The 144,179-nt window shown below is 41.1% G+C and overlaps 3 protein-coding genes across 9 annotated transcripts; 2 read left to right on the top strand and 1 right to left on the bottom strand.

Annotated features, from left to right (window-relative positions):
- Positions 1-42,268: 42,268 nt before the first annotated feature.
- On the top strand, positions 42,269-58,236 carry LOC143157925 (centrosomal protein of 162 kDa-like). The gene is made up of 8 exons (XM_076333164.1): positions 42,269-42,380; positions 42,886-42,955; positions 43,291-43,467; positions 44,330-44,433; positions 49,300-49,438; positions 57,374-57,526; positions 57,797-57,983; positions 58,135-58,236. Exons 3-8 carry the CDS (start codon positions 43,416-43,418, stop codon positions 58,190-58,192), a joined length of 693 nt encoding a protein of 230 aa, XP_076189279.1. The 5' UTR covers positions 42,269-42,380; positions 42,886-42,955; positions 43,291-43,415; the 3' UTR covers positions 58,193-58,236.
- Positions 58,237-58,268: 32 nt separating this feature from the next.
- On the top strand, positions 58,269-91,287 carry CEP162 (centrosomal protein 162). 2 transcript variants are annotated; one of them, XM_076333163.1, is made up of 23 exons: positions 58,269-59,037; positions 61,717-61,832; positions 62,810-62,840; positions 63,236-63,358; positions 64,054-64,245; positions 64,412-64,493; positions 65,343-65,607; positions 66,791-67,058; positions 68,236-68,378; positions 69,181-69,408; positions 70,088-70,225; positions 71,155-71,267; positions 72,060-72,165; positions 73,755-73,881; positions 74,761-74,924; positions 75,902-76,006; positions 77,099-77,323; positions 78,478-79,145; positions 79,997-80,138; positions 82,038-82,136; positions 85,371-85,505; positions 87,691-87,913; positions 90,994-91,287. In XM_076333163.1, the coding sequence occupies exons 1-22, from the start codon at positions 58,986-58,988 to the stop codon at positions 87,907-87,909; spliced, it is 3,741 nt and encodes a 1,246-aa protein (XP_076189278.1). In that variant the 5' UTR covers positions 58,269-58,985; the 3' UTR covers positions 87,910-87,913; positions 90,994-91,287. The 2 variants fall into 2 exon arrangements, with proteins under 2 accessions (XP_076189278.1, XP_076189277.1); XM_076333162.1 differs by lacking the exon at positions 90,994-91,287 and having other exon boundaries at positions 87,691-90,901.
- A 269-nt stretch (positions 91,288-91,556) lies between these two features.
- On the bottom strand, positions 91,557-121,107 carry MRAP2 (melanocortin 2 receptor accessory protein 2). 6 transcript variants are annotated; one of them, XM_076333166.1, is made up of 7 exons: positions 120,883-120,978; positions 115,077-115,174; positions 114,246-114,403; positions 111,180-111,284; positions 109,796-109,945; positions 100,079-100,178; positions 91,557-94,808 (listed from the first exon to the last, which is right to left on the bottom strand). In XM_076333166.1, the coding sequence occupies exons 5-7, from the start codon at positions 109,920-109,922 to the stop codon at positions 94,415-94,417; spliced, it is 621 nt and encodes a 206-aa protein (XP_076189281.1). In that variant the 5' UTR covers positions 109,923-109,945; positions 111,180-111,284; positions 114,246-114,403; positions 115,077-115,174; positions 120,883-120,978; the 3' UTR covers positions 91,557-94,414. The 6 variants fall into 6 exon arrangements, with proteins under 6 accessions (XP_076189281.1, XP_076189283.1, XP_076189284.1 ...); XM_076333168.1 differs by lacking the exon at positions 120,883-120,978 and adding an exon at positions 121,062-121,107 and having other exon boundaries at positions 114,246-115,174; XM_076333169.1 differs by having other exon boundaries at positions 111,180-111,332; positions 114,246-115,174.
- Positions 121,108-144,179: the final 23,072 nt, after the last annotated feature.

The following is a 144,179-nucleotide window of genomic DNA, read 5'->3' as shown; positions in this document are numbered from 1 at the left end:
TCAGTAAATAATAGTCCATTTCAAAATGAACCATGTGTCAAAGCACTGGCTTTCTAGTTTGTCCTGACAGTGCTTTATTCCTCAGCAATCGGCAGCCTAAATTCCTCAGGAGGGACAGCTTGTTACGCAGCAGGCCCACAGAAAAAGGACCCTATGGGTGACCCTGGCTTGGACATCAAATGTGAGCTACTGGTGCTGCACAGGGAGCTGCAGAGAAGGTGAATGCTGGGGTTATAAACAGGAGCGACATTTGTGGGACATCCTTCGGCTCGCTTGGAGGACTTCTGCTGAAGTTCTGAGTCTGGTCTTGGATGCAGCACTTCAAAATGATGTGAAGGGAGGGACTCAAAAGAAAAACAATGAGAACAAGCAGAGATCAAAGAAACAAGGAGAGAGAAGAAATTTTGTACTGCTTAGCCTAGAAAAAAAGAAAACTGAGATGAGAAATGGTAATAGGCTTTGAATGCTTTGAATGATAGCTGCCAAAGGGGAAAGAACTATTCTCACTCTTTTCACCTCCCTTTCAATGTGACAAGCAGTAACATGCTTAAATTGGAGCAGGGAAGAATGGGGTCAGGCATTAGGAAAACCCTCTAACTATAAGGATCCTTAAGCACTGGAAGGTGCTTCTGAGGGAGGTTGTGCAATTTCTTGTACTGGTGGCCTTTGTAAGAAGAAACACATCTGAGAAATGGTTTTGGCGCAGCAGATCCTGTCGAGTCAAGGAGGTGGGTAATGACCTCCCATGGCTCGTCACACCCTTGTTATCTCTAAGTCTATGCTTGGCCTTTGTCTCTCTTCCTGACTAACTCCATATCGACGTCTATCCCTTCTCCTAAGCCATCCTGCTCAACCCTGCAGCCTCTCCTAAGGCAAAGTTAATCGTCAGCAGGCAGTAGCACTCACTGGAAATAGCTACCTTTATTCCCTCAGCTCCTGCCGGTGTTTCCTGACAGGAGCTTACAACTGCACGGAACAGATGACCAATGGCAGTAGCAGAGAAGCAAAGTCACCCAAGGTCAAGCCACTGGTCAGCAGTTCAGCAGTCATCTTGGGCCTCCTGCGCCCATAGACTTGTGAATCCAGTGGATCACGTTATGTCTGTCAGTCAACTGGCCTTCAGTACCAGGGTTTGGCTATCTCTACAGAAGGAAAAAATATATGGGTATAGTTAACATGTGTAACTCTAATGCATAACACATGTAGCCATGTATGTAGCCAGAAGGTGTTCATTGTGCTTGCTGGAGTGATGATTGCCTCAGCTTGCACCACATTTTTTTGTGCCACTGCTGCATTTCCCTCATCATTGCCTGTTTGGCCACAGAGCATGAGTGCTTTTTTCTTCCCACGTAGTGAAACAACCGGTCTTATGCCAGTATCAAACCCACCGTGGACCTCCCTGTACCACAGGAGACTTCAGGATGTCACGCAGCCAGTCTTACATTCAGAGTTGCTGAGCTCTTGCTGAGCTTTTGCACCATGCACTAAAGTCAGCAAGAACAACAGATGTTCAGCAACTTTGGAAGTCAAGCCAAGAGCCTTTGCTGGGGTTGGTCTGATGGCAGAAGGACCCTATTCTGCATATGTAATATAAAGCCCAAGCTGTAGACTCCCTGCTCCCCAAATGGACATGCTGCGTACAGTGAAATTGCACTCTGAGTCTTCTGACTGCTTCATTTCATAGCAAGGAGCTTCGTATGAAGCCTTCAGAGAAAATATGAAGCCTACATATTGGAAGACTTGAATGAGTGGACATAGACTGCTTAGGCTTGCAGCAGCCAAACTTTTAAGGGAGGTGAGGCAGACTTCATTTTTCTTTCCTAGAGATTATATGTGCCTGTAGAAACACATGAGATGCTGCTCATTAGAGAAGCATGATGCCACTAAGCAGCATCTGTCTCTGGACTCCTCGTGGGCTGAGATTAGTGAAGGCAGGATGCAGGAGCTGGTGCCCCTCACAGACACCCCTTTTATGATACTGTGGTTCCCATCTTCAGGCCTTGCACCAGTCCTGCTGCATGTCAGCCACAATATGCTGGGTGCCAACCTTGGCACTGGGGTAAAGGTTGTTGACCACCTGGTGTAAGCTACCTACAGGATACCACCCAGTTGCTTTAAGGACTTCAGTGGGAGAGCTTTTCAGCTGACCTGAAGTAGCACAAGTATATATGTGTGAAACAGCTACTGCCCTTCTCGTTTTTCCATCGTTGCATAAGGCAATGAACCCCGACGAAAGAGCTGAGCAAGAGCCCATGTTAGCACTTGTGTATTTCAGTCCATAATGGCAAACAGTCCCTTCTCAGCTTTGCACACAGAATGATGCTGAGGGTTGAGGTCTCTGCTGCCCTCACAGCTCACAGAGACCGGGGTCTGCAAGGGCTTGCCTCCAGCAGCTGGGATGCTGGCCACGTCTCTGCAGCCCTGACTCTCAGCTCTCAAAGGCCTTTCATACTGCCTTCTCTTCTCACTAGCAAAGATTTGTCACAACTTTTCAGAGAAAGTATGTGTTTCTTCTTCACTTTCCTTACCTTTTTGTTTATCTAATCAGAACATTTCCTCTTCCCATTTACCAAGATTTTAATTTGTCTAGGATAGAGGCACTTTCTTTTAATCTGTCACTCATTTGTACAGTGGCTGAGACAACATTGCTCTGAACCACTACTATTCTTTAAATAAGAATAATTCTTTAAATAAGAATAGTAGTGGTGATGATAAGAATAACAAATCCATAAGGCTTTATAACTCAGGGAAACATGAATTGGGAGCCACATATCTGCAGGAAATGTTGGGAGAAGGAACCTAGAGGTGACTTGCTTAGTAAATGTATCCATACATTTTCTTCTGCGAGTGTTGCATCACACATTAGGCTTTCTGATTCCTTCATGAATGAAGTGTAGCGTGTATAATATGGAAAGAAGACATTGCACATGAGAAGTTTATGATGATTACAAAGGCAGAAGCCAGGGTGCAGTGTGAGTTTCCTTCAACTAGTCTTCTACCAGACAGTCTAATAGGGAGGAAATACGGGGGTAATAAAGCAAGCAAAAGAGAGGAGTAACTGAATTAGTTGGAGGAATGAAGCAGACTGACATTCAGCTTGCCCAGCTTGTCACTATTAGATGTGCAAGTGATAAAAATAATCAGGCGAACAGAATGGCCTCAGATACTGCAAACTGTTACATAAGTCAACTCTGTGTGTCACATTAATGAATATTTATGCAAATTAATGTGAAACAATGGAAAAGTTCAGTCGTTAAAATATGACCTGCCAACTGCTTCTACCATTGTTTTCACTGCACCCCATGAAACAAAGAACATTTGGAGTCCAGGCCTCTGCTTCATTTTCAGCTTGTCCCAAGCTTGTGATTTGTTGTTGCAATTTTGTCAAGATGTGAGAAAACAGTGGCTGGGTCCACCACCAGCATCTTCCAGAGAGCTCTACAAGGACTTTGCCACACAGCAACTGCCACACTGAAATGAACTATCTCTTCTGAAACCCCGCATTGCGTTCTCTTTTGTGGAGCTAAGGGCATTCTCCTGTCCTTAGTTATGCAGGACAAATCCTGTTTTTTTTCCACTGGGAGCTGGGTTCACAGGGCTGGGGCAGACACCCGTGTTATGAAATGGCAGAGCAGATGCTTGCAAGCCAAAATCAGGGCTCAAGCACTACCTCTTTACTGAAGCCGATCAGACCTAAGGACCTCACTCGGTATCATTGGCATATCATCACGGATCTAGAATTCACACACAAGGATATCTGAGATTAATATGTTTTTTCTTTACACTTTGGCTAGAAGATATCTGTGGTCACAGTGAGGTAATGACTGGCAGACGCTGATTTTCCAGTGACCTGTAAGGATGCTTGCTCTTGATCTCAATTCAGCACTCCTGCTGGTATGTTTTCTTACCCTTTTTTAACTTACAGCCTTGGACTGGCTCCCACACATCCAGGCTTAATTCTCTCAGGCTACATGTAGCAAATGCTGTCCCCTTTCTGCAAGAGCCTTTTTTCTCAATTTCTTTCTAGTCTTCAACATGTTTTACTCCCTTTTTTGTTCACTTCCTTTCTCCCCTCCATAAATTAGCTTTCCCCACTGAACTGACGGGTCTCGACTTTCCATTCAGCCTTCACGTCCACCTTGGGCTTTCCACACTCGTTATGCTCTGCCACCCCTTGTCTTTGGCTGGGGGGCTCCTCTTGCCTTCACTGCGCCCCGTTCAGGGTCATGGGAGGCAATCTCTGAGCAGTGCACACCAGCTCTTCCGCTGTCTCACCTCCCAACCCTCCTCCTTTCCAGAGCAAAGGATGGAAAAACAAAGTAACAAATCATTTTCTTGACCTGGGGGTTTACGCATGGATCCCTCTTTGGTCCTGGCACCTTCCATTCTCCTTTAATCTTATCCATAGCTCCTCCTTATGCCATTTCAGAAATGAAATAAAACATGCAGCATATAATACATCTTTCCCTTGCTTCCTGCTTTCGCCAGCTTCCTTGCTCTCAAAATTTGAAGTGCCAGTGCTCTCTTTTAATGTCTGAATCTCATTTTTCTTGATTCCCCTCTTGGCTTAAAAACTTTTGGGTGTGCTGTCTCCTCTTTGCCTATGTGATGTATCTTACAGACGCTGCTCGACTCTCCAAAGATAAACCGTTAGTACAAATACAGAACAAACAACTGAGATGAATGAATACCTGGGCAACCGTGATCAAGTGAGAAAACTGATCATTTGAGAAAAATAATGCCACACACTTTTAAGAACATTTGGGAAAAAAATATTTTGCTTTTTACATAGCTCTTCCTTCCAAAGACAGCTGCAAAGGACAGCTGCAAAGAGAGTGGGGGGTTTTTTGTTTGTTTCCCTGGCTCAAATGGTAGATTCATGTGGTAACTTGAAAAAAGTTCATCTTGGCTTTAGATACAATCAGTTGTCCCCTACTGTTATATCCAGAGATAAACTCAAACCAGTAACGCAAGCACAGCTCTGAACACAGGTGGAGTCTGAACATAAATCAGACTGTGCCAAGCAGTCCCAACACCAGTTCTCCCCCGTCTCGAGGTCCCATTGGCATCCCCAACACAGGCAACGCATGGGGTTTAAATGAAACCAGGAGGGTTGGAGCCAGCCCTGGATATTTCAAGTACCTGTTCATATTGCCTTGTCCAAGCTCATTGTCCTTCATAATTGCCATCATATGTTACTACGTGCAATGTGACTGAAAGATAGCTTTATATCCGTTCCGCTGTTTGCTTATGCTGCATAACAGTATATACAGCAGGAGTCTCTCACAGCTGTACAAAAGTTGGGACCAAAGTGTCCATAAACAAGCACAATCGGTAGCCTGGACTAATAATTTTCACTAGCAATTATATTTTAGTTGTGTGTTTTGTGATGGAAAGTAGCTAAAATCAACTCTCTACTTCTACTGATATTAAATGCAGATAGTACTTTCCCTGCTGTAATTGTGTCTCTTCCTTTAGTTTGGTTAAAGCAAAAGTAGACTATATCACATTTTAAAATAACATTTCTTTTTTTTTTTCCTCAAATGTATCAATAATATTAACTTAATATGGCAGAAAATATAATACATTATTTAATTCTTAAAAAGTTTATCATGAAATTCAATCTATGTACATAATTTGTCTCAGATTGTTTCACACTTTACTGCCAATACTGCTTTTCTTTTTTTCACGTGTTTGTTCATTTTGTTTTTAACACTCCCTAATCCCAAAATTGCCATGAGGAAAATTTCACAATTCTGTGTACTCAAGGAAATTTGACAATGTTACTTCACCAAAGACATTTATATTTGGAAGCTAAAATGAAACAAATCTAAATGGATGGCAGGAATAAGTTATAAAATGAAAGACAGTGTTGCAAACTTCACAGCACCATTATAAATCAGGATTTTTCAATCTCGAAGTCACATGATCACTATGGTTCCCTATTTCCTCAACAAATTAAGAATATCCATCAAACTACAAATCTTTCCATTGGTAAGGAGGATCGTCTCCAGGCTCAGTAAATACATATCCAGTTACAGAAATGCAGTAATATCAAGAAGAACCTGTGCATAAATAGAGATTAAAAGTATCCTACATTGTTTCATAATTTTACACAGTATCACCCGGATGAAAGAAAATCATTGTCTGAAATCAAAGGACATGAACTTAGACAGCATCACTTGGAGAAGAATAGTTCATTCAGCTGGGGCATTGGGGACTTGGGGTGCCATTGAAACATTCATAATGCCTACAACCACGTGCATGGCTAATTATCACTAGAGCGCTCCATTAGACAGAGATTTTCATGGGTTAAACAATTCTGGGGGACCAGACAAACGTGTCTACCCAGATCTCCATCTGCCTCTCTTGGTCACCACCTTCTAGATTTCAGCAGAACTGTGTTTTCTTTCTGCATCAAACCATCAAAGGAGGCCAAACACAGTCAGGGAATCCATTAGAAACCTCAAACCTTGGTCCAACCTGCTAAATATTTATTGAATTTGGAAAAAATGTGAGACAAATTTAGACTGAACTTGGGCTGATTTATTGTGTTTGGCAAAACATGGTTGTTTCGTATGATTATGACTCAAACCAGACAAAGCTAAGTGGTTTCATTTGAATGAAACTAAAGCTTAAATCAAAGCTGGAGAGACATTACTGGAACAAAAGTTGTTGGGGTTTTTGTCTTTTTTTTTCTTTTTTTTTTACAGGAACAAAAGTTATTTTGGTTTGGTTCTTTTTTCATCTTGAGCCAAACTCCATAAAATATTTTATCTGCACCTTTAGTCCGCCTGCACATACACAAATGGAAAATCACGCTGATTTTCAGTACAGGTTTTTCTCCTGATCATTATTTACCTATCTTCACCAGAACTTAAGAAGTCGTCACAGTTTTCTTGAGGTTGATTTCTTCACAACAAATAGATTCTTCCAGAACAGAGAACTCTTTTTGCCTAAAATATGCAGAGACAACCAAAAAGAGAGAGAGAAACTCTCATGGTTTTATTGGAGAGGTTAAAACAAATTACTATTCCAAATGTTAAATTACAGGGAATAGGCACGTGAAAGCAACAGTAAAATAGCAACAGAAAGATGCAAGAAAGAAGCTAATTTTGCTATTCTGGAATTCCCGTGCATTGCAAAATTTATAGCACTTCCTTATATCATCATCATCATTATTATTTGGAATCATCAAGTGGAGCGTTGTTTTCCAGACAGAAGTTTTAGAGAATGTAAGTTGCAAACAGTTCTCTCATTGTTTCATTGATATTTTTACATAGACTTAATTTTTAGTTAGTGAAAGAATTAATTTGAAAATAAAATATATTCTGACCTTGAAGCTAATGCAGATACATAGCCAGCTCCTCAGAAAAACAGATATTAAACAACAAAATTTAAAGAACTTGGGCAGGTAGCACTACATTTTTTCCTCACATGTTCATACAAAATCATTTCCTTTCAGGTTTGAATTATAAAACTCACCAAAGCAAACACAATTTTTGCTTTGAATTGCAGATGTTTTCCTTGACAGAAGAATGCATTTAATTTAATTTGCAATGCAGTTGATGCTGGAGTAAATATAACAGCAGTTGTACTGCAATTTGTCTTAAGATAGCATTAAAATATATTTAATATTTTCATCAATGGAAGCTAAAGAAGAACATTTTGGTATCACTGTGGCCATGTAAAGCAGAATACGATGTAGTTACGAGCTCATTTACACAGATACTCTGGCAGCTGAAGGTAAAATCAGGGCCTTTTGGGTGTCATTCAAGAAAATCCAAAGACGATGTTTAAACCTGAGGAAAATATAAAAGGAGGGCACAGAGTACTTTAGCACAGGACAAAGAAAAAGGTGAGAAAATAAGGTTTAAAAATAAATAGGGTTTTTATATAGATAATAAGACTATCTAGAAATGCAATGGGTAATGCTTAGGAAAGAGGTGGTGAGAAACATGCACCTTGGAGCTTCATCCTGGGATTGTTTATCCCTCTAGCACCCCGTAACCAGAGCATGCCCTTCGTGGGGTTGGACCCTTGCATACAAGCTGGCTGTGCTACCCAAGCCTTCCTGTGCTCCCCTCCAAGGCGGACGGGGGGCACCAGCAACACACACCGCTGGGGCAGGGGCGATAGCAGCTGCTCAGTACCGACAAATTAAAGACAACGGTATGGAAGTAGGGCCACGCAAAGGCCAACGTAAGGAAAAACCTTGCAAAGTTTCAGTACAGCAGATGCAACAACTGCGTCTGCTCTGCAGGCAGCTGCTGGCTAACACCTAGCCCAGCCGGGGGTCTTCCCCTCGCCTTCCCCATTGCCTCGTGCGATGCCATGCTGCTGAGTCTGAGCAACGTTTCACAGCCTGGCCTTTCGCAGGGTCGCCCCAAATTAAGTGTTTGCAGAATAACACAGCAGAAAGGTAAAGCGAGGCGATTTTATACTCCATCACAAGCACATCTAAAATAATACCCACTCCCACTGTGGCGGGAGAAAAACGCTAGCTGTAATTAAGCTGCCGAAGTATAGCGCTTTCATTCATTAAAAACAATTCTTTGATTTAGCGCACAACACAAAACACCCACAGACCACAGGAAATCTCTGGGCTAATTCTCCTGCCCTTTCACCTCTCACACATTCGAGCTTTCTGCTTTCTTCCTCCTGTCCATCTGCTTTAATCATTAGCAAAAGCCTTGTGCAACAGCTCTAGCAAGTAAAGTCAGCTGTCATCAGAGCATATTTAAACTCTGACTGTTAGTTTCCACTAAATCAGCTCTATGCCCACAGGCCTCATTAAGCACGGAGAAGGGCAGTGGTGCAGGTCCCAAAAAGCTCTAGGGGGAACCAGCCTTTCCCAGATGAAATTGTGGTCCACATGGTCCTAGGACCAGGTTTATCCTTTCCTGAGTTTTCCGACAGCTTTGAAGTGGAAACTGGTTCGGCACAGAAAACAGTCGCTGTGTGACCGGCGCACTGGGGGTAGATCTGAGGATGGTGGGTCTGCATTGTAGGCATTTGAGTGCCAAAATATACTATCGTTAGGAGGGAAAAATAAGTACAGCTCTTGACAGTGGTCTAATATGGTAAGAACAGAGAGGACTGCAGTACAAGACCTGGAGAGGGTTTGATTTTGCTTAGGAAATGAGCTCCCCTTTCATAACATGCTTGCCTTCCCACAGAGCAATGGCTGGAGGAAGAGAATGAAGGCAATGGCAGGGAAAGCTCTTGATGTCCAACCAGGAGAGCTCATGGGCAAAGAGGTTTGGAAAAGTCACAGTGCTTGCCCTTGAAAGCAGTAACAGCAATCATAATAAAGCAAAAGAAATGAAGATGCAGTCCTGTGTTGTGAAAATGTTTAAACACTTGGATTACCCCTGCTGGAGAACAGTGTATGAAATTCAGAGATGCAATTGAAACTCCTGAGTTAGGCCAAAAAACCCAATTGGCAACAGGTAATCAGGCAAGCTGAAGGGATACCGGGGCACTTTAGTTTCCATTGTCTTAGAAGAAGCTTTGGTTTTTTTGGCTGTGCTCCTAAGTGTACATACACTATCTGCTTTGTACGTATACTATCCACTAGAGTGTTAAATCAACCATTAAGTAGAACTAGAGGCCAACACATCAATGGAACAAAGTCAAGCAAAAAATTGAGGCATTGGTTCCACACATTCATTTTAAATGTATGGGTAAGTACACATCTTTGGACCAGATCCTCAACTGGTGTGAATCTGTGTGAAACTAGAATTAGAGAAAATACAAAGACAGACAACCTGGACAATCACGCATAGAATCCTGGAATCATAGGATGGTTTGGGTTGGAAAGGACCTTTAAAGGTCATCTAGTCCAACCCCCCTGCAATGAGCAGGGACATCTTCAACTAGATCAGGTTGCTCAGAGCCCCGTCCAACCTGACCTTGAAGGTTTCCAGGGATGGGGCATCCACCACCTCTCTGGGCAACCTGTGCCAGTGTTTCAACACCCTTAGAGTAAAAAATTTCCTCCTTATATCTAGTCTGAATCTACCCTCTTTTAGTTTAAAACCATTCCCCCTTGTCCTATCGCTACAGGCCCTACTAAAAAGTCTGTCCCCATCCCTCTGATCATTTTCGTGGCCCTCTTCTGGACCCACTCCAACAGATCCGTGTCTTTCTTATGCTGAGGGCTCCAGAGCTGGACACAGTACTCCAGGTGGGGTCTCACCAGAGCGGAGTAGAGGGGCAGAATCACCTCCCTCGACCTGCTGGCAACACTCCTCCTAATGCAGCCCAGGATATGATTGGCTTTCTGGGCTGTGAGCGCAGATTGCCGGCTCACGTCTGGCTTTTCATCCACCAGTACCCCCAAGTCCTTCTCGGCAGGGCTGCTCTCAATCCCTTCATACCCCAGCCTGTATTGATACTGGGGGTTGCCCCGACCCAGGTGCAGGACCCTGCACTTGGCCTTGTTGAACCTCATGAGGTTCACACGGGCCCACTTCTCGAGCTTGTCCAGGTCCCTCTGGATGGCATCCCGTCCCTCTGGTGTGTCCACTGCACCACTCAGCTTACACAGCAGCTGCCATTCAAGAGGAGAATATTTAGGTTAGATGTCCTCAGTTTGGAAAAGTGACAGCAGAAAAGTGACATTACAGAGTGACCAACAGTATTGTAAGTGGCATGGCAAAGACGAATAAGAAATCATTATTTACTGTTTGGAGGTAGACACACTGTCTTTGGACCTACCCTTTGCCCTGTGCAACCTGTGAAATTTTCGGATGCTTAAAATGCCTGTACAGAAGTAGTTTTTAACACTGCATGCAGTTCAGTTATGGAAGCCAAAAAGAATCAGGCAGATTTATGGGAGGTAGGTCTATCTCAGGTTATTAATCATAGTGGATGTCAGTGTAGGACATCACTAAGCCACTGATTTCTAGAGGCTGGGAAGGTGGGTGAAGCTTTACATGCCCTGTGTTAGTATTCTGTCACATGCGTGCTGCCAACCACTGTTAGAAACAAGATACTGGGTTTGAGTGATCTTCAGCTTTTCACAATGACAAGAACATGTTTATGTTCTCCAGAGGGCTTAACAACTCATAGGACATCTTGCCAGGTATTGAATTCAAATATTAAAGTTACAGACTGAAACACTACAAAGCAAACAAATGAATAAGCAGTGAAAACTCATGTTCCCATCGCAGGATTGCCAAATTATCACCTGGTATCTTGAATAGTGTTTTTAATCTCCAGCATACTTTACTTATTAGTTGGTGGAAGGGTGGCAAGTCTACAAAGGAAATTACCCTGAGCTTCAGAAAATAAGGTATGTTCCCCTTAGGGCAGCAACAGATTCAGGTTACCCTTACTGTACACTCTATAAATGGGTATATTTAATGAAATAAGTTTGAATGTTTCAACAAAGCTGAATCACTAGCATTAATATAAGCGTAATTAAAGTTGTATCAGCACCTTTGTTCTGAAATTGTATCTCAGCGGGTCAGTTTCAAAAGTGTATTTTGGACACAAGTTTCATCAAGTGAAAAAAAAACCCTGTGCTGAGGATGGTCCTAGAAAGGCAGCTCCAGAGCGTGCAGCTACACTCAGAACTCCTGACTTCATGCTCCAGGCTCCTGCTCTCCACCTCCCTCCGGAGGAGCCTGGAGCTCTCGGTGGTTAGAGAGCAAGGGAATGCCTTGGACCAGCCTCCCAACTAAGGCACCCTTCCACATGTCTGCTGAAATGAATCTGGCTGTTTTCCGCCTTCTTACACCTCTCTAAATGGCCACATTTTAAAATACACACATACACAGCACACACAAGAACATTTCACATTTGGTTTTTGCAATGTAATGGTTTTGCTTGCTTTGTTATGGTTTCTTGCACCAGATGTAGGAATGCTGAGACATATGGAAAAGAAAATCAGCTACAGCAAGAGCAAGCTACCAGTCGTTGCAGGTTCCTCAGAGATAGGTGAATAAGATTAAAGACAACGTCAACCAACTGCCAGAATGATTTAGAGAACCACTAGCATTTCCTCCTTCCTTCTAAACTCCCTCAGCCCAAAACAGCGTAATGCTGGGCCATGCTTGCTCGGTTCTTCAAAGAAAGCAATTCGAGAAAAAAAATCCTATGATTATAGCCAGTAATTAAAGATCCTGTTGTGAATGTTGCAGGATTATAGTAATTAAAAGACATTTAAGCCTCTTCACAGCCCGGTTTGGGTCTCTTCACCAAGCACTTAGGGAGATTAAACTGACCTCTTACGAGCAGTCCAGCCTTAGAGATGTTACACAGGACAAACATCACAGGACAAAGTTTTGCAATCTCTCCATACTAAGGGAAAACTTGGATGTAGGATGGAAAGGCTAGTGAGGATCTGCTTACTCCTGGTTTACAACCTAGCACAGTGTCCTGCACTCCACCCCAGCCTTACTAAATGTCATCAGTTCCTCACCCCTGTTTTCCTGGGAGCCTCAGCGGAGACAACATGGACTCACTTGAACTAGCTTTAATCTCACCAGCCTGCGGACCTGTGGCTGGTCCACTAGGCACAGTAATGGCTGCAGAGAGCTGCATGGGATGCGGAAAACACTGACAGCTCTGACATCTGCCCTGCTCAGCTGCTGCCATGCCTGAGGTGAAGACATGTGGGGCAATGCCTCCTGCTGAGACAGCTGGCCAGAGCCTTTCTGTAGCACACCCCTGGTCCTCCTCTTCCTCCTCTTCCTCTGCAGCAGCAGCACTGACTCATGCTGCTGAGAAGCTCGGAGGCAGCACCACGTGCGCAAGCGGCCGTGGCAGTGCAGAAAGCAAGGTGGCTGACTGCCCGCAGTCTTAGCCAGCCTCTCAGCTGGGTTTCGCAGCTCCGGCCGCTGGCCTCCTCCCAACACATCAGCCACCTTATTTAAAACTAGCTTAAGTATACTGCACTGCGCTTCCAGCCGCACTCGCCGTCCCAACCACACCACACCACACCACAGGCAATCTTGGCTCTGGAGATAACCCATTGCCTGTGTGGTCATGCACAGAAAACTCTGGTTTTCAAAAGTGTTGACTCAACCCCTGAAGCAGGCATTAGGATCACTTACAGAAGCATATAGAATACTTTGTTTCAGCGCTCAATGGTCTGTTTGTGTGTTTACCAACTGGAGGGGGTTGTAGCATGCAATTTTGCCAAGGCAAAAAGGTGTTCCAAGAAGAGCAGCAGCAGCTGTAAGCGGGCTCTGGGAATTAAATAATGGCATCTTATAAAACTTCACAAATTGAGCCAATAAGTGTGCAATAAGTCAGTTTTGAAATTACTGTCTTATATCAAGTTTCTCTAATAAAAGTCAAATTTGTGCTTAGAAAAGCTTAAAGCCCATATGTAGGAAAACTTTATAACTCTAATGGGAGCCATGATAGAGCAGCATGTTAGTAAATACATGTGTAAGGAGCACAGTACAAAGAGAAAAGTAGCAATATGTTAATTATCTCCCTCCTGTATTATTTTTGGTTGTCACTGTGGATGCAACTGCAGCGAAACACATGCACGTTCCTGACAGCTGCTCTGTTCCACGAGGAATAAAACAGCAGGAAGACTGGCAACGTGAAAGAGAGAAAACAGAGGCTTTTCTTCTATAAAAATTCATTACATGTCCACCCAGAGATAGAAATAACCTTTTTATGTTCTCGGTGACTGATTCAGAGGCAACTTTTTTAAAGGAGATATATGGGTTGGAAAAGAAAGCTGTCTGATGCTGGAGAACTAGTCTATAGGGACAGGCTCCTTATTAACAGCCAGAGGTTCTCACTTAGCTTGGAATTGTTGCAAACGGTGTGCCAGCATTGACAGAGAGGTAGACTCTCGCATCCAGAAGGCCTGCATGGCCTCTGGCAGGCTCATTCAGCGAGCGTGGAGCCAGGCTGGAATCCACTTCTCCACCAATAAGTGAGAAAGGTGAGCAAGGCTGTTGCTGCTTTGCAGGTGTGAGACTTGGACACTGTGCAGAAGACACGTCCCATCGCTGGAGATGTTCCAGCCGTGCCATGCAGAGCACCGCCGAGTAATGGCAACTCAACCAGTAGCTAACTGCATTTGCCAAATGGGCAAACTTTCCATTGCCCTAAATAAAAGTAGGCAAACTCTTTTTTCTTGCATTTTTCCTTAGCCACAGTACAAAACAGCACCACTCTGTCCTGTCCAAACGAGGTAACCACTGCTCTATCGGTTGAGGTATAATAATAAAGGTTCAGCTGAAATAAGCCAGGCACGATCTTCAAGGACAGATATTAGTCCTCTCATTTGAGCTTTTAGAGAAAAAAAGCATCTAACAGAGCACCAAGATAAAGGACACCGTAGGCCTTTTTCCACTGAAAGAGCATACCGTTAAATAGGAAACGTGTAAAGACAAAGGACTGAGCAGCTTGACAAGGTAGTTTCACATGCTGAGTTAATCTAGTAAATTATGGGATAAAAAGAGAACATTACACATGCACTCATCCCTGCATCCTCCAAACCTCACCAGTCTACCACACCACAGAATCACCTTCTTACCTAGAAGACATAATGGGGCAAATAGAAATGTTTCCAAAGTTATCAAAAACTACTTTGGCCAATCCACAAAGGTGTGGATAACTAAACTGGAAATGTTGCATAAAAAGGGTGACAGAGTACCTAAGTCCAAAAGGACATTCAAGGCTACAAGTCTCAATGAGTCCAGAGTTAATAATCTAATTCCCACAGTAGGATGGGTCTTTAAGATATACCTCTCTCTTCACCATTTCTTAGCTTCTGTGACTCCGGTTCAGCCTATTGGATTTTGTGGTTTCCATTCTTAGGCACTTGACCCATGCACTGCACTGCATAAGCACCAATCCGAATATCTTTATTAGATAATGTCTAAAACTTGGGCGTTACAATGCCTACTTCTTTTTATGGAGCTACACTTGGGTTTAATGTAGTAGACCAGGTCACCTGTGGTTTTTTTTTTTTTTTTTTGTCATTTTGAGTTATTAGACAAGGCCACTTCAAAGATTTCCTTTGCCTTTGAGAAAAAAAATGTAGCTTCTATAACCTTTCCTTATCACCAGGTCTCCTTGAGACCTACTGTTCTTCAGATTACTGCATGCTGTGCTTTTAGAAGTAGACAAATTATATCCTCTTCCTGTGATATGGTGACTAAAACTGTATAAACAAGTGTTTCAGATAGCAATGTGTAAACAACGCGCCAGGCCATCCCAGTGTCCAAATATAACAGGAATGCAAAATTTCCTAGGCCACAGTGAGGGTGTGAGCAAAGTAACTCCCCAAATATGTAGGGGCTCTGGACTTGGAGGCCAGAAAGATTGCTTTACCTGTTGTTCTCCACATAACTTTGGTCATCACAAGAGTATGCAAGTATGGAAGCCTCTTTCCTTAGCACGGTATCTGTTATATATGGCTGGTTGTCTGAACAAGAGTCATGTATATGGCAGTGGTTTGTTTTGCTCGGGCTTTTCCTTTTGTGTTTTGCTTTTCAAGTACACAGAGAGGACGGTTGTGTTGGAGAGAACAGGTCATGGATGCACACTCTGCTCATCAGTCAGGTGCGGATGGTCCTCCTTTCTCGTAATAGGCTATTCCATGGACACAGATGGTCCCTGTCACTGCCAGGGCCTTCAAGGTGAAGCCAGGCAGCCATCCATGGTCTTCCCTCCCAGACCTCTTAGCCAGTCCTCTGGAAAACCTTAGAGCAGGTCCTGGCTTGTTTTGCAAACAAGCATCAAGACCTTGAATTTGATTCATAATTCAGGGGAAAAACAGTTTTCCCACACATCCTTAAGAGGGAAGAGCTGCCTAGAACTCCATGGTCCAGATTTTGGGCAGCCTAATTCCCCGTAAATCCCTGTGCTTAGCGTTTCCTGTGGCTGGCTCTAGACCTTCGGGCATCCTATGCAATACAAAACACTAAAAAAGGGGTTTTGGAGGGAAGTGAGGCTGACTGAACCTAGGCCTGTAGGTTTTCACATCTAGAGGTGGGGGTTTTCCCATGTTTTATTCTACAATATGACCATGACAGGCAAGAAGTGTCCTGGTTGAGAGCAAATTACACAACAACCTGCTGCAAATAGCCTGAGCTAAAACACCTGACTTTCAATAGGACTTTCAACTCTAGGACTCTGGATCCAGCTGCTGGTCTTCAATTTTGGCTGCAGCACAGGGGCAGAAAGCTGCAGCCTCTGTTGAGTACAATGAGAGGAGCATCCAGAGATATTTTTGTCAGATGTTGTGAGAAGGACTAAGGTAAACGGAGTCCCAAAATCCAGTATCTGAAACAGCAAGTCTTGCCTGTACCTTCACAGCATTTTATCTCTGGCATTGCAGGTTTTTTACTCATCCTCTTGATCTTTTTATGTGTGTGCATGTATACTACGAAATGGAAGGGTCTGGAGCAAATAGTACAGTTTGGTTTAGTATAATAATCCTGACAAATCCATAAAGTTGTAGTAGAATTTAAGTTGGATTCTGTTAGTACAATAAATACACAATGTTTTCAAAAATATTTGTATTTTTCCACAAAAAGATGACAATCTATCCCTAGCTTTTGAAGCTCTTTTGCCTTTGAGATGATCAGGTTCCACAAATGTGTAACCAAGAGGTTTGGCCATTGTTTTTTTCACAACATGCCTTGCTCCTAAATTGGAAAATATCGCTGTCTCCGTATTTCATGGTATTCTGGGGAATACAAAGTGAGCTCTTTTATGGACTAGGACAGAGGGGCATTGGAACAGCATGTGCAGGAAGTCACAGTGTGACCACTGGGGATATGGTGAGATGCAAAAAACTCACATTTCTACTTACAGTGCTATCTGGGAAGCAATTTCCCAATAATATAAGAAGATATATGGATAGTCTGACCTATTTTTTTGTAGAGACTCACTGCAGCTGAGTATTTCCTGTAGTGACCTGGATCCAATATCATAGAACCTAATAAATCAGTTTATATTTCAGGTAACTAAAATATTAAAAGATGCCTTAAAGATTTAAAATTTTTCCACACATCATACTCCAGCTTAACAAACAAAAGTAATATGAAACATGTAAAAATTCCCCTCCTTTATTAATTTTTCATTCTTTTTTTTTTTTTTACTTGACAGCTATCCAACTAAGCAAGGGGAAGCCATGACCTTAGAAAGCGCTTTTCTCTTTACCAGAGTGTTCAGAGACAATGTCTGTGGCACATTTAAGTGATACATAATCCCCAGTTCTTCCCCTCAGTCTCTAAGGAATAAAGACAGAATCTCTTGTTGTGGTAAGAACTATTCCCCAGAATACAAATTTCATCTATTCGGTGTGTATCTAATGCTGTTCAGTTATTAAACATCCTATTTAGTTCTGATCTGTCCACAAATACAGGATTTTCTTCCGTGATTTGACTCAAAAATACAGATTTTCATTTGTGTCACATAGGCTCCATGGTGATCCCTTACTTCTCCTACGAATGGAGACTCCATATAACCACCCCAGGAATAAACATACCTGGAATAGACCCAACTCCTTTCACTTTGTCGGGCTCTGCTGACCATGATGTAACAGCTGCTTAGCCCAGGAGAATCTTTCCATTAAAAATGAAAAAAAAAAAAATAATGGAAGCCTTCCTATTGTTTTCCTAAAACAAAAGGATCCCAGTTTCATAAAGCCAAGGCTTTTGTATTAATCAGAGAATCTGTTAATCTTTGCCAGCCACTACATTTCTTGCCAGTTCAAGGAGCTGAAACAGTTAATTCAACATGATCTCTTAGAAAGAGCCTAGTAGCAGAAAAGGGTTGGCTGAAGGCATTTTCCTGTACTCAGGCTTTTAGTTAATTTTATACACAACAACTAGGATGACACGCTATTATGGAAAAGGTCATAATTCATTCCAGTCCATTTGCAAGCCAGGAATTCTAGGATTTGTATAAGTCTTTTGTAAAATGGCCAATTTCATGTTGAGCATGCAAACGCTCAGAACTGCAACTGTCAGGAGACAAAATTCACCAACAGCCGAATGGAATTAAACTCAAAAACATGTCAGTAACTGTCTTCTAGACTAGATAAGCATAAAATGAAATTTTACAAAAAATGGCAATGACACCAAAATAATATTTTGCCATTGATCCATAGGTATGAATTCAACCCCAAAATGCATAAAGCTCAAGGCTTTGCATTTTTCATGAACCTCTGATGCAGGCTTCTATGCTTTTCAAGTTACCCTGCCTCTCCCAGCCCTGCAGAGAAACATGCAAACTAAAAGTCCTTGGTGTAGCCATAGCTAACAGCCTAGTTACTGATTTTAGTTGTTTTTTCTATTTGCAAATATTCTATGAACAGGCTGTAATTTGCTTATTTCTTTAATTTCATGTAATTTCATTTTCAGGTTACAGACTGGACTCACGACATTCACTGCAAGTATCAAGCAAAATCCGTCTAAGACTTGAGCTAAGATTTCAGATCATCACTGATAAAGCAGTAGACAAAGACCTACTTTTGTGTTTCCATGCTGAAATTTAACTACATAATGTCATTATGTTTACACATATACCTAATGCTAGAAGTTAAGTAGTTAAGCTTGCAGCTGGATAAGGGACTTGTCACAGGAGGAACATATAAATGCTCTTCAGCATTTTCTTTACTTTAGAATAAAGAATAAAAGGGGGTTTTATTTTTTTTATCTGGTTGATTTTTATTTTTTTTTTTTTTTTTGCATAAATTTTGACCTGACAACATCAGGTTTATGAACACTTCAGGTTTATGAGCCCATAGTTTATGAACACATTTTGCTTATAACAAATTGTTTATAGATTGGGAAATGTTAAAAAAAGGCCCCAAACCCTAACTGTTCACAGTGACATTTTATAAAAAATATTTTTATTTTTCCTAATTAAAACAGGAGATTTCATTCCAAAATATCCTTCCATTTTGTTTTTTAAAAAAAGTTTAAAAAGTCCTCAGACCTATAGGTGTCTCTGATGTTTTAGGATTTTACCTGTGCCCACCAAAAATATCTGAATGTTTTAGGTTTGGGTTAATTTGATTCCCTCCCCCCCTCCCCCCCCGCCCCGAACTGCAAACAAATCAGCCATCCTGGAAGAGCTTAACAGAAAGACAAAGCAGTCACAAGCTTCAGTCTGAAATTAGCCTGAATTTCAGTCCCCCTCAACACCGCAAGCCTAAAGCCGTGGCAGGGTGGGAGCTGCCTGCAGGCTGGTGGTGGTACCTTCCTGCGGGGAGGCAGCCCCCTCGGACAGCCGGAGCGCATGGCCGGGGGCAGAAACCCCTTCAGCCACCCGATATTAATCTGCTGCCCTGTGTGAGTCAGAGCCCAAAGACTCCCCAGGGCAGAATCGCCATTTCATAGCAACCTTTCTCGGTATGCTCTAAATTTGGCCAAGTCAAGCAGCTGCAATCCTACATTAGTCATTTGGCAGGCAGGTTGATCCTGCAATTTGTTGAGCACACGTAGTACTCCTTTAATGTAGTCCATTAAACAAACCTCGATGCATGTGAGCAGTTCTCAAATTCAGTGGGAATACTGCAGCGATCGAGAGATTTTGGTTTCAAGGGCCCCATCCTGGCGAGTACGTGGGGATTTTGCCATTGAATTCCACCAGTGGGGGGGGGAGATACTCCAGGATCAGGTCGACTCTGTAACAACGTGGAGGAAAAAATGCTTTTAGGTGTCATGTGTGGTTATCCCAGCATTGTTGTTCTGCTACAGAAAAGTTTTCTGCACACAAAGTCTGCATTTTCACTTTGTAATGTTACAATTACAGTCTGTGCCAGCGTCTGCTTGGATCCACTATGAAAGTGGGGGTAAAACTGAAATGACTCGAGTTGAAGGTGTTGCATGTTTGCAAAGGCTTAAAATGCCTTTTTCTCCTAACTCCGCACAACACATATCCTCCTGGCTAATCCCATGAATCCAGGGAACAAAAAGCCACTTCACACAGTCTGGCTCATTTGGATAATGAAATATCCAGAGGAATTAGGTCTGGGGAAATGCTCTGATTTGCAGTTGTTTGAAGGCAGGACAAGTTAATAGTGTCACTGGTGCAGATAATCCAAGGAATTTCAGAGATAAACAGGGGCTGAAATGTCCCTGGTTTAACGGATAGCTGATGTTACACCTTGTTATTTTCTTAAAAAAGTCTGCACTTATAAAGACTGTCAACAGCAATGGATATAGCGGACTTGAGCCTCCTCATATCCACCAGACAATCCTGTTCTTACCCAGCTATCACATATTCTTTGACTTGCAGCTACTTTTCCAATATATGCTGCTACATGTCAGTGCTGACCTACCTTAATTTCAGTGCATGTGGCTATTGCTGTTCCCAGAGCACTGATAGCTGGCTAGAGGCTCTACCGTGGAGCAGAAGAAAAGGTCACTACTGAAATAGCTTTCCAACTACAGGCCCTGTCGGCAGGGGCAGATGCATCTTCTCACACACACCCCGCATCCCTCTCAAGTCAGGGGGCTCCAGGAGAGGCAGACAGGTCTACCTGCAGGGAGAAACAGAGAAAAGGCACAGATACACCCCTGGTAGGAGACACGGGTCAAGAGAAGGGGAAATAAAAGTGCCCTGGAATAAGCCTTGCTCATTATGAGGGTCTGCAAGCTGGTTTGGGTAATTTTTTTCCTCTGACCTGTAAATGCCTCTTTGAAAAGAGGAGATACAAGCCATTCAGGAAAAGTGTATTTTACGGAAGTGGTTAAAAGAAAAGAATATGAAGGCAGAGCCAGCCAGCCACTCCAGGCAAAGGAGACCATATTTATCAAAGTTGTTTTAATAGCAGAAAAAAACATAGCTATGTTGGTCAAGTAGTTTCTTCCTGCTGAAGATGGCAAAAATATTAATTGAACAACTTGACCAAAAACTCTGGCTATTATTTAGTTACAGCCTAATTTATGTCTGTTTCCATCCTTGTTATTATGAGAGTATCCCTCAGGAGCTAACAGTGTGAGATAGTACAAAAATGCTTTTATTTTATTTTATTTTATTTTATTTTATTTTATTTTATTTTATTGCCTACACCCAAATGCTTGGTAATTGTACTAGGTTTTCTCAACATGACAAGAAGAGGACATGCTGAGTGAGAATTTTAATAGCAAAAATTATTTAAGAAACAAAAAATCTTGTTTCCCTCAACTCCCAACCTCCTGGACACCAGCAAATAACTAAGTAGAAAAATGTGATCCAGAAAGAAGTATTCATGACGCAGCTGGTGCATTAACTGGCTTTAACAAGATGACAAAGTACCTAGAATCCAGCTGTCTACAGCGAATCTTCCAGGTCATCAAGGTAGGGTTACTTCCAAGTCATCAGACTAGTCTAGTATCCATATGGCAGGCTTGGAGATCCCCATCGCAAAGTGTCCCTACAACCTCCTCTTTGCACATACACACAGGCACACACATAGTTTTTAAAACGCCCGGAAAAGCAATCACAGTATGAAACAAAAAATGTGGCAAAGCCAGCAGGTGTTTGGGGACACTGGCGTATTTCCTCCCTTTATTCTTTTGTTTTTTCCTTCTGCTTTTATCCTCCCTCTCCTCCCGGCGGCAGCCCTTTCTGTGCTCGACCCTTAGCCGTGCTACCCCTCTGCCACAGCCCTCCTCCCGTCCCCCGTACATCCCCAGACATCCTTGGGCGACTGGCAATGCCAGCAAATACTCAGTGCCTGGCTGTGGCCTCCACACCCAAAAGGAGAGGGAGCGATTGAAATATTCCCTCCAGGGTTTCCCTTCAGCATCGCCATCAGGAAACTTGCTGCTCACAAAGGCACTGCTGGCCCCAGGAATCAAACACCAGCCCGAAGAGCAGGGGCTCTCGCTGTAGCCCAAACACAACTTATTGTAATCCCCTGCTGCCTCCTGTGCTTATACAGTACAGACCTTCTTGGGTTACAAGACACTTTGAAGATCTCACCTTCTCCCATTACTTGTCTTTTACATAAAATGTCCACAGATGTGAGTCTGCTAGTGTGTTGGAGGACTGCGGTTAATAATTTATAAACCAATACTTCCTATTGGGCATATTGTTTAACGTAGGGGTGTATGGCAGAGGGAGAGGGCTGCCTTGCTGCAGGAGCACCCTCTGCTGACTCCCTTGTGGGGTGGCAGCCCTGAGGTGGGGTGATGGCCGCTGTGGGGGGCCTGCTGGGGGCCAGCCTGCGGCTGCAGGGATGCTGCGTCTCAGCTTCTCCAGGGTGATGGTGACTGTTAAACCCCTCGCTCTGCAGCAAATAGCAAGGCTTAATGTCCCAGCAAAGGACAAATGAAGGGGACTCTAGTGGAAACACCCTGATGCATAATTCTCGGGAACCCCATGCAACGCACCCCCAACTTGCAAAGTGTCATTTTCAGAAACGCCAGTGTTTTTTCTGTGTGCACGCTCCAACAATCATACTGAAACAACTCCTCATGAGCCAAAGCCACAAGGAAATGTTCTGGAGAGCTACACCTGAAAACAGGTCATTGTGTGTGATGGTGTTTGCCCCGTACTCCTAATTCACCCCAGGTCTGAGAGGAGCACGGCAGAGGATGTGGGCAGATATATTTGCCGTGTCAAAGATAACTCTCTGCAGGTGGGACTGATGTTCTGGACCAGAGGTTGCAGCCTGAGAAGAAGGGTCCTCCCTAGGAGTGTGCACTGGGTGGATCTTCTTCAATTCCCTTCCCATCTGTGACAGCTCTGGAGCTGGAAATGCCAGTAACAATGGTGAGAACAGTCGAACAGCATCTTCCTGCAGGGATGTGTGGACTCGATCATCATAAATAAACAATGTGGCATAGCTAGCAATGGCTGCTCAATAAAGAACCATTGTGTAGCTCAAGAGCGCTGGTGGCAAGTGCTTGTCCTTCCTACTCTTACCACATCTATCTCTATGAACAGTAAGTCTATTTACTATTACACTTTTTTGAAATATTTTTAAATGTTTCTAAACACTTTTTGAGTATTTGCTAAGTGGTGAGCTAATGGTTATTCACATCATCAGGAATCCTTGAGAGATTTTAAAATTACAATTAATTTCAGATTCCCAAAATGCAGTAAGTGGTATAAATGTTACAGAAAAGCTTTCCAGGGCACTATGCAATTTCAGCTTGCTTACATCTTAGGTCATTTTTTTACCGGAAAAGTGATACAAAACGGAAACGTTCATGGCTCTCTAGGCATACCTTTACTGACCTGAGGAAGAGTTTGTCTGCTGAAAGTTTTTCTGCTTTTTCAGACTAGTGTAATAAAAGATATTGCCTCCCCTTACAAACCTTGCCTCGTTGACTGATCAAAATGTTGCAAATGTTATTTCCAGCAGTGCTTTATTATTCAGATTAGAAGGGCAGGTTTAAAACCCTATGGTAGAGGGATGTCCTCATTTAGCCAGAAACCAAACTGACATCCTCCTGCCTGAAACTTTTGGCAGCTTATCTCCAGTCTGTGGCACAGGAGCCCATTTTTACACCAGCGGGAAACACGAACGGCTGTTGGAGGCTCTGCGCTGGACACCCTTCATGGCGGGAGGGAGGTGGCCATCAAGTCCTTCCACCCGCCCCAGCTGAGGCTTCAGTGTCCTCTCACCATGCACCAAAGGTGCCGGCTGGGCTATTCCTCCCTCCGCACTGGTGCTTGTGAGCCCCAGACTGCCCTTTCCCGCTGTCCTCATGCTGGGGTTGCTGCTGGTTCATGCATAGTGGGAAGCGTCACCGGGCAGCCTGGACAAGCAGTGGGACACGTGGAAGCTGCTGTGTTGATACTCACACAGAGGACTGTCATAGACTCCTTCACATGCACAGCATGGGTCCTCACCTCAGCTAAGGGCTACCTGTCTTCACAGGCTGCTGCACCTCCAGGAATGCCTTCAGGGACTGCTGTTACCAAATTTCATTACGCTCTGCTTTCTTGGATTATCACGCGACACAGAATTTGTCTTGCTGATCTGCTGTTAACAGGGCAGGAATACAGGCAGAGGTGATTTTGTGGTAAAAGCTGAATTCTTTCCCATTCACTCACCCAGGGGGAAGCAACACCTTCACAGAGGGCAGACCTGAACCGTTGCAAGGACAGACAGTAAACCAAGACAAACCGCTAATCAGAAATACTGTGCGTGTTATACTGTCGTGGAGAGGCAATTTATTGAGCCCTGTTTCTGTGTATCAAGACATTTTGTACTTTTAAAGGAGGTGATAAAATACAAACAGCCTCCTTCTGCCAAAACGTACATGGTAAGAGGTCTTGGGCTATATTTGATTGGAAAAATGTTCTGATTGAACTGGCCTTTGGATTTTACTTCAAATTCTGTTAGAGTTAGTGCATCAATGTACCATCTCTCTTCCACAACTATGTAAGCATCTCAATTTCCTCTCCGTGACCTCCTTTTATTGCTTCTCCTTTTCATATCTATATGTTTCTCTTCCATTCAATAGGGAGGAGGAGTTTCCTCCAGGTAGTCATTCATGATGTGGACCGAAGCTTGGCTCTGCAAAGTGCCAGCCTTAAGGTGGTGGCTGTAATGTCACAGGGTGGACCATGTTCCTATGAAAAGGCTGAGCCTTTGGGGTTTTCATCAGACTCTCACTTCGATGTGACAACAACAGAGAAAAGATTGTCAGTAGCAATCTTGGGCATCTTGAACGTCACCCAGCTGCAGACATCTGCACACAGCGACTTCCAGCTGTTCTTTTACTTGGCTGCTTTTAACACAGCCTTGGGCCACGGCAATCCTCGAGTAAAATCAGTGGGAGTTCTTTTCACTGGAAACCAGGTGTTTCTTCCTGGGAGATGCCATGTTCTTCCACCACATACAGGGTTCAGTTTTGTCTTCTAGGTGCCTCCTACTTCAGAGGCTCATCCTCTGTATTTTTACCAGGTTTTGGATCAGCAATAGTTTGGTGTTACATGTGAGTTTGATATTCATCCTCATTGTGGACAGTCAGTCATCAGGTATGGGTAAAGGGCAGTTTTAACTACAGGTTGTTTCACTAGTGCTTGTTACAAAGCAGCATCTAACAAACTCCCTTGCTCACTCAGCCCAACATCCACAGAGAATAAGGCACATGCTGTCCGATGGAGCAAGCCCCTTGCAACAGCAGTAAAAGGATTTGTTCTGAAGGTCTTTTATTTAGGAAGAGGAGCAAAATGTTAAGAAGTGCCAAGATTTTTCTTTTGCATATAAATCCCCTCACTTTTTATTTCTGGGGTCATGCACCGCTGAGGTATGTGGTAAGGAAATAGCATCTTGAACTTGCCTTATACTGAAAAATGAAACAGATCTTCAATATTCCATGGAGAAGAGGGTGTGCATCGTTTCTTGAGAATAAGCCCTTTGTGTCTCTATTATTTTTACAATGCACTTTAATGACCTGAAAGCATGTGTGTGCCTTCTTAAATCATCACATACAAAACTACATTTTGACTGTAAAATATATTAAGAATCTTACAGAGGAAGTTATGCCATGTGTGGTTTTTTTCTTCTGTTTTCAAAGATAGGATGAGTTTTGCCCATATTACAAGGACAAGCTCCAAAAATGAAAAAAAAAAGATGGGAAGGGGAAGGTATTTTTTTTTTAAAGAATAAATCCTAGCCCTAGACACCAGTGTTAGAAAAGTCACCCTTACCAGATGGCTAATACAGACAAGGGAAAATAGCCAACTTGATTTCAAATGTGAGAGTGATTTTTAAAATGAATGATAGAAACTACTTCAGATTCATTATTTTAAGCAGGGAAACTCATGTGTTTAGCTTATGGGTCTGGTTTGAATAAAAGTTTGTCTTTCTTGAATAGAAATCATATGTGATTCCAGGCAGTGGCCTGGACCATTTGCTAATACTAATTGTTGCTGGTTGAAAGTAGGGTAGAAGATTGTTAAAGTCTTCCCTGGCAGTAACTTGATCTGTGGAAATGTACTTTACAGGAACTGTGATGAGGTTTACAGCTGGCAGAAGCTTGTGATAGGATGGCCACATGACTTCACATCTCCCTTTTAATAACAGAATAAAAGCTTGCATGGCACAGTTCTGGTAGGTAAAGGATGGCAGGGACTGCATAAGCTGAAACAGGGATATATATTTTTATAAACATTTCACATTTTGAAAGATACTCGATGATGTGGCTATTTTGAAATAATATTATCACAATACGCTGAAGTAAAGCTGGCAAGTTAGAAAACCACCAACTGAGGCCAGATGGGCTGTTGAAGTTCTCACATGAAGCATCAGTGGTGAAAAAAAGAAGTGTCAGATTATAATCATATCAGTCTGCCCTCACCCAGTCTCGATAGAAACCTGGTCAGTTGGTAAATACTTCATTTGCTGATAAGGAAGAACTCTAACCTTAGTTAAATAGATAAAATATCATTATTCTGCATAATTTACATGTTAGCACCGGTACTCTGGTAAATTCCAGAGTGAAACTTTATCTTCTGTTTCTGAAATGCCAGGGTTACACTATTTTCAACCTTCAGCCATAGTGCAGCGCTGGTATTCATATTCACGTCCAAGCTGGCGGCATCTTACTGCTGCATGAAACACCTAGGGCATGATTCAGCTGCACAAAAATAAGTCTTGGTGCCCTTCAAAATGCCCTGATGTGTCTGAGCCATCCCTGAGGGGCTGGCAGATGTGGTGCACAACCCACCACACCCCACGTCCCTGCGTCTCCGTACATCAGCATCCTTCCAGAGTGGCAGCCAACCGCTCCGGGGGGACACCCCGCGGCATCACAAAAAGCGCCAGACACCAAAGGTTGAAGCACCAAATGGAGTCCCCTATGCCTGCGGTATAAACCTGCTGAGCCACCTTGGGATCAAGGCTCTACAGGCACCCGTAACAGGGACGTGGCTGTGGAGCAGAAAAGAGCTGTGGGTTTGATGCCCTCTTCCTCCCAGGAGGGATTCTGTCGCTCCTTCCCCATGGGGAGTGTGCCGGAGCTGTGAGAAAAGCTCGGCCCCGGTCGGAGGGATGAGCGACATTTGGTTGGTGTTCATATCGATGACATGTTGCCTGCAAGCTCCTCCAGAAGAATTTCAGCCTGCAGTTCCAGTCAGAGCATCGCACACTTATTTTCATTGCACATCCAATCAGTATCAATGTGTTTTTTGAAGCTTTGTCATGCTCGGGTAGACAGAAAGTATTCTTTTTACTAATATTTGTATTGTTTCACATCTGGTTCATAATAATTCTCATGCTATTGTCAGTGGAATTGCTCTGCCATTTCCTTTCATGATGTGCTTGATGGCTGCTCTGGAAAACAGTTTATTTACAGGTTCAAGAAGATGCCGTTGGGTGTATTTTCCATTTGGCAAACTACAAAAGTAAAATTTACAATTATAAACACCTGCATAGACTAACATATATGTTGTATAACTTTCTTCACAGAGAGGTATACAGCATAAATAACATGTAAACAGCTTTCCACAAGTCAAAATGAGTGCAGAAAAACCCCGAGACTCTTAGGGAAATAAAAAATAGAGAAACGCAACTTTTTCTACACCTGTTCACTTCCATTCCTTCCCAATCCCAGTCATGGTTACTTCACATTTTCTGCAGTGACTCTCTTTTGGAAGTAGTGAATATTGTGTACTCGTTTTATATTCTATTGAAAAATCCAAAACCGTCACAACCACTGATTCTTTTTATTTGTGATTTTACTTCTCTACCCATTTGCAGAGTAGCAGCTGGCTGTGAAAATGCTCTGTGTTGTGTCCTGTTCTGTGTGGTCCTGTAAGAAGTTTCAATGCGCTCTTCTCTGGGGAAAGCTGAGCTCCTCGGTTCAGTCACGTACACAGCCAAGGCTGGCATTAAGTCCTTTCACCTTTTGCTGGTTCTCACCTGAGCATCCTCTGGCATTGTTAGGCAGCACAATGTCCTTGCCCTAAACACAGCTAATCAGTTTTCAGACCTGTTGCTCAGCTGGAGAGCAGATATATAAATTTTAGGATTAATATTCTTGGCATTAAAATGTGGTCTTCAGTCATGCTCTTGTCTGGGCTAACTCTTGCTTTTCCTTGATGGTTTGTTTGGGGATTTTTGGCAATCTCTTGTGACGATGGCAATAACCTTACAAGTACAGCTCTAAAAGCAGAGTCTTCTAATTTCTTTACAGTTGTCAGGTGGAAATAAAGGTAGTAGGGTGGGATGTACAAGAAACTCAATGTTTCCATTGTTCTGATGTGTTTTGAGCAGTATGTTGCAGCATCAGATATGTCTTTCATGGACAAGCACACAACGCTACCCGTACAAATACTATGTTTGGATATGTAATGGCCACTTGTGCATAAAGATGGCAGCTTCCCTGACTATGCAGTTTCCAGAAGATTGTAACAAACTCACAGCTGCCCATGGCAAAAATACCTGGGAGAAAGTTCAGCTCTTACACTCGTAAACCTGATATTACTGGCTGAAACCTGCCTCTTGCCTGTGTATCTCTCAAGAGCAATGGAGGTGGCTGGGGGACAGACCTTCTCTTCTCGGATTCAAAGACCAATGCAGCATCTCACTTATTTTCCTGGCCCTCACCTTCCTGAGGAAATGCACATTTTTTCTCCCTGCCCCTTTTATGTCCCTCAGTCCTCTTCCAGTGGAGGACACGAGGGAAACAGGCACAAAAGGTGCAACAAAACTGATTTCACTGCCTGTGTGTGGGTGGAGCCTTACCCTGTAGTCCTCTCCTGCCTTTGCTCCTGCACACTTCTAGGAGGTGCAAAGCAGCTCCAGTGGTGTGCAGAAACAGATCAAAGGACCAGCAATTCATAGCTGTTCACTACAGACAAGGCTGCAGCATGGACCCCTGGGCAGGCTCTTGGAAAGGACCGATTTAACTTAACTGGGTCTCCAGAACTGCCAAGATTATGCAGAAGATCACTGAGGCCACTGAAAAAGAAGCCACCTGAGACCCACACTTTCTAAGCCATGCCTCTGAGAGTTTCTGTACGTGTCAACCTTTCACAGGCAGTTTGGTGCAAATGCTGAGCAAATGTTGGCCTTTCCTTGAATATGCTTTAGAGAACAGCGTGGACAAAGGCTAAGAAAAGCGTTCACAAAAAGCACAGAAAACAGGAATTAATGGAATTCCTTCCTCAGCTGTAATTCACCTGTGTTTTAAATACTATTAACACAGACAAAAACAAATTTTCAGATAGTTTCTGCAATAGCAAAAGTGGTTGCTATTATAACAGGTTATGATTCAATGTTTCGTTTTCTTTTATGCATTATAACTTACAACCAGCCATCTTCTAGCTGGCTCTGTCACCAAGTCCTGACTCCCTGTTAAGCCTCAATCTCTGGCACTCATAACTAAAGCAACAAGACCAAGTCCTTAAACTTATCCACTAAATGTGTTGGCTCTGAGAGCTTTTTCCAGAATTATGTCAACCCTCCACTTATCACTTATCCTCCTACCTCCTGCAAGTGCCCCTATTCACAACACTTTGTACGTAGTCTGGGACTTTCAGAGACCATCATGCAACGTATTAAAACCATTCTAATCTGCTGCTTCACACATAACCCCTCAATCACAGCTCGTACTGATTCCAACCATCAGGCTCATAATCTTTGTAGCACATTAGCCAAAAAAAAAAAAAAAATCCATTTTCATTCTATCTTATCCATAACATGTGCAAATATTACCTCATCCATCCTTGAGCTGGCTCCAGAGATTAACCCAAAGCTGACATGATAGATGTCTAATTTAAAAAATAGTCCATTTCCTGGCAGTTGATTTTGTTGTCAGTTTTGTTTTAAACTTCAACTTCGGGTGTGACATTGCTACCAGAATTTCATATTTTTAAATACCATTTCACTTTCAAAGGCTGAAGCCAAGGATGATGTCATGTGTGCTAGTAGCTTAGCGCATATCTGAAGTAGGAGCTTGATGATTAAAAAGGAAGTTTTCCTTGCAAAAACAAGAGCAGGACACATAGGAAAAGGATTTTTGTAGGAAAGCAACGTGACACTATTTAACCTTCTGATTAGGTAAAGCATTACATGAGTCTTTTTAATTGAGGGAACATCACTTAAGCAGTTTACTAAGCAGGAAGTGGCTGCTGATGCCTGTGAAAAGCAGGCTGCATGAGGTTTGAAGCAGCACCCTTTGAAGTGAACGGAAAGAGTTTTACTGAGTTCAACGGAGGTACTCTGCATTGGTACTAATGCAATTCCGAGTACAATTTGACCCATGGGGATGAAGGGCACCAGCTAAATGAAAAAATAGCATGAATCCTTTGTTTATGTTACAGGAAAGCTCATATTGTATGCAATATTACTAAGAAATAAAATATCCTTTGCAGTGAAACAGTTTGTTCTTCTTAATCCGGTATTATTGTTACGCATGTGTTAAATCATAGGATACACATGGTTGTAAAAGCTGATTTATTAACTAACTAAAAATCAGAGGCATCCACCCAAGCGCCACCCAGCATCTGCTGGGACTAATGTCCCTCAAAAACATCCCATATGTCAAAGAAGGGTATAAGCTCAGAAAAACACTAATCCCAGCTGGTCAAAAGGAGCAAAAGAAAAACAGGTTTTGCTTTATAGACTACAGTATTTTGTTTGTTTTCATTAAACACTCTTACTGATTTTAAACATCTGTATTTGTTAACTTGTTTAGTTCTTTCAAACTTAAGAGTACAAACAGTGCCATATGTGCTCACTGCTGGCATTTCTGTTCCCCATGCTAACATTTGCCTCCAGAGCCAGGCTTATCTCTGACAACTCGGTAAACACGGCTCACCATGAAATTTGAACTATGCGAGGTACTTTGCTGCCTAGAGAAGGCAGAAGGGACACGCGGAAACCTCTCTTAAAAACTACGACACCCCCTGTGGCAACGTCGGCTCAGCTGAAGCAAAGCTGATATACGGGGGGACTGCATGTGGCCAGCTCTGCTGTCTCTGGTCGTTAGCTTTCTCATCGCTTGTGTTTGCTGGCTGGAGTTCGTGCAAGCAGGTGGAAGGGTAAACTCCAGTGACTTGCACATCCTGCTGTTATATTATCGTAGAGGCTGGTTTAAAATGAAAGGAGTAGCTTCTTGCAGTTGTATGAAGCAAGTCTAGTTGCCTCAAGTCACAACTGGTCAAGAAGAAGATTAAGAAGTGGTTTGGCTTCAATGTATTAGTACTTTCACAGAGACGAAATAGAGTGCACTCCAGGGCTCTTTAATCTAGCGGAGGGTGGTCTCACAAGTGGAAGGCTCAAGCCAAACACATTTAAGTTATGAATTAGATGGGTTTTTAACAAAAGGAGTAATCATTATTACTGACCGGAACCCGTTACTAGGGGAAGCGATGTCTTTATGGCTGCTTTCCTAGAAGGCAGGTCACGGTCAGACAAGTTACCAGTCCCAGTACCACAATACTTCCGATGGACAGGAGATCAGACTACACAATGTGTAGTCACCTTCACCCTGTATACTCCAGGAACCCACCGAGCTGTCAATACGCCACTTACACTCCCCAAAAGTATAGGGAAATGACAGTCACACTTCTTCCACTGTGGGACTAACTGAGAAAAAAACCCCTTAAATTCTGCTAATTTTTGGCAATTTGAGCAGCCATGCTAAGAAAAAAGCACTCATTTAAGGCATTTCCCATAGAGTGCCCTCATTTTGAATATTCAGGCCACTTTTTGCAACCATTAATCTAATTTCAGGCCGATCCCTTTTTCAGAATATTTTTACTTCAGTTCTTTTTTCTCCTACAATTGACTTGTCATGTCTAATTCCAATTTCTAATATATGCCTCCTTGGTAGGCGTATAATCTTGGAACCTGGCCTGGAATTATCCAACCTAATTTTTGGCACCCAGGTTTTCTGCAGAATAGTTAATACAAATGGGCACCTCTTAAGCAATGATTCTTAGCTTTTTTTTTCTCGGGTAGTTTGCCCCTTCACACAGAGACCATAGATACTGACATTAAACATTTGTCTATATTTAGAATTACAGAAACATGTAACTCTTTTGTCCTCAAAGCCTGTCCCCTTTGCATTCAAGACCTATATTTCATACTCGGTCCTTCTCTAAGGCTTTGCACCCAGCCTCTGCTCCGTGCTATAGAGGTCCAAGTCCGTGCTCACGTCTCCTGGTTCGTTCTCCATGAACCAGGCAACCATTCACTCGAGACAGGGGTGTACCTATACACAAGAGCATGTGTGTGCACGTATGTCTGTTCACACACATGCACTCACTTTTTAAATATGCGCGGCAGCTCTGCCTGCCTCTCTCCAGCAGATGACATGGGAAATACTGATACTATATAAAAGCTGGGGGAGCAGAGGCAGGGAGAGGGGGTGGTAGGTACATGTGTACATACATTTCTTCAAAGGAGAAGAGGAATGGTTAGTGGAATACATATATGTGTTTAAATGGGAAACAAGGGGGGAGAAGCAAAGGAATGGCAGAGCGTATTTGTCAAAGGCTACAGAAGGCAGAGGACATGGACAAATTTGCTTTGTGGATATAGGAGAACTGGGGACAGCTTCTGCTGTTCATGTGCAAGTGTGTATACAAGTTGGGGCGAGGGAGAATCATGGTGTGAATAGAGGAAAACTCCTGATCCTCTCTGGACACGTCCCATATGAGCCTGACAGCAGCTGGATGAGACGACTAACAGAAGATGAGGTCGGGCAGGAGCTATGGTACAGTCTTGGTTCATTGAACACTTCCCGAAGGCAAGAATCCAGTGTTAGAAGAGGTGCATTACAGTCCTTCAGAAGTCTAGTAAACAATCCGTCAGAGCCACTGAATGTCACCACTACTTCTAGAGACCTTCTGAAGCCTCTCTCAACATTTCACTAACAAAAGTGTGTGAAATTGTCTCTTCTACCCTTGTATGCTTCCCTACAGGAGGCACCAGCAAGATGAGCTGCTCAGAGAATGCACAGGTTTCTAAACATGTAGTTGATACCTTTTTCTTGTTCCTCTTTTTCCTGCAACATCCCTTTCACTTCACTTCATTCTTTAATATGTATCTTCTTTGGATTATTAACATTGGCCTCCAGGACAGCTAACTCTTGGTACATCAGTAAGAATGTGTATGTTAATCTGATTAGACTCAGACACCCCTAAAAAGGCAAAAAAGCACCTGAGACTATTATCAAAAGCTTCTAGGCAATGGAATATCTCAAGAAATCTGGCTTTACTCTCCTGGGTGTGGACTATGGCTTGTATACATTTCTGAAATCAGGGGCAGGTGGCTGGGAATGCTACTGCAAAGAAAATACGCAGCAGGGTCTAATTCATATCGCTTCACATCCCCTTCTGAATTTGCACCTCTTTCCATGTCCAACTATTGGTGTTTTTTATTGCTTATTACGTTTTGAACTTGACACTGTGAATAAGCAGCCAGTCATCAATTAACTTTCCAAAGCAAATACTTCAATATTCACAACACATATGCGTTGCAGGCATAAATGTTGAGGGGGGGGGGGAGCGTGTTGGTGTGTGTGTGCACATGTAGAAGGAACCGGAGGAATGGGCTGCTCAGTTAACACACACGTTTCCAAACATGTGGATTATACACCCTTCTTGTACCTCTTTTCCCCACAACATCTCTTTCACTCCAAATACAGGCAGGTACACATACACACACATGCTCACCTTTGATATAAAATTGGGCCTGGCTCTTGCTGTGAATGTAATTTTCTTCTGCTCAGTGCCTCTCTTATGCTCTTCTGTAAGTGGTCTGAGGGGGCCACCAGGTAAGGAGAATTTCGGCCCACCATGTTTTAAACCTCATTACACATTAGGGCCAGAAGCAGCAATAGCTTCTCATTGTAAATTGTGCCTGTTATTGTAATTTATCAGGATCAAACAGTTGCTGGCAGCCCTTTCCATAAGATCCGGTTGCAGTGTCTATATCAGCATCAAGCAAAATCAAACATGGCTTGCGAACAGAGGTTTAGCGATAAATAAATCACTCAGGAAGCTTTAGAGAAACAAGTCTTCACACACACCAATGTTATGGTACTTGTCTTTATTTCTCTTCCAGCTTTCTTTTCTTTTCTTTTTTTAATTTGATTCACAGTGTTCGGATGACATGTGTTTTGCCTTATTCAGCCATTTGGAGTACAGGTGCATGACTGTGTTTTTGATGGAGTGTTGCTATTCTGGAGTGCTCCATCCAAAACACAATCCCACACATGTAATCCAAACTGCCGAAGATGAGTCAACCATCTTCCCGTTGCCATGATAATTAGACTTTTTTTTTCATTCAAAGTTGCATAGTCTTTATTATTAGTTGCAGATGCCATGCTTAAACAGTATTGTTGAATCTTAAAAGGCTTTCGCACCGGGCTATTTTATCCTTCAGAGTGGAGGAAATTAACAAAAAGCCCAAGCTTATCCAAACTTAAATTAAATCAAATCAAATATTATTACACTGCAAGAAAACAATGACACCTAAATACCTTTAGTATACATGTAAAAATTGTAGCTTAATATTCTATTAAGTAAATATAGCAGCTTGCCAGGAAAGGTTTGTCGTAATTAAGGGATTCATGGAACAGCAGCTTCCAGTTTTACTAATCCATGCAGGCCACACATCTAAGTGTCTTTTCTTTGAAAACATTTCAGTTTCTTATCACATTAAGAAAATGACCACTTCCCAGAAGCCTGAAACAACAAAGAACCTCACTAGGTTTTAAATCCTTAAGCTAGGTATTATTTTCCAGACAAATGCTTGCAAAAGGCAGTTTTCACAGGTCTTAATATACACTGTCTGAACCTTGGGGCTGCTGGTGTTTATTTCTGGTATCTTAGGAGCTAATAGGCGATTAGTGGGATAGATATGGAGAGAAAGAGAAGACACGGGAAAGCAGGTGTCATAGTCCTTCGAGGCTAAGCTTTAAGGGCCATTTCAGCCCTTCGACAAGCTGATCTCTTGGTGGCATTTTTGGTACTAGGTGGGTGGCAGACAGACACCAAATGTTCAGCTGCTGGAAATCTCTAAGTAATGACGGGTCATATCCCTACCTAAAGCACTGTTTACGGGAAAAAAAAATCTTCTGCCTGCCCACATTTGAGCGTTTCAGAGTGGTGAGGTTTTCCTTTCCATAGCACCTATCTGGCTGGCTTTTGTTTTCTGTAGAAAACAGAAAATCAGTTTAGATTATCTTTATTTCCAGGTATAAAAAATAAACCAAAAGGGAGCACACATGCTGACTCCAGAAACGTTGCTTCGCCTGGTGGTGAATGAGACCTCTCCGTTGAGCGCCACCAGCACAGGGCAACAAAGGCGGCGTGCTATAAATGTGTTGTAGGCGAGGGATCTGCACCTAGCCGAAATGGTCGCAAGCAGTCTGCAGTCCCAACATGGCAATAGAGGGGGAGACCTCTGATTTCTCTGACTTCCCCATCCCCCGGCTCTGTACTAACAGCATCTGTACAAACAGCATGGGACCGGGGCCTGCGACTCCACCAGCGAGAGGATGACGAGTGAGACAGCTACATTAAATCGACAAACACGTGAACTTGCTTTGCACAGAGAATCATAGAATAGAATCATAGAATAGTTTGGGTTGGAAGGGAGCTCTAAAGGTCATCTAGTCCAACCCCCCTGCTGTGGGCAGGGACATCTTCAACTAGATCGGGTTGCTCAGAACCCCGTCCAACCTGACCTTGAATGTTTCCAGGAATGGGGCATCCACCACCTCTCTGGACAACCTGTGCCAGTGTTTCAACACCCTCAGCGTAAAAAATTTCTTCCTTATATCTAGTCTCAATCTACCCCCCTTTAGTTTAAAGCCATTCCCCCTTGTCCTGTCGCAACAGGCCCTGCTAAAAAGTTTTTTTTTTCTTTTTACCTAAAAAGCTAAAAAGAAGACTTGTAATAGTCACCCTGTCCCCCCATTGATACCGGTTAACACATCCCAGGGTTTTTGTTATTATGTGTGAACCTGAGTTCTGCGGGGTTTATTCCTTCACTGGTCAAAGACAAAAAAGGGCATCCATATGCGCCCATCTACTTTTTTTCTATTCACTGGGAAACAGAAACACGTTCACCTGTGCAGTCCATGGATCAGCTGTGGGAGCAGAACTTGTACAGGCAACGATTCCTAGCAAGGATCTGATTTTGTCCCCTTAGCTTTTAAGACCTGATGCTCAATTCCCTGCGCAGGAATGTTAAGACTGAACCTCACAGCACAGTTTCAAAGAAAATAAAAAAAGTGGAGCAGATTAACTCAGGACAAAATTATAATGAGAAAAAAGCTTGAAGAAAAAGGTAATTGGGATAAATTTCACACTCCAGCCTTCCTGTCCAAATGTACATTGTAACTACCTTTAGCCTGCTGAAAATGGCATAGAAATACCACTAACAAGCCACTTCGTTCACAGGAATACTGTTTATAGCAGACGTGAAGTCAGGAAAACTGTGGAATACATTATCGGTTAAAAAGTTAAATCAAACTCCTGGCAAATAAATTAATGGTCATTCCAAATTTTCTTTCTAAAAATGTAGGCTAGTATACGGCAAAGCAAGCGATCCATTAACAAAGTAATGACCTTTCAAGCCAGAAGACAATCTTGTCCAGTACCTAACTGCTTAATGAAATTATTACCTCAGCAGCATAATTACACAAGCCTTTTGCCAGAAGCCGCAAGGAGTCGAGCAGACCCCGTCCATCAGGCTTGAACTCTGGGGCTTACAGCTCCACCGCTCCATTTCAGTGCAAAGAGCCACGCAAGCGTGCTGAACGCCCTCAGCCCGGCACGGGGGGCTGAACCACTGGAGCAATGCGAACTGGTATCGGATTAGCGTTAGTTATCATCCATGTATGCACCTGCCGCTATGCCCCACGTCTGTCCCAGGGAGGACAGACCTGGAGTTACCAGAGAAATGCCAGCAGTTACACGCAGGTAAAGAACAGGTTGGAGGGACTGTTCTCGTACGCCTCCATACGAGGAACAAGCACCACGTTCCTCAGCTGCAGCCATCACTGGTGTGGGGCAGACTTAGCAACGGGCTTCAAACGGGTAACGCTCCCCGCCTCTAACAGAGACAGATCTCAACATTGTGGATGCATAGCAACTTTGAAAACATTTTGACTGATTTTCCTGAGAAGATGCACAAATCTTTCTTTCTACCTCTTCACTTCAGCAGAGACTCCAACCCGAAATAAGCGTCCTGCACTGAAAGTAGGGAAGTACGATCCTTGGCCAAGTGGGTGTTCCAGGTTCCCACCACTCCAATAACAGATCATTTTTGAATCAACCCCAAAACCCCCTGAAGACCTCCCACTTGCACTAAACACAACAGTTTCATCCTTTTTCGGCCAGTTGTATAGAATGTGATGTTATGACTAGCTGTATTTTAGGGAGAAATCTCCTGTGGCAATCCTAAAGCTACCTTACTTTCAGAGGAAAATGTTGAAAATTGCAAATCCATCACTTAAGATCTTACGCTGTTTCTGTACCGACAAATGTAATTGCACTTGCCACACTGTGCTTTTTTCGGATACTTATCTGCAGAGAAATGATGTTCCCCTAAATCAGCTTTTTAAGATAAACACACATGCATGTGCTGTTTATTGTACTTTAAAAATACAAAAAAAAAAGTTGAGCACAGAGAAAATTCTTCAAACTGCATTTGGAGAGTGACCTAAGATGTGGGAAAGTTGTCTATTGCTTATGTTATTTTTTCACCCACTTTTGAGTGCTTTGAGGCTACATTTCCCCTGAGTTATGACAGATATTGCCACCCACCTTAGTTCTTCCTGCCTCTGCCCTAACAGAACCTCTTTGTTGTTTTATCTAATCAGATTCAGAGGCCCTGCTAGAGTTGGCTCTTTCAGACTGTTCAAAGAGGTTATATTTCTTATTTCCCAGGCTTCAGAAGAACTAAAAATAACCAAGTGAAAATCTGAAATGCAAAGCTAATATTCTTGCCAGTGTTAAGCAGATACGTTGTCAGGATTAACAAGAGATTTTACAGATCTGAAAATTTGAATAAATCAGAACACTTAATTTTTCTTTGCTGAGTTTTCTGAGTTTAATCTTTCCTAAGCCACTAAGAATTTTTTATAAAAATATTTACCTTAATTTTTTCTGAACCAAAGATATGTGGTGTGTCTTCACGCAAAGAGAAAAATTTATTATAAAACTTTCTGTATACAAAAGAGAATATTCATGACAGATGAGGGCTTGCAGTTCAAATGACTTTGGGGTGAAAGCGACCCAAGTTGTTTCTCCAGTCCGCGTGGAGAGCAGGAGTCGTAGGAGTGTCGCCCGATGCCAAGCACTGAGAATTTTTACTGGCAAAGATGGACCTGCAGTAGGCATAGGGCAGGATCGTTAGGCTAGTTCTAATGTGCTACAGTTGGTCACACCAGCCATGTTTGTATCTATCTTTGCACAATAATTTTCCCAGGATTTGTCAAAAGTGAAAGCTCTTAATAGAAAGGATCCTGATCCACTGGCTGGATTATGCCGTAGAGCAATGTTTCCCAACAAGTTTATAGAGAATTGGGAAATGGAAGAAAAAGCAGTGTTAAGTGTTGGCAAATGCACTTCTTTTAAGTTGAGAGAGTGAGAAGCAGCTGTAATTACTGACTGCAAACATCCACTGTCTTGAAGGAACTTTTAACTGCTTACATTTGCTGGCAGTAGCAGTTTTCTCTATGATGGAGAACTCCTGCAGCCAGTAATTACAGCAACTTTGAGCTCCCCCTCTTCCAGAGGAACTGAAAAGTTGGCAGCACAAGCCACAGCATTAAGGCAATTAAACGTTTACACAAATGAGCCAAAGGGAGGACCCATTTTCAAAAAGTCTGACAAATGCTGCATGTCTGCTAACTTCCAGAAACCGGGAAACGGCCAGCAACGTGACACCCCAGCTTCCAAACTTGCAGCTCCATTCAAGGGACGCAAGCTTGAAGCAGAACTAAGATTAGCGACCGGTCTAAGCCTCTGGAACAATTTGAAACGCGACACAGAACTTAGTTCTCAGCTCATGGAGAAACTGCATGATGGAAAAGACCCGGCGGGTGAGATGCTAAGCTGAGTTCAGGCTAGCTACTGTAACGCAGTCGACCATAAATCTGGCCCTCGGGATCTGGGGACTATGGTTAATCAGTGGCGGAACAAAGTAAGACCTGTAGTGAAACAAAAGCGAAAGTATTACAAATGATCCTTTAAACTGAAATTATAGTTAGGTGAACTATTTTATAACTAATCCTAACTTAACAACGCCAGGCTACTGTTTTCTCTCGCACAAAGTACAGCTCCACATAATTTTTCTGTTTTCTGTGCAACTTGTACTTTTATGGAAGGCTTTTTCTTTTTCTGATGCATATACTGGAAAGGATTTTTATTGCATAGTCATGTAAGGAAGTATTATCACAGTGGGCATGCACAGAGAATGCAGTTTTAACTTCTTAATTCACCACTGTTTGTTTGCTTTTCATTCAGTATGAAACTGTTAACCTTTAAAAAAACATAACCAAGAATATGGCTAAATATTTATTATCATAATCTCATCTTTCACATATTTGCAAGTTCAGTACTGAAATACTATCTAATGCAATGCCTCAGCCAAAGTGGATGTGGCAGACGTTTTGTTTCTTTTTTATTTGATGTCTTTTTCCCCATTGACATTTATGGATGATATGAATCTGAAATTAAACGTGCAAAAACAAAAGTATGGATATTTTATCCCTTTTAATTTCACCATTAATTGTTTGAAATTGTTATACTAATACATGAAGCCTTTTATTTTAGGAATCTGAAGAAAAAAAAAAAAAACGCGTTAAGTGTACCCATGCCACACATTTAAATGAGAAGCCAGTGACTACAGCGGCAAAATCTGGTTTCATAGAAGTCAACAAAGGCTTCCCACCCATGTCAGCAGAGCCAGAATGTTACCTTATAATCTGGGGCTCTGTCCAGCAGGATCTATTTCAGAATTTGTGACCACCCTCTTGCTTTATTAGTATCGCCACCCAAATTCCCACGTTCCTGGTTGAAGTTCATGGCTAGCCCCGCTCTCCGTTTTTTGAGCTCCACTGTTAAGAGCTCTTGAGAAAACCACTCCAACTGGTTGGCATTAGAAGAAAATGAGAATCTTTTAAGTGGCTATTGTGCACGTCATTTGAATGCACTGGATGACATTTCAACACCAGGCAATGCCTCCTCTCCACCACAGTCATCAAGAGTGGTTTGGTGTTTTTTTTCTTCCCATATGGGCACTGAGGTTTCCAACAGCATTGATCCCTCTGCACGTTTTTCTATACTTTGTACAAGCCTCTTTCTTTGAACATATTTCTGCAAACAGAAAGTCTTCAATGTGCAACAGTTTTTTAGCAGCTTGCAGGACTGAGCCCTTGATGTGATTATTTGATTATATATGAAGTAACTCTCATGATCAATGAATGATGTCACAGCTATCACTTTGAAGTTAACGGCAAAATTTGCATTGGCTTAAATCTGAGCAGGATCAAGACATGCAGCATCAGACTGACATCCCTTAATTAATTTCCGTATTTCTCTTTAAATGCTCATGCTTCACTCCATGCTTTTTCATGAGATGAGAGAAAAGAGCAAACGCTGGAAACTGATGTTTTCACCAGCAGTAGGCTGTCACGCTTAACAAATTCTTCTAGTATATCAGCTTACGTGGGCACTCTGTCCTCGATCAGCTCCCACGTTTCCCATAGACGGCAGCAGAAGTTGCACACAAAGACGAAATCAATGACCCACACTTCGCAAACGGAAATAAAATACTCCACCTGCAGACAAAGGGCCTGACTGAAAGAAGTGCTGCAGCACCTTTAGCGAAGTAATTCCTACAGACTTGGGTGGAAAATACTGAGCCCGTATTTCTTTGCTTCTTTGAATTTAAACTATGACTTAAACTTGCGTAAAAAAATCTGGGATATATAGAGGCCATATTGGAGGCACGGCCTTTATCTCTCAAGTTAACAGGAAATGAGAGGCAGTAATAGGATTTTAAGTACTTTCTCACTCGCAATGAGCATCCAACACTCGTCGAAGAAAACTTCCTTTCAAAACCCTTTTCATTCCAAGTCTGCTCAACAGAGAATCAAAACGCGCGTGTGTGCACGAACAACGTTCATTTGTATTCTTAAGTGAGCTTGCTTTATTTTGCCATTTACTAAATGCTGGCGTAAAAATTCCTAAAGCAACGTGACTCTCACAACAAACACAACCGACAGACCCTAGCTGGAGAGCACATGCAAGCACAGACTGCAATTGTTCTGCGGTTATTTGAGAGACAGTGGTCAGGGAAACAGGGGTCATTAATTTCTCTGCATATCTTAAACATTTCCAGAGATGTGCTAAAATGTATTAAAAGCACAGCAGCCGACATCTGAGGCTGAAACATCACAAAAGCTTTAGAAGGGGATTTCTGTGTAAGAGTGAGAAGGGATGGTTTGGTTTTGACCTTTGCATTGAGGAAAGCAACACACTTTTTACTCTTTCCACCTTGCTTTTGCAAAAGATCAGCTGAACGACTCCCGAAGAAGCGCGCCCTCCAGAAAGTCGACGAAGACATTTTGGCTGCAGGTGGCAACAGCGTTAGCCCCGCAGGCTTCGTGCATATGAACAAGGGTGGTCCTCCGCACGGGCCTGGCACCACCACCCAACGGGGAAACAAACCCCGTCCGGTTTTAACTCCCCCGCGTTCTCCACAGGCTCCCGCGCAGCTCCCGGAAGGCAGAAAAACGGAACAGCGCGAGCAGCCAGCTCAGGAGAGCCGACAGCGGGCGGGGGGCGGCGGGAGCCAAAGCCGCCTCCCGCAGCCCTGCTCCCGCCGCCCAGCTGCAGCCCCGGCTGCCGGCGGCCCGGGGGTAGATGGCCCCGGGGCCCCGAGCCCGTCCCCGGGGGGGGGAACGGAGCAGCCCCCGGCAGCGGCACCGGCCTCCCCCCGCCAAAGCCCCTCTCGCTCACAGCCCCCGCCCCGCTGGCTCGGCGGGCGGCGGCTGCTGCGTTATCCTGGCGTGACCTCTCATGGTGGAAGCGGTGAGCGGCGGCGGCGGCGCTGCTGCCCGGCCCCTCTCCCCCGCGCCGGTCTCCGCCGGCGCTGCCCGCCCGCCGCCCAGCAGGCGGCGCCGCTGACGCACGCCCGGCGCGCGCCGCCGCCGCCACACGTCACCGCGCGGCGACTTCCGCCTCCAGCCGCGCGGGCCGGGCCGGGCCGAGGCGCGGCGACCTTTGCCACGGTAGTAATGGCCGCGGGAGACCGTCCTCTCCCGTCACGTGTCTTCCACGCGCGTCGGCGGCGGAGGGGCGGGGGGAGAGGCAGGCCGGCGGGTTTGGCGGAATCACGTGACACGGCACTCCGCCGTCCGTTTTGGCGGGCGGTACGGTGGCCGGCAGGGTTTCCTAGGCAACCGCGCCGCGCCGCCAGAGAGGGGGGCGGCCATGGCCGAGAGGGGTCCGACGCGGCCCAGGTACGCTCCCGGCGCCCCGAGGCAGGGCAGCGGGCGGGCCGCCCGCCCTCAGGGCAGCGCTCGGCTCTGAGGCGTTTCCTCCCTCGTCCCCAGCCGCTCTCTGGAGCGTCCCCTCGGGCCGCGGAGCCGAGCCCTGCCCGCCGGCTTGGCGGTGCCTCGTCGGGCCCGCTCTTCTCCCTCCTCGGGCCCGTCTCCGAGCCCCCGCGCTGCCGGGGACCGTCGCACCCTTTCGCCAGCACTCGCTAGGCCCAGGGCGGGAGAGGACGGGGCTGGGGTTGGGAAGAGCACGGCCCGCCGGCCCCAGGGCTGGTGCCCGGCCGCCGCCCTGTGCCAGCTCTGCGTGTGCTGTAGGGGAAGCCGGAGGAGGAGGATCAGGTCGCGGCTGGTCCTAGCCTTGGGATGACTAAAAGATAGCATGAAATGCGTTAGGCTGTGTGAGCTTTCCTTCACCCCTGTGGTTTAGCCATACCTTCCCAAAACTTCTGCTTTCTGCCCTGTGTTATAGCATATATCCCAACAAGTGACTTCTTTGTTTTACAACTGGCAAAGTCATTTGTGAGCCTCCGATTCTAAAGGTATGGCTGTAAAGTATATTTGCCAAGAGTAATGTTTGTCTGTAATCTGTTATGGAAATTGTCTGATGTGTTTGTTGTCCTTTGGAAAAATAAAGTTTTATATTGTTAAGTTTTTATAAAAGCTGTAATCATAAGGTAGACAGAAGTACAGTATAATGTCAGAAGAATCTTTTTCTGGCAAGGCTGCAATTAAGTATTCTCCACTCGCTGAAGCAGTTGGCACAGCTAGTAAACTGTTAAAGCATCTAGTGTTCTTTGATGTAAAGGTATAAAAGGATACTGGATTATGTGTGTCATGAGAGGTAACATTCTTAATCTTCTTACCATGTTTTCAGAGATACCGTCCAAGTGCTTACAGAAGGATATCTTATTCGATTCAAAGTCTGGGCAGGCTGCTAAACTTTTTTTTTTTTTTAACTGCCAAAGCCAAAGTGTCGGGTGGTCTATGGATGAATAAGGAATGAAAGCAGGAAGCAGTTGTCACAACTCGCCTGTCAAAATCAATTTACTAGGTAGGTAACAGTCCTGTGTACTGAGAGGGCTCCATATTGGGAGAAGTTTTATTTAATGGTAAAAGCATTTCTGCAAATGTTTAGCCCTTTTATGTTTACATAGCACTTCTCAGCCTGGAAAATGCTAAGGTAGTTTAATGCTGCTATACATATGCAGTTCTGAAGGTAGCCATATGTGTTGAGCAGTGTGATATACGAAAGCTTTGTTGCGTTTTGAGTGTGGGACATATTTTATACCTGAGAAGTCAACACAGACTTTTGGGAATGGGAGGGGGGCAAGTGCCATTGGCTTTCTGTGTCAGGGCAGATCAAACCAAATATCGTCCTCTAATCTTAAAGGCTTTCATGCATTTGTTGATTACTGAGTCCTAAGCACAGCAGAGACTATGAAACAAAACTTATAATGCCAGATGTCTCCAGTTTTGGAGAAGAAACACAGAAAGGAATTAAAAGCCCTTGAAATGGATGGGAAGTATTACTGCAGTGGATTCTTGTTTGATCATTGTCAAAATGCTTAATTGTGGGTAGCTAAGAGAGCTGTCCTTTGAAGAAAAATGGAAAGATGGTGATTTATTTATCCCTCAAAGTTTAAATGCTGAAACTGTTGCTTTGGAAATGTGTAGTTTTACATTAATTATAATTAATAATTCCTTATAATTAATTATAAGGAATTTGGGTAATCCAGGTATGTTTGCATTGATTGTCTTGTTCAGTAAATAATTTAGATTAGCAGTGGGAGGAATGAAATTTGGCATCTCTCGAGATTTTTTTGCTTATAGCTCTCTATGAAAGCAGCAAATCACTAGGCTACCTCTAATTTCAGAATGCTTTTAATTAACTTTATTTTTATTTTAAATCTTAGTTTTTACACTCAGTTGTTTGGAAGGTAACATCCAGTCACAGATTATGGCTCATCGATTTTCAAAAGAAGAATTAGATGAGCAGTTTGAAGAGTTTCTGAAAGAGGTATGTTTCAGAGCAAAGTCACATCCCTTTTCCCTATTAAAATACAGGGGGGAAATTGAGTATGGAAGAATATGAAATGGAAGATGCAGCTGTGCTTTTATCACATAATTCACGTAGCTGTTTTATGTGTGGGTCTTTGCAAGGTCTTCGCTTCATTGCAAGAGCCCTTTCTTCTTGATTTTTGTTTGTGTGTGTTACTTAGTAGCAGAAGCTTCAAATTGGTATATAATTGAAAATGAGATAAAAAGCTTTTCCTGTATGTAGGCATAAGCTATGTTTTACTGAATTCTATTTAAAAATTCTTGTATTAATCCTAACAAAATGAAGTATGTTGTAGTGATTAGAAAATTTTAGTTTGATTCCTTTTATTCCTCATGGTGCTTGATGATTTTGAGTACAGGCAAAATCATGCAAGTCTGTGGGTTATGACTTAAGCTAACAGTTATTGGACGTGGTCAAAATGCCCTAACTTGGTATGTTTTTTTCCACTACATATAGACCTGTAATTTCAGAATTTGCCCTCTGGTCTATCAGACGCACAGTGTGGTAACCCTAAGATACAAATACTGCATACATAAGGCCTTTACTAGATTCTATTGCTGTTTGTAAGTGTAGCTAATGATGGCAGAGAATATTCTTGGGGTCTCTGTTATATGTAACATACGCTTAAAGATGTAGAGGCTGTGCTACAGTTTAATTACTTGTGAAAAATGTAGGTGCTAGATTCTATAAAAATTGCACTTTGTACTGTGTAGTAAAGATCTGTAGTAACCAGAGGCTTCTTTTTCAAGATTTTAGCTTTCCCAGGTAGGTCTGTAACTCTGCTTTGACCATGCAGCTTGCAAGGTGTTTTTACAGATATAGAATAAATGTAACTTCAGTGAGCATTACTAAATTGAGAGAATAGAAAACCAAAATGCCATCTGAAAATTAAGATTCACAAATAACTTAAAGGTAGCTTTTGGCCTTTAATTTGATGATGTAATTGAGTTAACATCCTTGAATTCACTGAAATTATTAATATTAGTAAAAATAGAAAATTAGGCTCTGCATTTCTGTCAAAAGTTCATTACTTACTATTGTTATGAAGGGAGTTGCTCTGGGGAAGGGAAAGGAGGTTTATTCTTTTATTTATTTTGCGCATCTGACAAAGCTCTGCATATGATTGCTTCTAGTATTTTGTTCCTCATTTGACGTGCTCTTCTTGCTCCTCAGCTATTGCCCACATTGAGAATGCTTGAGTTAGAAACAAAACAAAATAGCTGTTTTGAATTATTCTAAGTGGTATTTGGCATGTTCCAGGAAACGTAACTTTTAACAACTCATGTCTTAATTGTTTTTTATCATTTCAAACTAAAACTATTTGTAAAGCGTTTAAACTTTCTTAAACGCATATACTGCCAATCCAGTCATTAAAAATATGTATTATGTTATGTTTTGCCAGCTAGATACAGACCCAAATAACAATGACATTATCTACTCTCTGTTACTTTATATGCTTGCATCTTCTGTTATGTCCCTCCCTTTGCTTTTGTTTTTCATAAAAAGTGTGCAGCCTTTTAATGTTAGAAAGATGAGAAACTGGTGTGCTCCATTGTTTGAAATCACTGTGTAGGTGATGTTTGTGTTGAGAGTATAACAGTGGAGGTGCGGGAATAGCAAAAACTGTTTCTTAGTAGTTTGAGGAAGACTTAATATTGTTGAAGCAAATCTTTCAGAGAAGAAATGGAGCAGGATGGTTTTTCCCTTTTAAATAACTCATCGTTAGTGCAACTGCCTTTGGGGGGAGGATTGTATGTATGTTTGCGATTAGAACGTACAAAGTTAAAGACTGTAGATACAGTTGGATGATGCAGGTCTAATATGAGGATTGAACTAAAGTCTTTTGGCATATGCACTATTATGTAAAAATAGGCATATGCACTATTATGAAGAGGATTTTCTAGGCTTTTATCATTATACAGAAGGACACACAAATGTCTGCCTGGTCATATTTAATCCCAACCCCTTGCCAGAATGGCCTGTTGTCATCCACAATTCTTCTCTTCCTCCTCCATTGTCTGTGTGCCTGTGATCCTTCCACTTCCCACCACCAGTGTCTTGCTTTAGCGTACTTCCCCTATTGTCACTTTAATTTACGTATCATCTGTCATATTGGTATAGCTCCTGAGTTTTCTGAGTGTTGGCTGTGAAGTTCCTTGGGACATACAATGTGAGGAGCTCTTTCTAATACACAGTACTTCAATTAATTGCTTCCTTTGATGACACTTAAAGCAAAGCAAAGTTAGGAGAAAACAATTGTCTGCTTCTAGTCTTCTAGGTTGACTTTTGTTCTGCTTGATACTCGTGGACAGCTGAGAAGGAAGACTTTCAAAAGGAAAGGCTATACCATCTTTATTAGCAAATCTGTAGAATAGTACCTGGAAGAGTAACACTACACGTTAAACCCTGTTTGAAAAACATTTTTAATTTTTATTAAAAGATCAAATATATTAAAATATTATTTTGTGCTGAAAATATAATTTGGAGTAGACTTGTTTTATTGAAAAAGACTTGTCTCATGAAATAATGAGGACAACTGGTCATGAAAGTCTGAGTGGTTTAGATCCAATCCTGTATTACCTATCTACTTACTTAAGTTCCTTCATGTGTATAGGAGGTGGTAAGCTGATTATGTGCCATGTAGTTGTCCCAGTTCTTAAAACTGACTCTTCTGGCTTTTATTTAAGTTGAGATTAAACAACTGAGTGTGTGTGTGTCTGTGTGTGTCTGTGTTCCTGAAAGGCTGACAGCATGTTTTATAGAGGAGGGGAAGGAAGAAATCAGTGCCACTTACTGGCACTGAAAAGCCATTACTGGTCCAAAAAGTTGATTTCCCCCCTACCCTCCCCGCAAGGAAGAAAAAAAAAATCTGTAAATTTTTCTGCTGAGACAACTGACACGTTGGGAAAAATGCATTAGTATTTTTGTGTCAGCATTTCTTTCCCAGCTGCTGCAACTTTACTGTCTGCGGTTGACAAGATGGCTGGACATAGAAAGTTTCCAGAACTTGAGAACAACCTGTGGGAGTTTCAGTTTCTTTAGTTACAATACTCTAAGGAGTGCAAGCATCACGGAAGTTCTGCTTGCAGAGTAGAGGATACTGTTAGTCACAGAAGAAACAGCAAGCAGTAACAGAGCTTGCATCAAGCACCTGTCAGTACTTCTAGCTAGTAGGCAGCAGTCTGGCCTTTGGGGACAATGGCAGTAGTACTTATGACTAGTGTAAGGAAGTTGTTATTTATGGGACATTTATTAAGAATGTAAAGCTGTTTTGTTCTATGTCACTGAGCCAACTTAAAGAAATTGCAATATATCCTGTTGTCTAGCAGTTTCATAATTTATTAAAATTGTGTTTTATTAAAGTGCAAGGCTCAGAGCACTTAAATTTTCTTTCTGAGACTGTATGACAGGCATTTAGTTTTCTCAAGTGCAACTGTAAGTTCTAAAGTTGTTATTGGTCAGAGATACTCATAAGAATATTATTTTCTTATAATTGTTTTTTTCTTAAATGGTAGTTTTGGATAATTGGCATTTGATTTATGGATGTTCTTGTTAGGCCCATATAAATTGAAGCGTTAGATATATAGTAAAGGTAGGCTTTTATGGTAGTGCTTTTTATGCAATAGGAATCAGGCAGTGGACCACAGACGCTTGCTTTAATGAAACATCCTCTTGTGTTTTACATATTAAGTACCCACAATCCTGTTGCCTCTAGTATTCTGTTTATAATATCACATTTACTTATTTGTGACTATTACAAAAGTGAAGCTTTTGAAATTTTCCCATATGATGCATTTCATATGTGAATTCTTTGTTTCTTACACTTTATGGCTTTTGCTAACTCTCTTCACTGTGTTCTATGAGACACTTTAGGACAATTGATTTCAACAAGTATGGCTAAAAAATTAGATAAAAATAAAAACTATGTACTCCCTTTAACCCCATGTTTACTGAATTTAAGCACAAAGAATACGTAGCACATAAGGTTGCAGTGAACTAGCTTAATTAATATATTTCCATGTTCAATGTCTGAACAGCTAATTGTGGCTCTGAGCCTGCTATAAGCCACAAAGAGCTTTATTAAAGGAAAAGAGCAGAGATTAGTTTTTTTTTAAAAAAGCTGCATCACTTCAAAAAAAGTGCTGTTGTCTTATGAAGTGTCTGTAGGTCTTTTCCTTCCTGTTACCCTTCAGTAACTTAAATTCATAGGATGTTCATACTCATAGACTTTTTTTCTCCATTGATTTAAGCCATCAGTCAAAATCAGCATGGATGACTAACACATATGAAAGCTTAATACACAGAGTTGGGTAGGAATGGCTCTGGCATTTCTATTAATTTCCATGAACACAAAGTATAAAATTAATTTCTGAAATCTGATTTGCTGGGAGCTAGAATGTTGCTTGTGAAGGTTTATTTTTAGAATATTAATAATGTTGTTCATGTACAAAGCAAGGCCAAGGAAAAACTGTTTCTGCTCTACTTCATTATCTTCAGGGATGTAATCAGGATTTTGGTTCTTATATGTTGTAACTAATTGAAAAAGAGCTGATTATGCTGTTCATTTGAACATATACTCTAGTAAGCAGTTAACTTTTAACATATCCAAATTCTGTCAGTGGGGTTATTATGATATGCAGTATTATGCGACATGAATATAGTTATTGTTCTTAATCAACTTTGTTATGCAGACACAAAAAAAGCAGACAGTGGGGAGTAAAGAGAGGCATCTGAACTCAGAAGTCCAGAATTGAGTGGCTGAAAGACGGTTAAAAAATGTGAAAATGTAAAAGCTGTCTTTAATCTTGTATGCAATTGACTCAGTCTCTTTCAGATGATTCACTTGGAAATTCAAAGAAAAAATCCAGCATTCTTGAGACATTGGGACAGCCCAGGAAAAAAGAAACTAAGAAAAAGGATTCAGTGCCATGGTGGATATCTGAGGAAGATTCGGATGATGGTGGTAAATAATGTAGTTTTGCAATTTTTTGGCCACAGGAGGTCAGGCTAGTTCTTTCTTATGCTTCATATAGGCCTCGTTTCAGATTAAGTTGATGCCACTCAAGTGCTTTAGAACATTACAATGCAAGTTTGTAAAGTATAAAACTCAAATGTAATCGTATTTTTTTGAAAGGGATCGTATTCAAGCTGTAAGCAAGCTTTCTGCTGTTTTTTCTGTAGCTTTCAAGTTATTAAAACTTGTAAAGAGTAAATACATTATAAATAGTAAGAAAATCAGAAAAACATAACTTATGAATTCTGCTGAGATATTTGTAGGTGTGTTTTGTAACCAACCTGTTCCTTATACTGACCTTTTATAGATTTCTGTTTTCAAAACTGAGAGTCAAAAAAACAATTTGTATAATCTTATGCTAATTGCAACATTATAATAGGTTGGGGAAGCACATAAAAGCTTTTCAACAGCAGCTGATTCAAAGACGTATGTCTGTCAGTATTCTCAACGTTTCCCTTGCTGAGAACCATGGCTCAAGGGGAAAAGGGCTGTGATGACATGATTGCTAGTTCAGTATTGACTTGGTCATGTAGTTCTGGAAGAAAATATATTATTGTTTGCAAGCTTTCCACCTCTAGTTTTCCATTTCTTCGTTGTTTTCTTACTGGGTAGTAAAGCCTATGAGTAGTTAGTTTCCACAGGGTGTTTGCCTCTTGTTCTTGTAGTAATTGGTGGCTTATTTTCATGATTTGTATAACTTACAACTGGAGCTTAACAGAAAGTTCCAGAAATCAGTTTTTCATATGACAGAGTTAAGATACTGCTGGTAGTCTCAGATTTTAAGCATAGCTCTGTGCTGTCAGTGCTGTCATAGTCAGGAGCCAAATCTTAGTCAGCAGTTGTGCCATTTAGGCATAACCCTAATAGGTGTTGTCTGGACTGCTTATCTGTCTCTGGCCTTTTAAGATGTTGCTGGAAAACTCGGATGGATATGAGAGAGTTCCTATCAGGCAGTGCAACTATATGTCGGGTAGTTATGAGATATTATGATTTCCTTACAGCTTTTCAAAAAAACAGAAAGACAGAGTGTTCTTGCTGGGCAAAGTGTGAAAATTAAGCGGTTAGCATGACCTCATTTTTCGACATACTATCAAAGAAAATTTTCTGGGGACTTTAGAGGTTCGGCATTCTTCCATGTTTTTTCTGAGACACTTGAGGCAACCCAAAAAGCACTTTGATGTTTCTCATGCTACTTCAACCAAAAAACACTGGAATAGGTACTTAAAGGGCAGGGTGATTACAAGTTTTAGAGAACGGTGCTTGTATGGGTTAAGTACAATGCAAAGCAGAATCGGAAGAAATAATGTGTTCATATCAAGTTGTTCCCATCCAAACCAATTCTACCACTTTTATTTTTTAAATTAAGAATCTCTTATCAGCTCTGTAGTTTAAATAGAGGTAAAACTATTAGAACTGAAAAATGCTTGATGTGCAGTTTATTGACGTATAAAATAAAAACAGAGTTCTGATAAACTTTTTAAGGTCTCTTTTAAAAAAAGCTTCTCCTTTAACAGGAAAACATTCAGAAGGTGAGCCTACCCAGTTTTGCCAGTATGGAATCCATTTACTTGCGAAAGAAGCTAGCCTGTTCATATTCATACTCTTCATGATGAGGGGCTGGATTTTTTCACGGAGAGTTGAAAGTAATCTGTGTGTTACGCTTTTTGAATCAAAGGTCCAACATGTCTTGACAGTTGGACATAACAGAATTGAGAGTACAAGAGTAGTATGGTGCTCAGATGTATTAATAATGGATTATTATTAATAATATAAGTTACTGCACGGGATGACTGAGAAGAAGATGATTTAGACTTTTAGCTTTTTGTAAGGTTATTAAATGTGCCCTAAATAGCAAAATAATTGTCCCGCTTAAAAAAATAATAATATTGCTGTGATGATAACAAATATGAAAATAAGCTGAATTTATTTCTCAAAAGGGTAAGGCTGGCATTCTTTGAAATTCTGTGGAGATTCTTGTGTATTCTCCTAGGCTTGAATCTTCACGTTGGTTGCAGATAGGACTCTTATTGACAGGCTGTCAGCTAATAGAATTATTTTTGAAGTGTTTTGTCAACATGAATCAAACTTATGTAAATGTACAAATCTTGCCTCCACCCCCAGTGTGGCACTGCATTACAAATATGTGCTTCATATGTATGAGCTGATGTGTTTGGGTGGCACTGTATAGAAATACTGTTATATTAACAAAGTACAGTCTGGCTAATTAGCTTGAGTAACACACTGAGCTGATAAGTTGTTTCCAATTTCAGGTTTTCATTTTGAGTTACTTCAGTATCTATATCATGCTTTCTTAAAAGGTGCAAGACAGATGGCTGGAAGACAAAATATATGCTATATATTTATTTATTGTCTGGTTGTTTTTTCCATGGCGTCTTATTGCAGAAGTACCAGGAAACAGGTGGAGATTTAAACTAATAGCCTGTTTTCACTTGGTTTTGTAGATTAATGGTAAGCAGCATAGACTATTTCTGTTCATTTGGCTGAGCAGTATAAAGTACGTTTTAAAATAACTCGTTATTCTAGGCACGTTTGAACTCTTTGTTCTTCAGCTTTAAACTGAAATGTGCAAATTATCATTCAAGATAGTCTTCCATATTTGCCAGGTTAAAGACATACCTCTAACTAATGTCCTTTCTACTTGCTTTTGTCGTTTAAGTGATAAAAAGAAATTGGATAATAAGAATTCCTGCCCTGTCTTGCTTGCCTGTCTGTTCTTGCTGTTTGTCTTACTTTTCAAGATTTTCAACCAAGATTTGTTAAACTGAGAAAAGAGAAGAAACTGATGGAAAGCCATGCTGAAATAGTGGAAAATAGTGAACAAAAGAGTCTCCATTCAGATTCCCAGCCTGGTATTTGATTAAATGTGTTTTGTTAAATTTATTCAATATCAGCCTTGTATTACTAGTGCGTTTCATGTAGAAAATCCCTTGCGAATTGTCCATTTGACCATAGAGTTCTCACTGAAAGCAAGCTGCCACTTACTTCATTTGTCATTTCCAGAAGAAACTTAGTAACTATGTGAACTGCTGCTGAATTGTCATTACACCATACATCACTACCTATAGTGATGTAGGAGGACAGACAGTATTGAATGTTAGCCAACGGGGGGGGGTGGGGTGGAGAATACCTTTGCAAATCTAAACAAAGGTCAGCATGTTTAGTAAACAGAAAACCTCTTACACTTCCTGTATTTCATACTCAAGAAATATTAATATTCACTGTTCTACTTGTTTAATTTCAAAGACTCCAGTCAGAGAAGCATTCTATTTATTTTCTATTGATGTGACTCTTTTCCCTCTGCTGACCTGTAGGCTGCTCTGTGAATGCCGTCCCTGGAATGGAAGCAGGACAGTTGGTGTAATAATGGCAAACTAAGTTGTTTAATCTACAAGATTATTTTAGTCAATGTAACTTCAGATTCAGCCTTTTATGTGAAGTCACTTTTTATGCTTTCTGAAGAGAAACTCCAAAGAATAATTGAGTTATAAACGTTGATCCATGGAATAATTTTGTGTAAATGACAATAGCAATTAACTTGTATGTACTAGTTTAAACGTGGCTTTGGTGTTAAATTCAAGCAAATCAATAATATTTTGGAGAGCCATGACAAAGAAATATTTGGCACTTGGTCTTTAGATTGTGTGGGTGATTAGATCGTGATCATCATCTATGTAGCCTATAGAACATTTCCCTGTGTTAGCTTTCTAGAGTGTATGTGCTGTCCTGTTTTCATAAGCCTCATTTGCATAGAATAGCTATAAAGCATCTCGGTCTGGGAGATAAACAGTAAAACTGAATCTATTTCTTGAATTAGGCTTAATATTTGAAATATGAGCAATAGGAGGAGTTTGGCAGTTATTTCAAATTACTGTTTTAAAAGGCATCAGATGTTTGCTTTATTTACAGCAGAAGGCATGCTGTCAACACTTTCAGTTTCCCAGTACATGTGGGAGAATATAAATCTAGAGAAGTCATGTGTCACCAATGGACTCGGACATCAGTTGAGGGAATAAAGGACCCGTGCATTGTATCAGAATGGATTTCATACCGTTCCTCTTTTCGCATTGCACCTGCCGTATGCTCACCAGCTTCCTTTACTCATCTTGGATGTTTCTGAGTTGTGTTAGCTTCTGGTCACATCTCCCCATAGTCCTGTTTCTAGATAGCACAAGTATTTGGCCTGATCCCCTAGACTACTCTTGTTCTCTCTTGTGTCAAGGTAAATTCAAAAAACCTGTAACTAAGAGTTTTCTCTGAATTAGCCAATTCAGAAGCCCCCCTCCACCGTGACAATTTGAACAAGGAAAAGTCTAATATAGTGCATCTGGCTAGTCTAAGGTATATAAACTGTGTAGTGTGGCTATCATCTAAGCGTCATGAGAGAGCACAGTTTTCAGCATAGGTACTGTTATCTAAAACTTAATTCTACTGATGTGAATGGAAGGCGTTTGGTTGTATTTGCTTCAAAGCAAGTCCTCACAATGGTTTGATCAAACAACATGCAGTTCTTGTACCTGACAGTGATAAAGACAGTAGTAATTCACATTTATGTACCTATGTTTTTCTGCTTTTCTTTGAACCGATCTAGATGCTTTCTTTCAAAACTTGTAGTACAAAATTTCTTTTATTGATGAAGTAGTTTTACTAGTTTTCTTTGTTTTCAGGTAATATATTGAGCTCCTAGAACAGTGTATTTGAATGCAAGGTATACATGGAGCAAGAAGGAATTTGTCTTTTTTAAAATACAAAAGAGGAAAAAAAGAGTTTTATTCTCAGAAGTAATAAGTATTAACTTTATTTTTTAGTTATAGCTAAAAAATTGTAGATAATTCAATCTACAAGAAATTGAACTGCATTACTTTTTCAGAAGTGGCAATTTGAATTCTCACATCTTACTTTTCTCTTTATTCCCTGTCCATTATGTATAAAAATTTATAAATATTTGTGTACACTTAAAAGTAGTTCCCCCTAAACCTTCTTCCAGTGCATCTCGCAGCAAGGCTTTGTCTAAATTCAAGATGCTGGAAAAATTTCATAAGGACAAGAAAGATTTGTACTTAAACAAAGAAGAAGGAAGCCTCACTTCTGACAGTCCAGACAATTCTGAGGGTAACAAATTTGTTGTGTTTCATATGATATTAAAAAGCTAAAATGGCTCGATTTCTGACAGTCCTGGTCAGATTAAGGAGAAAAGAAGTTACTTTTTAAATAGATGTTTGTCATTGTCTGTAGGTTTGAATCCTTTGTATTTATGTTTTTAAACTTTTCTCTGCAAGTGTGCTGGTTAGAAATATTTTTCTAAGTGAAACTCAGGTTCTTATTTTAAATAATTTCAAGTGGCAGGACTTTAAAAAAGAACACTGTATATCATTAGCCTTACAAAATATTGCGTGTGAAGATATGGGTAGTGAAATCTTTGGAGTTCAAGAAAACTTCTGCTTCAAGAAGTTTTTATGAAAAAGTAACAAATACCCCCCCAAAAATAAATCACTCTTTCAAGCCCCACAGAAAACAGTAGGACTGTTCAAACAGCCAAAAAACAGAGTGAAAAGAGACTTTGAAATCCATCCAAGTTGATATTTTTTCCAAGTTTGATAAGTTTCTCCGAGTTCAGATTATGTAGGGCTAATAAAAAGACATTTTTGCCTTCATTAGCAACAGTAGTATCTCCTGTAATCTGGGGTATGTGTCTGGGAATTGGGGGTGGCCGAGTTGCAAAACTGAATGGCTGCAAAACAGTGTTTGATTTTCAGATTATTATGGGAGATGCTTTTTTAAAAAAAGCTCTGGTCTGGTTTGAACTAGCAAAATACTTAAAAATATGAGATAGCTTCCATAAATCCCACGAAGCCTTCAAGATCAATGTAAGTCTATTCAGAAAGTTCATTGAGTTTGAGATGATTTAAATAAAACAACTCAGGAAAATGTTTTTCTCTAAAATTTTGTTCTGTTAAACATTCTAATTATCTTTTTACTGAAGTATATTCCCATCTCCTTTCTTGTAAATCTTACATAGGAGGGCAGTGACAGTTTATCTTTCATTCTACTAACATATTGAAAAATAGGGTGTTGGAGGTCTGCTGAGATTGTGGCTAACCTAAAGGTCTGCAAAAAACTTGTGACCCAGCTGCAAACAAACTCCTGTTTGCTGTCTTGATAACTAGAATAGAGCGGCATCTGGGTAAATTACTTTAAATTGCTGCATTTCCCTACGAGAGAAATGGACTATTCATGCTTTTTCACTTCTGTTCAGCACTTTGAGCTTTCATTTTATACTTTTCAATGTTGTAGCAAAATGTATTTATTTAGGCATTAACTTTGTATACATGTGGAGCTTGACCTTTAGTCGAGGTCTCTGACGTTTATTTGTTGCATGCAAGGCAAGTCAGTCAGAGCTCTGTATCGGGGACGGAACTGAAGGTAGATACAGGAATGTGGAAGTCATTGCCAAGATGTAGAATCTTACGCACTTAGCCTCCCAATAAAATGTGCAAGGGGACTTTGTCATTGCAAGTCAAGAAAAAAAACTATTCTACTTCTTAACCAGGAGGCTTTTACAATCAGAATGCACGTGTTAAGGGCTGCCCAGTAGGGAAGGAAAAGATGTTCAGACTCTTACTTTCCCCACCTCGCCTCGCCCTGGGTACATTTTCAGTACTGAATGGAGAGGATTCTCCATTGTCATGATATAAGCAAATAAGGCATTTCTTAAAAGGAACTTGGTTGAACCTGTATAGAGGACAGACTAACAGCCCAGAGCTGAAGCACTTGATCAGCACGTGGAAGACTGGTTTAGTGTTCTTGATCTGAAGGGTTATTGTTGTACGCATCTCTTGCAGTCTCCTGCCAGCAGGAAATGAGCTGTTGTCAGTGCCTTCACCCCTCTGGTATGTTCAGTACAAGGACACAGCTACAGTCTAAACATCATTTGGCCAGACAGAACAAAAAATTCTGAGTTTATTTTACCAACTGGAGATTCATGTTGGCAAAGATGGACATGGTTTCTGTTCCCTTCTGTGAGAACTGTTAAATCATTTCATAGGTCATTGGATAAAATGCATAAGCAGCTTTTCTCCTAGCCCTTCTCCTAAGAGAACCTCTAAAGGATCTAAGTATAAATGCGTGTGTTTTAGGGGCAGGCAGAAGGGACTTGGTACTGCTTTTTAACTAGTAATGTACTGCAGTATTTGGCTTTTAGTTTTCCATTAGGAAGCAGATAAGGCAGCATTCTGTCTGAGAGCAGAATTCACACATAAAGTTGGTAAGGTGATGTTGAACCCTCACAACAATGAAATTACAGTAAGGAGAGCAACTGCATGTTGTAGTTGCATAAACATACAGAATGGAAGAACTGGGTGTGCCTCAGTGACCTTTAAGTAACTTTGGTGACTATTTTTTTCCTTAAAGCATTTAATTTGTAACAAATGAAAAGGAGCTGCTGGGCCAATGGCTACAATTTTCAAAAGTCTGTGGGTAGTAGATCAAACAAAATTAATAGGCTTCTAACAAAGAAATGTTAATGTCTGTACAGGGTTTGTGTGTGTGATTGTCCTCCATAAGGAACGTTACAGTAAGTCAATTTTTACAGTTGTTATATTTGCCCCATGCTGAACTATAGGTTTGGGTGCAAATATGAAGGATGGGAAGAAAATGTATATAATAGACTAATTAATTGTAATTAAACAAGATTTACTTATCTTGTAACAGAAACTGAAGTTAGATGAATGTGATTTGTGAGACTGGGTATCTTTGCAGTTACAACATGAGCTTAAAATTGGTGGTTCTGGAAGATGACTAAAAGACTGAAGTGTCATACAAACAGTTTTTAGATGATAGTGAAGAATATTGCAACTTTTTTCCTAGGAATGTGTGGAGCCAATGGAAGCTTTGTGAAGATACAGAACACTTCACAACCTATGGGGGAAACTGAGGAGAATATGCATGTGGAAAAGGTGCAGCTTCAGAAAAGTAATGGGGTTGCTGTCTCCTTAAGTAGAGACAGCCTGGAGACAAATGGTGAGAACTGAGAGTGCAGCCATTTCATGAAGTTGGCTAGATCTAAATAAACTATTATTACAAACTGTTTCCCTTAATTCATTGCAAGTCAGGATTCTTCACTTCTGTCAGCTGCATCTCGTGAGCTGAAGGCTCCTGGTAGTAGCTTGTGATTATTTGATACTGTTAATATTTTGTGAGTCTGTCTATAATTGTTGTTAACTATTATGACTATTGTATGTGGACATACAGCACAGACACAATTAGTTTATTCTTTGTTTTGAAACTTAGATTCAGTTTTAGCTTCTGGGCCTAATCAAAGTTTCGTGGGAGTTGGATTGGATACCTTGGAAGAACAAGAAGAAAAAGATATCTTCTTTGCCAAACTCGAACAAGAAGCTTCCTCTACTATTGATTATTCAAGATTAAATAAAGAGCTGGATTCCAATGATTCTGTATTACTAGCACCATTTGTACGGTAATTTAGAGGGAAGAAAAGTTGTGGACTGTATTAGTGGGCACATGTGACTTGGGTATCTGAATACCACAGCCGCTCAGATTTTGTGGGACAAGATCCTGTATGATTTCAGTCAGTTTTTCATTTGTTTGTTGTCATTTGTTTGGTTTAGGGTTTGTTGGTTTTTGGGTTTTTTGGAAGACAAGGACACAAGTGAGCTTAATAAATAAAAGAAAGGAATAAGGTGAGAGCATGACTTGGTGATGAGCGGACATAGCTACACAGTCTTGTGCATAACTCAATAGTTACAAGTCGATTTAACATTCTTAACTGTAAGATGTAACTAAATGAAAAGTTAACAACTGATAATAACAAGGAAGTAGATCAGGAAAGATTCTGTGTCCCCTTAGACATGATGTTACAAATGAATCTAAAGGAAAGATACAAAATCTTCATAGATTAGGGCAATCCATATATAATCAGTTACATGAAAATAAGTTCAAACATACGTGAGAGAAATGGATGAAGGGGCAATTCAGGCTGCTGTTGCTAAAAATGCTGAGTGCAAAGGAAGCTTCCAATATGAAAACAGTTGGAGGGTCACAATTCTGGAGAGTTTTAGGTAAGGACAAAACTTTAACTTTACAGGAAAAGGGGAAAGAAAGGAGATATTTTTGTTTGTTTGTTTGTGCAGAATAAGAAGGTCAGAACAGAAAGCAAACCTGATGATAAAAACTTTGAGAAGCTAATGTAGATGTTGGAGGGAATCCAGAAAGGGAGTGATTTTAAAAGTTAGATTGAGAATTTTAACTATGGACAGTTGTAAAAACTTAAATATTTATTTTAATAATTGCTGACATTTATCCACCTTTCTTACCTATGATTTGATATGATGGACAAATTCAGGTTTTTAATTTTATTGCTAATTGTAAGAGGTATTAAAGTTTGGAATTAGAGAAAAAAACCCCATATATTTACTTGCTGTCCAAGAAGAGAGTAAAATTTTCATTTTGTTTCTCAGAAATGAAAAAAACTGAAAAAGGAGAAGAGGAATCCATGCATGAAGAGAAATCTGGTAATACAATCTTTCTAAATCATTAATTTGATGATTTTTTTTTTTTTCCCCCCTGTGTATACACTAATTGTGAGAACAACAGAAATGAAAGCTGTGGATTAGGGCTCCAGTTCAAATGCAAAGTCTTCAGAAAACATCACAGCAGGGTGTCAGAGGATAGCGTAGGATCTTCATGTTTGTAGTGGGATGTAATTTAAAGATCTGGAAAGAGGAAATTGTACTACAGTCTCATAGCTTGTTCTATACTCGGTGTTGCCTTTGGAGCTAGTCAGAAAACTTGACTCTTTCTAGGTTTCAGATTTACAAGACAGTCCAGCATCCTCACTGAACTTTTTTGTTCTGAGTGGTATGTAAACCAGTTGACTTCTGTTCCCATATCACCCTGACCATTGTGGGTAAAGCTTTTATTTATTTGAAAGCTAATGTAATTTTCATATTAATGATTTGCATTTACCTGTAGTTCTCGCATCGGCCTTTTAGTCTGCCTTTGCATTATGACTATACAGCTGGTGTTCAGACAAGGGGTTTCAGGCATTTGCTTTTGGTTTGTGCTTTTTTGTTTTGAAGTGGATTTTTAATCTATTGTGACCGATGTCTAAAAGAAAAACAGCAAAAAAACCCCAAGCAACTGTCGATCAAAAACTGAAGAAAAAATGACCCTGATGTTGAAATACATCTTAATGTTTGAGTTAGTCCAGTGTCTTCACTGTCATCTGTATTTTTGTACTGTCTTTTCATACCTGAGTTTAATCTCTGTAATCTGCAGTATTACTCTTACCTGATCTTTTTCCCAAATTTCCATGCTACACTCCTTCCATCTTGCTTATTTGTCTTTCACTTGTCATCTCTCTTTGTTTCAGTCTTCGTTGCTAACATATGATAAGAGTGTATTCCTGTAATTTAATCAACAGATTGCATTTTCAAATTCATATACTTAGCTGAACTGTTGAGAGGTCCTGTTGTCAGGCTTGAATTTCCCAAACATAAAGAGGCTGTATTTTGTAAACTTTAATCACAGGAAATCTTTTCTCCTTGCAAGTTTGATTACTCTGTAAATTGCAAGAGATCATGATAGTTGTAGCAGAAATGCTACAACAATTTGGTAGCCTTTTTCTGAACAAAAGAGTTGAAATTACTTGATTGTTACAGTTAGTTTTATGAAATTGATGCTTATGATTTTTAGGAAAGCAGTTTCTATGGAATACCTGGAATGACCAATCTGTGTGTTATGCGTGGTTTGGTTTAGTCTTTGTCAAAGTTCTATTTCATGAAATAGCAAACAAAATAGTGGATAATACGTGTGCAGGAATAGTATAAGGCACTGTGTATGTCTTAAGTCAGTATGAGAAAGCTATTTTCAGCTGATCAGACTTCTCAGGGTCCAAAACCAAAGAGAATGCTGAAATAGCGACTTTTCATTGAATAGTTTTTGCATATGAGTTAGACTGTGTGTCAGTTGTATTGGTGACAAAACACAGAAAGAACACATTATAAACCAGCGTTTTGCAATGCTTCTAGATTTAAGCGTGACAGATAATGCAGAAACTGAAGCCTGTAACCACAGGAGCTGAGTGGGGGAGATACGGCAACAGGGAAACAGAGCTTGTGGAAGGATCTAGGTAACTGAAGAAAAATCATTTGGCTTGTGTTGTGGTTTAACCCGGCAGGCAGCTAAACACCACAAAGCCGTCTGCTCACTCCCCCACCCCCAGTGGGATGGGGGAGAGAATTGGGGGGAAAAAAAAAGTAAAATTTGCAGGTTGAGATAAAGACAGTTTAATAAGAAAGAAAAGGAAAGGAAAATAATAATAATGATAAAAGAATATACAAAACAAGTGATGCACAATGCAATTCCTCACCACCCGCCGACCGATGCCCAGCCAGTTCCTGAGCAGCGGTCACCCCTCCCCTGGCCAACTCCCCCCAGTTTATGTACTGAGCATGATGTCACATGGTATGGAATGTCCCTTTGGCCAGTTTGGGTCAGCTGTCCTGGCTGTGCCCCCTCCCAGCTTCTCGCTGGCAGGGCATGAGAAGCTGAAAAGTCCTTGACTAGTGTAAGCACCACTTAGCCACAACTAAAACATTGGTGTGTTATCAACATTGTTCTCACCCTAAATCCAAACCTCAGCACTGTACCAGCTACTAGGAAGAAAATTAACTCTATCCCTGCCGAAACCAGGACAGATTACTTGTAAAATTCATTCTCTGACACACTTTGTGTTTTTAAATAATGCTTACTCTTGAGAGTGGCTATTGGGCTACCAAAGCAGGTCAGAGGAAGCAGAATTACAGATTCTGAGCCTAAAAACTACTGGAGTTGCCAAGGTGGATGTACAGAGTACTTTGTCTACTAGGGGGGGAATTGCATCATTTCACCCCTAAGTGAGAGAAAGTGATGGAATAAAAGGGGTCAACTCAAGTACACCTTGAGGAGACAGAGGTAAAGTATATCTGATCATAACACAAACTTCATTTGAATTTAGAGATATTATGTGTGACCTTTACTGTAGTTTTAGTACAACACCCAGTCTCGAAACCTTTCTGTTGCCTTTGTGAAAGGAGTAATAGTGGCAGTAGCTGTTCTTAGACGAGAGATTGGGGAAGAGGAAATAGCTTTCCCTTACTGCTTTATCTTCTTGAATATTAATTCTGTTTGATGTTTGTTTTAATTTTCAGGCAGCTACAGTGAAGATTTTGAAGAAGAAACAGATGCTAATCCTGCCTTTAAAACTGAGGGAAGTCAGGTGAATCAAAACATCATGTCAGGAGTTGATTTCAGTCCTCAAGAACAGGTATAACTTACCAAATGTTTATATTGCTTGCATGAATTGTAAAAGCTCTGCAATGTATAACTGTAAATATAGTAAACCTTTATATAATATGTACTATCTGAAATAAAAGAGTATAGTGGTCCTGGGACTATATTGTTCTATTAAGGATATACACTTTCCTGTGATAAATTGCTGAAAGGATTAAGTCCTTCACAGGGTTTCCTGCTTACTCCTCCTTTGAATTAAGAACTGTGGACGGGAGTGCACAAATGATGAGTTCAGGTTGGAGCCTCAGCCTCAGAATGGGTAGTGATTAATCTCTCTCTTGGAGCCATTAAGGTGATGTCTACACCAGCAACTGACACAGACTGAGGGACGTAGTTCTGTACAGAGAAGCAGTTTGGACAGAGGACCCAAAATCTATACTGTATGACCCTTGGGGGTATTACTGTCGACGAGCTTAGTCAGGTCCTTTGATGTAGAGCACATGTGGCTGGAGCACATCAGGTGCATTCCTGGAGCACACGTTCTGATTTGGTTTTTTTACGAAAGGAGTCTATAGAGCACCCACATGTTCATCTATAATAGATAAATGGGGGGGTTTTAATTCTTTTTAAGTTTATTAAAGTAGCATTTCTAATAAATGTTTGAAAAGAACAAATAGAATGGAAGTGTAATGTACTTAACTGCTACATTATTTTCTTTTCTCAAATTACAATATAAGAGAACCAGGAAGGTGCAAAAATATTATTCCATTTATGCGGAGTAGCATTTAGTTCCCGGTCACTTGTGAGAGGGTTTATAGAGTACAGGATGTTGAGGACCTTTTGGCATCCTAAGGAGAGTTTTAGAGAAGTGCATATTCTTGGAGCACCAAGAACTGCTTAGTTCTAAGTACTGTTCTTAGGTTTTGGACCAACTTTTAAAGTTAGTCTAGATTTTTTTTTTTCTCCCTGAAATTCAAAAAGTAATATTTTTTTTTTCTTTATTTTTGTTAGGAAGAAGCAAACACTGGCATGCTAGCTAAAGGTAAAATATAAACTTTGATCAGTAGGAGAATACTAAATGTAACTTTTTGAAACTTTCTTACCTGATTTTTACTATTTTGATATTTTTCACCTGATTTTATTGTGTTCTGCTGAAAGTCTGTTGGACTGAAATGGTTAAAATTTCATCTATGTGTTAGCACTTCAAAGTGATCATCAATGTAATTTTTTATTTTATTACATCTAGTCAGTACTCAGATTTTGATGCTTGCAATCAGAGTAAATCAGTTCACCATTAATGGCATTAGAATAATCTATATAGCATTTGTTGCATGTTTAGTACATCAAGGTAAACCTTGGTATACTTCTAATTCCAGTGTAGACAGAGTATAAATAAGAAAGTTGTGTTTTCTTTAACATTTATCTTACTGGTTTTAGTTGTATTGCTTGATTCACAAGATTCAACTACAGAACTTCAAAAGGCCGTTGAAACATCAGATGTAGCTCTAGGCGAACATTATCTGCCTGAAGAAGTCAGTGGAATTGAAATGAATGAAGCAGGTAAGGGTTGCTTTTAAAAAGAAAAAAAAAAACACACAACAAAACCCAAACCCCAAAATCTTACTTTAGTAGAATGGGTGGCTCTGATGTCTTCATTTGTTCTTAGGTTATCAGTGAACATGAAGCCCTCGACTTTTAGTAACAAATCTTGAAAGGAGGAGGAAATATTTCAGGAAAAAGTCATGTTTCTGCTAAGACGACACCTTTTTACACTTGGTTATTGTAAAGTTGCTTTTGACATTGCAGTTTGATTTTTAAATACCATCATCTTTGGTTGTTCATCATAGCTAAAATTCTTCTTTGACAGTATTGAACACAATTATAAAATACGTTCTCTTATCAAACTTTGTAAACAGTGTATGCCACTTATATCCAGAGTATGGCTCTGATGGCATCTGTTAAAATAGTTACATCACGTACGCTGTTAGTTTTAGTACTGATAAAATATTGAGGCGGGGGAGGGGGGCGGAGAGGCATGCAAACTGTAGATTGAGACTAATTAGTATGTACTAATTAACTTGACAACTGTTTATTTTTATAGTAAAAATGGGGGGTTTAAATATTTTTTCCATAACTGAAATCACTGTTCTCACCACATAATAGACCAAGCTAGTAACTGAAATACAGGCTCCAGTGGGATGTTTCCCAAAACAGAAAATCCTGTAGTGTCTCTTATGAGCCTGCATTTTTCACAGGCAGTTCCTATGGACAAACCACCAGTGACATGGAAGCGTTACACCAAGCATACCATCATATTGATCAGTCTTTGGGAGACACTGATCAGCAAAAACTGCACGATTCTGCAACGGGAGTCTCAGAATACTTAGTGCAAGGTGTTTCACAAAATAATGACATCTATTCAAAAAACATGTCAACTATTGAATCAGGTAAATACCTCAAAGGAAGGCATGTATTGTACAAGCATGTAAAATGAGTGAACTACTATCATCTTTAATACTCCATTTATGAAACATTTTTAAATGTTGTAGTTTTTACAAATATTTTTTCTAAGGTTTTGTTTTGGTTTTTTTAATTTTATTTTGCACTAATTAGATTTACCTACTGTGGAAGAATTGATGAAACCAATTAAAGGACATTCATGTAATATCAGAAGTTTTGATGTGGAGCCTGAAAGGTATTTATTTCAGAATATTAAGAATTGTAATAACTGAAGTCCATTAACTATTTGTGAAAAACAGCTTACTAAATAACTCATCTGTCTTTTTTCCTTATTAAATACTGAAATTTCATTATGTCTTGCACTGGCATTATGGCATTTGCAGTGAATTATAAAATGAATATACAGGGTTAATTGGTTTAGACCAGGGGTTCCCAAACTTTGTTTGAGTGATAAGCAGCAATGTTTGCCAAATCATTTGGAGGAGTGTTCCTCACTCTCACAGCTACCACAGCTAGCATCTCTGCTTTCCCAGTCTTCTGCTCTTTCCCCTCCCCCATACATGGATTTCAGGCCACATCCTATCCTAGCTCTCCAGCCTCTATAATCTAAGATCAAATCCTGCTTACTCTCGTGGTTCTTACTAACTTGTGCTCCATACCTCCTTCTGGTTTGCTCCAACTGTTGTGTCTAGAGCAGAAAGCACAGGCCCTGGAACTGTCAGAAATAGGTTATGCTTAGCAAATGAGTTTTGGGAGCTTATCGCGTAGCTGCACTCAGCAGAAATTACCATTCGTTGTTCTATTAGTATTAATTGCATGCTTGCAGGTGTTCATCTTGTAGCCGAGTTTGGCACCTCCACAAAAACAGCCACTGCTGGGAAATGGCTCTTGTCCCACAGTGTGGGAGTTAATCTGTATAACTAAACCTGCAAGGTGGTTCTTAAAAGAAGCCTACTGGGTCTTTCAAATTCAACCAGTCTTTACAGCTGATACCTAAAGGAAAAATGGCCCACTTTTTCCAGAATGATAGAAGAGCAAAGGGCAAAAGTCTTATTATATATGACTTTATTCCTTTCTCTTGCAGTCCTGTGAAACTGGTAGGCAGCACAGCAAATGACCTCGTCAGCCACTCACCCTTTAAAGAGCACCAGAATAATACGGTTTGGGAGACAAACTTACTTGAAAAATTTAATAGAGAAGAGAGCATCTTTCTGCAGGCAGCTGTGAATGACGATAACTTTCAGAGGGTGACTGAGAAAGAAATTCGGACCAGTGAAGTACAGCTTGATGTACCGAGAGAAAAAATAGTACAAGACTCTCTGCTTTCACAAGGCAGCAAAACTAAACAAGTAAGTAATATCAACCAGATTTTTATTATATGAAAATACATTTAAAATGTATATATTTTTAGACTGCCTGTTATTTGATTATGCTCTGATGTTTAGAAATTGAGAGACTGTTGCTGTTTTTCTTGAAACTCTCCTGTTACCATTGCTATTGTTAGAGGTAGCCAAATCCAGTGGCCTTTGGGACCAGCGGGGTTCTTCCCGTCCCAGCCCAATATGTGCAAGGCTGCTGCGGTTCCATGTCCCCAGCTCAAGCTAGTAGCGAGTCTGAGCACGTGTTCTCATTCGGGGGACATGTATAAACACACACAAGCTTAGAATAGAGAGCATACCTACAGAGAGGACATTTAGAAATACAGTTCAATAAGAATATAGGAGAGACTGTAATGATCAATGTAGAGCTTAGACAAGTGTACTGACCAGCAATCTGGTCATGTCACTAGCTTCTTTAATCTTATTTTCCCTCTATTTCCCACACTTGTTCCTACTTGATCCACCTTAATCTCTCCCTTCACCTAGTTTTTGTCCTTTACCCTAAACATCTTGTAAGTTTTGCACATTCTCACAATCCTTTCAAACATTTCATAACAAGATTTATACAATCCCGAATCTTCTCCCTGCATCCCCAAATTCTCTTCTCCTTGCATCCCCTGAATTAGCCCCACACTCCTTTAGGCAATCACCTCTTCTGTCTGCAAGGCGTTGCAGGGAGAGAGGTTGTTTGGCTGATTTTCCCTGGTGGGTTTCCCACCAGGGCCAACAGGCTAAGCTTTCTCATTTGCTGGTCTTAGGAGTTGTGTGCTCTGTTTTTGATGATCAAGTTTAGTAGGGTTCCTCTGCCTGCCACTGTTCCTCTCTTCATCGCTGGGTTTCTGTGTTCACTGTGATTAGACTTTAGTCACAAGCTACCTGCTTTGGTAAGCTAAAGGCCCTGTAATGTAATGCAACTTCCCAGAACAATTAAACAGAGCCAGGACAAAATACTTGCACTACGTATACTTCTGTAGTAGTAAAATTCTGCAAAATTACATACTATTAATTTGGATAAAAATAATGCTTCCCACCGCCCCGAGTCTTACAGCTGTGTAATTCTGGCAACTGGTTCTATGTTCTTGTAGTAGTGAAAGCTACCTTCAGATTACACTAGAGCCTAAAACTTGTTTTAAACAAATGTGCTCTATCACAGGCTCTTCGGTCTTGTTCCTTGAAGAATGAAAGATCTGAATCAATGACAACTAAACCAATGTTATACAAGAATATCAGAAGTCCAGCACCTTTACATAAAAAGAAATCTTCATATGGTCCTCATGGGGTGGTTAGAAGTTCTTGGTATGGGAAACCCACTTCACTCTCAAAACAGTCTTTTCCAGTTAATGAAAAGAAAACACCAAAAGAAACTTTCAAAAAGACCAGTGTGAAAGCCAAAAGTCCTGCAGATAGAGCAAGATCTAAAGGTAACTCTGTCATAAGAAGTCTGAGTTTTAAGAGCCAGAGAGCTTTGCTGTTCATGCTTCACATTTAAAAAAAACAAAACCAAAAACATTTCAAAATGCTGTAGAAGAAATCTAAACCCAAACACAATTAAGTACTGATTTTTTTCTGTATCAGCATGAAGTTGCTGGAAGAAAGACTTTTAAATAAAACTTTGCACTGTAGTCTTGTTTCATTTCGACTCACATACACCACCACTATGTTTGAGACTTACCTATTGTTCACCAGTAGGACCAAAACAATAGAAAAAGCTGGTGTTCACAAATAAGTATCTACAAGTTACATTTTTCATTATAGTAAATGCAAAGATTTGCTGACACATTAACTTCTGTGTGTAATGCCGAATTTCTATTCTCAGCTGCTTCTTTTTATCTTTGCTTTCCTAGAGTACAAAGAGAGCAGTAAAAAGAAAGTCCTATTTTCTGTTCATGTCTCTTATAACACTAAGGAATGGAGAATACCAATGTAGTCCCGTGAAAGCTGAGTTGCAAGTAAAGGACTGAACTTTTTTATTTTTGGGTGAAGCCTGAAGAGTTTAATGAGATAATTCAGCTTAGTGTCTTTGCAGACGATGTTTGCTGTCTCTGAGGCATGGGAAAATAACTCTACAGATGCCCAGGTTTTAGCACACTTCTAGCATGTAATGCCTTTAAAAACCCTGCAAGTAGTGTGGGGAAAAGCAGTTTAGGATTATGTTGCCCATCTTAGGGAGATGCTTCAGTGGCAGCTGTCAAACTAAGGGACCTTAGTTCCTCAGTGCATTGCTGTGGTACTCCCTGGAGAAGAGGAGGGTGTACAGCCAGATGGAGGTAGTGAAGTGAATGACGAGTCCCAAGAAAATGAGGCCACTAACCTCAGAGAACTGAGGTTAACCTTGTTTCACGAAGGATTCATTATCCAGCTACTTGTTTCAGTTGTTCCCTTGGGTTTTGTTTTATCTTGTCATCAGTTCCTTACTTAAAAAACCTACATTTTCCATGATGTCTCATTGCTCTCAAGTTTCTATATTTAATTCAAAATTCAGGTTGTAGAATGCTTAATTTATATGCCTAAGGGGTGGATCACATGAATAGATGTTTTTGAAAGGACATTAAGTTTCGATTTTAATTTTGTTCTATTTTACTTTCTGCCTAAATGAAGAAGCCTTATTTGCTACTAGGATAATAAAATCTGCAACAAATGAACCAACTTCGAAGGGAAGTATTAACAGAGTTATGTCTGGCCAATCAGTTGTTAACAATCTTGGACACCAGGCTGTGGATTATTGCAGGCAGTATCAGCATGTAAGTAATAATCAGTGATGCTCCTAATTATAGTATGTACAACTTGGTTTGCAAGCCTATTTTGTCAAGACTTTCAATAATTATCACAAGATTGGCAAATGCTGAAATATTGAATACTTTCCTTTAGTCAAATACTAGTGTTTGCTTTTAAAATATGCAAGTATAATCATACTGCTTTTCAGTTGCTTGGATAATTCTGCTGCTTGGATGGTTCTATACACTTAAAGTTAGAATGCTAATTTCTAAAAATTACTATTTTGTGGTAGAAAAGGGGAAAATTTTAAATAAAACTTTTACTTAAAAGTATTCTGTTATGAATGTTAAATAGTACTACCGTTTGGGGTTTTTTCTATTTGCATTGCATTGAATATTTAATAGTATCTTCTGACTTCTCCAAGATGACTGAATTTGCAGCACCATGATGGATTTTCCTTCTTCCTTATAAACTGTATAAAAAAAATTATTTACTAAATACCTAAATCATCACTGCTTTTCAAAAAGTAAGATGCATAATAGAATAATTCTGGTAGCCATGTAGTGGCTCTCATGAGAGGTGTTTGTTTCTTGTTGGCTTTTTTTTGGCTTGTTTTCCTCATACATACTTCAGAAATGAGAAAGTAACTCATTACAGTAAATGCAGGATGTTTTACTATTAGAATGTTGTGGGGTTTTCTTTTTCTTTTCAAGTGCCTTATGTGGTTGCTGAGAGCCAGACAAGCCAGTTAAATAAAATTGATGAGCGGAATTTTTTCATAAACAATCAGCTCAGTGTAATGTTTCCCTGAATTTTTCTCTTCACTAGGATTTATCATTTTCTCCTGTCAAAAGTTGTGATAGAGAACTATATTTGCTAAAACGAGTACAAGTTGCAGAGGAGGACCTGAACGCAGCTCGTGATTTGATTCAACAGCTAACCAGCACAGTTTCACAAAAAGAGAAAGAAATAGAGACAAAGATAGTAGAATTGAAAACACAGCATGACAAAGAGCTTTCTCGGTTGGGTCAGGAAAACTATGTTCTTCAGAGTAAGGTACTTTATCATCTTGTATCCCATTACTATAGAACAGGAGAAACATTGCTTCTGAAAATTAAATTAATGTTATTTTAGATGAGTTGTTAACGAGCAGAAAATCCAGATTTACACACACACTGCTAGTTTGTAAATGCATACTTGCTGTTACATTTATTGCCCATAAGACGTGATCTTTTTTTTTTTTCTACAGAGCTAAACTATGTTATCCCGAGTTCCTTTAGTTTGCTATTTTGAGAGTTCTGCTGCAGGTTTTTTGCAAAGATTTAACTCACTTTTATGTAAAAAAAATAAATGAATAAGAGATTAACAGATACCACTTGTTATAGATAAGTACTATATGTTGAGATATTGGGGGGGGGTGATGCATTTTTCAATGATGTGTTTTGTCTATATGGCATATTCCCAGGGTTATTCCACTATACCCTCCTGTCTAGATACATAAGAACAGAAGAGGGAGGGTAAAACTTTGTTAACTTTTCCCAAACCTTTTATACTTTGTTCCTGTTTTGTAATGCTTCTGTAAAACTCCAATAATAATAAGATTGGCTCATTGGTCTGCTTTCATATCTTTATGAAAAGATTGGCCTATTTATATTATAAAAGTGTAGTCTTGTAGAGAATTCCGTATTGCTAACAAAACTTTCTTATTAATTGCATGTCTTTTTCTTTCTGAAAGTTAAGAAGTATGGAAGAGCTGACTCAAGAAAAGAGATGGACCCATCATACAGCAACGATTCCTGTCACTGAAGAAAAACTGGCACAAATACAAAAAGAAATTGAAGATCAAGAGGTCATTATTCAAGGTTATCAACAGGTATACCACACAGCATATTGAGCCAGTTACAGAAACAAAATTGTTTGATGGTTACTACTTTTCTGTAGAAAACAGTTACCTTGCTATCTAAAAAGTGGGTGAAATTTAGGTGTGAAGGGCAAACATGTATTGCACGTTTAAAAAGTATTTCACACATGCCTAGTTCGGGCTAAGCTTTTCCACGATTCCATGTAACTGTTTTAAATTGTAAAAATATGCTGACTTGTCAGTTGAGAACTGGGAAAATACTTTATGGCCAATAAAGAACCACAGACTTTTTGCCCAAAATGTGGTAGAAAACTAGTATTTTTAAGCAATATGAGAAATCTGGAGGGTTCTGTTTTTAAGATGTTTTTCACAGGATCTGAGCAGCTGATTTCAAGGAAACCTTATTAGTGTGCCTGATTTTTATTACTTAGTCAAGTGTAGAAATAGATAATGCAAGCTTAATAATCCTTTTGAATACTTGCAGCTGTAAAATCAAATAGGTTAGTTTAACCAGCTTCCAGCTGGTGCTCAGCAGCATTTCTTGGTATGGGCACGATGTCTTGCCAGTATGGCTGCGAGCATCCTGAATCAGTGATGGTTTGTGTCCACAGGATTGGAGCATGGGCAGGCTGAGCTCTGATCTGTCAGCACGCATCCACGTATGTGCTTTTAGAATATAGTTGGGATAGCTTTGCAGAGGAACTGGCCTAGGTTCTCCAGAGTGAACAGACACTTGGACAAGATTGTAGAGGTCGCTGTATACTACTTTAGCATAAAGACAATGAAAGTAGATATCCATTGTAGAAACTTAGTAATAAAACATTTAGTGTTTGCTTCCACTGTTTCAATAGGCAAACTACGCAAGTCATAGACAATTGTTTTTTGAACTGGATAAAACAGTAATTTATGAATATTCTTTAACTTTGTCTGTCTCATCTTAGGAAAATGAGAGGTTATACAAACAAATGAAAGAGCTACAAACTGAAAACAAAAAAAATGAGGAACAAATGTTTAAGGAGAATCAGTGTTTAATGTCTGAATTAATAGCCCTAAGGTAGGCTCATTTAAACATCTGACCTAAAATCTCTGGAGTTTTCAGCTGTGTTTATTATTTTATTTATGAAGAATAACTGCAGAGTCTGTCAGGTGCATGTTTTCCAGTGTTTCTTGGGTTTGTGGTTTTGTTTTTTCTTTTGAGAATTGATTTATGTTGATTATGGGCACTTAATTCTTCTTGCTGATGTTGCAGACCTATGGGAAGACTAGAGTCTTCCATTTGGGGACTATTTCAATGCTAAAATTCAAATACTCTTACTCATATCAGAATGTGTAATATGTGTACTACACTTGTTCTGGTATTACGGCTCTGCTCATGTGTCAAAATGTTTTGATACTGTTGTAAGATACACAGTAGATCAGGGGCCACAAGAGATCCTGGTAGTGGAGGAACCATTAGATTCACTGCACTGTAGGTCCTGAAAGATTTGCATCCTGTGCTAGTAATGAGGGAAAAACCTAGCAATTGCATGTACTCCTAATTTACAAATCTTTGCTTGGGAGAGGCCCGTAGATGAGTTCCACTGATGCAGAGTAAGTTTTGTTTCCCTCCCTTGTGTAGTCCCAACAAACAAGTTTGTGTGAAGTGAGAAGATTTCACCTTACAGGTGAAATTTTTTGGTATAAAGATGTACTGCATAGTTGCTTCTTTCTTTGTTTTGAGCCTGCACGGATTGACTCTGTGGTGCCATTTGGAGGGGGGGAGGCAGTTTGTGTTTGTTTTTTAGTGTGCCACTGTTAGTATGCCAAGTCACCACATTGCATAACTGTTCTTGCTGCTGCCGTTTAGAGAAAAGATAGAGATGACTAATATCCAGTCACGAATCATGCAGGATTCTGAACCAGCCAGAAATCAGAGTTTCACAGAATTGATTTCAGAGCTTCGAGCAGCACAGGTGGGTATATACCAAGCCTGTTTTTCACGTGTTCTTACAAAAAGTGCATAACCATCCATATTGTAGACTAATGAAGTAAAATAAGAAGTGGAGCATGCTACTTTTCTACAGCGTTAATTATTTGCCGAACTTGCATATCACAAATGCCTCATCAAACAAACTTTCAGAAGTAATCCCCTAAGACATAGATTCACTGGAAGAAGTACAGTGTTGCCATGTTTACTGGCAATTCTGAAATATCTTGTGAGAGCTTGCAGAAAGTAGTGATACCTCTATACCTTTCCCGCATAAGACAAATCCAGAAGAGTGTTTGTCCCTACTCTGTCCCGAGTAAGTTCTAGAAAAGAACATCAGAGTGAAAAGAATCATTTATTATTCACTCTTGTAACTTTTTTTGTAGTCCTATAGATGCCTGTGTTTTTGAGGGAGGATGTTTAGTAAGTTTCATGTTAAAATTAAAGGTTTTCAGGAAATTCTGTTTTTCTGCTTACTGCAAGTGAGGACTGTTCTGGTACAGTTAGACCAGAAATTAAAAGCTGCTTCTTCCATTTTTGTTTTTGTTTTTTTTTTTAAAAAAAAAAACCAAAAAAACCCAAAACAAAACAAAACAAACTGGTTAGGTAGGCGATAAGAGGATCTGGATCCAGTGAGCTTCAGGACCAGCGGAGGCGTTCCTGGTCTGATAGAGCTGACTTTGAGCTCTTAAAACTCCAGGGGCTCCCCCAGTTCCAGCCTCATAGGTGCTGCAGCTACACTTCCCTGTCCTTAGGTCCAGCCTGTAATGAGACTGAACACAAGATCCAAAGATGGAGAGAGACACACAGACAACACTACCACGGTCAGGTACACAGATAATACAGAGAGCAGTGCCTTTGCTCACACCACAGAAATACAAAGAGTACTCTTGGAAACAGAAGGAGCACATACGGACTGATCCTGTTCAGCAGATCAGGATAGGAGTTCACTAGCAGTAACACACATACATGCACATGCTGGCCATTGCTGGCCCTGGACACTTGGTCTATTTACTGGCTGGTCCCAAAATCTCAGCCCCCCCCTCCCCCCCCCCATCCCCAGCTGCTGCTCCCTGTACCTATGGATCCCTAGGACCAAGGGCCTCCATCTCCAGAGGCTGGCAGTGAGATCTTTCATCCTACTTAGTCTTGAAGTTTGCTAGTGATCACACATAAACAAACAGAACAGAGTGCATGCAGAAAATGGTGAGAAATAGAATGTAGTAAGATGAACTGTTGGACAATACATCTGTCCATTTAAGCTACACTCTTAAGTCTTGGAAATAAGTAAAGCCATTTTCTTTACTGACCATCTCAAAAGGCAGATGTTTTCTAAGACAGTTATGTAAGACTTATTAAAAAAAATATACGGGGTTTTTTATGTTTAGCTTGTTTTCACATGCTCTGCTACAGCAAGGCCTGAGAATAATACCAAAACTAGAAAACCTCATTGCTGCTGTCGTCTGATGCAACTGTTGTGATTTAATAAATTTATGGTGAAAAAGCATGTTCAGGTTTTTTGTATGACAATGTGTGTTTAGTTTTTCTTGTCTTACTGTTTTCTCTAAAACTCAGAAGGAAGAAACTAAATTACAAGAAGAGATAAGACGTCTCAAACAAGATAAGCAAGCTCTTGAGGTAGACTTGGGACAAGCAAAGAAGGAGAGAGATTTAGCAAAAGTCCAGATTGCATCCACATCAAGTAAAGCACCTTCATTTTGTTGAATAATTTTGCCTAGTCTGTGCTTCACTAAATAAATATGTAATTAAAACTTGTTTCTTATTAAAATATTACTTAGTCAAATGCATCTAGACCATTTCCAAATATTTTCTAAGCTTCTAATAAAAGTGAAGGACATGCTACAGTACCTTTGGCACTCTATTAGAAAGCCTTTTCTTGTATCCAGCCAGACTCTTTGTTGTTGCCTATTAAGTTTGATTTCTTGCCCATCTTCCACTGGGCATGGAAAACAGACAATTCCATGTATATGACAACTCTGTTCATAAGAAAAGATTTACTATGTTGCATCTTAGTCTCCTATTTAGATCTTGCCCGTTTTTTACCAATAACTTACGCCTTGTGACTTTTTTAATTACGTTCTTATCAGAACTCTTTCCAGTTTGACTTTAGCTTTCTTAATGAGAGGGCCAGAAACTGGACTCTCTCAGTTCCAATATCAGGCACCACAAGTGCTAAGAGCTGTAATATTTACCTCCATGTCTCCTCAAAATGCTTGATACACATCTAAGCATATATTCTAAATTGTCATCCATGTTGTTACTGAATATTTGTTTACTAGAACGTGATCAAGAATAGATCCCCCTGGGATTCTGTTTTAAATACTTTCCATGGTAAACTGTGAACTATTAAGTACTACTATTTATGAGAGAAAAAAGGTTTTTTTCAAATACTGTTGCATTTAAAATCCTAATTAGGGTCTGGTTTTAAAACTTTACTGCAATAACAGGATTGTCAAAAGAGTAAATGTATGAAATGTGCTGAGAAGGATAGTGTTGACTAATTAATTCTTCAATACATAATTACTAATAAAACAATACTAAGGATGTTTTATTCCTGTAGGTGAGAAGTCTTATGAATTTAAAGTTATGGAAGAATCATACAAACAGGAAATTACTCATTTAAAAAGACGACTTCAGTGGTATGCAGAAAATCAAGATCTTCTGGATAAAGATGCAGCCCGCCTTAAAGATGCAAGAGAAGAAATTGAGAAACTAAAACTAGAGGTGATAATATCTAGCTTTATCTAAGAAGTTGGAACTTAAAACTATTTCTTTTCTAGTGAAGAGTATGATGTAATCCTGTCCTTCATAATAATCCAATTTTTTCCAAGAAAAAACATGTAAACCCTTTATAACCTTTAAATCAAATGTGAAGTCTTTATATGCAAAATTGATATTACTGCATAAGCAGTGAGAGTTGCAAGTGCAGAGTGCTTAAAACATGGTTTTGCTTCTATTAGACACCTTGATGATGCTTCTGGTTGCTGTAGTAGGGAGGAAAAAGCCGAAACACTTGAAATATAAAGCAAGCGAAACTAATGCATGAATCTTGAATAGTTCTGAGATTTGCATTGCCTGCTTGTCAGTAGATTTGACTTAAGATTCACAGAAATAAAGAATTTTACCAGTGATAAAATATATTTGATCTGGAATTTTTTCATGGTGTTTTATTAGAGAGAACACAGATGAAAGGAGGTGCTTCTGAAGGAGCAGTCAGGGAAGGAGATCCCTTAAACACCACCATATCAAGCTTTGATCAAGATATCATTGCTGTGAAAGAAAATATTTCTATTTGCATTTTCTCCAGGATGGACTGGTGTTTAAAAACAATGAAGAGCTTTTACATGAATTCATGTAATGCACTGTAGTACTTTATATTATAGCGTATTAACCAAGCCTGCATACTGGAAGTATGGGAGAAAGAAGCAGATTTACTGATCTGAAGACAAGAATGTCCCAGAGCTGAAGTTCTCTTCTAGATTTCCGTAGCTAGTTGCAGCTCCTTTGATCTTAAGTGGCTTGAAGAAGCCGTAACTTAGTTTAAGAACATGAAGAATCAGTTAGTACAGAAATTACTCTTACCAGTTTTTAAGTTGCAGAATACTTCCATTATATTGTGTGTGTTTGAAATGCTTACTTTTGTACCACAGGACAATGTCTCTGAATATATATTTCGATTTATTTTCTCATAAATTGGACAGGTTGAGAAGCTCAGAGCTGAAGCTGGAGATCAGTGTGTGCAACAGAAGAAGCGTTTGCGAGACAGAGCAGCAGATGCTAAAAGAATTCAGGATCTTGAGCGACAAGTATGCAATAATAAAACTGTGTTTCGTTTAACCTTTATTTCAGATAAGGTCTCTTACAAACACTTATCAGCCCTTTCATAAGGATAAAGCATTGAATGAAGCCCTGTGATAAAGTAACTTGTGCTATGGAACTCTCTTAACACAAAAAGCTGCAATTATTTACTTACAAAGGGCTCTTCTGCTACTGTGTTCTAATAAGCTATTTACTGGTATCCCTTTTAAAATCCTTTAACATTAAAATACTGTTTAGAGTTTCTTAGAAAAGGGCAAGAGGGCAAAAGCACAGACAAGCTTGCTGTTTATCTTCTAAGACTGCTTCTGTCTATGTTCAGTAGTCCCTTAGCATTATGACCAATTTCAACCAAGTTGATTCAAGAGTAGGGGTTTAAATTTTATTGGATTCCTACAAGATTCATGAAAACTGGGGGAGTAGAGACCTTAAAATCCATATTTCTACTGAGGAAAAGTCAGGTGGAAGTTGGCCTTTCTCAATTTTAGGAGATGGAAGCTGCATTTGGTAGGAGTGTGGGACAAATGGGAAAGAGCCTCTGCAGTATTCTAATGCGAAGAATATCTCACCCATAGATAAAAGAGGGACTTGTTATTAGTCTTGCATGCAAGGCGTTAGTTTTATTGTATTGCAGTCTCCAAAATAAAAGGCATATAATCTGTTATTGGGAGAATAATTTCAATGCTGTTATGGAATATCTCTGTAACAGTTGGAAAAGAAGAACGTGAATGTAAGTCCAGAAAAAAAGCAAATACTTTAACAGCATTAAGAGCCATATACAGCTTAAGTGCTAAGAAAGTAAATAAAAGGTCCATTTGACATAAGATAATCTGAAGACCAGAGCAATATTTTGTTTAAGATGATGTATAAGTCAATCAGTAAGAGGTGATGAGTCTTGCTTTTCTGTAAACAGTAACATAAATGTAAACAATGTAAAAAAAATTCTCAACATGTGCATCTCTAGTTTTCATTCTTCACCCAGCTTAAGTGGATGACATTTGTTAACATTGTCACTTATTTCAGTTCACTTTTCATTAGAACTTTATTCTTTTTGACTTCTGACTTAATTTTCTTTTTGATAGATCAGAGAAATGGAAGGAATTCTAAAAAGAAGGTATCCAAATTCTTTGCCTGCTTTGATTTATGCTGCTGCTGCTGCTGAGAAAACTGATGATCTTTCAGCTAAAACAAACACAGTTGATTTTTTGGAGAGAAGAATAAAAAAGTTAGAAACAGAACTTGAAGGTAAAGATGATGAAGCTAAAAAAAGTCTCCGTGCCATGGAACAACAATTTCAAAAAATAAAGGTAAAAGTTGGAGGCTTGTTGAGTAGTCTATTCCGCAAGTAACAATCACAAAGTTACTGGGGTCCAACACAGAGCAGTGGTGAAAACTGAAGGCAAAGACCACATTCAAGGGAAAAAAATATTCAAAGAATTTATAACCTGAATTGCAGTAGCTTCAGCACCTAAGATAAAAAGAGCATTGAAATTGTTAGAGTACTACTGAAACTGAGAGGACAAGTTCTTGAGGCCTAATAATTTAATTCTTACAATTAAGATAAGTGAGTTTCATCCTGTGGGTCAGAGTAGCTGCTTACCTAATTCCTTGCTGCACCAAAGGCTGCGGTTTCAAAGGTCTGCTGACTGAGCATTTCTGCAGGGCACATTTGGGAACACTAAACGTTTTATCCAAAAATTACATGATAGCGGGTCTTAAGACTTGTGTTAGGAAGCGTGGAAGTCTGGCATTTTACTTCAAGGAAAAGGTGAACTGCACAGGTGCTTAACAAGCGGGAAAGAAAGCATTGGCCAGTTGTTCCTCCTTTTCTCCATGTGAATAACTCATCATGCTTTCCTCAGAGGCTATCCAGGCTATTAAGGGTTAGGTTTTCCTCAGCTCATTAAGAAGAAAGCTTCTGTGTCTCTCTGAATTCATACTTATAAATAAATAAAAATAAGAATCTGTCCTGTTAAAATTTAAGATGTTTTTAAAAATGGGAAGTACAATTTTGAGGCATGTGACAGTAATGTTTGCAAACTGACACATGGCAAATACATAATGACAGATTGTAAAAAAATTGAAGACTTCTTGCTATATTAAAATAAGATGTTACTTTGCCTGTCTGAGTTGGTAACATCTGAAGAGAACTCAAATTATATAAAAATTCTTGTCAGTTTAATTTTTTTTCCCATAGTTACTGCATTCATTGTGAATAGAGGATTACTTTGTAGTAAATGTTTTGTGTAATTCCGTTTTACAGCAGTCTTAAGTTTGCTTCATGTAATTTTTTTCACTCACTAATTTCTGAACTGATTGAGTAGTGTGGTTAGTAATACTGATGAGTATCCTGTCTTGTAAAATCTTGCTTCAGATGTGCAGTAACTTCAAAGAATTACAGGAAGAGCTAATATTAAATGTACACTTGAGGAACCTGCTTTTTCTTCCCTTCCTCCCTTAGATACAGTATGAGCAAAGACTTGTAGAGCTTGAGCAACTACTTGCCTACAAATTTATGAGTGAATCACCAAAACTGAATGGTGATAAAGCCAGTTCTACAGAACTTGAACAGGAGCTTCAGAATCTAAAAAAGACCCATCAGATCACCGTTAAAAACCTCCAGACAGAAATTGAAAACCTTAAAAGTCAAAATTCCCAGTTAAAACTCAGAAGTAAAAAGGATAATAAAGACTTAGAGTCCACAGACTCTCAGCTGAGACAAGGTAACACAAAAGACAGACTGTTAAAACTAAACGAAGAACTGGTCACCAAAAATAGAGAAATACAAGACCTTACAAAAACTGTAGAGAAACTTCAAAAAGAAAGGGTGGTGATGTTGTCTGATAATAATTTGAGAACTAAAACCACTAAGGAAAACACTACAGAGATCTTGAAAAAGAATACCTCAGCAACAGATAAAAGGAATTCCAGCAACAGTAAAACCTTTTTAAGCATTTTCAACGATGACAAAATATACCAACCACATACCTTTTCTGATTCTAATCTCTCGGAAGTTCTGCAAGAAAATGCACAGCTGAAAGAGGAGCTAGAAAGATTGTCTCTAGAAATGAACCAGCAGAGGGTGAAGTCTCAAGCAACACTGGCTTATTCTGAAAATAACATACGAAGGTAAATGCTCAATGTGTTCCTTCAAAAACCTTGTTGAAAGTGTTGGCTGACACAGGATTGAAGTGACGCATTAACATATCAGCCATGTGTGAAGCTAGCTTATACTTGGCCAATGTTCTCTGTAAATTTCATTTTTACTGTTTGTTTTTGTTTTTGGGGGGGTTTTTGACTTTTTTTTGTTTTTTTTTGTTTTTTTTAGAGCAGTGCACTGTCATGATTCTTTCTACAGGCAAACGTGTATTAATCCTTCTTATTAATGCTACAATTCGTCATGGTTTTGAGCAAAAAGATCTCACTATAAATCATTGCGGTTTAGATGCTTTGTATTTGTGTTGTATAGCATTAAAATTTGGTACACATACTTTTCTTCAAACTGGGGTATGCTTTCAGTGGGATTTACTTGACCAACTGTAGAAACTTTACACTTCACCTAGTTTTCCTTAGATCCCTTCATAGTCAAAGTAGAGGAAATTGGCATATTTAGATTGCAACACATTCTGTTCTAAAATAGATACCTGAAATAGGACAGCTGAAATATGATTTTAAAAGCACCTATTTTCTCTCCTATTTTTTTATAAGAGGAGCCAAAAAAGGTGATTGGCTGAGTTTTCTGTATTCTGGCTGCCTCTAGGCACATATCCAACATTGTAGGCTTCCCACCCTGTCATCCCTCCAGAGCAGCAGAAGTAACGGTGGTGCTATCTTGCGAGGTTTTGTTATGAAATTTCAAAGACATGCCGCCTTTAATGTTTTTGATATTTTATATGCTCAGGTGAGAAACTTTGCTGCAATTTTTGAAGAACTGTCTGTAGCTGCTTTACTACATCTTATTTTCCTCTCACTCTGTTCAGGATACAGGAAGACACAGCAGAATACGTTGCATCTCTGAAAGCTTCCCATCAGAGGGAAGTGGAGAAGATTCTTTGCCAGCACGCAAGGGAGCATTCTACTTCTAAAGTAGCTGAACTAAGCAGCAGAATTTCAACACAAGAGGTAAGGTACAGTAGATATATTCATTACACATAGATATCTGTTGAAGTTATTTGTTTCTAGATTACTATAAACTTTATCTTTCTTTGAAGTAGGATCTGTTGTTTCAAAAATGGGCTGTGCCACTGTATTCACAGAATCACAGAATGGCTGAGGTTAGAAGGGACCTCTGGAGGCCACCTTGTCCAACCCCCCTTCTCAAGCAGGGTCACTTAGAGCCAGTTGCTCAGGACCGTGTCGAGATGGCTTTTGAATATCTCCAAGGAGGGAGATTCCACAGCCTCTCTGGGCAAACCCAAACAAGTGCTCGGTCACCCTCACAGTAAAGAAGTTTTCCTTATGTTCAGACAGAATCTTCCATATTTCAGTTTGTGCTCATTGCTGCTTCTCCTGTCACTGGATACCACTGGAAAAAGCCTGGCTCTGTTGTCTTTGCACCCTCTCTTCAGATATTTGTACACGTTGATGAGATCCCCCTGAGCCTTCTCTTCTCCGGGCTAAACAGTCCCAGCTCTCTCAGCCTTTCCTCATATGAGAGATGCTCCAGTCCCTTTCATCATCCTCGTGGCCCTTTGCAGACTCTCTCCAGCAGCTCCATGTCTCTTGCATTGGGGAACCCAGAACTGGACACAGTATTCCAGGTGTGGCTTCACCAGAGCTGAGTAAAGGGGAAGGACCACCTTTCTCGACCAGCTGGCAATATTCATACCAGTGCAGCCCAGGATACTGTTAGCCTTTTGTTCAACTTGGTGTCAACCAGGACACCCAGGTCCTTTTCTGCAAAGCCACTTTCCAGCTGAGTGGCCCCCAGCAAGTACTGGTGCATGGGGTTGTTCCTCCCCAGCAGCAGGACTTTTTACTTCCCTGTGTTGAAGTTCATGAGGTCCCTGTCAGCCCATTTCTCCAGCCTGTTGAGGACCCTCTGGATGGCAGCACGACCCCTCTGGTGTATCAGCCACTCCTCCCAGTTTTATATAATCAGCAAACTTGCTGAGGGTATGCTCCACCCCATCATCCAGATCATTAATGAAGATGTTGAACAGGATTGGACCCAGAACTGACAATCCTACGCCCACCCCCGAGTTACTGGTCTCCAACTAGATGTCGTTACACTCTTTGCCACCCTCTGGCTCAGCCATTTAAGTCAGTTTGCAGTCCACCTCACTGTCTGCTTATCCAACCCACGCTTCTTCAGCTTCTCTGTGAGGATCTTAAAGGAGACAGTGTTGTAAGCCTTATTACTGAAGTCCAGGTAAGCAGGGTTGTGATCATACTTTATGGCCTGCTCCCTCCTCTCAGGATCCTGAACCCCACCATCTCATGGTCACTGCAGCCATGGTTGCCTTTGATGTTCACATCCCTTAACAAGCCCTTCCTTGTTTGTGAGTTTAAGGCCCAGCAGAGTGTCTCTCTTCACTGGCTCCTCTATCACTTGGGTCAGGAAGTTGTCACCAACGCCCTCCGGGAACCTCCTGGGTTGCTTATGCCATGCTGTGTTGTTCCTCCAGCAGGTATCAGGGTGGTTGAAGTCCCCCATGAGGACCTGGGCCTGTGCTTATATTTGTGCATTAAACTTTTGGGAGAAGTTTTACACACGGTATGAAAGTAGAAAGAGCTATTTCATTCAGATTTTTCAGAATTTTTTGTTTAACTGAGGAAAGTGAATTGAAGATTGAGACTTGTTTTCATATACTGTGTATCTACGTGTGTGTTATTTAACAATCCAGGTAGAGGATTGTTAAATAGCACACATGTTGGAGGTAGTATTGTTAATATATGCATCACTTATACCTGCAGTACTACAATACTGCTTATATTTTTGGTGTATTTTTCCTGTCTAGGTTTTCACATGTTGTCATGGGTATTTACGTTAATGACAGACTGTTTTTAATTTTTTTGTAGATATTAATAAAACATCTCCAAGAACAAATTGGTGAACAACAGAGACATCAGGAAGCCCTTTTAGTTTCACAGATGCGAGAGGAACTCCTACAAAAAGAGGTATATTTAAATTTGGACTGGGGGTACCTTATTCTAATAAAAGAGTTTTCACTTTCATCCTTGTAAAGCCTCAAATAACATATAGTAAAGTCTTAGAAACAGTATCTTTGTCAGTTGCTTCTACAACAATTATACCTGAGAATGCACTATATTTTTCTAATGTGAAATAGGGAACACCACAGCACAGAAGGTGGAACTTCGACCTCTTTTGATTATTTTTTTATTAGTAGTATTATTATTAATTAGTTAGAAATGTCTGACATCTGTGTGAAAATTGATCGGCGGGTTAATCCAAGCATTCATAGGCTCTTCTTTGAGAGTTGTGATGGGTAGTAAATAGACCACAGGACTTTTTCTTTATTAAGAGGATATTTTATTATTGTTTTCGAATTCTTTGTTCAGATAAAGCCTTCCTTTTTTCATCCTTCATTGCCATAAAACTGACTTAAGCAATTATATTCTTGGTTTTCTCCTTTGGTATCTATGAAACTTGAGGTCTCTTAAGAAGATAAGGTTAGTTGTAATAGTTCTGAAATTCACTGGTTTTTGAGAGAGGTATTCTAGGTTTTTCCTAATCTACTTCTATTAATAGCATATAATCTAAAAATTGCACTTAGTCATGTTTTCATTTTGGGGTTAATATTGTGTAAAACTGCTGTCTGTCTTTTAGCTCCAGCTTTTTGAACTATTGGCTATGCTTTTGTCATTCTTGAAGTGCTGCCAATCTTTTTTCTTTCTTTTTTTTTTTTTTTTTAATCACCTCCTGTTCAGGAGGAGGATATAGCCTGTCTTAGCATTGTGCCTATGTTTAATTCACCATCTCCTTGATGTGTGAACATTGCTAATTTTAACTTCATTTTGATAATACAGTAATTAACCTGCAGGAGTTATTAAAAAGAATTCTCCTCTTCTGTAAGGGACTGAGAACTCCAGACATTTAATCTTGTTTGCTGCCCTTATTTGGAAGAAATGAGAGAAGTATCAGTATGTGTTTAGTACATACTTAATATAATTAATCTTAATCTCACTAAACTCATTCATTATTGATCTTATCCATGCAAAATTCCACCTCTGTTGTGACGTATTTATAGAAAAGCGAGGGTTTCTAGGGAGAGGGAAAAAAGATCTATTAAAGAAGCTCTGTATTTGCAGAATAAAGGCCGAGACTTTGGGTTCATATTATGAATCTAACGATAGATGTCACCTTTCCATACAAAGCTTGTTTCACTCCAATGGTCTCGGTATACGCAATACTTCCTCCTGGGAAAACAGGGCGAGAGTACAATGAGACAAATGTTAGTCAACATATTTGTTTCTTCTATGACTGACTGCTTTACAGATTATTAATGACAGTTAAAAGAATGATCATCCTATCTGACCGACATGTTACAGGCTGAGTTCAAGGTGCTGGCATTTAAGAAAATTTAACGGAGCGCCTTTGTTACAAAAATCATTGCAAGACTATACAGAGAGAAATGTCAAAGTAAAGCCTTGCTTTTGCCCTCTAGCATGATTGCTGTGCTGCTTATAAAATACATTCTAAGCATTAAACGGTTAAATAAGTTGAGCTGAAAAATGAAGGCAACCAAACCTGCGAACGTAATTAGTCATGCTAGGGAAAACCACTACCATTTGTAATAGGATTGAGAGTCCTCTGTCTAAAATGGTGGTACCTCAAAAAAGGCAAACTTTTTTTCTGAGGCGCACTGGAAGATTGTTATTTGAATACTAATCTCAGAAATGCTGTTCATGGATGTTTTTCATGAACTATATACTTCTCTTGTGTAACAGCTTGCACGTAGGACAGCTTTGTATTTCACATAGTTCTGCTGCTGGCAAAATACATGGAGCCCATTTTCTCCTAGGGCTTTTTTCCCCTCATAACATCATTCCTGCATGAATTTTTCTTGTATTTAATTACGTACTTGAGATCACGCATCAGCCCTTCCCTTCAGTGGGGCAACTTAGCAGACAAGCAGCAGACGCTCGTTTTCACAGACCTTAGGAAACCGAGACTTCTCTTCTGACAAATGTTGCTGAAATTGGTCCACAGGTTCAAAGCTGCTGGAGTAACGGACAGGCAAAAATGTAGTAACATAGGCCTTGTTATTTTAGAAAACCACGTTATAAAATGGAAATAATAGTAAGCCATCTTGGAGTCACTTCTTGGTAAGAGTGACAACATCTTATGAAGTACACAGCTACCCAAATTCAGCAGCAGAGAGCCAAGGATGGCCGAGTGCTTGAAGAGGGTTAGCAGTTCACAGATATATTGGGTAAGGGGAGCTAAGGGTTGTAATGAAGGATAAGGACTTCAGAGCTTTTACTTTAGTTTACTTACACACATTAAGAAAGTGACCAAAAAAGACTTGGGATGTTAAATGAAGAAATATCTATTTACTTAAAATAGGTGAAAAATGAGAATAAACCAGTAGAGCTTTATAAGAAAACTTACCTGAATTTCTGGAGGATTAGGAAATTGGTTGTAAGTCATTGGTAGAGTTGATTTGACCTGGTAATTATTAGACCAAAGGGGGTTTGTAATCATGTTTGTTAGCAGCGTGTCTTTTCTTAATTTATGCCTTGGAAATACACTGGTACATTTTATATGTGATCTTTATCCAGCGTGTGGGAAGGGATTGTGTAAGAACATCTAATCATAATAGTCTCTATTAATTTTTTAGTATGCTTAGAAGTATAACAATTGACTGTGAATAATCGCTTCATAACATATTATGAACAGGATTGGATTTATCAAAAAAGACTAGATTTTCATATCCTCAGGCCACTTCTTACAAATTAAAGATCCTAATCTAGGTCCCTGCACCCCTGTTTAAGCTTGGAATAAAGGAGTTTTCTCTTTTATGTGATGGAGCCCTGCTTTCCTGGAGATGGCTGAACACCTGCCTGCCCATGGGAAGGAGTGAATGAATTCCGTTTTGCTTTGCTTGTGTGTGCGGCTTTTGCTTTACCTATTAAACTGTCTTTATCTCAACCCAGGAGTTTTCTCACTTGTACCCTTCCCATTCTCTCCCCCATCTCACCGGGGGGGGGGGGGGAGTGAGCGAGCGGCTGGGTGGTGCTTAGCTGCCGGCTGAGGTTAAACCACGACACTTCCTTTCTGCAGCTTTTGAATGGAATGATTAAACAATGCAAATACACTTTGAAAGGAATCTGTTTTACACGCTACTTAACACAATGATAACAATTTTCATCAATTCTCTCAAACTGTAGGTGACAAAATTGTTGGAAGAACTGAGAGAGGCTAAGGAGAGCCAGAGTCCTGAAATGAAGCATTTCTTGTGCCTGGAAAAGAAAATCAAGCATATAGAGACCAGACATGCAGAAAGAGAGCAAGAAATTCAAAAGGTACACCAGAGTATATCTGCATTTACTTCTCAAGAGCAATTTATAGGTTTAACTGTAATTCCATGGTATTTGCACAGGCTTCTTTAGCTCACACTGCAGGGGCAAGTACAGCCACGGTTTTGTTTTCGGTGCCTGCTGATGCAAGTGAATGTAGATGCAGTGCTAGTCAGCACTTCCTTGCTGTGGTAATTAAGACTACTGCTGCATGACTCGCCTATCAGGTGCGTAACTTCCTCACAACCTGATCTACGGAGGCCTTGCTTTTGCAGAGGGTTGGACCGCATGGCCTCTGGAAGTCCCTGGTATCATTCGGTTAGTTCATATTTCAGTTACACAGTGAAAGCTAGCTACTGAAAAAGTGACGACAGTTTGTAATGCAGAATTTGTTAAGCTACGATACAGTCCTCAACAGAACTGTAATTTTATTTTCTAGTCCTAGAAGTCCCATTCAGAAAAGCTGCATTAAGAGTATAGAAACATCTTGTAGCAGTCTACCACATACTGTTTTTAATATGCGAAACAACAACAAAAAAGCCTTTATCCTCTACAAAGTAAAAATTTTGGATTTTGGCAGTTGGATCTTTGTGATAGTTTCTTGTATCTAACATTTGTATCCCTTGAATGGGTAAAACAGTTTTGCACTGATTCTTTCATCTTATTTTCTCTCATGGTCTCCATCCTGATTTTTCATCTAGCTGGGGAGCTTCTATCATCTGGAAACAGTTTTCTAGTTAATATAGATTTTTTTTTTTCCTCAACACTTTCATCACTTAACTATATGACTGTCTTTCGTTAGTGTTTTAACTTAGGTTTTACTTAAATACATGAAGTCAAGGAAGGGCAGTTGCACTGGAAGATCATCAAACCTGTAGCAGTTCTTAGTTTGTGGAGTTTGTTCTACAGTTTTGAAACCAGATCTCAAGGAATACACTTCTATGTACAGAATTGTTCGTGGTAGAAGGTTTTATTCTCATACATTTCTACATCAGATATTTAATTGTCTTCCCAAAAAGAGCTGTGCCTAAAACAAGTCACTGGTTTAAGAACAAACCCTGCCGCCACTGATGATTTTACTATTTTTGTTCGCATTCTGTCCTGCTAAAGGCAACTGTAATAGTTACTGGTTTATGCTATTCATTTGCTTTTGTATAATGTGAGAACTTCTTTACCACTTCTGTGAAGAGTCTGCTGCTGCCTAGTCTGTGATCTATCTCCACTGAAATCATTACCTAACCCATAGTATTTACTAAGATGTTTTGTAATGTATTTTTAAAAAATAGAAATAATAGCATACGCAACAGTTACCACTAAGTAATTTCATCTTTCCTGGTGCTACTAGCCTTGTTACGTATTAAGCGTTGGGTTTTGTTTGTCCTGGTTTCGCACCTTTAATCATCTGCAGTGGGGCACCGAACAGTCCCCCAAATGAATGATAACGAACTGAACAATGTAGAAAAACTAATTGCTGAACAAGGAAATAACAGGTTATCCTTAGTATCAAACTACAAATACAACAGTTATGGCCTTTAAGTGATAGAGCTTTCCTTAAACGATCTGTTACAATTAATAGTGGTGTGGAGATTTCGATATCTTCTGACACTTTTTATTTTGGTAATTTAATAGGATTACGCCACAGATTCATGTCAAAATTAATTCAAACTTTTATCTGCAGCAGCTTCAGACCTTTGTGACTAAAGGGTATTTTCTGATAATTCATAGAACTTGTGGTTTTTAAAAGTACAGTAGTAGCCCAGAACATGTCATTCGGATTTGGTTTGTTTCTCTTGCAGAGTGTTCTTTTAATTAACGCATTTAAATGGCAATTCAAAAGGTTCATTTTGATTACAGAGGGTTTTATGTTATATGCTCAGCTTCATCTTAGATACTCAAACTTTTAATTGCTGCTTTGGAGAAGATAAGTTAAATTCTCCTGAGGCTTATTAGTCAGTGATAGATTCTACCCTTTGGTCATTAATGCAAATATTTAAAGGCATTTATTGCTATCAATCAGAATGATTTTTTTTTTTTTTTTTTATATTCAGAACAAATTGTTTCTATTTAACGTGAGCATTGGGCTTTGACACTGAGCATCAAATATAATGAATTGGCATATTTTTGCAAAGGGGCAGCGTTGGCTGAGTATTTGACTAGGAAGTCCCAACGCTGACCTGCTTCTAATTTGCAGGCAACCCAACTAACACAACAGATTACTGAAGCAAGGCAAACCCATGAGGCTGAGAGGTGGCGAAGACTGGCACAACGGAAGAATCAAGAACTGGAGAAATTTCGGGTGGAATTGGATTCAATATTAGATGTTTTACGTGAACTGCAGAAACAAGGGGTTGTTATTCCTGCACCTAATTCCAGTGGATTCAGCATGACGGACAGCTGTTGGAAGACATGATTAGGTAGGAGTTGATTAGAGAAGCAGGATTTTAATATTCAAAGTTCCGTGTAGAAAGTAATATTGAAAATCATTAATGTAACACTCATAAATTGAATTACATTCTGATCTTACCCGGAATCTTGCTTGTCCAAAGGTAGATTTGCACTGAGCAGCACCCCGGTCATATTGTATGTCTTCGATTTTGTTAGGAATAAAGTTACATGCAATTTTTTAAAAGTATTAGGAATACTGAGGTTATTCCAGAAACTCAATTACCATTGAGAAATTCCATTTGATGCTTTTTCGGATACTGTAGAACATGCCTGAATATTTTTAACTTTTCTTTATAACTTGTTTTACAGTGATTCCTTTGTGAACAAGTTGAGTAATATGCTGTTTGGCTTGTACTTTTAGTGTATAGAGTTGTTATTTTTCATTCAGTAGGGCATGAAAATCCTCTTTTTTCCAACATTTTGCTTCTCTCCCTCCAATTCATAAAACGTTCCTTCCCTTGTCTTTAAGACCCCTTTCAACTTTGTGAATGATTGGCGGGCTGGAGCAGAGCAGGCATTCTCTGGTGATGCTCAAATTCAAACTATTCCCTGTTTACTTTGCAGAGCTTTCCGACTGTGCTGGTAAGAATGATGGCAGAGTGGTCTAGCTGAATTCTTATGGGGCAGATATGAAAAAAGCCTGTAAAATACAGCGTGAGAGTAGTTCTTGGTATCCCTTTTGAAAGGGAAGGCTGTATTGACTAAGATTTGTACAAGGGGCTGTTCTGGATCTGAGAGTACCATCTTCATAGATGATCTTGACAGAGTAAAGAGGCCAATCAAATGTCAAGACGATGACCTAAAGCTCAACTGCAGGGATTTGTTGGTGGGCAAATTTAGAGTTCAAATACTGAGCAAACCGGAAAAGGGGCCAGGGAAAAAAAAAAAGCTATACTCTTCAGGAGTGACAAAGGAGACTGGTATGCTTAACAGGAATAATCTACCACCCGAACGCAGAATGTGGATATAACTTTCCACTGAACTGACAGGCATCATAGCAGGTAACAAGCTGAATGTTAGAGAGGCCATTGCCTTCTCCCTCTCCTCTTATGCCCGGCTGGAGTTACACACCTAAGCGTAGAGCCTGTAAGATACTAGATAGCGTAGGAGCAATTCCTGCTGCTGCATCACTGACGTGTAACTAACTTAGTGTGCTAAGCTTTGGGTCCCTTGTTTCGAAAGAGATGGACCAACTGGAGGGGAAAGAACAATCAGCAGTCTAGGAGATGTAGCCTTAGGAACCACTGAACCCACAGGGGCTGCCCTGCTCCAGAGGGGAGACTGGGGAGGGAAGATGAGGATGGCTATTATACTTGTTGTGTATGAAAAACCTGCTGCTAAAAGGATAGAAAAAGGAGAAGCAGTAAGTCAAATTAAAGAAAATTCTAGATGATAGCTATTTGGTGGCTGGAAGGACAGGTTTTCAAACAAATCAGTAAATTACTAGTTTGAAGTCTCAGCACTGCAAATCCTTTAGAATTCCATAGCGCACATATTGAGGTTGTAGCTCAATCAGCTATACTTATTTAGCGCAAAGAGAAGATAAAAGCTAGAATGTACTCGTCACGTCCCCTCTTGTTGTAATTTTGTACAATCATCTACACTGTATTTTGTAGTATTGGTTGAAGCTAGCATTTAAGTCAAATGTGAAATGGTTCCAGTCTGTGTATATGTATTTATGTATCATGCTTCTTCAGGGACCAGCAGGAAACGGGCATTTGGGCTTATACAAGCATGTGACCGAGCATGCATAAAGAACAAAATAGTGTAACAAATTATACCGTATAGGTATAGGCAGTAATCAACAGTGCAAGGAGTATTTTTTTTTTGAGCATACACAAACACAAAGTGAGAGTCTATACATATATATAGACATTAAAAAAAAAAAGGTTAGTTGGCAGTTAATACAGTAAGCTTAGTTGTTTCATATTCAGCTATTTTCTGTATTTTTAGTATGGCTGTTTTGTCCCCCAATAATGAAGTATTAGTCTGTATTAATAAAATGTATAAATACTACAATGCTCTGTATATAAAATATCAGCTATGTGTAAATATGCTGTATTTTCTTGATTCGGGACTGTTTTGCAAATGAGAAGGATAAAAAAATTGAATAATTTCACCTTACCCTTTATTTCCTGTACAATTTGCTATATGCGTAACACCGCATTAAAATGTGTGAGCTGAAACGAGATTTTTGGGTTATAGCAACCCTTGTGTTCCCAGCGAGGCCGGGTCCTGGATGTAGGTATGCTGGGGCACTGCCTAGGACAGGAAGGCCTGGGGGAAGTATTTCTGGTTGCTGGAAACTCTCTCGCCCAAACGTATACTCCTTAGGCCATCAAGAGGGCGTTGCCTTAGTGTTCATGCAGTTCATTCAAACACCTTTTAAAATTCTTATATTCAGTTCTCAGCAAATGCTGGTATCTTACATAGTTTGAATTAAATTTCAAATTAAATTCTCTCTCTGAGTCTATTTTACTGAGCAGGGACAGTATTATTTACCATTACTGTAAGCTATAACATGGTTTATACTGTGTTCTCACATGTATTTATGTAGTTGTACGTTCACTAAGGCACGGTCTTTAGCTTTTAGGCATTTACCATGAAGTGGGCACTCTACACGGTAACAGACTATCATCTCTGGTCTGCAGTGGCTGTAGTAATGGTGTTCTTTTTGGAGAACTAAGGTTCAAGTTTTAACTTCTCTGCTAAAGTTATTAGTTCTTGACTCTCCAGCCGTCTTAACAGTCCAGAAAGGGGAAAATACCCTGGAACAGAGCAAAGGCTGACAAAACAGTCATTAGCTTTTACTGTATTTCACTGAGGATTGCAGTGGGATCTTTCAGAGAGTAACAGAATTATATACTGTATGTTTTTCTTCTTCTTACGCCATACTATTTCATCATGCGTTTCCAGGAGGCATTATAACGGATGGATTAAAAGAATCTTAAACGTCATTTCTTTGAATCGTTGCCTTCTGTTTAGCTAGAACTCATTTGTTTACAGCAAAGCAGCTGGAGTATAAGAATTTGAACTGTCATGTTTGAAGCTTTTAGGAAATCAAGTGAGCAGCTGGCCGGGTGACTCGGTGACCTAGATTACAGAGAAGACATTTGCTTCAAGAGAAGAAACGGTGTGCAGAAGAATATCAGATCTCATCACGGCACTGATGGCAGAGACATAAGCAGTGTGTTCTGTTTCAAGTTCTCTGAAATACATGTCAAAATTGCTCATGTAACAAATTAAATAGGTTATCACGGATGAAGACTTTATTTGATAGCACATAATACATGTTGAAGTCTGCCACTATATCCAGTATTTAACCTATTCTGGAAAAAAGAAGGAAAACAGATCTGTATACTAGCACTAGCTGTGCAAATCCAGTTCTGCAGGGAAGGGGGGCCATGGCACTTTAGAACAGAAAGTCCTCTGATAACTGTGTATCATAATGTTTAGCCTTTCATACAGCTAATTACATACACCTCATGTCCAAAACTAAGAGAGCACAGGCCTCCAACTCTTGCTCTTGTTGGAGAACATGTGGTTCTCTGGTCTGTGCTGTCCTTGCTACCTGTCAGTACCTGAGGCTACTAAGTGAGTTGAGTCCAGCTCTGCAGTATCTCCAGTTGATTTATTTAGCTTTGTCATCTTTTCACTGCCAGGAGGATAGGACAGAGTGGAAGGCGAAACGCCCACTTCAATCCCTCCTTTGCCAGTGGCTTGTGAAGGGTTTTATGGGGTTCTTTTAGTCAGAGTGGCAAAAAATGTCAGTATTAAAGTCTTAAAGATCTACAGCTCAGGTGCATAAATACTAAATTGCATGACAAATACACATCATTTACTTCACCTTTTAGCCTCAGAGACTGTATATCACTGGATTTTAGTAGAGAAGTTCATGGGTTTACCGTTCACTTTCTTTTCTCTATGAGCAGGCATTTTATGATTTTACACTGTAAGTTTGTTTGGTTTTTTTTTTTAAAGGTACACAACTAAAACTTGTTTACACAGAAGAACATTTCACAAATATTCACCTTTCAAAGCTGGAATACATAACTTAACCTAGTAAGTTCATACAGAATACAATACATGTTTATGCAAACAAACATACATAATTATCCTAGGGGAACTCCCCATGAAGTTAAATCTACCACAGGCGATGCATTTATAGTGAGTTTTGAGATGAGGCTCTGAAACAGACAGCCCAAGCAGTAAGAAAACTTGCAGTAATTCCATTTTCAAACACCATTAAATTCCAGGTGCTCCTCTTGAAGGATTACCCTGGTCAAAACACTTTCTATTCACTTCATAGTGAACCAACTCAGGTGGGTTTTCTGGGAAAAGACAAATTTTTTAAACATATTATACAAAGTTGGTTATTACACCTTTCCCCTGAGGCAAAACATCATGTCTATTAGTTCTTAAAAAAGGAAAAAGAACAGCTTTTGAAGACTGCAGAAAGTTTCTGCGTTTGCCTTTGCTCTAATGCAGAGCAAAAAAATCTGGATCAGACTGTGTTGCTGCCACAGTGCTTCTGAAGTCATGTGGGAGCTGTGCAGTGGGGACTGCCAGGTTATTTTTCTGTAAAAAGCAGCAAGGGACTTTAAAGATAGAAGGGAGGTAGATGGAAAAAGTAGAACAACCTTCAGGGAAGAACAGAAGCAGGAACCAAACACTTAAATTCCTTTACAGGATTAATACATGCTTCAGAAGGACATTAAGAATACAATTAAAATGTGTTGTAAGTTAAGTTGGTATTATCCCTTGATCATTTTTATTAAATACCTTTCATCTAGGCGTTAAGTGTCACCAGCATCCGTACACACGAGTACTTCTCCTTTCTCCCCAAAGTAGCAGTTATGCACCCAAACAAAAGCCACAAAGATGTAAGGTAGCAGAAGAAAAGCCCACTGGGAATAGCAAGCTTTTCTTTCTCTAAAACCAGACCTGCATTATTTTGAAACCTAGTTTTAAATGCTTTAAAAAATAAGCTTCATTTCTCAATTGCAGAGGAGGTGGATTCTACACAGGTTTTCCTCTCATTTAAGCAGCATTTCTGTTTTCAAGCATGGCAAAGGAAAAAAAATAAAAAAAGAATAGATCAAACATCACTGAAGGCAGCTCACTCATCATCATTAGAAATAGGCTATAAAAGCCACAGCTAGTAGAAGTCCCAGAGCTTGTTAGCAAGAACAATATTTAGCTTCAGTTCAAACAAAGCTTAACCATCAGATAGCTAACATTCTTTAAATGCACAACATAAATTAAACGTAAAACATAATGTAAATTAGAGTACTGAAACGTAATTTAAGTACTGGCTAAGGTTCAGAACCTTATTCTTTCTCTAAAAAATAAAGGTTGAAATTACACCTATTCGATTCCTTAACAAACCTTTCCCTGGGAAAACAGCTGTGGTTGCAACACCATCCCAATTGAGTACAAAAAGAAGATGGAGCAAGTGCAGCTCAGCTATGCTTTTGGAGCTGATCCTCTCAACAACTCAAAGCCTGCTAGCCCTTCACTGGCCCACCGGTCAAAAAAAGGGCCATTTATAGAGCCAAAAAGCATGGGAAGGTTCAGCCTATAAGCAAAGCATAACACCAGCTTAACATACCACCACCATTTGCATATAGTAATTCTATTGGCAAAAGAAGAATAGTTTTTATCTGATTTCCTGTGATTTAGCTACTGAATCTTGCACTTACCAAACTGGAAGTTTGCATCAGCAATAAAAAACCAAAACAAGTTACTGTTTGTGTGTAGAATACTGATTCCAGGTCATCACTGGGCAGCTGTCAGAATGTCACTCTGAAGTACTATGATTACAGGCACCAATTTGCTTTTACTCAGCAGCAGGTGGTGGTAGCATTTTGTAAACACTGTAACCGAACAATTTAATATGCAAGGTATTCCCTCTGGAAGCTTTCTAAGTTGGGTTAAGCCTGCACCGAAAAGCAGTTAGGAATCAGAAACTGAAGTTAATGCCAAGCAGATATCCATTCGGCTGCTCAGCTTCAGGTGTCCTTTTTGGGAGCGGCAGAAGCGGCAGAACCTCCCCAGGGACTGCCTGTTTATTCCTTGCTTCAGTCTTAACTTGAGGTTTACACTTTTCTTGACCAAGGAGTTTTCATACACCTCCCAATGCTAGGCTCCAGCCTTCACAGTCCCCGCAAATTATTATGGTATCCTTCAGAAGCTGGACATAAGCAGTCATTTAAAAACAAAGAACAAAAACAAAACCAAAAAAATCAGGAAGCAAAAGTGATGCTGAGCAAAAGGTTTAGAACACAGAAGGCATCAGAATAAAGCATTCAGTGTTTTACTTCTTGTCTGAACTGAGTTCTGTCAGCACAGCCAGTCTTACACACAATAAAAAGCACAGGTCTGAAATACCTTCTATCAAAATACCAGAAGGCCAAGAAAGCTTCAAACTAGACAACAACGGGAATGTTTACCTTAAAGTAAAAGACTTTTCAGTCAAGGATACGATGGGAAGATTGCATGACCGATTTGCTTTCTAAAATGATTGGTGGCTCTGAGATGAGGAGATCATCCTCACCTAGTGAAGAGTTCTGCTCAGTGTTCACGAAGTTAGGAATGTTAAATTTTGTGAGACAATTTAGGTCCTCCTCAAACATTCCACTGCTCCTGGGAACTTCCTGGAAGTGGATATTACTCTCCAGACCTGGACCTTTCTGACTTTGTTTTGCTTTGTCCAAATGTTCCACTTCATTAATACAGAAATGGAAAAGTGACCGGGATTCTTCAGCTATCTGACGAGAAAAGACCCTGTCCGACTCTAGAGGTCTTCCAAAATCTGCCACAAAGCTATTCATGTGAAATCTTTTTTCAGAAGGTTCTGCATTGCTAAGGAGGAAAAAGAAAAATACAGTAAAGCATGAAAGTAGGACTATTCGAGGTCTTAACACCAAATTTGCTTTCAGGAACCATTATGATCAGGAGGAAAGGAAACCCTACAGTTTATCAACAACAGACCTTAAAAGCCAGCACTTTGCTGAAGCTATTTTAAGTCTTGATTTGTTGTGATAATTTTCCATGGGAATAAGTTATCAATGCCAGCACTCTTAAGCGGCACTTCTAGTAATCAATATACTTTAATAATCAGCTCACTGAATGAGCTCAGAAATACTCATCAGTATTTCCTCTTGACATCAAACAGTATCAAGTAGTAACAAGTTTTTTTAAAATGGCTTATAGAACACTTTGAGAAAAATCTTTGATAAAGAAAATCTTTCCGAGACATAGGCAGCGCTGCTGTCACTAAAGGCATAATTTGAGCGGTTGGTTGTCCGGACATCAAACCATCTTTTCCATTGACTTCAGTCAATGACATTTGGATGTCCAAATCGGGAGAGCTGGAACTAAAGATTGCTATAAAGACTGACAGTCCCAACAATTCAGACACATAGCCCAGGAAGGACATCTTGACATCTTTCTTGGAGTTTTCTAGAAGTGTTAGCTCAAACCAACTCCAATCTGCATGGACTTGTGCAGGAGCCATGAACAGCTGGGGGTGAGAAAAGCTCAAGCTAGATGGAAGTTCTGCAGATAATAATACATTCTTTGTCAGGCTGAATTTATATGCTATCATCACAAAATGCAAGCTATTTGCATCTGAAAGGCAGCAGAGGCATTCAGAGGAGGAGTAGTGAAAAATCTAAACATATTCTCAGAATATAAGTTTTGTTAATTAAGAATTAATAAATCATACTGTTTACACGTGAACATGTAGCAAATGACACTGGAGCCAGATAGTTGGACTCCTAAGGGTGCACACAGCACTTAGAGAGATTTTCAGAGAAACATAATAATTTAATCCCCTTGAGCCCCCGGTAGGAGGTAAGCGCCTGCATGCTTCTGAAAGCCCCAGATGGCACCTTCAGAAATCTACCCCTAAACCCTTGAAGTTCAGAGGATACCTACCATTAATCTTTCAGTGATAAAGATCCCTGCTTCTCAAACGCTAATTTACTTCCATTACATGATACGAGAATTCTGTCCTAACAAAATCAGTTACGCTAGCCTTCAAATCAAAGCAGTCCTCTAGTTTATCAAAACTATATGGGCTCATTCTGCATTTCGAAGTGAAGCGTAACGTTTAAATTGATGCAAGACAGACCAGTAACAATCTACTGCATACACACCAAGAGGCAAACAGACTGGAATAATACTGTGGTAGCCTTCAGAACTGACGACTGACATTTATGTATTTATAATGCAACAGAAATCACCACTCTGAATTTAAGCTGTGCATATAGTTTTGCAAATCTGTCACCAAGAGTTTCTATGTAGTATTGTGGCACAGACAGTGGAGGTGGCAAACAAGCACGGAAAGAAGGACAAGCATTATAAGCCTAGGAAGAAATGACTTCAGAAGAAAGTTTAAAATGCATCCATTAGAGAAGTAAATTAGTTTGTAGGTGTAGAAAGTGCTTTATAATCCAGTGAGCTATGAAGGAGCAAAGGCCAACTGTACAGAGGAGCACACAAGACTGGCAATGGCAGCCTAATCTAAATGGAAGAATAGAAGATGCAAAGAAACTTTATAATGACCAAGGATGTTGAGGAGATACAACAGAGAACAATCCTGTGCTAATGAGTAGGGAACACATGATCTAATACACAGCTGTATTTTCAGATTCTGAAATTCACAAACACCATCCTGTATTTTGGGGAGGAATTTTGTTATTTTTTTTTTTAAACAAGACTAGAAACTTGCATAGTCTTGCTCATTACAGTATGCAAGTATACCTCAGTGTGTATCTTTTCAGAACACTCAAAATAAGAAATCCCAGTTTTACTGTGGAAGGGAGCACAGCCACCGGGACAATCAAATCCCTCTTGCAATATTTGGGCCAACAGGACTCTCAGAGTCCCTGAAGCTGCCAACAAGAGAGCAGGAAGGTGAACACCAGACACCTTGAGCATCACACATACTGAAAACCACTCAAAACAAGCAGTTGCCAATGAACTAACCCAAGCTCCCTTTTCTGGGAATCTTCCAGCCTACGATGCTGGGTTCTGGTCTGCTGGATTCAGTATTAAGCTCTGGACTCTGCCCACTGGACTTGGGTGCACTGTCAGGGTACAGACCATTTTGCCCAGAATACCCTTCTAACAGAGGCATACTGGTTTGGGACTGACACTTGACATTCCGCTCTAGCTTAAACACCCCTTCTCTCAACACTCCCTGAAGTGACCTGGGGTTCTTGGCAAACCATGGAAAGGAGTAAGTAGCCAATCCTCCAAAATAGCAGGGTTTGGCATCCCAAAGGGAACTTGAGGGATCTAAACAGATCCTTAGTACCAATCCAGAAGTGCTACCATGAACCTGCGAAACCTTCCTGAATAAGTTTTCAGCAAACACGTACATATATCTGTACAAGTTTTTGTTTCAGTGAATCTGCATTTCTCTGAGCAGATTTCACCCCAGAATCCTTAACCGAATCCAACTGATTTCTTAAGGAAAAAAAAAAAATTACCAGTCATTTCACCTTTACTGCAACTAGTTGTACGATCTGCCTCAATAGCTGCATAAAGCTTTGATTTTGTACAGATAGGTTACATGAACACATTTGTTGCACAAATGCATTTAAGGACATTTTTAAATGCAGAAACGAACATAGCGTACTATCTTCTCCTGAGTGATGAACGAGAGTACTTTTCAGGCAGAAATTCAGAAAGATTGTCAACACAATTTTTTGTCGCACAAGCTAATGTTCTACACATACTAATATGCAAACAAAAGAAAAGTGCAACAGGCATCATTCCCATAACTAATTAAATTTCTACCTCTCCTCATCCATATCCTGACCCTTTTCTTCTGGTCTGAAAATGTACCCAATTCTGAACATCTTGTACAATTTTGAAAAGTACATGCTATCATACCCCTTTATATTGAGCCACGAAAAGCGTACTACTAGAAAAATCAGCGTATTCTACTTTGGAGCCATCCATCTGAACCCAGTTACACTTATCTTTCACATTAATGGTACTTTAAAGCACAGCCAAATTGACTTACTGAAGTCAGAGGCACGTCCATCAATCAGGCTGGCTTTCTCCCAAGACCTAGGAACCCCATTAACATCTATTTCCAAAGGAGGGCTGCAAGACAGGCCACTAATGAAAACGATGAGTCATGAAGAATCCAGTCAGGTATAAAGACAGAAGATGCAGGCAAACTAAAACCACAGTCTGCACTGGTTTTACAGGTAGGTATTTATGTTCTCCATAAATATGTTTTTATATATGTGTATCAAAAATAAGAGGAAACAACAGTATTCACTACCCTTAGCATATTCCTGGATGTTCTATTTCCAGTACTGCACAGAGGGGGTTACCCAATCTCAAAAAAAACAGCGCTCAAATTTGTTAAAGGTGCCAACTCAGCACACATAGTAAGTGGCAAGCATTCAAGCACACAGCTCCCAAAGCTGCAAGGAAGTTTAAAACAAATACAGAAAGGAAATGACTGGGCCCTCTTCAGCAACTGAAGAGAAATCATATTAAGATTTAAGATGAGAAGGGACCTCTGGAGGTCTCTAGCCTAATGCCCTGATGAAGGCAAGGCCAACTCTGAATTCAGATCAGGTAATCTGGATGTAGAAGTTGACCAAAGATGGTTTCCACAAACTCTCTAGGCAACCTGTTCCAAGAAAATTGATGAAGCAAGCAGAAACACAGTAGGAGATATCAAGCAGTCCTCTGCTACTTGAAAGTACATTTTTTACAAGTGTACAAACTTTTGACAAATATCATATTAAATTCTTTGTTGCATATTTGACTTCATCACTTCTTCCCCTCTCATATTATTCACGTGGGATACAGACTCAGATGCTCAGCTAAGAAACAAGATCTCCAGAGAAAAGCAGCAGCACACCAACACTTAGAAGGACTTTAAATGTATTTAGGAGCAGGATCTAGCTACTTTATGACAATCTGTAAGGGAGGCAAAAATACTAGCCATGAAATTCAGCAAGTCAGTTCTGGGAAGCTGAATTCTTCTGCCTCTATTTCCTTCTCACAAAAGCAAAAATTCAGGAGCACAGAAGAGGCTCCACAATACATGTATGTCCTCCCTAATATGGCTCTGCCTCTAGAGATGTGCTATTACATGAAGTTTCAGAACCAGTCTACATATGACTAAATAGGAAAGGGCCTTCAGTAGGCAGAGATAGGCAGGCTGCTTTAGGAAGCGATAAGCACTAACAATTGCCTTTCACAATCAGCTTCTCATCATTGCTACCTGCCCGCAAGCAATCTCACTCTCCAGAGAAGTTTTTTATTTCTACTTTATGGTACGCAAGCCTGAGAGGAGATATGGGTTCAAACTTTCTCAGAGGAAGGGACACTGACAGCTTGTGTGCTGTGCAAATGCAGATAAATGGTTGAGGCAAGGCATGGTCTGCACATACTTATCAGCTGGAAAGAACAAGGAAAGAAAAAAAAAAGATTAGTTTTTGACTTTCAGGGGACCCTGGTGTTAAACATGTGGGCTGATCTGTACTTCAGCAACTACTGGAATTTCTCAGCAGAAACTAAGACACTCTGACACTAGCAGAGCTACAGGGTTAAGGGAAGATTTTGTAAATACTACCAATATCTACCTTTTGGACTTGAACACATGAACATGTGGAAACCCTCCAGACTCCAACTTCCTTAGTTTAACATCTGCACTGCATTTTACTTGTATATACTCTGTCAATATTCACATTTCTCTGTTCCACTCCATTGTAATGTGAGCCTACCTACAATGACCCCATTTATTTGCAGAACAGTAATCTAAAGCCACCTGTTTGGCAGCCTACCCACCAACTTCATTTTAGCATGAAAATGCATACATGCACCTATTGCCTTCTTACTGCGTGCCTACTGATTATTTGCTAAATAGGGAACACTAATAACAATTCTACAGAACTGGTGTCCTGGAAGTGCTTGGAGTGCTTGCTGTAATTATTTGAAACAATTATAGATGACACCCTTTCATAAGAACGGAGTAGAACAAGATGGTGCTGAGCCAGTGCAATGCCAGCACTGTCACTGCTTGTTTGGGTGCTGCAAAAGAACAGACACACCACTTAACAGGCTGCATTTGTTATTCCAGTTTTCAGACTCACTCTTGATGTGGTGCTCCTGTCTTCGTCAGCAAGGTCAGGACAAAAAACATGAAGATGACAAAAACTGCAAGACCAACCCAAAATCCAATCACAATGGAATCTGGTGAAAAAGAGAAAACAGATCAGTATTTCACCTGCATTTGCAGAAAGTTCCCTTCCACATGAAGCCTGACTGCAAAACCCAAAAGACTTTGCATCTTATTCCTGGATGGCAAAGAGGAAGGACAATCAGATTTACCTTTATCTATTTTTAAACAGAAAACTGCCACTGAAGCTGTCATTTCTAGCCTGAATTTTACTGATGTTTGGAAAAACCAAAAAACAAGCTGAAATGGGGAAGACACTGAATTCTCTTGGTTAGTAAAATAGGAGCAGCTCTCTTTGTGATGTCTGGCCCATGTGCAAGTATTGCTGAAACAACTTCAGTGCTAGAACTCAGAAGAGAGGATTTTCAGCAAAAACCTCTATCCCTGTAGAACTGAGCTCCTGCTATTTTAAATTATTTCTGCCTGAGACCATTAGGTTTCTGGGTTTTGATGGATTTCTTTGACACAACAGATTTAGGAAGATCTAGCTTTCTTTCAGAGGTAGGATAGAGAGTTCTGAAATAAATGGAACCACAGATAAAACTATTTGCTACCTAAACAGATCACAATAACCAACATATACAAGACTTTTTTGAGTAATTTTTAATTTGGGCTTCCAACTTGCATGCAGAAAACTGTAATACAATGTCAGAGGAGCCAAATGGATTTGGACAAAAAAGTCAAACTACCAGTTAATTACAAGGAAAACACCAATGCAATAGCCAAATATAGAAGCAATTGGGAAGAGCGTGGCTTTTTGCCTGTGTGCATAAAATGTACCTACTGTTCTCACTTAGAGCAAATGGACCCATAGATAAATCATCAGTCCTACTTAAAACAAATCTATGCCCACTTATGACTTCAAAATTGATCCACAATTGCTGCTGAAGGAATCAAATTCCTGGAAGCTTTGAGCTTGAGAGGTACAAGTGGGACAAACATATTTCCAGAAAGCAATCAATTGATAAGCATGGCCCAAAGCTACAGAGCACCAACCCAAAATATGACCTGGTCCAGGACCCACAGTATACAGGGTGCTTTTTCACCTGTCATTTCAGTAAGTTATTTTTTGTTTATGCAAATATTCAAAACTTCCACTGTAAGAGTTCAAAAAAATTAACATATAAACATGCAAGAGGGAAGTCTTGGTCAGGACAGGTATCCGATCTACCCTCAACCTCTCGTTACACAGCTACTACTGAACCTCAAAGATCCTTGCTGGCTGTAAAGCTACGTGATGGTCTGTCTGACCTGATGCAGCAGGCACAGCATGTTGAATCTCCTACAGGACTAACTAAAGACACCAGAAAACATGGAATCAGCTATCCTGCCTGGTGCTTGACCACAACTGTTAATCACACTACCACTGTGAAATATCTTCCATGTTAAAAGGCAGATCTGGAAACTGGAAATCAATTCAAACCATTTGCTCTTTCTCTGCAAAGTCAAAGTGCCTGCTGCAACTTGAGATTTTCTCCCTGTGAAAATACTTTATCACAATCAAGTCACTCCTTAATCCCTTTTTCTGGTAAGCTAAGGAGGTTAAGCTGCAAGTCTCTCACTGCAAGGTTTATTCCATCTCTCCTCTGCCACATCTCCCCCTCTCAACACCCTTTGTAAAATAACTAGAGGGTGGTTCAAGTACAAGTTTCACGATGGGGGGGGGGAGTTTGTAGCACTCCTTTTTGCTTAAAGCACCCTGGTATGAGTTTATTTCTGTAATTCCATGCATTATGAGCCCTAAATTATTTAGAGCATCATTCTGTAAGTATAGACTGTATTCAGTGGTTCAAGATCCATCCTGTGTTTGGCCTTACTAACACAGAATAGCTCATGATTATCTACCATCCTACCGGACTTTGTAGACCTGAAAGTTTTATCTAAAAAGAAATACTCCCATTAAAAGATTCACCACTTCACCATTTACAGCTACTACTACCTACCAATTAGTCAGACATGCTTCAATGATATGCAACTGCATTGATAACCAGAATGTCAAGTCTGATCAAGTAAGATGTTTTAAAAATATGCACATAGATTATATTGATCAAACTGCAAAACTTAACTCATCAACTAAGAAAAAAAACTAAAGAAAAAAATAAATCAAGATTCTGATAAACTACTACTCCCCACAAAAATCACACCTGCCAGCATTGTGTGCTCTTGTAATTCATGAATAACAAGCCTGTCTTGTGGTTTGGTGTTCCCCTCCCAAACAGAATTCCTAAGTTTACTAAGCCTAAAGCTACATCTTCCTTGCTTTATTGTGGCTCCTGACATACTTCCAACCCACTGCTGTATCAATGACATTCTTTGTATTTGTTTAAAAATTAAAGCAGGTGGCCTGAGTTCTCTTCAGTATTTAATTTAGGTCTCACTCATTTAAGTGCAAATTATGCAAACGTACTAACTTCTAAACATTTACTCAAAATAAACAGAACATAACACAACATTTATTCAAAAAATATGGTATGTAAGACTACATCTGTAATACTGTCCCAAGTTACAAATAGATTGGGAAAGTATCCCATGGCTTTCCCAAGTTACAGTATCAGCCTTCCTTTCCTTCCTAACACAGACTCATAACATCCTGGCAAGAGTTCTGACCCCCTGATCATTCCTACCTATTTTACCTCTCTCTACTGTTACTGAGGTTTCTTCTGATCCAAAGGCACAAAAAAGGATTTTGTTCGCATCTCTGCCAGTCACAGATATCTTCTGGCTATCTTTGTCTATTTACTTTCTAAATTTTAATTTACAAAGCATCTGGTGCCTACTTTTCTGGATTTTCTGATTTCTGGTTCCTGTCTTCACTTCTCCTCAGGCAGAACATACTTTTTGCTTGTACAACAGCTTTTTTCTTTTTTTTGTAGTCATGTATTTGAAAAGTCACTGTGGCATTTGAACACCTCATCTTCTCCCCAACTCCACTTTTTCTTTTTTTTAAAGTGTATTTTTGTGTATTAGATTGTTTTGTGAATATTTTTTCTTCACAGGTCACTTTGCATAAGTTTTTCTCTGCTTTCAGAAAACAGGCTTCTGAATTCCTTTCTATATGCATTAAATTATTAGGAAGCTCCACTTGCCTACAATTAATTAAATCAACATTAATCCGAAAGTGGCCTCCAACTTTCTCTTGTGGAATTCATCTTACTTATGGTTCAAAACAGTGCCCTCTCATGTTGGGTGAAATACCTTGTGTATCAGAAATAAATAGGGGGGAAAAAAAAAAAAAATCACACCCCCCTAATTTTAAGAAGGGCCAGTGATGTTTTACAGCTGGCCAACTGTCACTGCCAGCCTGCATCACCAAAACCAGAGTCCACCCCCCTTTAAGTTCTGCAACGTAAGTTACAGGCATTCATTAACTTCCCTTCTCCAGTTTTGCTGTTTTATTTTCTTTTAGACTCTTTTCTGGACTTTGGTAGACTCTTTTCTGGACTTTGGTAGACACTCACATTCATATATCCAACAGCATTCAAAGACTGTACCACCATAAAGGTGCTTCCTGCTCTCAGAGCAGCGCAGTAAGAAGTGCCCTACTCAGCCACTTCTGATGTTCAGTAGTCAGACTGGGTGAGCTGCTGTTTTCTAAATGGAGTGGTACCACTGACATTTTCTCCCTGCACTACACACCTCCCCCACCAACTGGTCAGGCCATTTATCCCCTTGGCTCCATTACTGCTCATAGTACAACTGTACAATATACATATGAGCCAACAGCACCATTTTAACTTCACATTGTAAGCCAGATCACTGAAGCAGCCTCTCTCCTTAATATAAACTGAGGTGAAAGCACTGATCTGAATTCCACCATTACTACAAAAGTTACAGTGGCACACCTGAAGGAGACAGAGTATTTCCAAGTGGTAATATGTCTACAAAGCCCCAACCTCACCATTTGTGACGCCTGCCTCTACAAAATTTATCTTTGTTAGCAGAGGCTAAAACTAAGCCTACTTGCAGCTGTGCCAAAGGCTATGAGAGTTACGATTTCTTACATGGTCCAAAAAAAGGCAATAAAATAAAAAAAATGAGGATTTGTCAATATTCAAATTCTCCCTCTTAATACAACCCCAGTGTAATCTCTCCTCCTTCCTCCTCAGGTTAGGATTTCAGTGAAGTTAAATGTCTGACCAGATTGCCTCCACACTCCTCGACAGTCTCAACACAGCTGGAAATAGCTAGAAAAAGAAACCTACTAAAAACATACCATGTCAAGAAATATCATGCCTTACACAACACAGACATAGACTGTTCCTTTACTAGGTTAAAGTCAGCCCTCTGAGAATGCACACTGTAACACCAGAGTAAACAGAACCAACTCCAATCTATCAGTTAAAAAAAAAACAAACACCAACCCAGAAGAAACTTCCTAGGTCACTGATTCAATACTGCTATGAATCTCTCCCTTTCGTAAGTACATCAAGCTCCACCTGAAAAACGGCTGTTCCTTCTGTCCCATTCTTAAGAGTTGTCCAGCACCTTCCTGCTCTACAAAAAGTACAGCCAGACAGTGAAGCGGAATTGCCACGTTTAGTATGGCAATCACTTCAATGGCAATCCAAGATGCATTCTGCCGCTGTACCTTCCGCAATCCAGAGGCAACTATCATTTATATTTTTTTTCTCCTGTCACACCAAGCTAAAAAGAAGGCATGTACATAACACTGCACCTAATCTTCATAATCAGTAATCTTTGTAATCAGGTTTGGCCTCTGAGTAAGTGGAATAATGGAATATAAATTAGAAACATGATAAAAGCTAACCTACATTTTTCAAGTACCTAACATTTGTGAAAATACAGACCGTAATCAGCAGACTTTGAGGAGAAAAAAGGTAAAGTACAATTCAGGCTAAAAAGCAACTTCTAGTTCTAGTCTAGTTCTTTTAAAAATTAAGAACTTCAACAAGTTTCTTCTCACCCTTACAGAGTCTTCCCAAAACCTCCTGACTGTGTAAAGCCAAGGGAGATCAGCCTTCCTGGGCTACTGATTGCCACTGCAAGCACTCCTCTTTCCCAGTCTGAATCTTCATCATGATGAATGAGGCAGAAAGTACGTATCCCACCCTGGACCAGTGCTCCAGCACTGGATGGAGACCCTTCCCCAAGACTTTGAAGACTGGTGCTCAAACCCTTTCACAGTATATCCAGCTCAGAAACAAAATTATTTGCTTCTCTTTGCCAAAGTGCTTGCAAAACACATCCAGTAATTCTTAGTCTCTGTTACTTGGGTGTTGTTTGGTTTTTTTGTTACCCACACCCATCTCCTCCCCCCTTCCTCCAAAAAAAGAAATTTCTTAAAAGTCAAAGCCATTGCCTAGACTTTAGATAAATGTTGGTCCAGCTGTACTAGCTTGTGCTAGCTAAATTTCCTCTCAGTTCCTACCCATAGTTTTCATCTCTCTGGTCCCTGTCCTTGACTTGTTACTTCTACTGTAAAACAGCTCCAGTATTAGCAGAATGCTGAATTTAGCGCACTCCTCCCTCATTTACTTTATCAGAGTCATAGAATCACAGAATCATTAAGGTTGGAAAAGACTTCTAAGATCATCGAGTCCAACCATCAACCCAACACCACCATGCCCACTAAACCATGTCCCTAAGTGCCGCATCTACACATCTTTTAAATACTTCCAGGGATGGTGACTCAACCACTTCCCTGGGCAGCCTCTTCCAATGTTTCACCACTCTTTCAGTAAAGACATTTTTCCTCACGTCCAATCTAAACCTCCCCTGGCACAACTTGAGGCCATTTCCTCTCGTCCTGTCACTAGTTACTTGGGAGAAGAGACCAACACCCACCTCGCTACAACCTCCTTTCAGGTAGTTGTAGAGAGCGATGAGGTCTCCCCTCAGCCTCCTTTTCTCCAGGCTAAACAGTCCCAGTTCCCTCAGCCGCTCCTCATAAGACTTGTTCTCCAGACCCCTCACCAGCTTCGTTGCCCTTCTCTGGACACGCTCCAGCACCTCAACGTCCTTCTTGTAGTGAGGGGCCCAAAACTGAACACAGTATTTGAAGTGCGGCCTCACCAGTGCCAAGTACAGGGGCACAATCACCTCCCTACTCCTGCTGGCCACACTATTTCTGATACAGGCCAGGATGCCATTGGCCTTCTTGGCCACCTGGGCACACTGCCGGCTCATGTTCAGCTGGCTGTCAACCAACACCCCCAGGTCCTTTTCCGCCAGGCAGCTTTTCAGCCACTCTTCCCCAAGCCTGTAGCGCTGCATGGGGTTGTTGTGGCCAAAGTGCAGGACCCGGCACTTGGTCTTGTTGAACCTTATACAGTTGGCTTCGGCCCATCGATCCAGCCTGTCCAGGTCCCTCTGCAGAGCCTTCCTACTCTCGAGCAGATCAACACTCCCGCCCAACTTGGTGTTGTCTGCAAACTTACTGAGGGTGCACTCGATCCCATCATCCAGATCATCGATAAAGATATTAAACAAGACTGGCCCCAGTACTGAGTCCTGGGGAACACCGCTCGTGACCGGCCGCCAACTGGATTTAACTCCATTCACCACAACTCTCTGGGCCCGGCCATCCAGCCAGTTTTTGACCCAGCGCAGAGTACACCTGTCTAAGCCGTGAGCTGCCATCTTCTCTAGGAGAATGCTGTGGGAGACAGTGTCAAAGGCCTTACTGAAGTCCAGGTAGACCACATCCACAGCCTTTCCCTCATCCACTAGGCGGGTCACCTGGTCATAGAAGGAGATCAGGTTGGTCAAGCAGGACCTGCCTCTCATGAACCCATGCTGGCTGGGCCTGATCCCCTGGTTGTCCCGCTCATGTCTTGTGAGCGCCCTCAAGATGAACCGCTCCATAATCTTCCCCGGCACCAAGGTCAGGCTGACAGGCCTGTAGTTCCCCGGATCCTCCTTCCGGCCCTTCTTGTAGATGGGCGTCACATTGGCAAGCCTCCAGTCGTCCGGGACCTCCCCCATTAACCAGGACTGCTGATAAATGATGGAGAGTGGCTTGGCGAGCTCCTCCGCCAGCTCTCTCAGCACCCTCGGGTGGATCCCATCTGGCCCCATAGACTTGTGAGCATCCAGGTGGCGTAGCAGGTCGTTGACTGCTTCCTCTTAGATTATGGGGGGTTCATCCTGCTCGCCGTCCCTGTCTTCCAGCTCAGGGGGCCGAGTACCCTGAGGATAACTGGTCTGCCTGTTAAACACTGAGGCAAAGAAGGCATTAAGTACCTCAGCCTTTTCCTCATCCTCGGTGACAATGTTCCCCACCGCATCCAATAAAGGATGGAGATTTTCCTTGGCTCTCTTCTTGTCATTAATATAGTTGTAAAAACTTTTTTTGTTGTCTTTAACGACAGCAGCCAGATTGCGTTCTAGCTGGGCTTTTGCCTTTCTCATTTCCTCTCTGCACAACCTAACGAGATCCTTGTACTCTTCTTGAGTCGCCTGCCCCTTCTTCCACAAGCGGTAAACTCTCCTTTTTTCCCTGAGTCACAGCAAAAGCTCCCCGTTCAGCCAGGCCGGTCATCTTCCCCGCCCATTCTTCTTACGGCATATGGGGACAGCCTGCTCCTGCGCCTTTAAGACTTCCTTCTTGAAGATCGTCCAGCCTTCCTGGACCCCTCTGCCCTTCAGGACTGTCTCCCAAGGGACTCTCTCAACCAGTGTCCTGAACAGGCCAAAGTCCGCCCTCCAGAAGTCCGTGGTTGCGGTTTTGCTGGCCCTCCTCCTTACTTCACCAAGAATCGAGAATTCTACCATTTCATGGTCACTAAGCCCAAGACGGCCTCCGACCACCACATCTCCCACCAGTCCTTCTCTGTTTGTAAACAGCAGGTTGAGCAAGGCACCTCCCCTGGTAGGCTCACTTACCAGCTGTATCAGGAAGTTGTCTTCCACACTCTCCAGGAACCTCCTAGACTGCTTCCTCTCTGCCGTGTTGTATTTCCAGCAGATGTCCAGGAAGTTGAAGTCCCCCACAAGAGACTTCTGCCAGCCGCTTGTAGAACACTTCATCTGCCTCTTCATCCTGGTTGGGTGGTCTATAACAGACTTCCAGCACGATATCTGCCTCGTTGGCCTTCCCCCTCATCCTTACCCATAAACACTCAACCATATCATCATCACAATTGTTGAGCTCTATACAATCGAAACACTCCCTAACATACAGAGCCACCCCACTGCCTCTCCTTCCTCGCCTGTCCCTTCTGAAGAGTTTATAGCCATCCATTGCAGCACTCCAATCATGAGAGTCACCCCACCATGTTTCTGTGATGGCGACTAAGTCATATCTATCCTGCTGCACAATGGCTTCCAGCTCCTCCTGTTTGCCGCCCATGCTGCGTGCATTGGTGTAGATGCACTTGAGCTGGGCTATCAATTTCGCCCCCAGCATTGGCATGCCACCCCTAGGCTCATCTCTAGTGAGCCTGGTTTTATCCCCTTCCCCCTTTGAACCTAGTTTAAAGCCCTCTCAATGAGCCCCGCCAATTCATGAGCGATGATCCTTTCCCCCTGTGAGACAGCTGAACTCCGTCTGTCGCCAGCAGGCCCGGTGCTGTGTAAACCTCCCCATGATCAAAAAAGCCAAAATTCCACCGACAGCACCAGCCCCTGAGCCACGTGTTGATCAGGTGTGTTTTCCTGTTCCTTTCAGTATTCTTCCCCGCCACTGTAGGGATTGAGGAAAATACTACCTGTGCTCCTGATCCTTCAACCAGTCGCCCCAGCACCCTGAAGTCCCTTTCGATCGCTTCAGGACTTCTCTCTGCAACCTTATCACTGCCAGCCTGTATAACCAACAGTGGGTAGTAGTCGGAAGGCCGTACCAGACCAGAGAGTTTCCTAGTAATGTCTCTGACCCAGGCCTCAGGGAGGCAGCAGACTTCCCTGTGGGACGGGTCCGGTCGGCATATTGGGCCCTCTGTTCCCCTCAGAAGGGAATCGCCTATGACAATTACCCTCCTTTTTGTCTTAGCAGAGGCAGTCATAATGCGTGGGGCTGACTGCCTCAGCCTAGGCAACCTCCTGGATGGACCTTCGTCTACATCCTCATTTGCCTGGCCCTCAAGTTCCAGGGCCCTGTATCTGTTCTATAAGGGCAACCGGGAAGGTGAGGGAGGCGGGGCGGGCGTTCGCCTGGCACGAAGACTGGCACTGGGACTCCCATGAAGTCCCAATGATAAAAGTTTCTTCAAAAAAAGAAATTTCTTCTTTTATTTTAAATATTTTATAGCCTTAAATTTATTTTCTATGAAGAAAAACAAAAGCAGTAAGGCTGCCCACCACTGCCCTTTTAGCATTAATGGGAACAAGAACAGAGCAAAACAGATCATACCAAGTAGTCACCAGAAGCAGCAGTGGCTGTATTTGCTGTTATAAACTGTTCCTGATCTTCTGATACTCCTCAGTATTGACAAATTTCTACCACAGCCAAGAAATCCATGGTTCTCTCATGCACAAGAAAAGCCGTCAATAAAAAGACATAGAATCACAAATAATTATAATAATCCAATAAACAGAGTAATAACTCTAATTGCTGAGAATCCAAAAAACTTGGAGAGAGGTATTTTTGTACAATAATCAGTTACAAATGAAGAGTAGGAACATTAAGATGGTCAAGCTCGGCTGCAATAAAGCGTATCTCTACTGAACTTACATTTATGAGCCTTCAGGCCTTCAAACGACACTGGTCCATACTCATAATACTCGTACTCCCAGGTGTAATCAGAGTTAGACAAGGCCTGCTGGGAGGTTCTGTTAGAAATCAGCCTCAGGGCAGACATCTTGCACCTCAATACATATATACCTGTGGATACAAAATGTGTTAGTAGAGACTACATACTTCTAGTGCATCTTCTGATTTTATATAGAATCCTTTATTTATGGGATCTCTTCCTTGCCACTATTCCCAAGAAGAGCCACTCACACTTACAAAGGCTCTCTCTCACCTGTTCCTTTACAATCCAGTATCACTGCCCCAACAGACAAGGCCATCACATTCCCTCCCATTTCTTCCCCAGTCTTTGCTGGCCAACCACTGGTCAACACAGAGCTTCTCTTCAATGGAAGGAAGAGAATCTATGTTCACTTCCACACAGTAAGTGTACAAAGGTATCAAACCCAGGCTCCTCAGATTGAATATAGCTTTTATAGCTCAAAAATAGTAAATACCAAAGACCACCAGCCTCAGCAGCTTAGGGTGAATGCTGCCATGAAAATCTGGATGGAGAAATGTCCAGACCACCAGGCTCAAAGGGTTATATCATCCATAAAGTCCAGCTGGCAGCTGGTTACCAGCAGTACCCCTCAGACTGATACTGGGCTAATAGCGTTTAACATCTTCCTTAAAGAGCTGGACAATGAAATGGAGTGCACCTCTAGCAAGTTCACGGATTATATGGGGACAGTCAAGAGGCTGGAGGACAGACTGCTACTCAGAGGGACCTGGACAAGCTGAAGAAAGGGACTGACAGGAACCTCATAAGGATCACCAATGCAAATGCAAAGTCCTGCATCTGGGAGGGAATAAGGCTGGGGGTTGACAGCTGGGGAGCAACTCTGCAGAGAAGGACCCGCAATGGACAACAAGCTGAACGAGTCAGCAATATGCCTTGTGGCAAAGAAGGCCAAGCGTGTACTGGGCTGAATTAACAAGAGTGTAGCCAGCAGGTCAAGGGAAGTGTTTATTCTTCTCTACTCACCACTGGTAAGACTGTGTCTGGGGTACTGTATCTGGTTTTGGTATCCCCAAGAACAGAAAGACACAGACATGCCGGAGCAAGTCCAGTGGAAGGCCACCAAGATGGTCAGGGAGCTGAAGCACAGGATGCACGAGAGCCTAAGGGAACTAGGTTGGTTCAGCCTGGAGATGAGAAGGCTCCCGGGAGACCTTAGTGCTGTCTACAGTTACAATTACAGTCAGAGGGTGCAGAGATGATGGAGCCAGACTCTTCTCAGAGGTGCAGAGTAAAAGGACAAGAAGCAATGGACACAAATTGGGAAATGGAAAATTTAAATTAGATACAAGGAAAAAAATTTACCTGATCTAGTTGAACATGCTTTGAGCAGGAGTTTGGATGAGATGACCACCAGAGGTCCCTTCCAACCTAAATTTCTCTGTGTTAATAAACAGCTTCAATATGCCACTACAGAAGGAAAATAAAGGAGTGATTTTCCCCACAGATTAACAAAACCTGCAATGCAACATTAAGCATCATTAAATTATCTTGATAGATATTTCTGTCATTACCACAACACTGCACTAGGGATTTGTGTTTTGCAGAGTAATTTTTTCAGAATATCAAGACAGTTCTATGCATACCAAAAGAGAGCACATCTCTGTGCAAAACATCTGCTGCAGCAGCTGGAGTCAGGACATCCAACTTGAAACATATTACAAAATACTTTTTGTAAAAGCAAATTGAGCTTTGGGTAATTTTGCATTCAGTTAAAACCCAGCAGGGTGAAGACTTCATGCAGTTCATAAAACTATTGCAATTAGTTGTTCTGTGGACAATGAAACTTCAAGAAATTTTATCTGGATTTGACTTTATGCTCTGAGAAAAGAAGGGCCCTAAATAGCCACGCCACTCAAAATAACTGAACCTTCAGTCTTTCCTAAGGATAATTAGATTGCTGTGCAAGTAAAGCACATCGTTCAAGTGCTAGGAGGGCCATACATAAAGAACAGGAATCGGGCACAAAATGAGGAACTCAAATTCACCCAGGGAATATGAACAGCTTTTAAAATTTGTAAAAAACTTCTTTCTGCAACTATTTTACTGTAAGTAAGTGCTGGCAGGAATGTCTCAAAACAATTTTAAATAAACAGCGAAGTATGCCTGAAAAAGTAAACTTCATACCCAGTTACAATGTTCAGAACCTTAAACACATACCAAAAACTTGACTAGCAAGTGATAAATCCTTTAAAACAAGAAATGGATCTATTTCTCAACTCAAATCAACTTAATGTTCACAATGAGGAATTTGCCAACAGGAAGGGGGCGGGGCGGAGCGGGAGAGAAGTGACCAACCCCATTTGCTTGGGTCAGGATAAGGAGCTTCACATTACCCTCACTCTCCTTTAGCCATTCAGAAAGCTCCCAGCAAGAATAAATAGCCTGAAGCATAGAAGAGGAAGAAAAAAAGAGATGGCTGTAAAGGACAATGCAGTTCATGGCTAAGGATGTTTCCTATCCTCTACTTCCAACCCTTAAAGAATATGACAGAAAGAGGTAAGTGTAACTTTAAGTGACTGTGTTAACAGTAAAGTTCCTCCTTTGCTTTCCCAGTGACTAGAAAACCTTCTTATTTCCTGGAATCAAAAAAAAAGAATGCCTAATTAAGCTTTAGGCAGAGTTTTTCTTGTTTTTAATCAACTAAGGAAACTGCTGCCTTCTGGGAGAAGCAAACAGCACAGAGAATAACTTAAGATTCTTGTCCTAGTTTGCTCCCATCTCAGCTCTGTCAGTTGTCTCTTACAAGACTTTGTGTTTCATTTTGTGACTGAGCCCTAAGACTATATGGTGCTGCACAGGGTTCCCACCATCTTTTTCCCCTTCTCCTCAATGTTTTGTTGATGGTGTCTCTTGCCAAATGTTATTAGCACATTCCTGTTTAAGGACTGCTTTTCTCTTTTATAGCCTTCTAGAGAAGTCTTTCATTTAAATATTTCTCATATGGCATCACTAATGTTCATTGTCACCTCCTTGCTTTTAGTATTATAAGAAGAGCTGAACAGTAATCCGCAGGAAGAAAACTTCAGAATAGGGTATATGAACAGTCTGAAAAATGTTTTTTCTTCCACCTCAAGTGCAGGCAGATTGGATTAATTGGGCCACATGCAGATCTCTCTCCCAATCTAGTCACTAGTGTCCATTTATGATTTATGGGGAGAATAGCCACTTCTAGGACACAAAGAATCTGTCCTGTGTTAGTCCTAGGTTAGGACTAGAAGCTCCAGTGTTTCACCACTGACTACAAGCGTTTCTAGACTTACTTCCATTGTAGACAAGCCACTATCAGAGGGAGAGGTGCTAACTGAAACCTGGGTTACCAGCTCCCAGGCTAAACCTTTGCCTTAGGATTTGTGGGAAATATAAAATACGCCTCTAAATGAGCCAGTACAGCTAAGCATAAATACTGTCCCAAACTAGCTCGTAGCTCACTTGTAAGCTTTATCTATCCAAATGCTTCCAAAACCTCAGCCTGAAACATGTTAAAGCAAACCTTTTCTACTTAAAAAGCCAGCCTAGTATGGTGGAACAAGGACCAGCACAGCAAAAGTAGTGAACATTAAGACCTTGCAACTCCCGAAGAAGAGCAAAGCAGGGTGAGCCAGCACGCTAGCAGCCTGTCACATGCATCTACCAGGCTGCAGCAGGTCATGGAAGGACTGCAGGTGCCAGATAAGGGCTTCTGGGAAGCAATTCCCCCAGGAGATGCACTCAAGCGCTCCTTCTGCCAGGAGTGGACAGCAGTGATTCATCCCACAGCTCTGAGGCATGACAGGGAGCTCCTCTAATTGACCTTGCTGAGGGTTTTTTTTGGGGGCATAGGAGTTGTTTAAGGCAAACATGAAAGCCCCTCTGTTGACTTTGACGGGTAATGGATGCAGACAGCCTTTCCTCACCCTGGCTCATTTCTTTCAGGAGCAAGTAAGTAAGCAACAAAAAGCTTCACTTTGATCACTCAAGAAACCCCAAAGCAGGGCTGTGTTCAGTGCTGCCAGCCAGGAGATTCAGGCAGGTCAGTCTCCTGGAAGTGCTCATGGCCGCCTTCTGGAGCATTGGGTTGGTCTCTGCAGATAAAGGATGTCAACAGGTACCCAGACACTTCCCATGGAGACATGACTGCAACTCCTGGAGTTGAATTATACCTTCATGAGAACTCGTTTGTAACCTGTATGAAAGTTTGTATGAAAGTTTGTAAGGTCACAGCTTGCCTGCCAGTGGTACCTGCGCAAGCCAGTTTGACCATTAGGCTCTCTTTGCACAAAATCCACATCTTTGAACTGCAGCAGTGGGGCATCAAACACTGCTGCAGTTAGACTATTTGCTTCAATCTGGACATCATCGGCAAATTGCACAAAGCTTACAGCCACTTACCTTTCAAACTGAGTCACTGTAAAGGCAAAACTGGACACACACTGTATCTGAAGCACAACTTCATGGCTTATACCACCACTGGGGCCACAAAGGCAAATCTGGTTTTGTATACATCTGGAATGGGCCTTGTATGTAACCAGCATCAACCACCTCCGAACCTGACGTGCATGCACAAGAATAAATCCACATGGACTGGTCAATGTACTGTTCATTTCTGGAGCAAGAGAAACTACCAATATGGTAGACACAAGCAACTTGGTAAATTTACAATCAAAAACTACATTTGTTTTCCACGCACTTCCATTCTGCTTACTGCCATAGAGTCTAAGCACTTTACAGTCTTCATAGAATAAATTAACAAACTGTTGGCCCCGGCAAACTGTGAAGATCCCAAAAGCCAGGTAGGAAAAAAAAAAGTAGCAACATTTCAAACTGTGAGAAGTCCTAGCCTGAGAAAGCTTTGCGCTACACCCTGATGCATCAGCTAGGCAGTACAATTAACCCAGAAGTTGTTAGCTATGAGAAGTTAACAACTCAGGCTGTTCCCATACCCCATAAGTCCCCATATCAGCAACAATATTCTGCATGGGGGAAGAAGGGAATCACCCACCAGCACCACATTCCTTTTTACTCCATTACAAGGACTAAGAGGTGAGGTCAGAGGGAAAGAAGTCAACAAGGAAAGCAAGCACAAACTTTACTCTGCACTGCATGAGCTGAAAGGTAATACAGACCCCATCTTTCTACAACCCTACTACATGGCTACTGCTTCGAACAAGCTGTGCCACTCCTAACCACTGATGAGAAAGGAGTCTGCAGGAAATACTTAACCAAATGGTCCTTGCTTCTCGATAATTCTCAAGATTGTAGATGTGCAGGATTTGAGATCAAACTTGTGGTCTTTTCAGGGGAATACCCAATCTTCCTGCCTGCAATAGAAGAGGGGAAAGCAAGCTATACTAAACAAGCGAAATTTAGCAAGAAAAATAGAAAGATAACTGAAAACTGATTGTACAATCAAAAAAAAAAAACCCCACCAATCATACATCCTAACTGTGACTGCATAACACCTGGGACTTTTCTTGGAGAGAAAAGAAAGGACCACTGTTAACACTGGTTATGTTTGTGATTGATGCTCACCGAACAGCATCATATGCATGAGCTATTGCACTAAAATAGCAAGAATTATGTTGGATTCATCGCAAAAGGACTTTATAACAATGGTAAGAAAAAATGCTGGTTTAGTCACTGCTTATCCTGGGAACTAAGGATGAGAAATGACAAAGTTACAGACATCTGTGCCTCATACCACTCTATTACACATCATAAAACATGTGTTTTATTATCCTTATAACTGTGCAATGTAAACTAGACTCCACCAATAAACTGCTTATACACCATGCATATAAATTCTCATGAAAATTTCTTGTTTTCCATGTACTAATGCTTAAAGTCTTGCACTGTGTGCTGCAGTGTAAAAGGAAGTCTCCACATTGTTTTATACAATTTGCATGCTAATTGTATAGCTACTGTTTGTACTTAATTTAAAAGCGATGACTTTATGACTTTAAAGTAAAATTTAACAAATAAAAGACCAAAACAGTTTGCCAAGTATTTTCCTAAGAGATAATAATGATACGTGATAGCAAGCACTAATGCCTGCTTAGTAGTTCAACTCAGTAGGGGCCACCTGGAAGTTAAGCAGAAACTAATATGAAATCATACTGCATGAGTTCACAGACAACTATACGGATTTGAAAATAGATAGAGCAAACATTATATAAGCTCACTCATAAGCCTCGTCTGAGAAGATAGCTGAATTATACCTAACGCAGCATCACAGAAGCTATGTATTCCTTCTGCATTTAAAAAGTTTCAGTCCTGCACTGACAGTAAAGGGACGTGGAACAGTTAATACAGAGCTATTGGGACTTGCTCCCAAAACACACTGAAGCAAATAGCTTAGCTTAACTCCAGTACCAAAAGCCTTAAAAATTACAGCCAGAATATACAGTCTTAAGAGACAGCATTACCTACAAGTAATAAAGAGAAGTTAGCCATAATTCCATTTATTTCCTGCAGCTAGGGCAGAATCACACAATCAATCCATCATCCAGCTTCAATGTATGAAGTTGAGCTTCAGCTGAGCTCAGAAAACATTTCATTTTGACATTCAAGATGGCAAAAACTGATATATTACAAGAATTCACCCTTCCACCCAAACAATACATCTCTACACAAAAAAACCCAAAACAACTTGACAGTTATTGTAGTCACAGTAGAAAACAAGACTAAACCTTCCTTTTAAGCAAAGTCTATTTTTCTAAAGAGAAAACAAATAGATAAAACTGCATCTGAATAACAGGTTTAAATTTCTGAGCATGTTTTAAAGTGGGAAGATTATCCTTTCAACAGTCTTTTCCCAGACATGCCCCCACTGAACCTCCTTCTGGAGGGCAGCAGGCTCACGGACGTGGCTGCAGACACAGCAAGGCTGCGGTCAGAAGAGAGCTCCAGGTATTGCTGAGCCCATCTTCCTCTCCCCACTAAAAGCTGACCTCCTCTCAGATGTGCACATATAGCAGCTTCAAAACACAAGTTCCCTCAAGACCAACCAAACTAGAAGAAACCCTGTCAGTAAGCACTAAGGTACTGAGACCTTTCAGTCCTATAACATTACAAATGCTGACATCAATGGTACATGTAAATATTCAACACTTTCCAAAAGAAAGGCTATCTTTCCCTCAGCAGTTTATAATACCGCCAATTTTAAACTTTTCACACTACAAATTTTTTAAAATTCAACCTTTCAGGGGTCCCAGGCTGATTTGTTATAGAAAACCCTCAAGTGAAAGAGGTCTGGCATATCCACTAATGACATGAGTAAACCGTAGAGCAAGTTTGCAACTGGCCTGCCCTGAATCCCTCTGCTTTTGGACTGCACCATCTTTCTGAATTTTCCTGGCTTAGCAAAGTAGTCTTTTTTTTTAATATTTTATTAAATGTCTCTTTTTATTAGCTTTATTACCACAGTAAGCTCAGCACTGAGATGGCAATGTTTTGGTTTCCTTGCTAACCCTGAAGTCTGTCAACCCAATGCCTTATTCTGAGTAGAGAGAAAGGAAAGCTTCCCCTCCTCCACATTCTTACTGATCAGCCCACTGCAGGCCAACTGGAATGGCTCCATCAGAAGATGAGTTAGCTATAAGAGTTGCTTTTAAAATACCTTCTATTTGTGTTATCACTTAAGAACCTATTAAAAAAAAAAAAAAGCAGCCTCAGTAGTAGGGACAGAACAAACACTATAATTTTTTGGTAACTAAAAGATGATACTAAATTTGAAAGAAAAAAAAAAATCCCACTGTGAATTTATGTCAATGCATGTAGCCCGATGCATAGGGTTACTAGACTAGATTTACTCAAATCAGCTAGTCTGCAAATCATGAACAAACACTGGAAGCATAGTGCTCAGCATAGCCAAAAGAACAACTGAATCCAAGAAAAGAGGCACCCGGGAGTATTTCAAATAACCACACCTAAACTAACCATTTTTAACAGGGGCGAGGCTGAAAGAAGGAACTACTCTTGCATGACTGCTTCTGGGAAACTCAGCACTGATTAACAGCTGAAATTACCTGGGCTCCCTTTGTGTCAGCTACTTGGGCCTGAAGACGCCCTGTGCCACGCAGCAGAAGTGCTGCTGCTGTAGAGAGCATCCTTACCAAACCTGCAGGGCGCCCCATCACAATGTGCCAGCCCCTGGGTTTAAATGCAGAGCAGATATCCATAGGGTTGCACAGCCAAGAAAACGGATGAGTGAGTTCAGGCCTCATTTCATAGCTCTGGTTTGGCTTTGCATCAGTGATAGAACCACCAAAGCGCTGAGGCTGACAAGCCGAGTGGAAGCTGAGTACATTTCCCCTCTCCCATTACAAAATAATGACTCTAATCTTCACATAATGTCCATCTGGTCTGAAGTACAGGCCACAGCACACCTCTCATAGCACCTCTTCACTGCTCAGTGGTTCTCCCCACAGAAATAGTTTTGTTCCCAGTCTATGCTGAAGCCAGTGGAAGGTAAACTGGCAGAGATGAAAAAAATCCAGGTACGATAGACCATCTGTTCAGAGCTACTCCACACTTAGGTGTCTCACAGCCATGGTTTGACTGTGCTATGGTGGAAAATTCTTTGCTTTATGCTCTCACCCTCACAGGGTCTGTAAAGCCATAATCTCTCAGACATGAAGTAACACCTGAGCTTTTCAATTTGAAAAGTCAGTTATGTATTACATTTCCTCAAGAACTAACAAAATAAAATAAAAAAAATACAGCTTTTCTTGAAACTTCCACACTTGAATGACAAACATTTTCTGAACTTTTGTAGTTAGCCTACAATACAATGCAGAAATTTTGCCTTAATCGGTTCAGTGAGAATTTCAAACAGTCACTGAAATGGAGCTGTTTATTAAAAGTCAAACTGGTTTGCGATTTTTCCAAACCAGAACTGTTTTTTTTCCTGTCTTTAGATCTAATTCTTCCCTCCAGTGCTGCTGAAGAAGTAAACAATTTATTGTAGTGCCTCAAATACAAATTTCTTTTCAGGTAAATCAGACAGCAGTACACAACTCACAAGCACACATCTGAATTCTCCCATTCTTAATCCCTGCCACATCTCTGTGCTACACCAGGCTATAAACAAGTAACTAGAGACCAAGGAAACATCATTGAAACAGTACAACCAAGGTCCATTGCAGTGAGTATGCAGAATAAAGTTTTCATTTATTTGCACTAAAATTTGTACTAAAATTTTGCCAGTAATAGCTCGTATTATTGGTTCAAAGACCGGAAATTTGATTCAAACTGTTGAACAAGCTGCAAGAGGATCATCTGTGCTTCACCGTAAACCCTCTTCCACCACAAAGTGTACGCGGACGACCAGCAAAAGAATAGGCAGCGAACGACTTTGTCCAGCTCTTAATATTCTGGATTATTTTTTTTCCTTAAAAAAAAAAGTATTCTCTTGCAATAGCTTGATTTATCTTATACATGTTTGCTTGCGATTGATACACCCAGAATGTCTCATTATTTTCGGCAAGAACGGAGCCAGACTGTCCTCAGTCAATGGAGAGTTGTCGTTCCCCTGGCATCTTTCCAGGTAGTTACTTCTGTGGTAAAAAATTATCTTGAGTCTCTGATTAGGAACCTGAATAGGAAACCACAAATGGACAAGAAAAAACAAGCAATATTTGAGACTATTACCTGATTATCTCCAAGCAGAAACCAAAACATGTATTTATTTCCACAGCGGTTACGTAAATCTGTATCCCTGTGTATACAGCCCCTGGGGAGCTCAAATGAGAGTAACAGACAGGAGCAGAGGGAGTGGCTCCAAAACAGAGCAGTAGGCTTGGAAACACACCTGGAAATAGAATTACCTCGATGTTCTCGCAAACAAATCCCGACCAGTCTTGCCAAGGCAGTTTAAGACAGCATTGCCACTGCTGTCCCATCCCTTTACCAGCTAAGCCTGTCACAGGGGAAATGGCAAACTAATGGTGTGCCTACGCTTTCAGTCACTGTCCAGCATTAAGCACTGGACAAGGTTAATACACCAGGACGAGCAAGGCAAATGTCAGGGAACAGAGACTGTTCAGAGGGAAGTTTTGCCGGCTTGTCATTGAGGTGATCATCTTGAGCAAAAAGAAGGGCAGACAGCTCAGGAGAGGGACCTGAACTGCCTACCATACTAGTCACTGTCAACAGAGGCTGCTCAACAGAGGAGGAGATTGCTAAGAAGATGACTGTTAAGAAAGAGACTATTAAGAGAAAAGGAAGGGAGGCGGAAAAAAAAAAAAGAGCATGAGAATCAGTGGAGGACTAGGGAAGAGCACATGGGGGAAAGGGAAGAGGGCAATCCTGAGAATAGGAGAAGTAATCTAAGGCTGCATGGAGGACAGACGTTCATCCCTTCAGTCTGAAAGCACAAAGGGAGATGTCATCTGGAAAAAAAAAAAAACACAACAAACACACCACAAACTTATGTTACCTTTTTTTTTTTTTGCAAACATTTTAGGTTAAATTGTTAAGTTCATTCAAATGCTCAGCAGTCAGAGCAGAACACAACATACAATTTGGGGGGGACTGAAAATAATTTCCATGTATTCCAAGCAAGCAATGTGCTTTCTAGCTGTTTTGAATACATCGACTTCATAACATCAGAAGGAATCACTCCATTACAAATTCAGAAACGTGACATAAGCTTTCTGCAGGTAGCATTTTCCACATCACCCAAACGAACAGTGCCACCTCAAGCTTTTTTTATTATTTTAAATAAAATAAAAATGAGAGGAGTACTTCAGACCTTAAGGCTTGCGAAAGTCGGCAGGTTCTCGGTTTCGAAAGCACGCAGCCGCCTGTTAATGCAGGCTGGTCTACAGCCACTCGGGGCAGCGGCACCCCACGCCACACTCGGGGCTTTCCACGCCGCCCAGCCGGGATCACCCACCCACCCGCGTACCGCCAGCCGCGGCGGCGGGCCCTACCGCGGAGCGCGCGGGGCAGGGCAGGGCAGGGCAGGGCAGGGCCGCCCTCCACTCGCTCATCCCCCGCCGCAGCGTCGTCCCCTCACCGCGCTTACCCGCACCGGGCACGTCCGGGCGCGGTGCAACCCTCGAAGCGCCGCTCCGTCCCAGGCGAAAGCGCAGCCCCCCAGAAACGCCCTCGCCCCGCCGCCCCGGGACGAGGCAGCGCTGAGGGGGAGCCAGGCGGGATGAAGCCGGCGGGGGGTGGCGCCCGCCCCGGCCCCCGCCCTCCTACCTGACTGGGCGGTGGCAACGGTGGCAACGGCCGCGCCGCCCGACGCCGCGCGCGAGCCGAGCCGAGCCGAGCCGAGCCGAGCCGAGCCGAGCCGAGCCGGACCGCGCCCCGCCACAGCCAATGAATCAGCAGCAACCGCGGCGCCCCAGCCCGCCCGGGCGGCATGGCACGGCCACGTGACGCGCCCGGGCCAATGGGCAGCGCAGGCGGGAGCGGCCCCGCGGGCGGTCGCAGGTGCGGGCAGTGGAGCGGGAGGCGCTCGTCGGCGTGAGGCGGCCCGGCCGGCGGGGACAGGCTCCGCGTCCCGCCCCGGGCCAGCGTGCGCGTCCGCGGGCGTCGAGGGGAGAGGAGGAGAGGAGAGGAGAGGAGAGGAGAGGAGAGGAGAGGAGAGGAGAGGAGAGGAGAGGAGAGGAGAGGAGAGGAGAGGAGAGGAGAGGAGAGGAGAGGAGGGGAGCGGGGAGCGGGGAGCTGCACGGCTTCTGACAAGGGAGTTGGCAGTAACCCTCACGTGTCGCTTGCCTTGCAGCAGCACACACACCTCAAGGAGGAACGTTAATTTTGAAGGGTGAGGAGAGCCGAGGAGGATGGCCTGCCCTGGCTGGAAGGGGAGGGACCAGTGCATTTGCACGTAGGTAGGCCCAAGGTCCCCCATGGGGAGCCATGGCGAGTGGGGCCCTTGGCCCTGGGCAGCCAGGCCTGCTGGCACCAGGCCTGCTCCCAGTGGCGGGGAGTGAGGGTCGTGAGAGGTGCTGTCTCAGCTGCCAGGAGGTGAAGGGCAGTGCCTTAAAACTTATGGGGATTGTATGGTCTCTCGCACCATTTCCATCCCTATGAACTGCAGCTTCTTAAAATGAAGAGACCTTTAAGAGTACATGAAATCAGTAGCTCACTCTGCTGCTTGTAATTATCAAAGCATAGGAAATGACAGAATCATTGGGGGTTGGTAGGATATCTGGAGATCGTCTAGGCCTGCTGGAGCAGGGTCAGCTAGAGCATGTTGCTCAGGACATGATTTGGGTCTTCGGTATCTCCAAGGATGGAGGCTCCACAACCTCTGTGGGCAACCCGTCCTGGTGTTTGATCACCCTCACTGCAAAAAAAAAAATTTCTCATGTTTAATGGAAGTTCCTGTTATTTCAATTTGTGCCCATTGCCTCTTGTCCTGTCACTGAACACCACTAAGAAGAATCTCATTCCACCTTCTCCACCTTCTTTACTGCCACCATTAGTTATTTATACACATTGGTAAAAGCACCCTGAGCCTTCTCTAGGCTAAGCAATCACAGCTTCCTTAGTCTCTTCTCATACGTCACATGCTCCAGTCCCTTTACCATCTTCATGGCTTTTAATCATCTTCGTGGCAATTGAGTGCTGTAATGAATGACATGACTTAATTTTTCAGTCCAGTGCTAGGAAACAAGTCTCTCAAACCTATCCAATGAAGCCACTGGCCTGCTGCGATACCCACCCTCAAATGTTACAGTGGATCCTTGTTAGTGCTCTGGCACTCACTCTTTAGCATTGGCCTCTCTATGTGGTTCATATCCATTTGTCTTCTTGCACTTGAATGCAGGTCGTGTGCAAGTAAGGGCGTCTGTGAAACCACTGGTTTTGTTCATTTCTTTCCAGGCAGGACTGTGATCTTGGACAGTGCTGTCTCTCCAGCAACGGTCATAAAAGCTATCAATACTGTCACCTTCATCTCAAAAATACAGAACTGACGCTTATGCATGATCACAAAAGTGAATAAGCACAATGGGAAGTCGGGAACCTCCCATCTCCTGCTAATTCCACTGCTGTTGAAAAGGCAGAATGACTCAGGCTTTTGTTCATTTTTCTTAGCCTTAAAAAAAAAAATTAGCATTCAAATTCCCTCTAAAAGAAAGAAGCCTAAAGTAGCCAATACCCCACTTCCACCACATCTCCTGTGCTTTTGATTTTAGAGCTTTTATACCAAATGCAGAAGAGGCCAAACAAAAACAAACCACAGCTAGACTAATGAAACAGAATTGTAGCATTTTCTCAAGATTCTTAATTTTGTTTCTAACACTTATTATTGGTTAAAATGCAGAATTAATGACTGTTCAGTAATAGCGACATGGCTGAGATTGCAGCAGAAGAAATGTAGTATTCTTTCCTGATGAGATGTGGAACTGCAGGTGCACAAACTCCAAGTGTAGATAAGGGTGCTGCACAATCTTTTTTCCATTCCTCCTGTCATTTCATTTTCTGTCTCTTCATGCACATCATTACTGTCTTTTCCTCCTAATAGAGCCAGCGGTGGGAATTTTTAAAAGGCAAAGGAATTCAGCTGAGGGAAGAGGAGAGGCAGCGCAGGCATTTGCGTTGTGGCTGACCAGAATGAGGATGGAGCTTCATCTGCAGCAGCTGCCCTCTTACGGCTCAGCAGCTGCGGCATCAGCCCAGGGTTTAGTGACACACAGCTAGAGACCGCATTTACAATTAAAGCACAAATTCTGCAGAAATTCATTCTACCAGTCCTTGTCACTTGCCAAATCTTTAGATTCATGTATAGTTAGTAGCTGCCTGGGGTTTAGCAGCCATCTAGAAAGCAATAACAAAGAAAAAAAAAGCCTTTTCACTGTAGCTTCTTAGAATTGACACAGGAAAAAAGCAGTCTTGAAAAGGAACATTATTACAGAGTTAAGAGCTTTGCAGTTCTTCCAAATCTGTGGTGGTTTAAATGGAAGGCAACAGAGGGACTTCCCTGCACCACTTATGACAGGTAGGACTATGTTACAAGAATAAAGTTGTCTGGTTGCATTTGTATGTTAATAAAAATGGTATAAAGAAACAAACTTCAGCATATTTACCATTTTTCTGTACTACACTCTCAAAAAAACTTCTCAAGGTTGCAGATCTACAAAGAGGCTGCCCTAGTCAGCTTCCCAGTGCTGTTTATAGACGAATGTACTTACAAATTCAGGGTTCAAAGTTGCCAAAAATTGATTTTGATTTTCTCTCAAACTCTGTTGAGTTCCTCTGTTTGTCATGTTTTGAAAGAAAGAATATTACAGGGGAAAGCATATTTTATGTACCTTACAACATGAAACTAAATTAAAAGCTAAAACTAAAACATCCATGAATGGAGAGTGAAGTTTTAACAGAAGCCACCCGTGCAGGTTTTAATTCAGGCACATTAGTAGAAATTAGATGCAAATCTATAAATATATGTAACACTAATAAAAAATGGGGGAGTAATGAACTATGTTCATATCTTGTAGCCGTATCACTTTCACAAGTGATAATTTTTAAGATAGATGTTGCAGAAAAACTATGGGGAAACTCTATTCTGTACAAGGGGAACAGCTTCTGAGAGACCCTCTTTGCCTGCAGTACTGGTAGGAGAATCTGCCTTCCTCTGTTGGAGCATCTTTCGGTGCTCTTACGCTCAACTACTGAAAACGCTGTCTCGTTTCCAGTTGGAGTTTGAAGCTCTTAGTACCATTTCTGTTAAAAAGCAAGTTGTTTCCCGGTATATTCTTATGGTAATTGTGTAAACACTGATAGCTGTTTAAAACCTGAACCAGCTCTGACCCCATCTGATATGTGCTTACTAGCATTTTAATGCGATTAATTTTCTTATCTGAACACAGTGCAGATATTATATGTAACTTGCAGTTATTTTTATGAGCCAAACTTGTAATCTAATTTAAAAACTGATTTATAATTGTTAGATAGACCCTAATAATAAATAAAATTCCCTTAAAAATACTAAGTGATACTTAGGTTTGGAATAAACCCATGCCTCTTTTTACTGTCAGTGGTTAAAACAAACAGCTCGCTCTGACAGCCAGCAAGTATCAGTAATCAGATTCTTGGATAATTGTCCCACCCCCCAACACTTGCAGTTACCTCTCAGTCAATTTTAACTTCTGAAAAGAAAGAATAAATTGCCCACAATATTTGTAGTCCATGCTTTAATTTATTAGATTAATCCTGTGCCAGTCTTTATGCTCTTTTGCCCACCTGCGGCAAGCTATCTAGGCTGTGCCTATACAGACCCTCTCGTCTAGTCCTTTTGTTAATGTGTTAGCACAGCATCCCTTTTTCTTGGTATTTTGATCATAGAGTAAAATCTTTTCAGCTATCATGTTTCACCCCAATTTATGGAGCATCGTTTCTTGTTCCTGGAACGGCTCCTGTTTCTGGGAGTAGTAGAGGGGGAAAAAATCCCTCAAAGGTTTTCAGTTCATTCTTGTATGCAAAGCAAGGAGAGAGGGACAGGCAGACTTCATTCCAATAAATTCCAGGTATTGTTTTCTAAATATTATGCTGGATATGAAGCAGCTTTATTCCAACAAAACTACTCATGAGTCACCGGCATTACATCCTAGTTTATTTTACAGATTACAATTCTGTCGTACTTTAGCAAAATAATCTGCAGCGCCTGCCAAGCCCAGCATTAGTAAGTAACAACACAGAAATGTGCTCCATGTCACTGAAATTTTATAAGCTACAGCACGTAGTTCAAAGCCTTATCAGAAAGCTGTGTTCACCCTCTGTATTTGATGAGCCACGGCAACTGGTGGAAATCACGAGTATGCCTAACTGCCCTATGCATTAGCTCTTCCAGGTTACATATACTTTATTTTACAGACTGCGAAACAGGTAAACCTAATTTGCTTTTACTGTACGGATTCTGCTGTGCTGCGCAGAGGAGCAGTCCTGCAGTGGAAGCCAAGGCAGTTGTGTCTTTCCAGGAACTCTGTACTGAAAGGGAAGGAGGGACCCTAAGTTCAGTTCCGCCTTCAGACATCAGGCTCACAAGTGCTCACAGACCCTTGCTCTGAAATTCAAGCGTCCCTGAAGCTGTCTGTAAGGAACTGGCTGCTCTGAGGTTGGAGGAAAGGAAATCTTTCCACTGGAAGTATCCCCAGACTTCCTAGCAAGGACAGCTCTCCTGCAGCTCTTCTGTTCTCTTTTCACAGATTCATGTTCTTCCCTAGGCAGGGTTGACCTGCCTAGCATATTAATATTGGCATGCCTTGCAGGTATTGACACAGAAGTTTAGACTGTCATAGGCTTTACTTCACCCACTGCCCTGCTCAGTCCATGTTCTCCCTGTTGTAGCTCAAGTCATCGCTCAGGTGGGCCTGAGAGTGGTGCATTCTCTCCCGTGGGGGATAAATGGGCATATGCTCAGACAGATGGAGACCACAAAGGCAGGACATGAAAATAATTCCTCATTCCCTTAGACATGAGAGAGATGACGTTCAGATATTCATTCTCTGGTCCTATACAAAGGCTGTCATCTTGTGCTCAACCCTTAGAGCAGGTTGTGAAGCTTCAGTTTAGCCTAGAATTTGTAGTATTTTCCTTCCTGCTTGGCTCCTCCTTAGTAGAGGAGAGCATGTAACCTACAGCGGATATCACACTGTGCCAGAAATGTGTTTGCTCTTAGAAGATTCACAATCGCTTGTTCACTGCTGTAGAGAGGATCTTGATCAACCAGGGCTGCACCTCTTGAGAAATAGCATCATTGAACCACCACACAACTCACCATAAAAAATTATTACAAGACTTTCTGTGAGGCATTGTTTGCTGTGAGAGACAATTTCTTTTGTTAGATAAACAAATATAATCAGACAGGCAAACTGACATGTACGCAGCCCTTCTTCTGGTATGAAGGAGAAGCTGCATCCTCAAAGCTAAGTACAATTTGAATGAGATTTTAACTTGATTTATGTTAATCTATTGAATGATTTGAAAGAAAAGGTGGCTGATACCTGTAAAGCAGAGATGGATACTAGAAAGACATTAGACTGTAAGGTTGGTAGCTCCAAGAAAAGAGAAGTAGTTTACTCCTTACAGAGTAGAACTGTAAGGGGTAAACCAAGGGTGGGAAGTAGGCAGGAACAGTATATACCACAAAACCAGCTTTCTTTTCAGTGTGGTTTTCAGTGTGCAGTACGGTTATGAACTATACTTGCCAGACTCTTTTGGTTAAGGTAAATACCTTGAGGGTCATGGGGGAGGTGAAAGGAGCACTTCTCTGAAAACGTTCACAGTATGACGGTAAGGAGGTGTTTGTTCTGTGCCGATTGCACAGAGGCAATTTGATTTCTTCAAAATTCATAGACCAACACACCCACTTCTACAAAAACAGCAACCGTCCAACATAACTAGTACAGATACTGAACAGTCACTGTAATGACAATATTCATTTAAGAAGGATGTTCCTCTAGGGTAACACATCACATTTTTGGGGAGCCCCTTAAATAGAGCTCACTATATTACAAAACTAAACCCTGTTTATGATACATGCACAGTTGTCACATAGCACCAGTACTGGTGGGTGTATGGAAGAAATATGCAATCAAGAGTGAATCATCATCTATAGTGAAAGAAAAGATCCTTGGTGGGAAGGAATTGCCTCCTTCCCTCAAGGTGATTGACAGAGACTGCTAAAATTTTAACAGTTTCAATTTCTGTTAGGCACTTAAGATACCAAACATAACTTTAGAACTCATCTCTCATTTAACTTCCAGTGAAAATTTTGCTCTTTAACAGGTTTGCTGTTTTAAAAAATTCATTTTCAATCCTCAGTTGGTATAAAACCACAGCTCACTGAAGTTTGCATGTAACATACTGGCTTTTAGCCAGATTCAGCTTTGAAAAGTTTGCTTTGATAAAACAATATACTTCCACTATGATCATTTTTTTTAGCCTCTAATCTTTGTGAGTCATGTTTCTTCAAAGAAATAATCTTTCTGCTTGGACTAGGATAGAGCTCAGAAATAGCTATTAATATTTAAGTAAGTGCTATGTGAATAGTGAAGTACCTTTCATCTGGAGGCCTCAGACTCTTGGCCAGCTTCAAATCTGACTCGAGTTCAACAGAGTACGTTTAAGCTGCCTACTGTGTCAGAGAGAAGACCACACACTTTTATCTTCTGCATGATGAGAACTGAAGTGCTCCAGAGGCCAAACAATCTCAGCAGATGGAGAGCATGGAGAACAAGGGTGATCGATACAGGAATCCTGCTGGCCAGCACAAGGACAGGAGGTCAGAACTTTTTACCAGCAACTAAGCGAGGAGTATTCATTCCCACTCTTTAAATAAAGCTGCCCCCATCATAGAGGGCTTGCTCGTAAATCAAAACAGCTGAACTTGCTAACCTGCAGGCCTTTCTTCACTGAGGGTCTGGCACTTGGATCATCCAAGAGTTCAAAGGTTATTTCACAGTATGGAAAAGTTTTGCTCCACAGCGTTGAAAACCTCAATAGGTAGCATGCAGCCTTACTTCAGTGAAAGTCTCTTGTGTCAGAGGCTATACAAGTGTGGAATTTATAAGTCTGTGCTCAACAAGATTTTGTATCCATTCAAGGTCTTTCTTTGGTAGGGAAAAACCACCTCTCTTCAGCTCACTTAGGTCAAAAACCCAGTCCACTGACTCTGCCAGACCTAATACAAGCAACACTGTGTTTCCAAGTCAGCACTGTTCCCGAGATCCTCATCGGCAACTTGTTCTCAAATGGAACTTAATGGGACAGCAGAGCGAGGGACAGAGGTGGGTGCCACCAGGTTCGAGCACCATTCAGCCCTCTGTCTACTCCAGACAAACACAGGCATGACCGTTCCCAAGAAAGAGTAAAACAAAAACCACTGCACAAGAACATACTATAGTCAAGCATATGGTTTAGAAAGCTAAGCTAAAAGTTGAATACCAGGTACATTTAAACTCAAATATGAAAAGGCCCTCCAGTGACAATAGGCCTGATAAACTAGTTCTCGTGCTAGGCTGGTCTTTAAGAAGAGAGTGAAGTTCAAACAGCTCAATAATATAAATAATAGGCAGCTTTATGGAATCATACTATACACCTCATAACAAAACTAACAGACTTTATCTGTATTCATCAAAAGAAAATAAGATTTTAGTATTTAAAAGAACATAACAGTCATAAATTGGCATCAGCTTGACAGGGATATAACAGTGAAACAATTCACAGTACTGGTTTTATGATTAGTGTGGGTGGAAGGTGTACGCCTGAAGTCTTCTCGTGAGAGACATAATTAATGCTGAAGTGCTTCTCTCCAACGAGAGCTGATTATTAACTTGTTGCCGCTTTTACATATCTTCAAGAAGAGTAGTTTTTGGATTACATGGGAGGGAATGAAAACAAAACTGATAATATCCCTACATCTTTCTTATAATTCAAGTTTCTGGTAAGCAACTTATCATCTTTTAATAAGTTCATTATGATAATGAAAAGTGACCGATATCCTCTGAGCTTGTAAAGTGCAACATCCAGAACAAAAGCTTGACATACAAGAAAAGAGAGCTAAGGAACTCCAAATGAAGTTGAAGAACTTCAGTTCTTCATTTCCTTTTTTTTTAATGTAGGCCTTGGCAGTAGCTCCAGATATTGAAGTTTCATTGTAGGAAGCATACTACAAGTCCATATAATGGGGCAGGCCCTGTCCTGAAGCATGTAGAGGTTAAATGGGAGAGGGGGATATTATAGCGAGGTTGCCAAAGAGAGAATTGAGAAGCCCAAAGTAGAAAAATACAGTCACACTTTGTGTCCAGGGAAAGACACCCCAGATATCCATCCCAAGGGGGAAGTATAAAAATGCACTAGAAAGTCTGTTCCCAGATCTTACCTTGTGAGTATCATTAAATCCTCCATCATTACCAGTGAGAAAGTAAACTCTGGTGAATTGCTGATGGATGTATCCCGTCACTGTGCTACGCTGATTGGTTTCAGCTGGTATCAAATATTTCTGTGACTTTCCAGGAGAAAAGTCAAATACAGGAATACAATATATTTAAACTTCATTTTCTTACCGTCTTTACAGAAGCAACAATGGCACAAAAGCAAGATATGTTGGGAGAACATAAGGCTGGAGATATCATCACAACCCCATGGTTAAGAACACCTCTCTGGGATTTTTGGGGCAGACAGGCCATCCTTTCTTTCTCTTGTCTAAATAACGACACACAAAGGTGCCTTTGCTGCAAGCAAAGCCTGATGTTTCAGGAAGCCTGACTACCTCAAACCTGAGATCACCGACCTTTACACTCCAAGTCTGAAGCGTAGCCTCAGCCACTTTAGAGCCTCTTTGGAATATGAAAACTTTGGCTAGCCTGTCAAATGCTCGCTTGAAATTCACTGCCCAACCAACATGTTGTGGGTTAGCCTTGGCAGACAGCTAAGCACCACCCAGCTGCTCGCTCACTTCCCGCCAGTGGGATGGGGGAGAGAATTGGAAGGGTAAATTTGAGAAAACTTATGGGCTGAGATAAAGAGAGTTTCATAGGTAAACCAAAAGCTGCATGTGCAAGTGAGGCAAGATAAGGAATTCATTCACTACTTCCCATCAGCAGGCAGATGTTTAGCCATTTCCAGGAAAGTGGGGCTCCATCACATACAACAGCTACTTGGGAAGACAGACACCATAACTCCGAACGTTTCCCCCTTCCTCCTTCTTCCCCCAGCTTTTTGTTGCTGAGCATGACGTCATATGGTATGGAATATCCCTTTGGTCAGTTGGGGTCAGCTGTCCCAGCCGTGTCCCCTCCCAACTTCTTGTGCACCCCCAGCCTACTCGCTGGTGGGGTGGTGTGAGAAGCAGAAAAGGCCTTGACTCTGTGCAAGCACTGCTCAGCAGTAATGAAAACATCGGTGTGTTATCAACACTGTTTTGATCACAAATCCAAAACATAGAATCATACGAGTTGCTATGAAGAAAATTAACTCTATCCTAGCCAAAACCAGTACACGTGGGGAGAAGATTAGGCCAGCTAAACGCATGTCCCCATGGCTTTTGCATGCAAAATATTCTGCCTGCTCACTAAGTCAACCAGAAATTATTTGGCCATGATAGTATATCAATGAACATGAGCTAGTATCTCTTAGGAACTATGTAGATATAGCTGAAGTGAGTAGTTCACATGCAGTCTGCAGGATAACATATCTATCAGTAAGAAGATATAGATGAAGCTCCATGTGTTGGTTTGCCAGAGAAGAGACTTTTCACAGTTCTCAAGACGTCTCCAGACATCGTCTGTATTCGGCAAGGGTTCAGCCAGTTACAGAATCCACAGAAATGCTCTTGCACTGAGACCTGATTTGAACTTATTCTTATTTTCCTTACTTATATCTTTTGAGATAAATATATATCTTTGGGAACAGTCTTTTCAAACCTTGCATTTGGTATTGGAAAAGAAACAAATGTGGTGGCTGACCTAGCCACGACAGTATTAGCTAGTACTGAAAATTAGGAGAGTGATGGCACAAAGTCTGTTTCTTGGCTGAGAAGCTGACTTGAAGGTTCCAACACTGATGGATGACACCAGGAAGAATTTATGTCATGAAAACTATTCATAAGCAAAATACTGGACAACAGCCAAGAAAGATGGAGAAAAGATTGCTAAAGCTGGGAAGTAAAATGTGTACTAAGTATTAAATAGGAGAGTGAAGGGAGCAAGTGAGTCAGACAATAAACAAGTGATAGGTGGAGCCCTAAATAAATTTTATCAGACAGTAAAAATCATGACAAATTTTGAAGAAGAAAAGAGTGAAAGGAAAATGCCAAGAGGCTGGAAATTAAATAGAGGTGCAGAGAAGGAAAAATGGATTAAAATTGCCTTAATTTAAAAATGAAACCATAGGGGGGAAATTTATCATTGGACGGAGGAAAAGAGATAAAGAGCTCTCTATCCTCCTTCATTCAGCATGCAATTTGGGCAAGTCAGCTTCAAAGCACAGGAGAAAATTATTTCTAGCCACAATGTGCATGGTTATCTGAGCCTGATAACTAAGCTTTTCCATGGCACCCTCCCACTGCCACACCACTGGAGCAGATGGTGTGGAGCTGAGGCGCAGATTTGAAGGGTCTTGCCCAAGCAGTCCGTGGCTAAACCAGGAGCCGAAACCAGCTGGTACTCGAGACCATTCTTTCTCACTCCTGCATGACTCTGGCCTACATATTGGCATGACTAGACTGGTAATCCCAAAGCAGCTAGCACTAGAAGAGGACCTGGGCTTTGCAAGTCAACATTTACAGCTGTGGATAGGACCCAGACCCATGCATATGTGCCTAGATGCTCATGCCTGTTTATTTTCAGAAGCTCTATAACTTTCACCGAAGACAGCTGCTTAGTGTTTGCACTGGTAGGATCCATCGTATAAGAATTGATTGGCTTCAATGGCTTCAAAGATCTGCTATATACATGCTAAGGATTACTATACCATCCGATGCTGTGGAGAACATATACTGTTAGGCGTGGAATGAGTTACCTCTGGGACATGGAAACATTGCAGCCATGATGGTGTGGCTCTGTGTTAGGGATAATGAGCCTTAGTAAGAGACATGGCTAAGGAGTCAGCTTCAGTGCCATGCAGACACAGCTTTGGGGATATAAACTAGTGCTCTGCGTACTTACCAGCTTAGCTGGTGCTAGCTGAAATATGCTTAGTATGGGCAGCAGAGACATAGTGATGGAGGGCTTGTAACTTGGGATCAACATTGATAGGTTCTTTTTTCTTTCTACTTGTTTCAATTCTTGTATAGGCATGTACAACCAGGGCTTCAGAAACTCACACAGCTTGATTTGAAGTGGAAGCTGTCTTTTCAATGCAGTAATGTTGTGTTCTGGGTTAACCCTGGTAGGCAGCTAAGCACCTCACAACCACTCACTCGCTTCCCCCTCCACCCCCAGTGGGGCAGGGGAAGAGGAAAGGAAGCATAAAACCAAGAAAACTTGTGGATTGAGATAAAAATTGTTTAATAAGCAAAGCAGAAGTGGAAGAAGAGAGAAAGAAAACAAAACAAAACAAGTGATGCAAAGGCAATCCTGTCCGTTTTGTTGCTGAGCATGACATTATATGGTATGGAATATCTCTTCGGTTAGTTTGGGTCATCTGCCTGGTTGTGTCCCCTTCCAACCTCTTGCACACCCCCAATCTATACACTGGCAGGGTGGGATACGCAGAGCGAGAAACAGAAAAGGCCTTGATGCTGTGCATACACTGTTCAGCAATAGCTAAAACATTAGCATGTTATCAACACTGTTGTGGTCACAAATCCAAAACAAAGCACTATATGAGCGGCTATGAAGAAAATTAAGTCCATTCCAGCCAGACCCAGTACACCATGCGAGATGAATGTTACTTTAAGGGGTGTATGTTGGAAAGATGCTGTTTAACATTAGTTTCCCAGAAGAGCTCCCATGCTAGGTCTGTTTAGCTCACCATGCTCCGTACTGGGTACCTCTGACCTCTGCTTCCCCATCGTGTCCTAACAAGAACAGAAGAAGACAACAAAATTCTGAAGTAAATGTAAAACTTATTTTTTGAAGCATAGAGTTATCTAAGTTACTAAAACACTAATATGATCTCAGCAAGCACTAATACTTCGGTATTCTAGAAGGGGTTAATCTAAATCCTACATTTAGGCAACTAGTTGCACAGTTGATCTAGGTTTGCCTTACAGGGAAAGGGGAAGGAAAGATGGGACTTACTGCCTAGTAGAAATGTGTCTGTCTGCAATTAGGTGAAACATGCTCTGTAGGCACCCTTTCCCATCCTTCTCCCCTTGACTGTAAGCAGCAGTGAGATGAACACCCTAGACTTGGCTTCTGGATAGTTAAGGAAGATGAATCATGCCTCTCACCTTTCTGTCACCCCCAGCTCCATATAAAGATAGAATACCTTTCCGTTCGTTGATGCTTTTCCTTGAAGGCAGAGCAACAATGGCAATTATTGAAAAAAACAGATGCGTGGGGCAGGAGAAATTGCATTTCCTACAACATGCCTAACGATGAGGATTGTCACAGTTTTGGGGCACTCGTAATCAGAAGCTGAATGAAAACCTCAGGCTCACACACCGTATGATAGCAAGCAGATTACATTGCTATGCAACTGATGAAGAAATGTTTAATTTCAAATCTTACCCTCCCAGATGGGGAAAGTAATACTAGATTTACTTCTGGATGAGCCCTTTTTTTTTTTCCCCTGCTGTTAGGGATGTTGTAACGCTTAAAAAGGAGCAGGGTATGTTGTACAGCTTACAATTTTCCCATCCCAAAGGGAGGGAAAATTTTTCTTAAGTTGTAATGTAAAGAATAAAAAGCTGCAGTTCTGTTAAATCTTTGCTTTATTACAGCAAAAACATCTTTTTTGCCTATCCATCAATGCCAAGTTTAACTCACAGATGTTTAAATCTTACAGTTTGGGCTTTTCAGCTAGCAGATTTATACACGAAGATTTTCTATCCAATTTAACAACAAACAGCAGTTGTCCACTCATCTGCTTGCTGAATATGATCATTTATCAACCAAGTTAATGAACAGTGTCTGGGTACTGCCTAACTTATAGCAATGCCAGATTTACAAGTGTTAGCTGTTAGAAATAACTACAGGATACAACTGACAGTAAATAAGAAAAGTCTTGAAGATGTCAAAACCAGCTGATGAAAAAAGCTTCTGTGTGTCTTGGTACTCAGCACTTTTTCACTACTTCAGCCTTTTCTTGCCCGCATCCAGACTGCTCTGTTCTGTACTTACCTTTTCACTCTGGAGAAGGTTGTTAAAATTACAGCTGGGAAGAGAACATGGAAATCAGAAGGGATAGCAGTAAGCTCCAGGAAAACCCTGATGGTTGAAGATCTACCCCAAACTAAGGTTCACCTTGTCACTGAAGGCTCACTGGGAACAGACTTCCAGAACAGTTAGCTCCAGGTCGGCAAGGATCAATAAAGACATTTTCAATAGTCCACGCTACAAGGCAATGATCACTTGGGAAAAAATATCTTGTCTTGAAAGAGGACAGAAAAAATCAGCTAAAAGGAAACTTCTTGCAGATGTCACTCTTCAGCAGCAAGCTACCAGAGTCTGGTTTACAAGAGTATCATGCTGCATAGCAGATAAAATAACAATTTAAATATAAATGTCAAGCTGGTGTTTCTTGAACAGAACTTATGGCAATACCAGCCAAGTAATTTTATTTATCAGATGTTTCAGAAAGTGACTTGCACAGACAGTGAGGATAGGTACATAGTGTCAGTGATAACTCTTCAATGGTATGTTGTAGAAGCAAAGAGCAGTGTAAACAGTCTTGACACATTTGCTCTGTTATGTTAAGTCCCTTACTGAGAGTGAGGAGTGTAAGAGAGACACATAGAGTAATTAGAATAAATATAAGACAGCTTTCCAGGAGGTGTAGTCACAAGGCAGAATAAAGACGTTTTGGATCTCGCCCCTTGCAGAGACACAGAGGCCATCAACCAACGGTAGGCAGGTGGGACATGCAAGATGCTCACCTCAGACTCCCAGGCCCTTTCAACAGATCAGAGTTTCTTGACAGCAGCAATAAAATAAAATATCCAAGAACAGATTTGAAGGGAAGATGGAACATATTACAGAAACAAACCCTCCATCTCTCAGCCCAAACACGCCTTATCAGCGGCTATGGCCCTAGACTGCCTACTGCCACTGCTTCAGGAGAACATGGTTTACTATGCTTTCAGAGCACTAGCAGAGACTGCTTTAGAAGATGATGTACACAGAGCCTGTTTTCTGCAAATACCGTATATACATTCAGATCCCTGCACTTACCTGCAATAAAAGCTGAAACGAAGGCCCCGCACCCACGTCTCCCAGGGGTTCAGACAAACAAGTATATGTACACTTTGCAGTGCTCCTTGGGATGACAGAAGTCACTCACCATCAAAGAACTGAATTTGTTTTAAGAAGTCAGCACTTCCTAAATAATGGGAATGCTTGTAATCGTTAGTTCCTGTTCTTCCATGAGATAAAGGACTTAAATTATGCCATTTTGACAGTGTCTGCGGTAATTATACCTCTGCAATACAGAACAATATTTTCACAGACAAGATAGTTTTTATTAAAAACCAGTTTCAAGGTTTGTTTTCAACAGCAACCTAGACTTGAAAAAACCCACCATTCTTACAAAAGAAGCAGGGGAGATCTGAAACCAATTAGCAATTTGATTAAATTCTGTCATGCCAAATATATTTTTGCCCAATGGGAAGAGGGGAGGGAGAAGACATACATTCACTGCTTATGTTCATCAAAAGAGTCCCCTACAGGCCCAGACGACAACGGGAGACTATGCATTCAGGGCCTGACCTCAGGCTCATTGAAACCGAAGGAAAAAAGAAGGTAACGTTTTGCACCTTGGCATCACCCCTGGATTTCTGCAGGCACATTACAGATTTTCATGCCCCTTTCATTTTCTTTTTCAAACACTTCTTAGAGCATCACATTCCCATCTCTAAAAACCCTTGTGAACACGTCAGCAAAATAACACTTGCCAGTCGAAACATTTACATTTAGCTCAGCTCTTTTCTCTGGTTATTTAGCTTGGCATTTTTTCAAGCAATGCTCTGAGGCACTCTGAAGTTGGGGGTTGTGTCAAGTTCATGTTTTCCTCAACACCTGTATTTCTCTATTATGCTGCCATTCCTTCTCTTCAGTGAAGGTTGAGGCAGGGGAGGAAGAGAGAAGAAATAAAGTGTTTGCTGCCCTTCACCTCCACCAACACATGAAATCATACCAAGCTAGTAACAAGACAGTGGGCACTGTTTTCAAGTCCACGTTTTCATAAGTGACAGATACTGAAGAGCCCAAGTCAACTTCAGATAAGTGCACTGCAGCTCTCATCTTTGTTTCATTCTCATTTTAACTATCAGCCAGGCTGAGTAGTACACTCAGTCCCAGCACAGACATCTATACAGTCAATTGTGTTTCTCCAAAAAGGATTCACCAAAATTGGTGTGCTCAGCAGGAAACGAGCTAGCTGATGATCCCATAGATGCACATGAAGCCAGCCCCTCTCGAAAAGGCACTAAATGAAGGAACACCACATCCCCTAAGGAGTCACAGCCATGGTGCCTCTCCTGAACGTAGCTCTCCATGTCTAAGCCAGCACAGTCCCAGGACAGAAGCCACACTTGGACTGTTTTAAGGTCACGGGTTAGTCACTGCTGGCCTACAGCTCAGTGGTCATGACTGCTGTGAGAAGCAGGACATGCCAATGCTGTTCCTCCACAGGCAGAAGGGACTGAAAGTCTCCCGCATTTAGGGATGCTGCCCTACTCACTAGTGGCTAACAGGTTTCTTACCCCAAAGAAGTAGTGTTTTCAAATTAAGCAGTTTCACAAGTACTAGGACAGACACTACCACAACTTCAGCCAGAAGTAGTTTTTTCCAGTGCCTAGGGGTTCGCATTCTAGTTGCTGGTGCCACCATTGCTAAAACTATTTTCACCACCTTGCAACACACAAACCTGGGTTGGAAAGAATAGTTCACTCACTACACCTTACAATCAGGAGCATCTTTTAGTTCCAAAGGGATGGATGACTAGTGGACATAGAAGTAGGCTAAGCCAATTGTACCTCAGTTTGCTTTTCCAAGAGTCTGAAGCCAAAGCATCTGCTGAGGTACACAACACATAGGCTGCATCCGTATTTGGTCAGGACCATCCCTTTCCGAAAACAGTGCCAAAGAAGAAGTGTGGGCCAGCCTTATCTTCCATCATATAGAGAAATGAGTACAACAGCTGCTCTACAAAAGCCTTGACTAACATTTATTTCCAACACAAACAGGACAGGCAGCTTTGCTGAGCAGCAGCATTAATGATCTTCTTTGGGCTAACGGGAGCAATCTTTAACAAGCCTAGGGGAAAGGCCTTGTCTACAACAGAGCTGTCTTTGAGGACCCTCTTCCCAAGAGACTACCTGCCTTCTTTCTACTAAAATCTTTGCCTGGGGCCTGGTTCCCAAGATGTTTTTGTAAGGTCACTGACAGGACAGCAGGTCCCACCCTGCATGCTGTCAGAGGGCTCTTACTTTCTTGGCATCCTGGAAGAGCTCCCCAGTACCTGCTGGCAAGGGACGGCCAGCAATTTTTCATTTTGTGAGGAACAAGTAGTCCATTTGATGAGGCAAGTATGAGAAGACTGAAGCATCTTTGTTAAACGAAGTTCTCAACCTAGCTTTAAATCTGAGATACGAGCAGAAGGTCAGGACTGGGGATGAAAGAGGAATGTCCTGCTGATGTTGCCGTTTGTGGCCTCACAAAAGACCGGCAAGGTCAGAAAACCCCATCAGAGTGGGGATAACCCTTGCTTCCTAGACTCAATGTGCATTGAGCTGAGTGTGCATAGAGCCCCAGCCTAACAACGAGAGGACTTTCTGCAGTTGCAGGATCAGTCACCTCCAATGTATAACAGGAAAGGAGAAACCCCTGTGCCTGAGTGATGGATTTATCATGCACGAGGTGTATGCTCACCTGTCAAGCAGCATGCATTAAGAGATACTCCCAGATAACCCCACTTCCCTGGGTCTTGGTCTGTCAGCTCCTTTTTCTAGTGTTCGGGTTGTGTGAGCATGCCAATACACAATTCACAAGCATTGCTGCCGTGCTTAGAATTAGATTGACTCTTAATAGCTTTACCAAGAGGAGATTCCACTGCATTAAAAAATGTACATAAAATCATTATTTATTGAGTAAAAATTCACTGTCTTTGGGTTTCACTGTACACAGCTTAAAAGGATATAAATTCTGAACTTGCCTCACACTCTTACTCTCTTGAGTACATAACATTTATTTGCAGACACTGCCACAATACCAGTTTATTTGAAAGAGCAAATAAAAGTAAACACGCTTTCACTTAGGAAGCCAGCTGGACTGCATACCATTAGCAATACAACTGTGCGTGGAATACAGACAAAAATTGTATTCTGTGCCTCTTTCTGTAGGATTTTGCCTACCTGACCTGACACTGGTCTTGTCAGTGTCCTGTTTTATTAAACACGACATTCTTCTGTTGGCTTTATTCCTAGTGAGGGGAATCTGAACTAAGTGTTGTTCTAAACAACCCATGGCATGTTCCAGCTGTTTTGGCTCTTATGCTGAACACCACTTTCATTACTGCGGTAACTATCCAGTTGTTACAGGATTAGGGTAGCAAATCACTTTCGGTAATTATTTCTTCATTTCCTCAAATCCAAGGGAACCCTTGCTTATAGTGCTGTATCTACATATGTTCTGGGGAGAACAGATATTCACTAATTACCCAACCTCTATATAGCCATACCTGCAAAAGGAAAAAAAACCTGCAACTGCCAAGAAACCAACATCCCATGCTGTCAAAGGGATCTCTGCCATATGCAGAGGCAAGGCTACATGGATTTTCCAGGTTCATGGCATAAACTTGGTTTCGGGGTTAGACTACAGAAACTAATACTGAGAATCAAAGCTAAACACCTTAAAAAAAGCTCTGGTGTGTTCAGCCTGCCTGTCAGATCAGGACACCTCACTGTCTTGCTCTGATAGACCATTTGGCTTTCTAATAGATTAAACTGTTTCAGTGTAATCCAAGCTGTCCATCGGTCTCAGTTTATGGCTTCCAGTTTAACAACTACAGTTCAACGACACCACAAAGCCAACCACTGACGCAGCACAGACAATAGCAGGAGCATTAAATCTGCTGCCCAATTTTGCTGGAGGACATGTTGGGATATCAAAGTAGAGTTCACCGTAAGTTCTCTCAGTGGTAACTGATGGGCTGGTGAGGCTGAAACAGGTGCCTTCATAGTACTAGTAGTCATTAAAAGGTTAATAACTGATGAAAATGTATTTCAAGCAGTTCAGTTATTTCTAATCATCCTTAGCTTGCAGTATACAAATTTCATTAATTTCTCTGCTACCTTGAAGAATGAACAAAATTAGAATTTCTAATTGAAAAATAAGCAATTATGCAAGATTCGTGGGCTTTCTTCACTTCTGACAAAGGATGAAAAGGGAAAAGAGCCGCACTCGATTTTTCTTTGGCGTCACTTTGAAGTAGTCATAGTAGTAATCAGGAAGAGACTACATAAAAGTTTGGCCTCTACCTACGAGTTCTGTTGCCAGATCTGTATTAGTTAGGAATGTTTAAGAAATTATTTTCCAAAGCAATTATTTTCTGGGCTGGGAAAAGCTCTTCAGTAGCCGTAGATACACTGACACATTTTATTACAAAATTATTCTTATGTTACTAAGAGAATGCCAGGGAATGCTACGTGGATTTAAGTGTTCACCAAGGTAAGTTACATCTTCATTACAAGGCCGTATCAAGAGACAGATTGGGAAATCTCTCCCTTAAATAGGCAAGACACCATGTTCTTATGTCCTCAACATGCCCTAAAAGGTTGTGGGGGGTTTTTTTAACCTTAACAAGACGTGATTTGCTGGGAGATGCTGTTTCTTCTCTTAGACAAACTGAAATAGAAAAAAAAAGAGGGCACACCAGTTTTATGTCTGAAATAGAAAGAGGAGACTTCAAGCTGAAATTTGAGAGGGTTGATCTGAGTTTGACTGATTCTGTTCATCAGTTACTCAGCTTAAGAGGAAGGGAAAGTGAGCAGCGTGGAGCAGAGGAGAGCACTGCCGAGGGGAACGTTGAGCACACTGTTGGTCACAGGGGACAGAGACACGCACACAAGTCATTAGTGTTGCGGAGCTTCTAAGCTATGTTCATGTATATGAGGTGGTTGGAGCCTTTAAATTGGAGGGAGTAGGTGCAGAGAGACATTTTGAAACAACAGCACTGATGAGGTAAGCTAAGCTAGAGATTAGTCACGCTGGACAAAGTGACGTATAAACAACAAGTCTGAAAAACAATTCACCCAAACACCCTGTATAAGCAGAAAATGGTATGTTATTCGATACAGAATTCCCTTCCTCCCTTGTCCTTCTTCACTGACCATTTGTGGTTCTGCAGGACACCATTGCAAAGGCCTGATCAAAGGTCCTGTTGAGTGGAGTTTTTTGAAAGGCAATGTCTCAAATGAAAGTAAACTCTTTCAATCCAAGCTAAAGCTCAGAGAAAATCCTAAATGCTTTCAACGTAGCACTACTGTCCTGCAAAAAGAGGAGAAGCAAGGTAAACGATTTCCCCCTGAAAGGGGATTGACACAACTCTAAAACTACGGTGGGCTTCGCAGCCGTCCCACTCTGCCTCCTCTCCCACACAGCACGTAAAGCCCTTTCAGCAACTCTTGCCTACTCAAATTGGGTTTAGCCAGTTAAGAGGATTCAGTCCTGTATATGCAAGGAGACAAGAAAGCCTACTACTGAAATTCCCCAGATTTTGTCACTTAAGTGACAGAACAGTATAATTTGTAAAACATCTCTCAAATTGTCTAGAACACGAATTCAAAAGGCAACCAAAACCTTATAGGTTCACATTTAAAACAACCAATTTTTTTTTTTTTTTTAATGTGAATAAAACACCTGATAAAGCTGCTTGAATCATCAACCAAGAGAAATGCTAGCTTCCAATTAGGGGAAGACCAAAGTCATACAACTGAAAATCCACTAGCTCTGCTCTTTTAGAGGGATGAGTGGTTTGCTTAAACCAGCGCATATGGTGGGCCAAACACCTGCTCTGCAAACTGGCTTCCTGCAGGAGCTGGCACACTCCACATGTCCCCCAGTGAGCATCAGTCCCAGCCCCTTAGGACTGCGAGACGAGCCCTGCATTTCTCCTTACACAGCTGACCACTCTTCAGTAGATGCAAGAGGAGGTGCAAGGTTTGCAAAGCATTTTGGCAGGGTCCATCTTTACTGTATTCACAAAGTCCAAAGGTAGTGGAGGACCAGTCCTATAGCACCAGTATCCCTCACATTAAGAGCCTGAACAGAGTCAAAGCAGCCTCCACAGAGCTGCATGGTTTCCAGGATGCAAGCTTGGGAGAGCTGGTCAAGTCCCTGGCTGTTTCTCAAGAAGAGGACGTCGCAGTAATTCAGCATGTAAACTCTGAAGTTTTGCTGGCAAGTTCTCTACGGTTTGTGAAAAGAACAATAGGGAAGGTATTAAATTATTAAACTTGTTTCACTAGCTTCAAAATAGGCAGAGGAATCTCTGCATATAAGTCCTACTGCCCAGCAAATCTATTATTTAAGATTTCAGTATTTAGTATTCTTTACAGGAAAATAATTTCACAGGATTTTCTGCACCGAAAAAGAACATTGTTCATTTAGCAGCTGTACTGGAGAAGTCCTGTTAATAGACTTATTTTTCCTAGGAGGAATGGTATAGAATCTTGAAGCGACAGTAGATGGATTTAAGATGGTTATTTAAACACTTTTTTGGACTTAAACATGCTGCCATATAGAATCTACTCTGCTTTTATTCATTCATCTTGTTGAACGGCTAAGGGCAGAGGGTAGGTGAAGACCACCTTACTTAAAACTCACAGTGACCGTGGCATTTAGGAGCAAACCCCACTGCTCCAGTCTGAGCTATCAGAGGCATTGGATGCACTTTTGAACAGCGGTTCAGCCTGCTGTGGAGGTAGGAGATGGCTCTTCCTTAAGACACACATGGCGATTGCTCAAGCCGGTGGGCACTGAGGTGCTCAGCTGCTCTTTGTGCCTCTTAGAGTTAACTTTTCTGCCCCCGCACTCGGGTACCTACCTTCAGGTTCCTAATTTTAGAAGTCTTGCCCCAAAAATTTAAAGCACAGTTACATTTTATGTATCCTCTTTTCTCTCTCCTCCCAGTGGTCTAAGAGCATCTGTGAAAACCTTTCATCATTTAGAGCATTAACAACTGTATGGAACATTCAACACAGTAAAGGCTTTTTTTTCATTTTATAGTGCACAGAAACCCCTAAGTTATAACCTTCCTGGTCATCATTTCTTGCCTTTCATCTCCCAAACAGCTGACGTTTAGAGCTGTCACTCATATCTCCCTTATTGCCATCTTGGAGCATGCATTGGAGCAGCACCTCCCTGGCTTCTCCTGCACGCTTTTCCTTGCAATGATCACCATTCGGGGTGTAGTTTTCACAACTTCAACTGAAGCAAATGACTCCTCTCTAAAATGGTTTTTCTCCCCTTCACCTTTTTTGGAGCTGATGCTCAAAATTTTGCTTTGTGTTCTGCACTGACCTACATTTGATCGAGAGGGACACAGTTCAAAGCAGAGATCAACAAGGCCAGAAGGGGAAGCAAGATGACCCCCTTCTCCCCATCCTGAGCTGGTCAATCGGTTTAGCAACTGTTTTTGCATCTTTATTGGGAATGAGCCAGGCATTTCTTCTGAGGAAGAAGTCTTCTCTGACTTAGTGAGGAGAAAGTTCATATCATACTGTGCTTTAACTAACATACTTTGTTTTAAACATACATTGCCAAAAGCTTCTCTTGCATGACTAACAGTCGAGTCAATTTGAGCAGCATGAAGTTATTCCCCTGCCACGTAATCTGTTCCCCACCCCCCATTTTCTGCCAGGTGGATATATCTGTGTATCTTCCTGCAAGTGACTCAAACTTCTTGTTTTACTTGCTTTTAAGTTCACAGCGACTAGATCTTCCTTGCCTCATCTCAGTGCATTTTAAATGGGTTCTTTATTTCAAATAGGAGAACATATTTTCAACAAGACCTTGTTTTCTACCTGCAGAAACAAATACAGACAGGATTGCCAAGCACGTACATTTCCATTAGAAACATTTACAAGTTGATGACAAAAAACAGACATTCCTCTTTGACCTCTACAAGCCCAGTCATCAGTAACAGAATCAATAAATCCATCGGGAAGCTACAAAACACGCCAGGCGAGCGCGCTCCTCACGGTTGAATGCAGAAGGATATGCAAGCTGGGAGGAGTATTCTGCCGTTTGAAGGTTTAATACCATCGTCTGCATCCTAGGGAACTCTTCACTCCCTTCTGGGGCATCCAGCACCGGCTCCTGGCAGATGCCCGGACTTAGCAGCCAGCACAGGCTCGACACTTTTCTGCACCTACCAGAATTTCTTACCTGTGTTGCCACAGCAACGCAGCATGCCCAGTTTGTGTGAAGACAGTAATCTGTTTCCATAGGAACAAAGCATCCAGGCCTGCACTGAAACTTCAGCTTGGAAAAACGCGAAATTTGGCCAATAAAAGGAAAATCAAAGAATGAAAGATGGGTAGTTAACTAAGAGGCAAATCTGTATCGCATACACATAGGGCCGTATGGAAAGACAGCCAGGGAATATTTACTCTGGCCCGGGACTAGGTAAATTTGGACTCTGACTAGAATGTGAAGTCACTGATCACACACACTAAGACGGCTCTATAAAAGCATGAATTGAGTT

This window comes from Aptenodytes patagonicus, chromosome 3 (assembly GCF_965638725.1).
Source record: "Aptenodytes patagonicus chromosome 3, bAptPat1.pri.cur, whole genome shotgun sequence".
In the NCBI taxonomy this organism is placed as follows: Eukaryota; Metazoa; Chordata; class Aves; order Sphenisciformes; family Spheniscidae; genus Aptenodytes; species Aptenodytes patagonicus.
This window is presented reverse-complemented; position numbering and strand designations above follow the sequence as displayed.

Excerpts from the sequence above, each read along its gene's own strand:
- MRAP2 (XM_076333168.1), bottom strand. The coding sequence starts at position 109,922 with ATGTCTGCCCTGAGGCTGATTTCTAACAGAACCTCCCAGCAGGCCTTG. Across the intron at positions 100,179-109,795 it reads AGGCCTGAAGGCTCATAAAT|ATTCCATTGTGATTGGATTT; the intron begins GTAAGTTCAGTA and ends CTTTTTCACCAG. Across the intron at positions 94,809-100,078 it reads ACAGGAGCACCACATCAAGA|CAATGCAGAACCTTCTGAAA; the intron begins GTGAGTCTGAAA and ends TTTCCTCCTTAG.
- CEP162 (XM_076333163.1), top strand. The coding sequence starts at position 58,986 with ATGAAAAAAACTGAAAAAGGAGAAGAGGAATCCATGCATGAAGAGAAA. Across the intron at positions 64,494-65,342 it reads TTTGATGTGGAGCCTGAAAG|TCCTGTGAAACTGGTAGGCA; the intron begins GTATTTATTTCA and ends TTTCTCTTGCAG. Across the intron at positions 69,409-70,087 it reads ACTATGTTCTTCAGAGTAAG|TTAAGAAGTATGGAAGAGCT; the intron begins GTACTTTATCAT and ends TCTTTCTGAAAG.
- LOC143157925 (XM_076333164.1), top strand. The coding sequence starts at position 43,416 with ATGAAAGCAGGAAGCAGTTGTCACAACTCGCCTGTCAAAATCAATTTA. Across the intron at positions 43,468-44,329 it reads TGTCAAAATCAATTTACTAG|TTTTTACACTCAGTTGTTTG; the intron begins GTAGGTAACAGT and ends TTTAAATCTTAG. Across the intron at positions 44,434-49,299 it reads TTGAAGAGTTTCTGAAAGAG|TCTCTTTCAGATGATTCACT; the intron begins GTATGTTTCAGA and ends CAATTGACTCAG.